This window comes from Carassius gibelio, chromosome A22, assembly GCF_023724105.1.
Source record: "Carassius gibelio isolate Cgi1373 ecotype wild population from Czech Republic chromosome A22, carGib1.2-hapl.c, whole genome shotgun sequence".
In the NCBI taxonomy this organism is placed as follows: domain Eukaryota; kingdom Metazoa; phylum Chordata; class Actinopteri; order Cypriniformes; family Cyprinidae; genus Carassius; species Carassius gibelio.
In genome coordinates this window covers 10,660,454-10,768,386 of record NC_068392.1, presented here as the reverse complement: position 1 = coordinate 10,768,386, position 107,933 = coordinate 10,660,454, and the positions used below count along the sequence as shown (strand labels likewise).

At 37.8% G+C, this 107,933-nt stretch overlaps 5 protein-coding genes, 2 long non-coding RNA genes and 1 other non-coding gene across 22 annotated transcripts; 3 read left to right on the top strand and 5 right to left on the bottom strand.

Moving 5' to 3' along the window:
- The first annotated feature begins 9,745 nt into the window (after positions 1-9,745).
- On the top strand, positions 9,746-37,701 carry LOC127942745 (transcription factor E2-alpha). Of its 10 annotated transcripts, none has more exons than XM_052538678.1 (21): positions 9,746-10,278; positions 20,297-20,393; positions 21,512-21,584; positions 25,965-26,026; positions 26,119-26,191; positions 26,448-26,488; positions 26,595-26,727; positions 26,820-26,866; positions 28,806-28,905; positions 29,160-29,296; positions 29,387-29,483; positions 29,741-29,799; positions 29,966-30,041; positions 30,290-30,363; positions 31,013-31,213; positions 31,661-31,772; positions 31,897-32,044; positions 32,276-32,329; positions 33,050-33,285; positions 33,886-34,023; positions 35,118-37,701. In XM_052538678.1, the coding sequence occupies exons 2-20, from the start codon at positions 20,319-20,321 to the stop codon at positions 34,014-34,016; spliced, it is 1,929 nt and encodes a 642-aa protein (XP_052394638.1). In that variant the 5' UTR covers positions 9,746-10,278; positions 20,297-20,318; the 3' UTR covers positions 34,017-34,023; positions 35,118-37,701. The 10 variants fall into 10 exon arrangements, with proteins under 10 accessions (XP_052394638.1, XP_052394635.1, XP_052394636.1 ...); XM_052538675.1 differs by having other exon boundaries at positions 31,010-31,213; XM_052538676.1 differs by having other exon boundaries at positions 30,287-30,363.
- On the bottom strand, positions 10,839-15,147 carry LOC127942746 (uncharacterized). Of its 2 annotated transcripts, XR_008149389.1 has the most exons (6): positions 14,607-15,147; positions 14,446-14,507; positions 14,025-14,096; positions 13,219-13,246; positions 12,906-13,002; positions 10,839-11,879 (listed from the first exon to the last, which is right to left on the bottom strand). It is a non-coding gene; the product is annotated as an uncharacterized LOC127942746 (long non-coding RNA). The 2 variants fall into 2 exon arrangements; XR_008149390.1 differs by lacking the exon at positions 14,446-14,507.
- Positions 37,702-40,420: 2,719 nt separating the features above from the next.
- LOC127942582 (methyl-CpG-binding domain protein 3) lies at positions 40,421-47,173 on the top strand. Of its 3 annotated transcripts, none has more exons than XM_052538391.1 (8): positions 40,454-40,538; positions 42,400-42,468; positions 43,432-43,591; positions 44,398-44,535; positions 44,617-44,707; positions 45,705-45,882; positions 45,973-46,125; positions 46,222-47,173. In XM_052538391.1, the coding sequence occupies exons 1-7, from the start codon at positions 40,525-40,527 to the stop codon at positions 46,118-46,120; spliced, it is 798 nt and encodes a 265-aa protein (XP_052394351.1). In that variant the 5' UTR covers positions 40,454-40,524; the 3' UTR covers positions 46,121-46,125; positions 46,222-47,173. The 3 variants fall into 3 exon arrangements, with proteins under 3 accessions (XP_052394354.1, XP_052394351.1, XP_052394352.1); XM_052538392.1 differs by having other exon boundaries at positions 40,503-40,538; positions 42,403-42,468; XM_052538394.1 differs by lacking the exon at positions 42,400-42,468 and having other exon boundaries at positions 40,421-40,538.
- A 5,455-nt stretch (positions 47,174-52,628) lies between these two features.
- Positions 52,629-90,669, bottom strand: LOC127943402 (protein unc-13 homolog A-like). The gene is made up of 43 exons (XM_052539870.1): positions 90,366-90,669; positions 84,388-84,417; positions 84,195-84,294; positions 82,565-82,682; positions 81,977-82,100; positions 81,813-81,883; positions 81,678-81,732; positions 81,238-81,267; positions 80,881-81,076; positions 77,748-78,476; positions 77,570-77,663; positions 76,729-76,775; positions 76,397-76,475; positions 75,077-75,082; positions 74,886-74,960; positions 74,573-74,792; positions 73,395-73,622; positions 73,175-73,316; positions 72,904-73,073; positions 71,784-71,899; positions 71,490-71,653; positions 71,251-71,404; positions 71,091-71,159; positions 70,752-70,841; positions 69,753-69,887; positions 69,277-69,410; positions 69,116-69,201; positions 68,621-68,747; positions 68,401-68,497; positions 67,727-67,870; positions 67,133-67,210; positions 67,001-67,024; positions 66,815-66,892; positions 66,602-66,690; positions 66,373-66,525; positions 66,169-66,292; positions 62,069-62,125; positions 61,481-61,561; positions 60,782-60,929; positions 59,900-59,956; positions 57,552-57,644; positions 55,344-55,503; positions 52,629-55,239 (listed from the first exon to the last, which is right to left on the bottom strand). The coding sequence occupies exons 1-43, from the start codon at positions 90,385-90,387 to the stop codon at positions 54,951-54,953; spliced, it is 5,283 nt and encodes a 1,760-aa protein (XP_052395830.1). The 5' UTR covers positions 90,388-90,669; the 3' UTR covers positions 52,629-54,950.
- Positions 90,670-93,187: 2,518 nt separating this feature from the next.
- On the bottom strand, positions 93,188-98,274 carry LOC127942430 (SWI/SNF-related matrix-associated actin-dependent regulator of chromatin subfamily E member 1-related). Its single transcript, XM_052538129.1, has 9 exons — positions 98,146-98,274; positions 96,313-96,409; positions 95,907-96,128; positions 95,192-95,312; positions 94,969-95,024; positions 94,793-94,859; positions 94,509-94,724; positions 94,290-94,422; positions 93,188-93,870 (listed from the first exon to the last, which is right to left on the bottom strand). Exons 2-9 carry the CDS (start codon positions 96,388-96,390, stop codon positions 93,858-93,860), a joined length of 906 nt encoding a protein of 301 aa, XP_052394089.1. The 5' UTR covers positions 96,391-96,409; positions 98,146-98,274; the 3' UTR covers positions 93,188-93,857.
- Positions 98,275-99,550: 1,276 nt separating this feature from the next.
- Positions 99,551-104,215, top strand: LOC127943153 (BTB/POZ domain-containing protein 2). Of its 3 annotated transcripts, none has more exons than XM_052539364.1 (9): positions 99,551-100,284; positions 100,482-100,601; positions 101,097-101,253; positions 101,431-101,536; positions 101,625-101,822; positions 101,983-102,175; positions 102,329-102,416; positions 102,544-102,690; positions 103,193-104,215. In XM_052539364.1, exons 1-9 carry the CDS (start codon positions 99,686-99,688, stop codon positions 103,352-103,354), a joined length of 1,770 nt encoding a protein of 589 aa, XP_052395324.1. In that variant the 5' UTR covers positions 99,551-99,685; the 3' UTR covers positions 103,355-104,215. The 3 variants fall into 3 exon arrangements, with proteins under 3 accessions (XP_052395324.1, XP_052395325.1, XP_052395326.1); XM_052539365.1 differs by having other exon boundaries at positions 99,552-100,194; XM_052539366.1 differs by lacking the exon at positions 100,482-100,601 and having other exon boundaries at positions 99,553-100,194.
- A 675-nt stretch (positions 104,216-104,890) lies between these two features.
- On the bottom strand, positions 104,891-107,666 carry LOC127943154 (uncharacterized). The gene is made up of 5 exons (XR_008149571.1): positions 107,525-107,666; positions 105,900-106,096; positions 105,617-105,745; positions 105,437-105,538; positions 104,891-105,248 (listed from the first exon to the last, which is right to left on the bottom strand). It is a non-coding gene; the product is annotated as an uncharacterized LOC127943154 (long non-coding RNA).
- Positions 105,327-105,392, bottom strand: LOC127943750 (small nucleolar RNA SNORD37). The gene has a single exon (XR_008149899.1). It is a non-coding gene; the product is annotated as a small nucleolar RNA SNORD37 (small nucleolar RNA).
- Positions 107,667-107,933: the final 267 nt, after the last annotated feature.

Genomic DNA, 107,933 nt, shown 5'->3' with positions numbered 1-107,933 from the left:
CGGAGTAAAAAGCTTGCTTCTAACACGAGCCTCAGTGGTTTGAAACATATTAGGCTATATTTTCATACATCAAGGATTCATTTGATTATATAACTGGTGTACAAATGAAATATAACACTTGCAAATATACTGTTCTTTTGAATACATTTTGGCTACGGTCAAATCATAGCATTCTGTAAGCTGGTAGCTGGTTTAAAGTGGTCAATATCTGGTAAAGCATCTTGGTCCACAACAAGATGGTGGTCCTACTAGTTTAAGAAGAAAATGCTAATTTATAGAAGCTGGTAGCTGGTCAGCCAGCTAATAACTATTGTAGACAAGTTAAGTACCAGCTCAGACCAACTATAAGCCACTCTATTTACAAAAGTTTACCAAAGCTGAAAGGATTCTATACAACAGTGAACAATGCAGGCTAATTAACCATCATTTCGCGCCAATTCTGAAAATAGGTAGCGATCTGACGACAAATTTGTGAAATCGGTAGAGAAGGATAATGTGGTGGTGACACTTTAAGATTATCGCTAATACTTGTAATGTTGAATTTAATTTTAAATAAACACTTACCTGCGATGTCATGTAGCCTTTCATGTAACCTCTTAACATCTATTTCTGTGTACCTCAGGCCAACGGACAGCGTGCTCTGAGACGGCGGTAAAAAAGAGTGTCAATGTAGTTCATTACATCACCACAAGATGTCACTAGACCAACTGTTCTCCAGCCACAATCTCTTCAAGATGTCCCTTGTGATTTGGGGTGTACTGTATATCCAAATTATCATCATTGGTATTTGTGTATAGTGAGTTTAATTTACAGTAGGGCTGGTTAAAATAACTATTATTGTATAAATAATTAAGTATAAATTAATCTGATTTTGAACTGAGGCAAATCTTACAGACTGGGTAATTTCTGTTATGCAGCATATTTTTATATGTCTTAATATTTTGAAAGAAATATTACTAACGATTAAATTATATGAATGTTATTTTTATTAGAATATCAAATTAGAAATGAGCAAGGAGTTAAATTTTAAATCATTTCACTACATTGGTTTTCAGCATATCCCTGGGTGCTATGAACTACTTTCTTTACTTCTAGTACAACATCAAAACTGGTAGTTTATTAAAGAAATTTTATTTTTTCTCCCTTTTACCTAAAAAAATCAAGGCATTACTGTTAAACTGGTAATCAGTTCAGATGTTTTTCTTTTTTCTTTTGTCAACATTCTTTCCTAATATGAATGGCATGTGGGTCTGACAACAATTGTGTCAGACTTTATAAGGTGTTTGTGTTTAAAATATGTGAATACATTTTCCCTCCTCTCAGGTAAAGTGCTTATTTGAAACTATGGGTATAGTGTCCTCCTCCTCCTAATGTCCCAGACACAACAGAAACAGGACGAAAACAGAGAATTGAGGGGTGATAAATTATTAAGCAGAACAGAGCAGGCAAAGGGTTACATTGTTTTTCTCACTCAGGGGTGTTTTTTTATGTCCGAACAGATTGAGTTGGAAACAGGATCACTGGGATCAAAGAAAACCCTGAAGCAGCCTGTTACATTTTTTAAACATATCAGCGGGCACTTTGTATTCTCTCTCTCTCTTTTTTCCTTGCAGTGTGTGAGTCAGTGAGAGAGAGATTTCACGCTATGACAGGACTATATAAAACCCCTGCAGATTTCCCAACAATGAACTCCAGGAGGGCCATCTCGAAGAGATAAATATGTCTTAATCAGTTTCATTGACAGCCTATTATTACTGACAGTCAAATGACATTAAAATCACACTTGAATTGGTTGAAATAGATCATTACTCAAGTACACTTGCCACCACATTGGTTATTTAAATAAAGAAAAAGCTCATAGTATCACTCTAGTCTCTTTTCGAGTATAGATTAGTCGGTGACTATTCCATATGTTAATAATTTGGTGTCGCTCAAGTCAACTCCATCCCCCCCTTCATATGTTGATTAGGGACCTTGACCTTTAACCCCTGAACCTCACATCCCATATTGCAAGTGCCCCCCAACCCCGTCCCACACACACAACGCTTTCAGCCCCAAAGCCTTGCCTCTGGACATCTCTCAGTCCCTGGAGACTAAGAAGCGAGGTACCTTTAAACCACTGCGGCAAAAATCCCCACCAAAACTCTGCAGTCATTAATATGCAAAAATGCAAATGAGTGGGTAATTAAGAGCTGGAGCTCTCTGGAGGCTCTTTGATTGCTAATGAATTCTAATCTGCAAAGAAGGGGGGAGGGGAACGAGAAGAAAAGGATTAAAGAATCAGACAAAAAAAAGAGGAAAATATTAAAAAGTCGCTCCTATATGCAATCATATAATCCTTTACGGAAACTATAAAGATCTAATTTCCTATCCAGAATCACACAACAAAACTAAAGTGTACAGGACATCCGATGATTACAACCAAACGTTCGCTAGAAATGCTAAAAACTGGCCCAGAGTGGAATTATACGAGCCAATCCAGAACCCTGACATTCCAAAGGCGCTTTGGAAGACGTTCTAAACAATAAACAGGATACTGTAGGGCTATGCTGTACGTCCTCGAAAAAGACATCTTGTTTTACGGTATATCGTGGCGAAGGTGAGTTCCTGATAAAGACGGCGACAGAGAGAATGTCAGAGAGGTCAGGTAGCATGACTGTCTGCATGGCAGCACCAGCTGTGTTGTGGAGAGGAGATGTTATTTCATCACTTTTGCAAGCGAAAACACCCCCCACTCACACTCCCTCACTGTGTCTCGCTCACACAGGCACACACAAACATGCTGTTATTGTTACTGAAGTAGTCCCACGGCACCCCTCCACCCTCCTCATCCATCTCTCCTTTCTTTTGCTCTTTGCTTCACATTCTGCACCTCCTTGTTAGTTAACTTCATCAAAATGTGATTAAAAAAAACATTGCCTAAAGGAATGATGACTATTCTTTTACTATTTACTTATCCTCATATCATTCCAAACCTGGATGATGTGTAGTGGAACACAAAAGGAAAGATTTAGAATGTTGAAGAAACCATTCTTTTGAATGAATCGGTTGGTTCGGTTAACAAAACCAGTCTGAAGGATCCGTCCATGAATCAGATTCGTTTTCGCGTTCAACCAACTGACTCGATCCGTTCACTGCGGTTAAAGGGGTCATTTGATGCAATTTACTTTGTTCCTTTCTCTTTGGAGTGTTACAAGCTCTTGGTGCATAAATAAGATCTGTGAAGTTGCAAAGACTAAAGTCTGAAACCCAAAGAGATTGTCTTTATAAAAGTTAAGAATTGTCCACGTCCTCCTAAAATGCCTAATTTAAACACACCCCCACATCTACATCACTGTGTGGGAAGATTTGCATAAGCCGTCCAAATGTTCATGCAAAGAAAGAAGGCGTAACTTTTATTCTTGTTGTATTTTTGTTGCCGCCATGTTGTGGAGGAGACGCTGTGTTTCGTTATCATAGCAAAATTTGGCAGAGCTTGTAAAAGCAAATTATAAGTCATTATAATTAGTAATTATGTCCCCAAAGAATGCAACAAATGCCTTCTTTGTGATGGGTTTTATTGTTTTTGTCTCATCGCGGTGGGAGATGGCTTCGCAGTATGGTGATGGGTGTAACATTTCTTTCACACGCTTTAGGTATTCGTCCAATCACAATGCACTGGATAGCCAATCAGCGTACACTTCGCTTTTCAGAACGATGAGCTTAGTAAAAATCAACACATTTCAGAAAGGCAGGGCATAGAGGAGGAACAATAATGTACATTATGTGGAAAATAGTTTAGTTTTTTTCCCTTAAACTGCATAAACACATTTCATTACTCCAAATACAAAAAATAATGTTGTTTTTAGAAACGTCATATGACGATAAAATTTCAGTATGATTCTTTCACAAATCTATCGTATGAGTCGGATAGCTGTGGAATATATTGCACAGTTCTTGTGAACTACTTTTATGGTGCCCAGTGGAAGATTAAAAACTCCAGTCATTGTAATTTTATTTCACTTAAGTTGTGTTCAGAATTAGTTATTTTGTGTAAGAAGAAGAAGAAGATATTCATTACGGATTTATAACGACATGAATGTGAGTAAATGAAATGCAAATTAGCTTATGCTATACTCTCTATATGCAATACATATTTTCCATTTTTTACTGGGATAATGTTTCTTTTGTACTGTCCCTATACAAATAAACTTATAAATAAAATAAATAAATATTAGTTATAATTTTTGGCTGAACTATCCCTTTAACGCAGGCCTAAGTGCCCCCTCACAGAAACATATATGCATACTATTCTATTATTTACAACATATTTAAGTTTCAAAAGATAATTGACTAAATGTGGATGTGTATACAAACAGACTTACTTTGGATTGCGCAAGGGTTAATGAACTTATACTGCATCTCGCTCCATGTCACGTTAAGTTAGCGCTTGAGCGACCGCGCGTCTGTGTGGCGGGAAGCTGGAGGGCTTGGGGTTTGTAAACAGGAAGTCTACGTTACACTCACTGTACCTGATGCGTGGGTGAAAGAACAGGGGCAGCCCGAGCAAAATGTGCAACGCTGGGATCCAAAAATGGCAGGTGTGTCAGAGATAGGGGAACACATGATATAATCTTACGAGACCCTTGAGAGATTAAGTGTGAAATGGTTGGGAAAACGAAAAAATACCGAGGGCAACCACATTGCCTATTTTTTTTTTTTCAGTTCTCAAACCTGTCAAGAACATAACTGGATATTATTTCACATGAATAAAAAAAAAATATATATACAAATAAAAAAAATTATAAACTGATATTTTAGATTTTGTAATATTATTCTGATTATTATTTTGTCTTAAATTAACCCACACTTTTATCAGCATAAGGCACACTTACTATATTACAATAATTATCTAATTATTAATTATCTAATGTAATTATTATTGACAATTATAGACATTACAGACAAACTCGGTTATAAAACTTACACATTACATTAGTGACAATATGGGACTGTTCATAATTGTCACAAAAATAATTAAATAATAATCAAACATAAGATAAATTATTTATTAGGATTTGTTTTGTTTTTTTAATGTAGCCTGCAAGAAATGCTGATATTAAACTGTTTTGGAAACCATTTGTGAAAAAATGTGCTTTATTGTTACAAAAATGTTGGCATGATAATAATTAATAATCAAAAAATTGTCTAAATCATAATTATATACAATTGATATATTTTCGTCTTTTGATTTTGGGATAAAATGTAACCTTTTCTGACATTTAAGAAACAACTTGTGAGAAACAGACTTAACGGTCATAAAAAATAATGTAAAAAATATATATATATATTTTTATATATATATATTTATATATATATATATATATATATATATATATATATATATATATATATATATATATATATATATATATATATAGACATTGTCTTTCTTTTTTTTAATGCAGGTTTTTTTTAGTTTTTGTAATTTCTGACATGGTCAGGTGTTTTCGCTTGTCTTGTCTACCCAAGGCATTTGGTAAGCATTGGTATCACTACTAATCTACATGCTGGGTTGATGGTCCCTTTTCCAGGGTGCTGTAAAGGTGGTCAGTTTACCATGTGCAGGGCAAGCCAAACAGATAGATACTTCATGTCTCATACTGCATCTCTCCTCCCCTCCGACTCAGATAGTCCCAGAACATGGGCAAAGAGCCAAAGACATCAATCTGTGAAGTAGAGTTTCAGAAAAAAAAATTTCCATGTGGCTACACATGATTTTTAGAGACCGCATATTCACTGCTGTATTTCAAAGACTTCAAATAAATCTAGATTCTTGTTCGAGAATGAAAGGCTTCAGCTGGTGATTGTCACTGTTTGAATTGATGGGGGTTGGTGAGGCTTTGGGGTTGTGGAGCTTGGCCTAGTTTCATGTCTGATCACTACCGTATGCACCAAAGATCTCGCCCTCCACTGCAGGTAGTCAACGAGTGCAGCACAGCGCACCCCAAACATCTGTGTGATACAGCAGCCATGGAGGAGTATCTTTGAAGAGCTCAGATGGCTTTTAGTGATGTGGAAAGAGAGAAGTAAATCAGAGATTAGAGGGTTCGGCGAGGAGGATGAATGCATGAAAAGGTTAGGGGTTCATACTGTGCAGTGCTGTAGAGCAAACAGATAAAAGGTGGGTTCTATGCTCAGATGACCTGGAAATGGAAAACTGTGAAGATGCACACGGCGAGAAGCTTCAACCGACAGCAGGTGCTCTGTTCCGTAGAATGGTTTGGTTTCCCACTGATTGCATTTTGAGATATTTTTGTTCAGTATTTTTAAACATAACCGAAACATACATTCTGCCATTCTCGTTACCATAATTAATCCAGCTATAGTTTTACTTCTGAGCTTTGTCATTATTCTTATGATTGTTATTAGATTCTCATTACTGTACTACATTAACTTAAAATAATTAATGTATTAATTAACATTAGTATAGAAAATGAACAGCAAAAAATATACAATTTAAAAATACTATTGAAATAATAAAATTTTATGGTAATGGTAATGAACAACAAATCAAACAAGCAACAACTATACAAAGAAATATATTTTTTATTTATTATTATAATTTTTTTTTATAATGCTAATGAGAATTGTGTAAGAATTTGATGTTGCACTGCGAATAATCTTATTTCTGATATATTTGTTTTCATTTTTTTTATTATTTACATATATTTTGACTATTAGACATAATTTCTTGTCTCTTTCTTTTGATTTTAAGGTGAAATTTGTTAACCCGGCCCACATTTGTATAAAAATTTTACATGAATAAATAAATAAAATAAATACTTTTGCACAAGTTTACTTATTTTATGATTATTAAGATTTTGTAACATCGAGACATGATTCTTTTTTTATTAAACCCTCACCATCTTTTTTATTTTTAATTTTTTTCTATTAAGCCTTCACATTCATTAGATTCAAGCAACACTTATTACATAAAATAATAGAAATTATTATTGACAATAACGGGGAAAAACGAATTCTCAAAAACTCAACTTTCATTTTGGGGTCATTTGGAGTATGGGAAAGAAAATTGTGCCTAAACTACAAAATATAATGTCTCAAAAATAATAATAAAAAAAAGAAAATCATTTTATAAAATGTATAAGATATTTTTTCTTTTGATTTAAATGCTTATTTCTATGCTAATTACAGTTTTGAATATGTAAATTGCGTCTTGACAATGGAAAACCATCTAAACGCCCCCAAACAAGCGTTTTTTGAACCATTGGAAAAGTGGTTCATCAGAGCATACGGAAAACACATGAAAATAATACTTACGCTCTATTAAACCAAATAAATACACGCTGTCATGAATAATTTCCATATACCAATTTAATGATAATTGCATGGTAATTTCATTGTATGCTTTAAAGTGAGTAGTGTAATATTATGCCAAGGAAATGTTACAATTGCAAAACAATAGTCTTTATTCAGACTTTCTACATAGATAAATATTTGATACGCTCACACAATTGTATGAATGATTAGCAGAAACGTGTGAAACATATGCTAATTTTACTTCTACATCTGGCGTTAATTACAGACAGAGGGCGGAGGATGGCTGGAAGGAGGATTCAGCAGAGTCTCTTAGATAATGAATCCTACCAAGCATGGATACAAGATATTATACTAAACCATCATGGATTTTTTGTGTAAATCTGTCACATTTCACAGCCACTTTCTGAATTGCCCTCGCCATTTTCCTGTTTGCTATGTTACGACTGCTTCGATGACAATTCCAGTGTCCATCAAAGTGATATCTCAATCAAGAAATTTACATATCTTTTTGTCTTAGATTGCCTGGACGTCTTTCCGAGCAACAATGCGTCTTTCCTTCAAGATTTTTTTCCTTTTGTCTGTTTTAACCCTCCTTTCTGCATGCATGCTCTCCATGTCAGGCCCAGTTGTTACAAACTACTAGGCGATCTTACAAACTCGCTAATTTCGCTTTTGAAATCCCACTGTTCACTGCGAACCACAATCTGACTTATAGGGTGGGGTCATTTGACTTTGCTTGGAAAATTGGTTAAACTATATGACATATAGCCTATATATGTAATGCATGAACAAATTACTCTGCGCAAGTAAAGGTATGTGTAACCCAGCTGTATTCCTTTGGCTTATAGCTCCATTGTCCATCATATAGGACCCTTGGGGCTAATTATTACAATTTACTATGCCTTTTGTTATTCAAGAGAGATCCATGATATTATTTCCTCATTTTGCTTACTCTCTGCAGTGGAGGTCTTAAATAGTTCAGTTTTCTGCTTTGATTTTGCTAATTTGTCCACTTTTTCACTCAATAAAATGTGTGGTTACTTCAGAAAAAAATTCCATTTAATTATTGTTGTTATCATTATTAATGAGCTTTTTTAAACCACACCCTTCTCAGCTGTTAAGTCTCCAAAAATTAACTAAATAATTGGTTTTATGTATTCAGAATTGGAATTTAAGCGCCTTCGTGACATTTTCCGTGACTCCTCTCCTTGCTTCGGTTGACCTCATTTCCTCCTTTTATTTTCTTTCTGTTTGTTCCCTTCTGTAGGATTGGTGTGTACAGTTGAGTGGAGCTTTGACTTGTACCTCTTTATCTGTTGTTTCCTGCCATCATCCCTCTCTCTTCTTCTGGCCATGCTGTAAGGCCTCTCCTCCCATCCCCCCACTACACGCTCTGTTATGATCCCTGTATTCTGTGATCCCATGCTCCTCTCCCCCCTCACTAGACCAGCTCTATGAATCAGCCACAGGGAGAGACGGAAACGATTCTGTGGTTGTGGTGAGATTTATGACTGAAACTACATGCTCAGTAGGGCAAAATATTTGGTGTGATTAGCAATGTAGACTTCACTTTTGCTTTGGTTCCACACACTAGCCAAGTACTTTAAACACATGCATTTTAAAAATAAGTGCTTTCTTGTTAAATTACATTTTGCATGTGATGGTTTTAGTGTAATGGTTAAAGATTTATGCAAATTTGCCAAGTTAGTTGGTAGTGACATTTTTTACATATAGGCTATTCTTATGATAGCCACTGAATAATACTGCTCAAGAATTGTAAATATAACATAATAAAAGTTGTGTTATTTATGTATTTTATTTGGACAAAAATGTAATTAATTACTTTTAAGTGTCACATCAGGCATATATATATATATATATATATATATATATATATATATATATATATATATATATGTGTGTGTGTGTGTGTGTGTGTGTGTGTGTGAGAGTGTGTGTGTGTGTGTGTGTGTGTGTGTACATACATAATTCTCTTATTAGAACAATAAAGGCAGATTTTACTACTTATCTTAGCAAAGTCTTACCTTGAGAACAAATATAACAAATGTATTAAAGTCTGTTTGAATGTATTAAAATAAATAAAAAAATTAAAATTCCTAACCTTTCTGCGTCCAACTATGAATACTCTTACGAGCGTTTTTAACCAAAGTAGCGACACAACGAGCGGGCGTCGACATTAACCAGACTAACAAAATGTTGTCACGCAGGCTGCGCTCTAGCCCCTTCACTCAGCCTCACTGAACACACAATGTCGTCATGAAAGGGGCGGTTCTGGAGGGAATATACTTGAGGCCATTGGACATTCCATCTGCCTGTCACTTTCTGTCGCCTTTCTATTGGCTACTAGCATGCGGGTTTATCTCGCAATCTCTTGCTGCTCTTGTATAAATGCCGCTTACTTTTCTACCATCAACGTCCGCCGGATATCATAGTTCCTAATATCAACTCATTTCCCCTTAAACTACACTTACTAAATCATGTCTGATAAATGATTAACAGCCATTCTGCGCGTCCTGACCAATCCGTGTTTTTTTTTTCATCGGTAGACCTTGTCGAAAAAACCCTTGACTCCCCTGGGCACATGAAACTGGACACCCGAGCTTTCGAGGCCCCTCTTTTCCACGCGGAGGAATACATTGTTGCTGCTCACAATGTGGATGGAGGTGGTCAAGATGTCTACTAGAAGAAAGAATTCACCTCAATTGTAACAACATAAAGGAAGTCGTGGCACGGGATTGTTTGGATACAGACCTGCAACACTGTATTTATGACGTTGGTGTTTTTGTAGGAGGATGTCAAAGGAGTAAAAACACACATGGTTGCTCCTCTCCGCTTTTAATGCGCCGTGCTGCAAATTCTTTCAAGTTTTATTGTTTTTCCCTGCGAGATTCAACCTTTCTTTTTGACTGTTGGATGTAAAACAACCGATAAACAGAGGTAAAGCTTTTTGGCTTTTGTTCGTGTTTTACTGGGTTACTAAGATGAATTATTTTAGTCTCGTATTAACCTCATAAAAATCACATACTTGCATATTGAAGTTCCATTTAGCAAGTTTTATGGATGTGTGCTTATGAAAGTGGGGGGATGCATTTTTTTCTTCATTTAGAGGCTGTAGTGGAAAGTCCTGCCCAGTTTTGTGCTGGTGGTCTTTAACCCCCCACCCAGCAAAAACTGGTTGAAAAGACGTCGAAAAGACGTCATTGGCAGTCGTCTAAACAACGTTAAAATTTAGTTGAAAAGTGAAAGGTGAAACGACGTCTTTTTCATGTCGTCAAAAAGACGTCTATAAATAGACGTCCAAATTACGTTTAAATGTGGTTGAAAAGTGAAAGGTGAAACGACGTCTTTTTCAGGTCGTCAAAAAGACGTCTATAGACGTCCAAATTACGTTTAAATGTGGTTGAATAGTGAACGGTGAAAAGACGTCTTTTCCAGACCTAATTACAACCATGAATTATTTGTCATATTCCTAATTAGTGAAAATAAGACAATTCACAGTATATTGACACATTTATTGACACATTACATCTTTCATGTAAAATCTTGATAACATCTTAAGCTTCTTTTGATTAAACAGACCGTAAAAACTGTAATATTGTGAAATATAACTACAGAAATAATTGTTTTCTATGTGGATGCATTGTAGAATGTAATTTATGCCTGTAAACTGAAATTTTTAACACAATTACTTCAGTCTTCAGTATTACATGATCTTCAGAAATCATTATAATATACTGATTTGCTGCTCAAGAAACATTTCTGATTATTATCAGTTTAAAACCGTTGTGCTGCCAAATATTTTGTGGAAACCATTACATTTGTCCATATTTTTTTAATAGACCTTGCAAAAGAGTAGTATTTATTTAGATTTTTTTTTTTTTTATCAATTTAAAAGGCTTTACTATAAACTTATCAAATTAATCCATGTTTCTGTATAAATATATTTTTTCAAGACAAATAAACTATGACCAATTATAACCACATTAGAACAACCAAAAATTTTAATTCTGTCATTAATTACTTACCCTCATGTTGCCCCAAACCCATAACACCCTTTTGTGCAGAACACAAATTAAGATATTTTTTTAACAGATGCCTTGTGTACAAAAAAAAACAAACAAACAATAACAACAGCAAAAATAATCTATTCAGAAATTATGACTCCCCAATGGATTTTCACAAAAGCACCAAAAGCGCCAGCTCTCACGCCAATGCAACACTGATGCATCATGGTGCTTGTGTGAATGTGTTATTTTATATAAAGAAAATAATCTCAGATTTCATTAAAAAGTTCCGCATTTATGTTTCAAAGATGAACAAAAGTCTGGTTTGGAACAACATAAAGGTGAGTGAGGAAAATCTTTGGTTAAACTAACACATTAGGTAAATGGGGTTCCCACAGGGGCACCAGTAGATCTCTGCCTGATCTCTGATCTTCTGCTTCTTCTGCTCCTTCCTCCATCCCAATTCTGGATTAATGAGCCACGGCAGATGTTTCCACTTTGAATGCTTTAGCCTCGCTCTTTTTTCTGCAGCATCTAAAGTGAGAAAGAAAACCGTAACTAAAATGTAAATTAATAATAAAAAAACAATGTTTGTCCAAAATGTACAAATTAAAGTGTACTCATTCTTTATGAGGGATTATTAACTAATCAGTATGTCAGGGGTTGTCAGCTCTGGCCATTAAGGTGAGACTTAGGTCTCTGCAGAGTAAAAGTGGGCGTTTATGACTTTGTGGGTGTTTTCAAACTGCTGGGTGTTTCTAAATCATGCAATCAAAATGATCCCCCTTACCTAAACCCCACCCTAAACCTACCGTCACTATGACATCAGCCAATCAGGTATCATGGTCTAAAAACACCCTGATCTGGTAACTCCCATTACTTTAGTACAGAGACATATGCTTGGATTAAGGTCCACTGTCATGCAGAGTTTACGTCTCAATCAGCTTCACAGTTTGCCAAGTTGTGAATATATTGTGTACACAAATGTAGGTACTGGTAAGCACTGTGGCTCACTATACACTGGTGACTATCTCTGTCCTCATTGTACAACATCACTACTGACATTAATGCACAACAATAAAACTGATATCTTACTTTAATGCTATTTACAGCACATTATGATGAATACTTTATTACATGTATGTGCAAGATTTAATTAATAAATTAATTGGAAATGTTTACTAGATTAGACATTACCTGTCTAGTGATATGTTTATGCTGAAATATATTATTGGTTTGTGTTTTAAAATCTATTACGTGTTTTCTTATAGCGAATTATCAGTGCACCGTAAAATGAAAATAGTGATTGAGGCAGCCCTTCACCACTGAGTACTGAGCAACGGACCTGAGTGAAACACACCCAGTGTTTACGTCCACACCTGATCACACTCACCTGTCTGTGACTTATAGTTAGCAAAACTGAAGACCTTGATTAATGTGTTCAGGTGCACTGCACTAGGTTGGTGCAAAACTCTGCATGTAAAAGGACCTTGTGAGACAATGTTGAGATCTCCTGCAATATGTTCTGAACATTCACTATAAAGAGACAGAATGACTTACAACACTGGTGTCCAGTCCTGGGCTGGAGGACCACCGTTCTGCAGAGTTTCTGCTGATCCTTGATCAGCTGCTCAGGTCTGCTTAACTGGGGTTGGAGCTTAATTATGAAAAAAGAGAAGACAACCAATATTATAATGTTAAAAAGTTAAACAACGTTAAATAATTCGATCCATAAATATGCACAACATCTGAAAATGCACAAAGATGAGAAGAAAGAACTTTCAACATTGAAAAATAAGAAGCAATATTAAATCACACATGCATTTTCTTTTCTTCTTATTATTCCTCTTGCAATAAGTTTATTCACAATTACCTTGTGGTTTATCAATGATTTTCAGTCTCTGAAATAGAAAAGATCCATCAATGATGAACTATTATTTACCCCGTTTATATCTGCGAGGTGTTCATAACACATTTTACCAGTGTGTTAAGATCAGTAATTATGACTGTCGAATGTCAGACTTGACTCAATGTATTCTGCCCCCAAACATATGATTAGACTATCAGTCGAATATCGGCAAGATTCAAAAATTCTGATTCAACTATGAAAAACCTTAGTCAAGGACACCCCTAGTAATTTCAAATATTACTATTTTACTGTATTTTAATCAAATAAATGCAGCAGTGGTGAGCATAAAAGATTTATTTTAAATACATTTTTAAATAATATTTTCTATTTCTCTTCCACCTTTATTTGATCCTCTAACTTTAACACTCACTATTCTAATTCTATTCTTAAAAAAAATCTAACTATCTTTCTAATCTTTTTGTATTATATTTTCTTTACATTTATTATGCAATTGTGTGTATGTGTGTGTGTACGAGTAAAGACCTCTAACTAGCTTGTTCTACTCTTTTTTTTAATTCTGTTTTCTCTTTATTTATTATATTATTTAAAATCCCATGCTATGTGTACCGTGTTAAGCTAACTGAGACTTGTTATAGCACTATAACATTGCTTATATATCATTGCTCTTGTTTTTGATTGCTTCCACTGTCTTAATCTGTAAGTCGCTTTGGATAAAAGCGTCTGCTAAATGAATAAATGTAAATGTAAATACATGATAAATCTGACCCTTAAACGTTTGAATAATAGTGTATGTCTGAGGTATTACTTACTAGTTATATGTTTCATAATGTCTAAAAATGTTCTTCAGCTGGATACAGGCACGGCCATCAGCATGGAAGAATCTAGAACATAAACAATCTGTCATTCTGTCAATCTGTCTAAGCCAACAATATTTATTATACAATGCCATGTTTATTATAAATAAACTATAGCAGAGGTGAAATGCAGAAAAGAAAATTAATTTACAGATTATACAAAAAAATTAAAAGAATAATAACAGAATTTAAAGTTTTAGGTTTACTAATCGATTAATACTCTTACAGTGTGGACATCAAAATAACTAACATGCAAACAAACACACACACACACACACATTATGAAAATATTATATAAACACACACATATATAAGAAAATTACAGATTCATGCTGATGTAGGCGAAATATATTGTGAAAAATGCACATAAAGTTACCTCTTGTAGTTAGCATTACAGTTGAGATGCTAACGGACTTTTCATGAAGACACTGACCATTTCTATAAAGTACATTTTCAACGAAAGCGTGTCATTTACATGAAAGAAAGTTTCAGGGACACTTTTATGTAACATTTGTGTAATTTAGGGATTAAACTTACCTGAAATTAGTGAAAACAACCATGAGAGACAGCGTCTGTTCAGCTGCTTGACGGTTGAGCTGAGCCCCGTTTCCATGGTGACTCCAGTACAGCGCGTGACCATCAAGTGTTTTCAAAATATATTTAAATATATTTAACAGTGCGATCAGACATGATGTCTAATTTCTTCACTAGTTTATGTTAATGGCTTTGTGGTGCGAAATAAAAGTTTTTTTTCTGCTAAATTTGGACTAAAGCCCATTTACATCTATTTTTGGGCTAAATTAAAAAAAAAAAAAAAAAAAAAAAAAAAGACGTTAAATGTCGCTTTTTGGGCTTAATTTGGACCAAATCCGACGGACCAAACGAAGACCAATTTTCAACGTCGCTTTTTGGGCTTAATTTGGACCAAATCCGACGGACCAAATGAAGACCAATTTTCAACGTCGCTTTTTGGTCTAAAAGATGGCCATGACGGGCCGACTTGATTTAGACCAGAAAACGACGTCCAAATGACGTCTGGTGCTGGGTGGGCCAGTTCTATCCTAAAAGAAGTGACTCCTTTGTCCTTTTATCAAAGCAAGGATTAGTTTTGTGGGGAGCTTCTGAGTTTAAGTGACTATAAGAGCGAGCTGTCAGTGCACATGTAATTTACAAATAACTAATGCCTGAAAGTTACTTTAATCGGTTAGACTTGTTCAAATCCTACTTAACTTAAGCACAGTAGTGAAGCGTGTTGTATTCAGGTTTGCTTTTCATAAAAAATATCTTTGGTTAATTCACTTACTTTTTTGAATATTTTTTTTTGGCAGGAAATTCCTCGCCCCAATCACCCCCCCCACCCCCACCCCATCAAATCGCGAGTCTCTTGGGGAAAAGTTGACTATTTGTCGCGGTACTTTTATTAACTTTTGCTTAATCCCCGGCCAATCTTTATACATTTGTCTCACAATACATGAATAATTGAGATTGTCGGCTCGATGGCTGGTTAATATTAATAATAATGCCACCCTTATCAAAAGTACGTGCTCGCGATCGCTGTGGCCTATTTGTTTTCGACATGGTTAAGCTATCGGAATACAATAAGTTTACAACTGAGAAGAAATATTGACATTGTTCATGTCTGGATGAAGCTTACACAAAGAAAGGGCTGTGACTGAACTCTAGTTTAAAAGTGTTTGCACATTCAGCGATTGAGGTGGGTTTTAAAATAGACATTCGCGGGATATTTTACGCATTTTTATTGATAACGTGGATTTTGTTCGGGTAGCCTACATTAAACTGGTGGTTAGTGCTAACACTGTTGCGCTCTCTCTTACAAACCACAAATGGCTGCAGTGATACAGGACTAAAGATACTATTTACCTTTTAACTACGAAATACGTTTTAAAACTCGTGTTTGGCTTTGTTTTTGGTGTCACCTTTTTAATTTATCTTTGTAGTAGGCCTGTGTGTGTGTGTGTGTGTGTGAGAGAGAGAGAGAGATGGAGACCTTTACCGTTAGGGATGGAAATCGTAAAGAATTAAACGATTCTGCTTCAGTTCTTCTCATACTTATTTCTTGGCGATTTTAATAATTTATAAAATAACATTTGGAAAAAAATAAAACATTTACAGCCCTATAGGCATATTTTTGTGGCAAATTATACGACATTTTCAGATTTCAGCAGAACCAACATAACAAATCATAAGTAGCCTAAATGTAGGTCTACATCTCTCGCATAGGTGTTATTTACAGACTTTCAGAGCTGTCATGAATGCATCATGAAACTGTCTCTAATTTTAATGCAAATGGAAAACGAACATAAAGGTGATAACCGGTTTCATTCATTATTTATATAGAATGTAGGCCTACCTACATGATGTGCAGGCCTTATCTTATTTGCATGTTGTCATACTAACAACCAGTCATTAATTATGCTTATGTAAATAATTGGTTTATTTCACATTCCACGATAAATAACTAGTGAATAAGATTAATTAATTAACAGCTCCGAGTGTTTTCGATCCACTATACACTATTAGGTTCATAAGAATCATTCGTTCGGAAATCGAATTGCACTGGGGGGATTTTTTTTTTTGTGAATCACTTAAAAGAATCGACTCCTAGAGTCACTCGTTCAGGAATCGGATTAGACTGGTCGCTATGTATTTTTTTTAATGCCCTAGATAAAATGAACAATAGGAAATGCTGTCAGATCACCGTGATCTTCATGATCAAAAAGTGCTAAATGTATTGTACATCATAAATAATTTTTAAATATAAAAAGAACCGACTTTTGATTCCAAACTCTAATATGTTATCATATGGCCTTCACCTCATTCGACAATTAGGGCTGTTTATATCAGTTACAATCGCTCAGTGTCTCTCGTATTTGGGATCTTTGTCACATTTTACATATCAATATGCTAGTATACTGAGTAAAATATATATTTTTACCTGTGGTTTGGCTTTGTTTTAGTTGGCAAAGGCTTGAGGGGGATTTGGGCTTTGTTACTATCTTTCTTGTCTTAATTATTAAAGGGACCACATTCTTTATGTTTCCATTTAGCTGTTTTTGTTTGGGAGTGTGAATAATATGGGCTTTCAAGGTGTGAAAACACTTTTTTTTAGCCATTGGCCACTAAAGAGAAACTAATGGTTAATACCCGTTTGCTTCCAACAGCATACAGGACCCCTTAAGATGTTTCTGAGAAAAAAAAAAAGTTTATCATTTACCAATATTTTTACATTTCATTGTATTTTAGCAAAGAAAGGGCAACTTTTAAAAGATTTTACTACAGTTGGTGGTTGTATAAAATGTTTCCGCCTTGTTGGATGGTCTCCTTTTATACAAATGAACTGGCCAGATAACTATAAAACATAAACAGAACAGAGATGTACAATAAGTTAAGAACATTGATTTGCATGTTCCATGTACTGATATCATGATTTCATGGAAACGTATTGACTGGTGATTGCATTTAGTTTCCTTGCTGTGCTGATGTTGCATAACACAACACAATTATTAATAAGATTGGCAGACGTTATCGAAGGACTGGCTCTTTCAAAATAAACAAAATGTTTGTCTTGTAATGCTTTTTTGGTTGTTTCATTGTAACACAAGAAAATTTTATTCTGTAAAATATACAGGATGTCTTTGGCCAAATTAATTACCAGGGATGTTTTAGATTTACGATTAAAATCTTGGCCAAAGATAATAACTTGGCACTGGTTGTTTGTGAAATCTCCTAAAGCGATTCATAGTAAGTTAATAAAAATAAGTCTCATTTTTCATTTGAGACAAGGAAATACTGGTAATATACTCTTAAGAGATATGTGTATTATAAGAACAATACATTTTCATTTATATCTACAATGGGCCCTCTTCACATATCCCGGTTTCTCAGCAGTGGAAATCATCATAGTTGGGTTAACTTGAAAAGCATTCCCATTTGCTCAAATAGCAAAAGAAAAACTCCAATAAAAGAAAATAAATTGAGAGAGACTGATAACGTCAGTCAGAAGAGAGAACGAAGGTCAAATTTACCGTCCTTCCCATAAAAGCTGCATTAGAAATACCATAACATTAGCGTTGACTGTATGTTTTTTTTTTTTTTTTATATACAAAGGTGATATAATACATGAATAGTGTTATAAATTTACATACATAAAAAAAAATACATATATAAAAACCTTCTAGGATTTATGATGCTGATCATCAGAGTCTTCTAAAGGGCTGGGTATAGTTTGAATTTGATCAATTCTGATTCCGATTCTGCTAATTGAATCAGATTCTTTTTTCCGATTCCCAGTATCGATTCCAATGTGATTTAAAAAATGATAGCAAACATTCATCACGTGTCTCTTATTTCCAAACCATGTATTGGAGCTGAATGCCATGAATAAAAATCAACAGGCTACAAAAAAACTGAACTCTTTAAGAGCTGTTTGTGTGCAAAATAAACCTGCATGATTCAGGATCAGTTTTTTCTTTTTTCTTTTCCCCAGTGGAAGTTGTGGTTCTCTCATGATTCTGAAGAAAAAAACATTAAACAACTAAACAAAATTACATGTTAATTCTGAATTAATTATTTAATGACTCACTCAAGATTTACTTGTTTCATTACTGGATGAATCAAAGTTCTTAAACGAATCTCTTGTATGATTTAAAGACAAATACATTTTAACAGCCTCTTTTCGACACCTACTGGCAATGTAATCGATAAATCTTCATTTGAAGTGTCAATTTACTTTCAAAAGATGATTTACTCTATTTAATCGCTACCATACACATTGTACACACAGTTTATATAACTATAAACTTTTATTACAGTACTTCTGTGATTTAAATGCTTGAAACACAGAAATAATGATACTGTGTGGCTGAAAAGACTGAAGCTGTTTCATTCATGACAGATGACAGCTGCTCTCTTTAGGTCAATGGCAGCTCGAACTAGGGCTGGTCCGAATACCATTTTTTGAGCTTTGAAGCTTCAGTAGTAATCAACACCGAATGTTCGAAACTTTGGAGGGAGGGGGCTGAACATATTCTACACCAGACGCGAGCATCATGTCACAATACAACAGAACCTATTATGCAGTCTATACTGGATGCGGCGCGGTGCGGAGTGACAAATTCCTGACAGTAAACTGCTGTTGCGTTCTATTTATGATGCACTGACACAAATTTCAAATGATTTACAACAGTTGCTTTGTTGCATCCAGTGAAGACAGACTTTAGCTGGCGTGGCGGGGCATGGCACGATAAGTGTAGCGTCCGGTGTAGCATGGTGTAATAAAGACAGGGATCTCTGCGTGTCTGTCTGTTTGTATTTCTACTATGTCGAGAACCATTCATCCAATCGACTGGGTTAAATGCACAGCATGAATTCTGAGTACCATACTCCGCTATATGTCACATCACTTTTCTCACTCAATTTAAAGTGCTCCCACACAGCTGAGATCTTCGGCATTTTTATATTCTCTCCCAGATGAACTGAATCATGAACCGTTTCGCAGGGGTTGCCAGGTGTTCGAGGAAAAGAAAGAAAAAATAATATTTGAATCTCAAAATTGAAAATTGAATCTCAACCTATCTAATGATATTCAAATAATTTTATATTCAGGTCCAGCCTTAGCGCGAATGCAGATTTAAATGTTGAAATCACACTGGTTTGTTTGTACACTGCACGGACGAACCAAGTGATCACAACATTGATCACACACGTCAACAGTTGAGAAATGAAAAAGACGAATCATTGCAATTTAGGAATAGAATAATGTTGGTGTTTGAATCGTGTTTGCGATCTTTAACTATCTACTAAATTAAAGTTGGTGGTGACACCTCTCTTGCAACATGTTTAGCTATAACAGATATTATACTTAGATTTTTTTGGCTTATGGTCGCAAATGTAGCCAAACTTTGGAGCGCTTAGATTATCGATCAAGGTCCTGGCAGATCGGTAGGTCCAGTCCTCACAGATTAAGAAAAAAAGTGCATAGGAATCGATAGGTCGAATTGAAATTTTAATTTGACAACAAGTATCTGATTTCTGACCTTAAAATATCCGATTCTGGAATCGGAATCGATTTTTTGATTCCCAACCCTAGTCTTGTGAAACGGTTCCATTCCTTATGAGGACACTCGACTTTCATTACTGCTTTTCTCATTCACCTGGTCTTTAGACAGCTCACCCCAGCTGTGTCTCTCTCTGGTTTTCTCCTGCAGGGTTCTTTAAAGACAGAGGGTTATGAACGAGCCTCACCAGAGAATGGCTACAGTGGGAACAGATAAAGAACTCAGTGACCTGTTGGATTTCAGTGCGGTAAGGAAGAGAGTATGGAGTCTTTGTTATTAGTCTGGACAAAAGCTCTCTCTCGTTAAAGAATCGCTTTATGATTCCATATTCACTTCAACTAAATCTGACCTTGTTGTCCGAGGATAGCTGTTGTTCTTCGTGCCACTTCAGACTGATCGAATCTCTTGTCACAATGCCTGCTGTATTGTTGGTGGCTATAAACATTGTAATGAATCTTTAAATCATGTGCAGTCTCCAATTATGTTCTGAGAAGTGTGGTTTGCCATTTGAAACCTCTCCAGCATAATAACCATCACTCAATCCTCTCTTATCCTTATCCTTGCATTTATTATTCTCATTTCACCTGTTGTTAAAATCTGATTATTCTTGGCGGTCATGCTATCCTAAATAGCATTAAAAAATATGGAATATAAAAATGTTAATCGCTTGATTCATTGAATGACTCGACCATGCTTAATTTATTGCATTGGAAAATTGCCATCTACTGAAGCAGCGAATCTATTAAGACGATGCATTGATAATCAGACGTGCCAGACCAAATGCATTATGATCTCACATCTAATTACAAATTGTTAATGGTTTAGCTACTCCCTCATATCGCATTCATTTTCCAGCCTTAAACCTTTGTCAAAAACTAAAGGATTTGCATATTATACATTTTGGTATCTTCTATCTTATGGTGTAAAAGGTGTTCCACATTGTGAAAAATGTCTCACACACCAGAAAGTCCCTCTCATGCACCATGCAATGCCAGCACTGTTGCTGCTTATTGGTTTCTCTTTGCACTTCAAAAACAAAGAGACATCATCCATCCATGTAAACGTCCTCTTCTGTCCTTTCTGTGAAACCCTGAATTCTTTGTAGTATAAGACAAGATGCATCTTCAAAGAGGCATACTACTTTGTGAGAAAGGGTTTCTTTCAGATCGAACCATTTTAGTGGGTTATATCCGCCAAAATTGACATGACCTTTAGCATTAAACTTTTGAACAAGCTAAGCTTGACGTCACATAGCGTGAATGCCCAATAATGCTGAAAAATCGCTGTCTGTGGGCACCTGTTGATGTGAGTTTTTCAGGATATGCTACATTGCTAGAACTTCTGCTTCTTATTTTTCTGCCTTAGATGTTTGCACCCCCTGTGGCTAATGGGAAGAACAGACCAACCACACTTGCTAGCAGTCAATTTAGTGGTTCAGGTAAGTCTAAACACATGCCTTTTCTCGTTTAGAGAGAAATGTCACATATTGCTTAAATTTGCCATATTTGTGCATTTGATAAGTTTAAAGCGGTGTTCTTTATAGCATTGAAGATGTTTGGGCCAGTTGCTAAGTGCTCATTCCTCTCAACAGAAGAAGAGGACATGCTGCTGCTTGTTTTCCTAAACCCCCTCTTTTATTAATTCACCGTAGTATATCCAGAGTCAAAGCTCGGGGCAGTTTGGATCACTTTGAACTGGTTGTTCAGTTGAAGCACCTATTGCACAAACTTGTACATCGTAAAAACTTTGTTAGGTCAAGAGGAGTGACTGATTTGGATTGGATTGCCGTTCATAATCAAGTTTGTGTCCAGAACATTTTAACAGCCTGTGTTGTTCCTGTGGCTCAGTGATAGAGCATTGTGTTAGCAGCGTAAAAGGTTGTGGGTTCAATTCCCAGGGAACACACATACTGGTAAAAAAAAAATAACATTTTATAGCCTGAATGCACTGTAAGTTGCTTTGGATAAAAGTGTCTGCTAAATGCATAAATGTAAATATAAACACCCTAAAACATCTCTTTGTCATCTAAAAAGTGTTGTTGTTTTTTTGCTTTGTTTGTATGTTGCACTTACGTTATAACCAGTTGCACATCACACTCACAAAAGTGTTATTTTTGCGACCATTGTTGGCTTGTGTTGCTCCAGTTAAGATTGTTTCAGAAGCTGTCAAAGGCATGAACGTTCGGTGCATTTCTCTTCAAGTCTTTTCAGTCTGTCTGTCTGTCTCCCAATCGACACTCCAAACATTAGCCTTGAATAAGAACAATCTGAGAACAAAGCCTTAAATAAAGGCCAAATGATTCCCCCACCCCACTGAGTAAAACACTCCTCCCCCCACACAAGAAAACACTTTCTCTGCCTGCCAACTGACAGGAAATAGACCCTCTCTGAAACAAAGCTCTCTCATACCTCCCACCACCCCGCAGGAGGCCCGCATGAAAACAGCAAAAGAAACCCTGTGAAAGATCACCAGCTTCACTCTCGGTCTGTGGCGGCCCAAAGTGCCAATTACATAGCAGGGCCAAGCTAATAATGTCTCAGTTTGAGATTTTTATTGCAAGAGCTACCTGACACCGAGGTGACCCCGACTGTTAAATCTGTCACTTGTGAGATGCTTCTAGAAGGTCTCCACATAAGTCAACATAAGCCTCACCCTGTGAACTCGGTATAACAGGGGTATGACATGTACTTGACATGTAGAGGTCCAAGGGACAGTTTCTCAGCATTATTCATTTAAACTCTTAAAGGAATTATGAGTTCAGAATATCTTAAGCTCTGTTGGCATCGTTTGTGAACACATTCTCAATGATCACAAAAATTAATTTTGTGCTCAACTCATTTTTTATATTTATTATTTGCAATTTATCCAATTAGTCTCATGTTAAAACGGATGTCTTGTAGCTGTAAATTCAAAACCTTGTATCTTAACATTTATTGTATTGCCTTTTAAAGAATTAAGGGATAAAGGAAATTTTATTTTCTGTGCTAACATGTCACAAATGCTATTGAAAGAGCTTGACATTTAATGAACCTATATTGAACATTCCTTGAAGATCATAAAAAGTATTGCAAATGAACCAAAGCTGTGATCTTGACCTATTTGCATGGACTGGATTGCTTTTCAATTTTAAACCAATGGTCAGGAGTTAAACTTCGACTGTCCTCTACTATTCAATCTGACCATTCAGAAAGTAAGGATATGTTTAGAGAATGCATTGGCCTTCAGACGTGCATCTGTTCCTAAAGACAAAAGTGCTCGGGAGGGTGATAATTGCATTAAGCCATCTCCTCCTCCTCCTTGGGCATAGCCATGGTATTTGTGGGATTGTTTGCATGGGAGGACTTCACCAGGCGTTCTCTCGCTCACCTCCACAGCTGCCTAACACGTCACCCACTGAGGACAAGGTTAGGACAGGGCATAGCCCATTTCCCCCCTTGTCAAACCCAGCACATTAAAGCCCCTTTCACATTGAAATTCCGGATTACTACACAGGTAATGTGTCCCGGCAATTGTTCCCGGATCGTTAGATTTTGGTTCATTCACACTGCCAGTGATTTCCTGGAATATCTGCATGCATTCACACACAACCCGTTAAGGTCCCATGTGACATCATGACGTGACGTGTAATTTACGAGTCAAAAACGGCAGGCACGTTTACTTTCACTAAGGCCCCGTCCACATGGAGACGCGTTTCTGTGAATACGCACAAATTTTTTATCGGATAAGTGTTTTGTCCACACGCATCCGGCGTTTTCGTAAGGTGAAACTGCAATTTTTTTAAACCGGGTCCCAAAGTGGATAAATTTGAAAACGCCGTCTTTGCGTTTTCGTCTGGAGGGCTAATCCGTATATTTTCAGAAACGATGACGTCATCAGCCCACGTCTCCCCCCTAATCAGACACCTCTAAGTCACGTAACAGCAACAAAAACATGAACAAACACTGAACGATTGTCTTTTTATTAACTAACATTAACACAGATTAATAAATGTATTATTCCATGTTCGATTGTGTACCACGCGCAAGGTTTATGAGCATAGTCCAAGTCTTCTTCTCTGTTTTTAGTGTATCTCTGTGTCAGAATTACAGCGACACATACTGGTCTGGCATGTATACTACATCATTTTGCGGTTTCGTGTGGACGCGAATATTTCTTGAGACGAGGAAAAAAAAGATCGAATTTGGGTAAGCTCCTTCTCCGTGTGGACGGGGCCTTAAGCTTGCGAAGAATCTCAGCTTTAGCGTGGATAGTGAGGAGCTAACTGATCTCTGCTTCATTACAGTTCGCACATATTTTTTACTTGCAAACGTTGATCTGCCTTCAAAACACCCGGTAAAAGAGTTGCACGATAACGTGCATCATCACTGACACACACTTTTACGCCATTAGTTCCGGCTTTTGAATCAATCCCGGGATGTGTTTGTGTTCACAAAGAAGACAATCCGGCAATTTTCCGGGACCAATGAGCAGTGTGAATGGGGCTCTACACACACACACACACACACACACACCTCAAGCCATTATTGCTTTACTTTCGATATCTGCTGCCATCTGAACTTGAATAATGGCATGCTGTGTAGCTGATGTATTTGAAGGACTGTATAAAGGAAATGATCTTTCCTTAACGCAGGAAATGGAATCAGTTCCTGCTTGACTGAATGTCAGATTTATCTTTGTAGAATTACATTTTGATGATTCCAGCAAATAAGTGGCCAATAACTCAAAAAAAAAACAAACAAAAAAAAAATATATATATATACATAACAAAATTTGTCAGAAAAATCAACAGTTTAGTTTGCTAAAATGGTCATTCATAAAAAAAAAAAAAAAAAAAAAAAAAACATTCTACCATTATAACAGTCTGACAGATCCAAACCATTCCTCATGTTAAACATCTTATCTGGTCCTTCTGTGTCTGTATCTGTAGCTCTGCCACTTCATTTTCCCCCACATAAGATGCTTCTGCCAGGGAGATTCTTTCACTCACTCAGTCAGTGCCCACTTCATTTCCCATGCTGCCTGCGTGGGCTCCATAGATCACGGCTGTCAGTGTGGATGTCGCTATTTGCTCTGCTTTGTTAGCTTCATCACTCATGCTCAGCCTTCAGTGGCCGCTCTGGCTGAGACCCCTCTTCTCTCACACATTTTTAATTAGACATTAAAAAAAAAATGCAAAAGGAGAATATGAATATTCATAAACCAACTGCATTAATATGCACAATCATGCAAATCAGCATGCAATTAAGCCATGTGTCTTTGGAGAGCTTTGCATTAAGGCATAAGACAGGAGGCAGAGGGGAATGCTTTATGAGGAATTTCTGCTCCAGTACACTTTAAAATGTTGCAGCAATATTTTAGAATATCCATTTTTCTACATATAAAGCATATTGAGGGCTATGAGGAGAACCTTTAACACTCCGTATCATGTATGTCTTTAACTGAGACTTGTGTTGTCCCTATGGGTGTCCACTCCCAAATGTAAAATGACGCTAATTACACAATTCTTTGATCAGCCTGTTTTTGTTCTGCTTGCCGTGATACCCCCCCCCCCCAACTTGGTTTAATGAGATCCAGTGACCGAATGAATGCTCCCTTTATGGTCAGCAATGTTGAGACTTGCTAAATGACATGGATATTAGTGTGGTGTGATGGTTTGGGATGAGATTCAGAGGCTGTCTATCAAATACAGAACCACCCACCAAACGTCCAAAGGCCTTAATGCATGAAAAGAGAAATTAAAATGGGCCTTGATGTGAAGGTTTAGTGCATGTCAAAATCGAAGTATTGCTCTGACAGTGTGTGATCACTTGCTTTGTAGGTATGGAAGAGCGTAGTAGTCCCTGGGCTGCTGGAGAGCAGAACAGTCCCTCTTTTAACCAGGTAGAGGTAGACCCAGTGCCTTGTTTGCGGTCTAAAGGTGTTGTTGGGACATGTTTTATAGTTTTGACCTGCTTCTGTCTTGATTTTCCCAGAACTATGGAGAAGGCTCACACTACAATGAACACGATGGACTATCTTCCCCATTCCTTGGCACAGGAGTTAGTGGTGAGATTTACCAATTTTTGGTCGTTGATCTCAAAGCTGCCGATGTAGAAACTGCCCCATGGGTTGCCCTGGAAGTTGCTTAGGGTAGTCGAGCCCTTCTTTGGCCTCAGCAAGTGGATTCACTCTTAAACTCCATGTTCTGGAATTGACTTCCAATTTCTTCAAATAATTGTAACATTTGGACTTTGTTTGAAGTGTTGTGTGAGGGTTCGTTTCATATGTATTTGCTCACAATGCCAACGATTTTTACTTGCAGGAAAGAATGAAAGGGGGCCTTACTCTTCCTTTGGGGGCCAGGTAAGTTGAATCAAGTCTTGAGCAACTCCTGAAAGTGCTTTAGTCGCCTGCTTGACATCATGCTGTAACTTTTGATTCAAATCGGCCATCTTGTTGTTCCTTACAGCCTGGGTTCCTGCCCTCAGACATCGCCATGCCTTCTTCAGATGCCATGTCTCCATCCGGACTGAAGCCCGGCTCACAGTTTTACCAGTCATACCCCAGCAACCCCCGGAGACGCCCCTCAGATGGAAGCATGGGTAAATAACTTGCAACAATTACTAGACTTGTATCAGATCAGTCAGTATGGAAAGAAAGAGGACCTTTGTGTATGCTTTGATCTTTTTCACAGAACCCCAACCAAAAAAGATCAGGAAGCCACCAGGACTGCCATCATCAGTGAGTGAACTTTCTGAAATATTCTTACTTGTTTCCCACTAAAAGTATTTTATTGCAACTTCAATTTAGTGATCAGAGTTGTGAGGAATTACACAGATGTTAAGGAAGCAAAGTCCTGCTTACATGAAGTCGCGGCCATTTGTAGCATCTGAAATGGTTTGACATCAGTCCAAAGGTTTAGCTCCAACACCTTTCAACACATCTGCCTGGAAAGTTTTTGGTAATAAATTATGCAGGAAGGTTCCAGACCTCATTCAGAGTAGAAACATTTTTAATATGACGTGAACAAACAAGAACATGCTTGTAGGGGTAGATGTAATAGTCCAGAGATTTTACCGTTGTGTCTAATGGTTGGCGAACAAAACATTTAAGGCACATCCTTCTAAAAACATCACAGTTGACAGACTTTTGATTTAACAGGGTATGTATTTTAAATTGCGTCAAAATATTTCAGAACGTTTGACTATTGCACATCGGCGTCAACTTGACCAAACATGCAAGTAGCCATACCCCTTTTTTGAGTCATGGGAAGAGGAACTGTTGTTTCTTGGTCTAAATCCACATAAGCTCAACACTTTGCCCTCTAAACCCCCTCCTCAAACACGATCCTTCAGATTTGCCCATGCTAGACCTTATCCTCCCCCTCTTCCAAAGTGACCCAGTTGTGAGTCCCCTTTGCACCTTTCTCTCTCTCTCTCGCTCTCTCTCTCTCTCTCTCTCCCGTGCTTGTCTTAGCTCAGATTAATGGCTTCTGATGAGCTAAGGTTCTAGCTCCTGCTGAATCCCACTCTACGGCTCAGTAGAACTTCCTCTTGTGCCGCCACAGCATTATATCACCCTAATGACTGCGCCAATGCTCTCCTGCTACCTTTAGCATGCTTTATAGATATTTACAAAATTCCACAGTTTAAATCCACCTTTGGCCGAGCACTAAAGGATATTGATCCTTAACTTGTCTGGGCTTGCCCTAATCTTCTCGAGTGCATCAACAAATCATTGTGAGGATATGTTTCCTGGTGAACTTGAGACATAAGGGCCATTCGCAGGTTGTTGTTTTTTTTCCTCCCTCAGTTGTTCTTTTATGCGGTTTCTACATAATCGGCCAGTCTATTTAGCTCCACTACTACCACTTCTTCAGCGAGACCTCTCCCCCCACCGTTCTCACCCCTCCCCTCTTCAGCCCAGCTGCCTGTGGAGTTGGACGGGCTCCAGGAGTAGGCAGATGGCTCTGTAATTAGAAGTGCATCTCTCCATTCCCATCCCACTTCTCCCCGTTAAATCAAATTACAGGCAAAAGAGAAATATCGCTTTGCTGGATTTGTATTCTCCGCTGGCCCGAGACCCACCCGCCCGCAGGCACCCCCTCCCTCCCAAACACTCGCTCATGTGTGCGCACATACAGACAAACATACATTGTTACATACGTGTTTAGACAGGCACGTTGGGGAAGACACTGTTTGGAGGTATGTCTCCTGAATTCGGATGAATCATTCCGTTTTAATTTATCAGTTCCAGATCATTTTTGTATTACTATTCTAAACAGTACAAATGTCTGTTTTTTTTTCCATTTTACTGTTATGGAATATGTAATTACGCAGTGTGCTTAGCTTGATTTGGACTCACTCTTAGTGACGGTACTCCCTGTAGCTGTCCTCCCTCTCCTTTTTTGGCTCATGGGAGTGCGAGAGGAAGCGCCGACTGTGCCATGAGATGGCCGTGGCGCATTTCCCAGCATGCTCTGTTCTCTGTCCCTGCCACTTTATCTGAGGGGCCACTATGGAAACACTCATCCACGTCATTTGTACGGAAATGTATGATGCACTTGCCAGTTTCATGGGCTCCATATCAGATTTGCTTGGGTTATTTTGTCCATATGAAGGCCGTTACTATGATCGTTGTGTTTCTTTAGGTTCTTCATGTACCTTGTTTCTAAACGCAGGTTTATGCCGCCACCTCTGGTGATGACTATATCCGAGATGGTGCTGCCTACCCAGGCTCCAAACCTGGCTCTGTGTACCCAGGATCTTTTTACATGCAAGGTATCTACATAGGGCAGTTTTCCATTTCTAAAACCCCAATCTCTGCAAGCCATAAATACTAATTAATGTATATATAACTTGTTCACAGAGACATGTTGCAAACAGATTACGAATGACTAAGAAGTTATCTCATAGTTTTGTTTGTTAGATTTGAAATTAGTAGCATGCACATAGACAGATGTTGCTTTGGATTATAATAGACGTCCACTGTGCTGATTGTAACTGATCCTTTCTATCTGCCTTTGTGTTCGCAGAGGGCCTACACTCCTCTTCGGACCCCTGGGCCCCCTCTGTATCCATAGGCCAATCGGGATACACGGCTATGATGGGGAATTCGCCACACATCAGTCAGCCAGGCACATTCTCTGCAATAAACCCACAAGACCGAATGGTATGCCTTCTAAAAATTTCTAAGGTTTTAGAGAAGGGCTTAAATTGTGACTCAATTCAGAAGTTCCAATAACTGTGTTTATCTCCACAGAACTATCCCTTGCACGGAGCGGACGTGAATGGTTTCCATTCGGGCTCCGCAGCCTATAGCCACACATCCGCCATGAATGGATCCGACAGCATTTTGGGTGAATCACCTTCGTCTTTTTAATTGAATGTCCTCTAGGTTGTGAAATGAGCTTGTAATTGGGTTGCGATTGGTCCTTGAAGTCGTTTCTTCTTGTGAAATAATTTTTGGCCTTGGACTAGTCTGAACTTGAACTGCAATCTTCCATTCAGACTTTGAATGGACCGTTTTAGCTGATAGCAAATTATGGATCACTTGAATAGTTATGACATTGATGTACTGAATGAAGTTAATAAGTCCTCCCGTTCTCTTCCACAGCAAGCAGAGGTTCAGTCACAAGCAGCTCAGGTGATGAGATCGGAAAAGCTCTTGCTTCGGTGAGTGAGCTTTCATTAATCACCTTGAAAGAGCATTTGACCGTGTGAAGTAAAAGATGGATAGCACTATTCAGACTTTCAGTGATTCCTTGGTTATGGATTAATTATTATCACCCATAGGAGAGCATCACATTTAGTCATGTTCCATGTGGTTTTTTATCGACAGATCTATCCTTCGGACCACAACAGCAACAACTTCTCCACTCCTTCCACTCCTGTGGGCTCCCCTCAGGGCATTGCAGGTACGTCAGATAAGCTGTCTTCTTCTGTCAAAGCTGGATCTGGTTCATTAGATCAGCTTGTGTTGAAAGGTACCAAGACCAAAACGGGTACGCGGAGGAATAAGCCTGATCATTTTAGATTGATAGGCTTTTGTGTAGGCTAAGGTGTGAATGTGAAGCTCTAGAGCGCCATCTGCTGTCATAGTGGCACACCAGCATTCAGATGTTTCACACTCCCGTCTATAATATATCATGTTCTACCTCAGCAGGTGCAGCACAGTGGCCGAGAGCTTCTGGTCAGGCTGCGCTCTCTCCTAACTATGAGGGAGGACTACATGCACTGGTAGGATTCTAAAGATGCTTTTTGAATGTAAACACCTCAAGCTTCAGTCTTTAATTAGACAAATATACAAGTGTTGTTTTAGAATTATTTGTATAATTATTTTTAAAAATTATATAACAACAATATTTCGCTTTTATGGTTGGTTTTTATTTTAAAGTTGGTTTTTATTTTAAGGACAATTTATTTTATTTTAAAATTTCTATTTAGCTTTAATTGAGGCACGAAGACTGGAATTGGGAACCGCTGATTTTGTAGTAATGTTGTCTCTGGTATTCTGCTCTCTGGCTTTGGACGGCGATTGCAGGGAGGGTGGGACATTCGCTTTCAAGTGCTATAAAGTTAGCATTTTCCAAGATCTCCTACTGCACCTTTAACAATAACACTGATCTACAAACCCTAACCCTAACCCTAACTGATCTACAACCACATTTAGCAATGTTAGCAATGCTATATAAAAAAATGCTCTATTTAAATTGTGTTCTAATATTATTATATTATTTATATTTTGGACTTTTTACCTGTCTCAATGAATGCTTTTGGCCTCACTGTGCCCAAATCATCTGTGCTTTCTGTTCTATTTATTCTATTAAGTTAATAACTTGCTCACCTATACTTTAAGTTACATATGAATTACTTTTCTCCACAGCAGAACAAAATGGAAGACCGGCTGGAGGAGGCCATCCATGTGCTGCGAAGTCATGCGGTGGGTCAGTCCCCGGGAATTCCCCGAGCCCATGCTGACGTGCACGGCCTACTGGGTGCCGTCTCCACATCCAGTGGATCTATCGGGGGTCTCCCTCAGGCCTACTCCAACCCAGGACTACCCCTGAGCAACAGACACCCTGCCATGGTTAGTGTAAGCACTTAGTAGTATGATCCAGACACATGGATAACACGTAATCCCATCCAACGCATCATGATTTTAATGAATCGGTTCATTTGGGTGGTTCATTTAATTTAACTTCATAAAAAAAACCTGATTCAGTTATTCATTCGGTTTATCGATTATCAGCTCGATGGCAATAGTTATAGCTATTGGCTGATAATCATGCAAGTAGCTATGCATGATATTTTTAAGCAAATATTTGTGTTAATGCACACTTGTATATTAGCTTCATTATACTTTATTTGAATGTGTCCTTGTTCCATTGCAATAACTAAATACTAATAATATTAATTGACAACATGTACTAACTATAGGGTTTGGTTTACAGCTGTGTGTGGTATTGTGTAACACAAAACAATACTAAGCAATTGATATGTGCTGATTACTCTCCCTTGCTGCACTTGTCTGCAGGCTGGAAGCCATCAAGATGACCGTGCCTGCCTTCCTCCCAGCAGCACCCTGTTGCAGTCCACTCATGCTTCAGACACCCCACAGCCTGGAGGAGCACCAGAGGGTTTTAGCAGTGAGCAGCAGTTTCAATTTCTCTTTAAGAACCAACCGAACAAGTCAGCGACAGATGCAAACGCTGAGAGCTGCGTGTGAGTTTCAGCGGGATGCATTTAACGATTTCCTGTCTCTGGCTTCAGGTTTGCCCGGAGGCTTGGCCCCCGCCACGCATCCCTCAAACAAATCTGACATTAAGAGTGAAGACAAGGAGGACGATGAGAACTCCTCTGTGGCCGATAAGTCTGAGGAAGAGAAGAAGGAAAGTAAACCATCTCGCACCAGAACAAGGTACTTTTTTAGCATTCCCCTTAAATCATGGCTGAATGGTTCTGGACCAGAAATGCTCAACCTAATGATGGTTTGAAGCATATATTTGATTGCCTACAACAAATGTTGTGTTTCTTCAAATGTTTCTTAAGGCCAGGCCTGTTTACAAAGTGTTTGGGTTGCCCCAACACCGAAAATACTGTTTTATAGTGTTCTCCATCCCCCCTTCCCAAACTCTCACATTGTTTTCAGAAAGGAGGTGTTTACCCATCAAGTCCTTTCAGGTCTATCAGACCAGGGAGAAGAGTAAGTCTATCTCCCACCATAGAGTGCATGTTTGTGAAAGACTCCGGATACACACTTGATCGCTTTTAAACGTTAAATGCCTGTGTGTTATTGTACACAAAATGAATTCGAAGCCATTGAAAAACTAAGATGATTTTAACACAGGTGGGACATTTTCATGAGTGTAATTAGAATCGTCGGTTTTTCAATGCGCAGTATCTAATCTTTTTAATTCAACATTCATCTCTTGATCGAAAATGGGATGATAATGATAATGAAAATGAAGTCAGCAAAATTATGAAATAACATGAATGGAGGTGTACAAATTATGGGATGCTTAACTATATTGAAAGAGTTTGCATGTATTCTGGACTCCAAAACTTTGAATGGCAGTGTATATAGATGTAAAATATTTCTCTACTAAAGTAATTTCACAAATGAATGCATAACCTTTAAGATCAAAATGCATTAACCATGACAAAACATTTGTCAGGTGGGTCCAATCTTTTGATTAGTGCTGTATTTAAGAGATTTATAATAAGTAATTTAATTTATACTATATATCTATAGTAATTTTATAAGTAATTTATGTTTATAACTTTACACCTAGTATACTTGAGCAGGCACCTGGACTATGAAGATATTTAATTAAAAAAAGATTTAAAATTTGTAAAAAAATTGTCTTTGTACAATTTTTAAAAATGGAATTTCAGTGTTATTTAGATTATCGTCTCTTCACAGTCTAGACAATGAAGACGATGAGGATTTGCCGCCAGAGTTAAAGGTGGAGCGGGAGAAAGAGCGGCGAGTGGCCAACAACGCACGAGAGCGACTGCGCGTGCGTGACATCAACGAGGCCTTTAAAGAGTTGGGCCGCATGTGCCAGCTGCACCTGAGCAACGATAAACCCCAGACCAAACTGCTCATCCTGCACCAGGCCGTCAACGTGATCCTAAACCTGGAGCAACAAGTCCGTGGTGTGTGTTCTCAAAATATATTCATTGAATATTTTGCAACTTTAACAAAACATTGGAACTTTGTTGCCGTGCCATGGGTGCAGCTGCGTAATATCACTGCGCCTGCTGCACTTAGCAAAGTTCCTTGATTATTACGCTGGAACGAGAGTATAGTTCCTAGCCATAACGGTCTAGAAAATTGCAATTGTCTTAGTACACGTTGTAACTACAGACACAAGTTATAAATAGGAAGAGTCAAGTTAGTTTAGTCATTTTCGAGCGAGATGCTAACGGTCTAATCAGATTCAATGATCTATGCTAAGCTAAGCTAAAAGTGCTACCGACAGGCCCGGAGATGAGCCTAATGGATTCGGAAACGGTAAAACTCAACTGATTAACTCAAGGGGAGTTAGAAAATGACGGAAAAATATTTTTAAAAAAAAGTGTGTTCCTTTTAACAGAAAAAATAATTTTAAAAGGTTTTACATTTAGATTAAGGCTTATTTTATTAATTAAATGCATTTTAATAAATGGAAAGATACACTTTTCTAAAATTGAATATTGGACTTGTCTTTAAGTGAATGAATCGTTCATTTTGTAATTACAATCTTTTTCATCCAGAACGCAACCTGAACCCAAAAGCGGCATGTCTGAAGCGACGTGAAGAGGAGAAAGTGTCCGGGGTGGTAGGAGACACTCAAATGCAGCTGTCCGGACCGCATCCAGGACTGGGAGGAGATGGCCGCATGTGATCATGTGGTATGTTAATGTCCATTTAAACATTGCCTCACTTTGTGTAACTAATTATGCAAACACTTTTTGGTCACTAGTTAGATTTTTTCACTAATGTTGTTACTTATTAATAGTATACAATGGTTAGACACCACAAATTAGAGACGCATGGTATCGCTACTGTATCGATTGTCAGTTGTAAGTAGAATTTATCTACAATATTTTGTATTTAATAATGCATGCCTATTATGTTTTCCATTGTATTTAAAAACTAATGTAAACAAACACATTAGGTTGTAATAATGCATTAGTAAATGCTGAAATTATCATTAACTAAGATCAATAAATGCTGTAGAAGTATCGTTCATGCTTAGTTCATGTTAACCACTGTTAACTAACAAACCTTATTCTAAAGTGTTACTAAAGTAAAATCTGAATTTTAATATCTGCCATTAATTATCCATAACATTTCAATCATTTTACACTTATTGGTCTAAAAACCAGTGTTATTTTAGTACTATTTATGTAATATTATAGTATTTAATAATATTTTAAATGAGCTTCTTTGTATTTTCAGTTCTATTTTTAGCTTCATTTTAGTAATAGTGTTGCATGTTTTGTCATTTGAGTAGTTTTATTATATTTATAAGTAGCTTAAATTATTTTTTAATTCAGTGTTAGTAATTTAGTACTTTTCACCTCATATTTATATTTTATTTTGGTAGCAATTGTTAATATTAGTTAACTATATTAACATTGAAAAATAAATAGGTTAAAAATAAACCCCTAATAGGTTTTACTAATTTTTAGTTTTACTTTCAACATTTACTAATATGTACAGATCAATATCTGTTAATATCTTATGAACTTAAACTGACGTAAACAACAAACAGTTGCATTTATTCACTAATGTTAAAAAAGATTCTCTATCAAACGCATTGTACATTGTTACAATTCATGTTAGTTAATGCATTAACCAGCATTAAGTACTTAGTCTAAAGTGTTACTTTTATTTTAAAGTAGTTTTATTAAAATTACTGAAAATGATTTTTAATAGTTTTGGCTAGCTGTAACAACACAGATTGAAGTCCCTAAATGAAATCTCTGTTTTCTATCCCCAGATCAGTGAAATTTCTTGGGGCTCCTGGAAGAAGTGACCTTGAATCTCTTCCACCGTTCTCATCCTCTCTGTGTGCATCTAGTGACTTCCACGAAATCAGAGATGCACCCTCCAACCAACCTTTTGGACACACGAATCGACCCACCAAAACTGACACAGCAGATTTTGTCCGTGATCACTCTAGACCGCAATTACCAGCAAAAATGTGAAAAACTTTCTCAGCTCATTTTGTATTTTTCTGCTTCCATAAAACAAAGGATCATAGGAATAGACATGTTCTGACCACAACTGACGTTTTTTTTTTTCACTGCAGAAAGAGAGTTTTGAACAAGAGATGAGAAAGACGTCAGTTTAATCATGGATTTGTGCCTAATTGTTACGTTTTATAAAAGACGCAAACTGCTTACTTGTACGGAACAAAAAAAGTTTGGGAGTTGGTTGTATATGAGGATTTTTTTTGTTTTTGTCATTCCCTTCTGAAAGGTACAGTCTTACATGCGTTGTGTAACCAAACCCCAAGAGAGGGGCGAACCTGTGGTGCTTTTGAGGACGGCATATCCCAGCATGCCACTGCTCTGTGGGCCAGGGCTCTTCTGGAAAGGGAGAAAAGCACACGGGCCATCGCAGCTCTCCAGACTGTTTTATCTTTTTGGAAACATCACGAATCATCAGCTCTCACGATGCCATTGACTAGTTCAGCCAATCAGAAGAACCCGCATCATAAAGGAGCGTGAGCTTCTGTCACTTTGACAACAATTGCTTGGATTGCATTGCGTTCCCAGGCACAGAATTGCCAAGTTGATCTTCAACTTCTTTATTTTAATTTTATTTTCTCTTGCCAGAACATGTTCATCACTCGCTTGCACCGTTTCATTGTTGCCAAAAGTCTGAAAGCGTACACATGTCCACCTCACACATATGTAATGGATATTATTTCAATTTGAGGGAAAAAAAAAAGTAAGAATATATATATATAAATATATATATTTTTGTTAGTCTATACATTGTAGATTTCTAAATAACAAAAACGTATTCACTTAAAATGTGGAGAGTCTATAGCGCAAGTGAACGCTAAAGAGACGCGTCGTACGATTGAAAAACGAAACAAAACCCCACTTATATTTTCACAAATGTAAGCTTTGGGTGAGGCGACCCATTGTTACTTTTATCCCAAATGCCCCCTGATAGCACTACGCTAACGAAGAAAATATAAAGAGAATTGATAATGAAGGTTCGGGCCGCGTCGAGGTTTAAATCCTCGCAATAATTTCCCGATTTCAGGGACCCGTACGTCAACAGAAGTGTTCTTAGGCAAAGGTGTTCAGTGTTCACCATCATTTCAGTCTTGCCAATGCACATAATGCAACCTGTTTGAATGTAATATTCAAATGTACGCACTCTCACGTCTCCATAAGACTGGCTTACTGTGAGTTTAGTTGATACATACGGTCATTTCAAAGTGTACGTCTCAATTTTTCGTTGTGTGCGCGAGATAATGTTCCCCAGTGGTTTGAATTATGTATGTAGGAAAGAAGTGGTGATATAACATGTAATTGTCCACAATGTCCACAATGGATATGATTCTTGAGTAATAACATTTCACCGTAAGGGGGATACTGGACTTAGGTTGTCCTAAAGTATAATGGAAACATAATATAAATTCTTGATAAAGATAAAAAGTTGTTGAACATTTATATATCGTGGCCTTCTTATTCTCAAGACTGTCATTTTTGAGAGTGATGCCTTGTCAGTGCCTAAACTTACTTTCATTTCGAAATGCAAAAATGTCCTTTTGGTTTAGTTTTTCTTTTCTGAAAGCATCGTTGTAGTATTTAATCTGTAATTTAGAAACCTTGTAGACTTTCATCCTCATTATTATGCTGTGTGTGCGCACCTTCTTTGGCAATTTTAGGATTCTCGTTCCGGTCATCTTTGAATCGACTAGGTTTTTGCTTTCAAGACGCTAGTGTCCTGTGATTTGTGAAGGACACGAGAAAATCGAAGGATTTTTGTTGATCCATCAGTTGGGGGCCGGAAACACTGACTGTTTTGAGTGATTCTCGATTCTTTCAGCGGATACTATCTGAAATGAGTGTTCATTTTGAAAACATCTAAAAAATATTTGAGTGCTGGACTTGTTTTTGCTTCTCGCTTAATGCTTTTAGATGCTGAAGGAGGGTTATCGTGTCATCAAAGATTCTCCTGCCTGAAATGACTTTCTTTTTATCCCTGAAGCATCGTCTCTTGAATGTCCAACTGAGTGAACATTCATCGTGTACCGAAGTAAGATTGCTGCCCATGATTTCCATCAGAATTGGAGTAGGGACATGAACAATACTGCTGTTGTGTCTTCAGAGTGCCTCCGGTTTTTTGTCATTATACATTTTTTTTTTGTCTTTGTTTTTTATAAATATATAAATATATATATAAAGTAGGTATTGAGAACTGTCCTGTATATAACAGTAATGTAGCAATAAATGTGCCATTTTTAAATAACAGAATTATACTTTTTTTTTTTCAATGTCTTGCATTGGATCTTGTATACCTTCAAATGAGTTAAATAAAAAAACCTTGTAATAAACGTCTTACCATTGCGTGCCTTTTCCAAAAATACTTTAAGTAAAGAAAAGTAAGAAGGGAGCATGGTGATTATTATTATTATTTTTCTATCATTTATCGAATGGTTAACAATATGAAGAAACAAAAAAATCGTTCTGAAAATGAGCTATATGTACCCCAGTATCGTTATCATCATATAAACGTTATATTGGTGTGAACCGTCTTCTAAAAGAGTCATAACTCACTAAACGTTGCAGAGCAAAACTGAATATCTTGCAAAGATTTGATGCCACATACCTCAAACTGCTCAGACTAGATATTTCTCAGGTAACTCTTAAACTTAAACTTAGTTTTTAGGTGAACTGATCAAAATCTGTAGGCTACACATTAACTCCAAATAGCTAGCTAATGTTATGCCGCTGCTAGCCATTTTAACCAGATCTTGCTATTTTTGTGCTTTATTTTATTGAACAATTTGTCAACATGCATTAGAACGGTAGGAGCAGGTGTATAAAAGATAAATAGAATCTTTATCTATTGTTTAAAAAACAATACAAAACAAATTAATAAAATGATTGAAAATGAAATGGGCTTTTCTTGTAAATTATGTTTTTTTAGTTGAAAAAAGTTTTATAGCATTTTGCTTTATAGCATTCACACTCTAAAAATCTGTTTTATGCATATACAGTCTCCTCAGTTACAGTCAATCTCAGACTGGATTTAATAAATAGTTAACTAGAATATGTTAACTAAGTCAAGCAGCTCATCTGATATTTTTAGCATGTTTCCACTGTAAAGTCTTAATTGTATGTACTGCTATGGTCGAATAATACTTCATATTGTATTAATGGTGTATTATCAGACTGCAGATAGCTAGCATGTCTTGCTAATAAGTTGTTGTCTTTCTGTACTGGTAGAGTTCATCACTCCGTTTGAAAAAAAAAAGCATTTTCTCCTTGCACCTGTCATAACATTCAGTTTTGATTTATATATATTCCCTGCACTTAATCAACTTTATGTTGACGGAAATCAGTGCCTCTTGTTTTTAACAAAATAAGAGAGATCATACTAAATGCATGTTATTTTTTATTTAGTACTAAAAACATTTGGAATTTAAAGCTCAAGGTAAATTGTACTTAATTTGTGTTCCAGGAAACACAAGTATTTGCTGTTGCTTACGAAGGGCAGGACTAAATAATAAAAAAAAATGATATTCCAACAATATAAAAATTTGGACATCTTCAGTCTTCAAAAGTTTTCACCCCCCAACTCTTAATGCATCTTGTTTCCCTCTGGAGCTTCGTGAATGTTTGAACCTTAATTTATTATTAACCTTAATAGTATGATCTCTCTTATTTTGTTAAAATTATTCACATTTTCACAGATTCTGCAAGGGGTTCCCAAACTTTCGCATGCCACTGTATATACAAAAAAGTTACCATGGTTTCTTCCTCAGAAGTGCATTAACATTCGCAATGCCATCGATTTATTTAATAATTAAGTAAATGTAATCCCTTGATTTACCTTTGTCTGTACCCAGGAAAGTCGTGGTATTGAAGGTGGAGAGAGAACTGTACATGCACTCCCCCCACCTACAATTCCTGACGGTCCAAGACTCAAACTCACAACCTTTTGACTGCCAGTCCCCGAGACTCGAACACACAACCTTTTGACTGCCAGTCCCCGAGACTCGAACTCACACCCTTTTGACTGCCAGTCCCCGAGACTCGAACACACAACCTTTTGACTGCCAGTCCCCGAGACTCGAACTCACACCCTTTTGACTGCCAGTCCCCGAGACTCGGACTCACAACCTTTTGACTGCCAGTCCCCGAGACTCGAACTCACAACCTTTTGACTGCCAGTCCCCGAGACTCGAACTCACAACCTTTTGACTGCCAGTCCCAGAGACTCGAACTCACAACCTTTTGACTGCCAGTCCCCGAGACTCGAACTCACAACCTTTTGACTGCCAGTCCCCGAGACTCGAACTCACAACCTTTCGATTGCCAGTCCGACTCTCAAACCATTAGGCCGCAACTTCCCATTTACACAGTGCACCTTTAAAAATAAATAAAAATAGTAATAATAAGGTTATAATATCTTACATGATTTAAAGAACGACTGAAGTGTAGACATTAGTTACCCATTCTTAATAGGAAAGTCCCAAAAAGTTGCTCAAAAAGTTGCCTTATGTATTATCATTCGTACAGTATTGCAGTATTACCATGTAGTATTACAGTATGAACAGTAACTTGAAGCGGTTATCATGGTCATTTCTGTACGCGACAAGGCAACTAAATACATCTGCAAGCTCTGCTGTGTACAAACATCTAATAGACGTCTTTAAGATGTAAGTTTGAAACACATCCTAAATCACAAACATCTTAAAGACATTTTCTTAAACGTTTATATTACATCTGATAGGAAACGTCCTATAGTATTGCAGGTGAGCAAACACTCTAAAAAATACATCTTTCAGATGTAAATGCAGACCTTAATGTTCCCTCAATGTTCCTTCAATGAGGGAAGCGAATTCACTGAATGCAGCCTGCAACATTTACTGTAAAGTAAAAATTACCTGTATGATATTAAAATGCATTTTCTTAGAATAAAAAGCTAAAAAACAAAAACAAATGTGCTACATGAAAACAAAACGGTGCATTGTATTGCCATCATGTGGTTTATGGTTTACCCGACTAAAGCAGGGCTTTGTCTCGTTAAGTCAACACTAATCGGGCATAAAGTCTTTCATTTGTCTCATTGAAGGGGGAGGGGAGTGAAAGTATAGAGGAAGAGAGGGGGATTTAACATTCACTAAAAAAGGCGACACCAGCAGAGAATGCGCGATGGAGAAAAACGAGTAAGTACATAACTGATTTAATATTGCGAACGTATTAAATCGAGAACAGCGTATGCATTTATCGTCATGCTGGTTTACGAGCACAGCGATCGCGTTTGTTTATGTGAGTAGACTAGTTACACCGGGGCTGACGTTACTAGTTTGCGCAGTGCTTTCAATCGGCGATGGTCTTAAAGAAAGAAAACGCGTTTGTCGTACGATAAACTAATTAATGTAACAAAGCGACCTGTACGGCTACATGTATAAACATATAAAATGAAGCATTTGGACGCGTGGTTTGTCTTAACATGAAACTAGCTAACAATAATAATAATAAACTGTTTATCTAACCTTGTTTTAACGTCGCGCGGGACCAGGTGCAGCATCTGTCTGCGTTCCGCGATTTTCATTTTAGTGCAGGATGTTCCTAACATACGTAGTTTTTTTTTAAATATCTTTTTATACCAAGCATAGTCTTTCATTCAGTTTCATAAAAGATTTGTTCCAAAATGTCACCGGTTTTACTAGTAATGCATTTGTTTACATTCGCAACCACGCTAAATATGGCTCTGTGGTGACACAACGAAGAGATGCCATAGTTGCAGCATTGTCTGCGACGAAAATACGCATGCATTTATTATTCCATGAGTGCCACTACAGGGTTATGACATCTGGATCATAGATCTGGATGATGCATGAGGCAAAAGAACAGCCTATTTGCCAAGCGGAGGAATCTTCCATTGAGCAGAAGAGCCCTCAGTGATGCGGCCACGGTGCGGCGGAACGTTTTGCAAAGTGACAAAGCAAAGCAGCATTATTGAAAATAGACACTGCATTGCTACAGAGAGGTCTTTTGTTGGTGTTATTTATCAAAAACATAATATTATAAGTATGCCACATATGGACTCTCTGTGGATTGAAAAGTGTGAATCCTGGGATTGAGGAGGGAAAGCCATGTGTGTTATGAGCACAGAGGGGGGATTGTCCTGTAAAAGTAGGCCCAGCTGTGGAGAGGATTTGGTGTGCTTTATTTCAGAAGGGGGTGGGGGTGCATGTCAATTGAGCATGTGAATGCATCCATATTGAATTGGCTCTTTTTTTCCCTAAGGATTCGGCTAGACCGGTTCACAATTACAAAACGTTATTTTACAGGTTTGTCAAAGACTTTAAGTCTAAATATCAGCCGAAGGAGAGAGAGTTGCACTAAAGTGCACTAAATGTATGTAAATGAATACATACAGTAAAAATGGCCTTTGTCTGCAGTGGAAACCACAGCAACAGCTGATTTTTCATTTTTATTTTTATTTAAAAAAAAGCTGTTTAAAAGTTTCAGACAGTAGTGTTGGCAAGCTAGATTCGTTTTAACATAGTAGTTTTGACACTGAGTGTTGAAATAAGTTTGCTTTACTAATTCATTTGACAAACTTTGTGCTTGCAATAAATACTTTATTTTAAATTAATTTTCCAAATGGTTTGCAGAAATGTTACATTTGCCTCGTTTATGACTCATAACACATAACAGATTTGAATCACCATTCAAAAGAACCAGTTTAAATGAATTACATGTTTAGATTGGTTTTTATAACGATACATTTAACAAATGATGTCTCGTGGTCTGAATTTCAGAATGTCTCTGGATTTACCGGCAATGCATTTCTTAAAATTCAGAATTCCTGACTGCAGCATTCTCAGTGAAAAAATATGCATACATACACTGTTTATGGAACTATGATTCATTTGGGTCTTCCATTTTTCAATTCCATTGCCGTAAGCAACTGTCAAGTTGAACTTATTCTCTGTCTCATGGTCTGAATAAATCTATTTTCAGAGAATTCCCAACCAACAACATGTCATAAATAGACATGACTCTTCTTTTTTTTAGCAGAGGTGAGGAAGAAGAGGAAGAACAGAGGCGAGAGAGGGGGGAGGCAGGTCGTTTGTATAGTTTGTGGTATCGTATTACTTAATCAATTAAAAAACCATCTATGTTGTTACATGTTTGCACGCCTTGACAAGCTTGAAGAGCCATCGACTAAAACCAAAAAAGTTTGTCCAGAGTTGTGCATGAACTTGAAACAAGCACGAAATCTTCATGGTATCATCACGCAGAATTTTCAGTGAACCCATCTCTGCATCAAACCTGCGCCAACTAACTTTTAACAGAGGATTGTGATCGGAAAGGACTGTGGTTGTTTCATATGCAGAAGTGCATCTGCTTAGTGAAGAACATCAGCTGAGATCTAGACAAACAGTATTCCTATTATCTCAAACTATTCGCAACAGTTGTAAACATTTGGCAGAGAAGATTGACAGGGACAGCTTAAAAGAAAGTCATCTAGTGCAAGTGTTTGAAAAGCCTAGACATGGTACAGGATTGTATTCACACTACATTTATAAGTTAATTGTGTTTAAAAGTGAGAATAGATCAAGAATCGTTTTTTTAGAGCAAACATGCAGCATTAAATTACATTTTGTATATTATTATTATTACTTTAAATTAGGTTTCAATTATTTTAAGTGCAATTCATTATTTTAGATTTAATTCTACAGAAATGAAAAAGGTATTTGCATTAAAATTGTGAAGTTTGTGTCAATTCATGTGTGTTTTAAGCATTAAAAGTACATTTTGAATGTGATTTTAATGCGGTCATAATTGTCAGTGTGAACAGGCAGAAAGCATTCTAGTCCTCACGGTATTCACGTTCTAAAAACACTGTCATTTCGTCATCACAGGCTTGGGATTTATCAAAATTCGTTCCAAGTGAGGCATCATTGTCATTGTTTGCGTATATCGTGTGTGTTAATATATCCGTATGCAACTGCTGTCACCACAACCCATTCTCTTACCAAATTTGCATCCATACGGGGTTTATCAGATCTCTGAGATGTGTCCTATTTTGCCCCCCCTCGCCAGCCCCACTGGGAAGAAGTTCCGGAGCAAGCCTCAGTTGGCCCGTTACCTTGGCAACTCCATGGATCTCAGCTCCTTTGATTTCCGCACAGGCAAGATGCTAATGAGCAAATTGAACAAGACCAGACAGAGACCCCGATATGACAACAACAGCCAGACTAAGGTAAGACGACTGCAGTAAATTGTAATTTCAGAAATGTTACTTGAACAAATGTTTTCATATACACAAAAACATATTGGAAGAAATGTAGCATTACATCAGTTGCTCAGCAATGGATCCTCTGCAGTGAATGGGTGCCGTCGCAATGAGAGTCCAAACAGCTGATAGAAACATCACAATAATCCACATCTTGTGAAGCAGTTTGTTTGCAATAACAAGTCTTCTTACTTCAGAGTCTGCTATCTACAAATACTGCTTAAAAAGTAATCTCGTCTAAATCAGGAGAGAAATATGCTTTTTACAAGCGTAAATATATTGGTGGATTTTGATGGGAGAAGACAAGAGGATAGACTTTTTCACAGGAGGAAGTGATATTATAGATAAAGACTTACATTTTGTCCAGAAGCAAGAGTTTAAATTAAATTAAAAAAAGGAAAAAAGCCTTAATGATCGATTTGTTTCTCACAAACATGCAGCTTTTCACTTCATAAGATTGTAACTGATGGACTTGAGTCGTGTCAGTTACTTGTGGATTATTGTGATGATTTTATCAGCTGTTTGGACTTTAATTCTGACGGCACCCATTCACTGCAGAGGACCCATTGGTGAACAAGAGATGTCATGCTAAATCTAACCATGGTACTACATCTTGGATAGTCTTAGGGTGTAAAACTATTTCTTTAAGGCTATTTCAAACCAGTTTAGCTGGTCAAGCTGGTATGCCTGCAACAATATCCAGTAAAAGAACAGCAATTCCTATCAACAAACAGCTTTTCGTCAGGGTAATAAGGATGTTATGTTTTTAATAGGGTAAACCCGACCTGAATACGTCCCTCCCAGTACGACAGACGGCCTCCATCTTCAAACAGCCTGTCACAAAAGTTACCAACCACCCCAGCAATAAGGTTAAAACTGACCCACAGAAGGCCATTGACCAGCCCAGACAGGTAATACTCCTCTAGGTTTTATTCGTTAATAATAGTAGTTTCTCATAGCGGCACAATGCTAAAATACTTTTCCATCTACAGCTTTTTTGGGAGAAGAAGTTGAGCGGCCTCAATGCCTTTGACATAGCAGAGGAGTTGGTGAAAACGATGGATCTCCCCAAAGGCTTACAAGGTACATCTGTGCAAGACGAAGAACTTCACCCAAGTGTGTTTGTTTTAATCGAGAATAAACGAAGTCAACATTCTATTGCTTTGTGGAATCTGAAGAGAACGAGAGAAGCAAACAGAAAACGAATCAAAAGTAAGCCAGAGTACATAAACAACAGCAGACAAGGCCCAAACAGAGAGCTCTAACACCAAACAGGTGAACACAGGCTAGGCCAGGGTAAGAAATAACTGGGACGATTTCAAAATAAAAGACAATATGCTAATGTCAAAATAAAAGCGCAGCATGTTTTGTTTGACAATTTGTTTTTATTTTAAACAAAAAAAAAAAAAGTTTTATAAAATATAATATTAATATAAATATGCAAAATTAAGAATTAAGAAATTTAAACAGATTTCAATTTAATGAAAAAGAAAAACTACCTTTCAAACATTTGCGGCTGGTAAGATTTTTGGATGTTTTTGAAAGAAGTCTCTTATGATCACCAAGGCATTTATCTGATCAAAATTACAGTAAAATATCAATGTTGTAAAATACGATTACGATTTAAAACAACCGTTTCCTAATTTGAATATATTTGAAAACTGTAATTCATTCCTGTGATGCAATGCTGAATTTTCTGAATTTTCTTCCACTAGTCTTCAGCATCACATGATCCCTCAGAAATAAGTTTAATATGCTAAATTGCAGCACAAGAAGCATCTTATTATTATCTTATTATCTGTGTTTTTATTTTTTCAGTTTTCTTTAATGAATAGAAAGTGCGTTTATATTTTGTCCAGACTCCAGAGTAGTGCCAACTAACTTAGAACTGCATTTATTTAAAAAAAAAGAATCTTTTGTAATATGTTTTTACTGTCACTTTAGTCAATTTATTGTGTGCTTGCTGAATAAAAGTATTAATTTCTTTTATGAATTTAATACGATACGATATCTAGAATATGTCTAATGGTGGTTAAATTGAAGGATGCTAATAAAATGAATTCATTTGATAATATTTAAGGAGTGGGCCCTGGCTGCACAGATAAGACCTTGTTGTCAGCTATTGCCAGCGCTCTTCACACCAGTGCGGCCCCCATCACGGGCCAGCTGTCCGCCGCTGTGGAGAAGAACCCCGGAGTGTGGCTCAACACGGCTCAGCCTCTCTGCAAGGCCTTCATCGTCACAGACGAGGATATCAGGTATTTCAGTACTTCAGAACGATGCACAGTATCATATGTGTGTGTGGGATACTGATGCCAGACTGGTACAGTTGAATTCTATGGTCACAGGAAGCAAGAGGAGCTGGTGTACAGCGTGAGGAAGCGTTTGGAGGAGGCTCTGATGGCTGACATGTTGGCTCATGTGGAGGAAACATCTAGTGAGGGTGACACACTCAAACAGGAGGGGAATTGCAATGATGATAAACAGGAAGTATAGCAAAGGTAAGCAAATAGCTGAAGAAAATGTACTCTTTCTGCTATTAATTCAAGAAGGAAATAGACGCAGAAACTGAAATCTCTCTTTTTTTTTCTTCACAGGGCATTCAAGTGTTGTCTGAATTACCTGCACATGAGTTTCCCAACACAACCGGATGCTCGCTGATCAACAAACCAAACCAATCGCTGAATATCCATGTGCGCCCACCAGTTGGGATCTCGCAGAGACTACATTTTCAGGCATTGTTTCTGTTTTTGTATTTCAATTTTTTTTTCTATTTGGAACATTTTCGAAAAGAGCAAAATGTTCGAAAAGTTCAGCAGTTGAACTGCCTTCTGTATTAAATGTTTTGAGGTTTTGTTTTTTTGAGAGAGGGGGTATTTGGATTTAATAGGGACATGACAATCAAGTCAAAAATACAGTCCTCTAGTTCTAGTGGGTGCTAAACTTTGTCACAGACGACCTAAACTGATCAGTTGATTATTCTCTGTGACTTAACATGTTTAAAGCTCTGTCAAAGAGAGAAAGGTATGTTTGTGGGGGAAAAAATGTACTTTCTCTCTTATTTTCAACTATTTTACTCTTTCTTAATCAAACCAAGGTGCAAATCAGTATTATGCTGTTTAAATTCAGTATTTTCTGTGTGTTATTCTCAATGTTTTATTGGGGATATAAGGCACTGATAAACAATTACAAAGTTTGCAGGTATGGCTTTGTTTTATGTGAGGTTTTTTTTTTTTGTTTCCAACTGATCTGGTGCTTCTTAAAACTGTCCGATTTTTTCCTTATAAGCTATTCATACTCGGCACTAAAAAATAATTCGACAGTCTGAACCTGAAATTGCAATGTGAATGGTGATTCATAAAACGTGACACGTGATTCACATTAAGTGATGTGTAAACATCATCCTGAGAAAAGCAACTTAATTAAATGTAGCCGGGCGAATAAAGTATGTTTTAAAAAATAAAAAAAGTTTTGTTCATAGCCCACAGCAGCACACCGATGTTCATGTTCACTCCTGCGTTTCTTAAAATAAAATGTTCTTGTTTTGAATATCTAGGTTGTTTCTTTCTTTAATTATCCTACGGGAGTTGTACGAAACAGAATATTTCTATGTGTTTCGTCGAATGATCATTTATTTGCTATCCACTTGTTTGCACTACAGTATTTATGCTGATGGAGGAGAAAGAGTGTCATTGGGGTGGGACAGAATCAATTTCCTTGGTATCCACATCTTGAGACATAATAATGAAGTGAAGTGATATGTGGATAAGTATGGTGTGACCCATACTTGGAAATTGTGCTTTGCATTTAACCCATCGAAGTGCACACACACACACACACACACACACACACACACAGTTGTAAACACACATCTGGAGCAGTGGGCAGCCATATTGCTGCGGCACCTGGGGAGCAGTTGGGGGTTTGGTGCCTTGGTCAAGCCTGGTATTGGTGGAAGAGAGCACTAGTTATTCACTCGCCCCACTGACAATTCCTGCTTGACCTGAGAATCGAACCAACAACCTTTGGGTTAGAAGATCATAATCAAGCCTGTAGACTGTCATGACCAATCTTGCTCATAGAAGGCTGTCTTCCTGCACAGTTTAGTTCCAGCACACCTGCCATGGACTTTCTACTAGTCCTGAAGATCTTGAATAGCTAGTTTAGGTGCATGAAGCACACTACCAATTCATTCCTGAATTGTTTTTGAAATCCGGCCGAATGACATGCCAGAATGTTTCAGTTTTCAGGCCTACACTTTTGAAATTTGAATATTTGGGTAATATTAATTAGCAATGTAATGAGAAATAAGGATCACACACAACATAAAAATTGGACTTGCCACAAACTGCCACATACTGTTGATTATGATCAGTATGAAAATCTTCTGTTGTCTCTCGGGGGGCGTGTGTGGGTGCCAGACCCAGAAGCTGTGTGGGTGTCTGCCCAGCTGCTTCAACCACCGTCCTGGAGACCAGCACATACTAAGCTATTTGTAACATGTTGTCATTTTAGCCCTGGCAGGCAATTGGTAATGCAAAAACGACCCGAAACGACAACAGCAGCCATTTTGGGAAGTATATCGAGATAGGATTTGGACGTAAAGGGGATATTATTGTTCAAACATGAGGACTTAGTTATTGGAGAAATCAAGAGTTGTTTCTCAGGTGCTTGCTCGATCATATGGTGTTCAGTTTATCTCATGATTTGTCTTGGACATTTTTGTTCAGTTACACCATGCATTACTGTGTCTCAGTAGATTCTGCAGAGGACTTTCATTACACCTACCAAGGACAAGATGTGCACATTTTTTTGGCACAGATAATTTGGTTGAGCTAGAGCAGACAAGAAATGCCTTTAATATTCTTGGTAAGCTAAACTAAAAAAAAAATCCATATATTCTTCAAATGCAACTTGTGGTTCGTCTCTGCAGGAGTGCAGCCTGACCAGCAGATGGAGATATTTCATATACTGGCAGTTATTCTTCATCTGGGGAATGTCAACATACAAGCTAGCATTCGTGGTGGGGAATGCAGCTACATTGATGTACAAGCACCATTTCCTATTACTGTGCACATTTCTGAGTTATATTTGATGTCTAGCAGTGGTTGGGGAAATGCTTGCGATGCCCATAACAGGCCAGCAGGATAATGAAGCAAGGGATGCTCTGGTTAGCATGTGTACTAGCAACCGTTCACATGGACTGTGCAGAGGCTCAACTCGTCCTTAAGAGCACAACGTGAACAGCCCAAATCTTTTATAGGAGTTCTTTGATATCTATGGGTAAAAGTTATTTTATTTGTTACAATCAAAGCAACAGAATGTACAGGTAGCATTGTTTTGTCAATCTTTTCTTTGATAGGTTTGAGACTCTTTAAAAGGAATAGTTTTGAACAATTCTGTATTAACTACGCAAATGAGAAACTCCAACAGCAGTTCTACAGGGTACGTTTCCAGATATTGGCACTTGGTGTAAAGTAGGCATCTAACATCTTCTGTCTAGTGAAGAGTGACTTAGACCTTGAAGGGTTGCTTCACCCAAGTCTACATAGTATAAGTGCCTATCCATGGTTACTTTGGGCTTTACAGAACTAGATTTTTCATTGACTGACTTGTTGACCCAATTATCATACAACTGTTTTAAGAACATAGTATATGCTTTTTATTCTCGTCAGCATGTTTTCCAGCTAGAGCAGGAGGAGTACCTGAGAGAGGAACTTCCCTGGAACCGTACTGAGTTCAGAGATAACCAACCATGCATTGCCCTCATCGAAGGCCAACTGGGCCTACTTGATCTACTGGATGAAGAATGCAGAGTGAGGAATCTACTCACTGTAAGACGAGCTGTAGTCCCTCTTATCATGTCATCAAGGTGTACAACCCAATATCGCTCTGTTCTACAGGTCCTTCTCAAAGAATTAGCGTATTGTGATAAAAGTTCATTATTTTCCATAATGTAATGATAAAAATTAAACTTTCATATATTTTAGATCCATTGCACACCAACTGAAATATTTCAGGTCTTTTATTGTTTTAATACTGATGATTTTGGCATACAGCTCATGAAAACCCAAAATTCCTATCTCAAAAAATTAGCATATTTCATCTGACCAATAAAAGAAAAGTGTTTTTAATACAAAAAAAGTCAACCTTCAAATAATTATGTTCAGTTATGCACTCAATACTTGGTCGGGAATCCTTTTGCAGAAATGACTGCTTCAATGCGGCGTGGCATGGAGGCAATCAGCCTGTGGCACTGCTGAGGTGTTATGGAGGCCCAGGATGCTTCGATAGCGGCCTTAAGCTCATCCAGAGTGTTGGGTCTTGCGTCTCTCAACTTTCTCTTCACAATATCCCACAGATTCTCTATGGGGTTCAGGTCAGGAGAGTTGGCAGGCCAATTGAGCACAGTAATACCATGGTCAGTAAACCATTTACCAGTGGTTTTGGCACTTTGAGCAGGTGCCAGGTCGTGCTGAAAAACGAAATCTTCATCTCCATAAAGCTTTTCAGCAGATGGAAGCATGAAGTGCTCCAAAATCTCCTGATAGCTAGCTGCATTGACCCTGCCCTTGATAAAACACAGTGGACCAACACCAGCAGCTGACATGGCACCCCAGACCATCACTGACTGTGGGTACTTGACACTGGACTTAAGGCATTTTGGCATTTCCTTCTCCCCAGTCTTCCTCCAGACTCTGGCACCTTGATTTCCGAATGACATGCAAAATTAGCTTTCATCCGAAAAAATTACTTTGGACCACTGAGCAACAGTCCAGTGCTGCTTCTCTGTAGCCCATTTCCTGCACACGCGTGTGCACGGTGGCTCTGGATGTTTCTACTCCAGACTCGGGGCTTCCACAGGTCCCCACAAGGTCTGGAATCGGTCCTTCTCCACAATCTTCCTCAGGGTCCGGTCACCTCTTCTCATTGTGCAGCGTTTTTTGCCACACTTTTTCCTTCCCACAGACTTCCCACTGAGGTGCCTTGATACAGCACTCTGGGAACAGCCTATTCGTTCAGAAATTTCTTTCTGTGTCTTACCCTCTCGCTTGAGGGTGTCAGTGATGGCCTTCTGGACAGCAGTCAGGTCGGCAGTCTTACCCATGATTGCGGTTTTGAGTAATGAACCAGGCTGGGAGTTTTTAAAAGCCTCAGGAATCTTTTGCAGGTGTTTAGAGTTAATTAGTTGATTCAGATTGATTAGGTTAATAGCTCGTTTAGAGAACCATTTCATGATATGCAAATTTTTTGAGATAGTAATTTTGGGTTTTCATGAGCTGTATGCCAAAATCATCAGTATTAAAACAATAAAAGACCTGAACTATTCCAGTTGGTGTGCAATGAATCTAAAATATATGAAAGTTAAATTTTTATCATTACATTATGGAAAATAATGAACTTTTATCACAATATGCAAATTTTCTGAGAAGGACCTGTAGATGCATACATTTTCGGATGAGAACTTTGCTCGGAAGCTTTACGACCAACACCTGATCCACAGCCCTCACTTTCATAAACCACGCATGTCAAACTCTGCCTTCATCATTGTCCATTTTGCTGATATGGTCAGAAAACATCTACTGTGAATAATTCACCAACTGATGCCACCAAAACTTTAAATGTTTGTGATACTATTGCTTGCTTTTTTAAATCGGTCCAGTACGAGTGTAATGGCTGTTTAGACAAGAACGAGACACTGTATTTGAGGAGCCCATCAATATACTGAGAGCTGGTCAGGTATTGTTTAAACAGTTCAATTCTTGGCTGTTGAAAAATTAAGTTTTGTACTCACTCTGCCTTTTCACAACTCAGTCAGAACTAGTTGCAGGGGGATGCCTTCCCAACTTGAACAGCACCACCCCGCACCCCTGATGCTGCTATGTGGTTTTGTTTCTTTGGATGATGGCCGTTCCTGCCCGAGTGCCCTTCTTCATCTTATCCCTGATCCAGAGCAGTACTGCTTTGGCAAGGCCAAGGTTTCTTTCGGCCCGGACAGGTTGCAGTACTGAAGCTGAGAGGGGATCTGTTAGATGCAGCAGGGGTTTTGAGCCAAAGCTGGGTGAGAGGGTGGCTGCAAGGTAGGTATTATCAGCAACTCCGGTGGGCCACCTGTAACCTGCAGCGGTACATCAGAGGAACCCTGTGTTACATAAAGAGCACAGTGTTGGTGCTCTTCTTCTGCATGGTACAGCTCAGCTCAGCTTGGCACGACACGGTACGCCTCAGCTTGGTTTGCATTTTCACTGCAGTTTAGTACCACTTTAGAGAGGGTGGTATTATAGACATGTCATTGCAGTTGTGCTGCCTCTAAAAAGGAGGGGGTGTGTCTAATTTGAAATACATGCTTCAATGTTACCTGACCATTAGGTTGGTGTGGACCACAGGCAGCACAGCTTCTTCAAATGAGCAAGAAGACTGAAACTGATGGACAAGTCCAAGCCTTCAATGCACTGTCCGACCAGCAGGTGGCGTGCCTGTTATTACAGTTACATGTCAGGCAAAATCAAATCAAATGTTCTTTTTTATCTATCTATCTATCCTTTTATTTTCTGTGTTAACATAAAAAGTATATATATATATATATATATATATATATATATATATATATAATAAATTATTTACATATCATATATATAGTGTAAATATACACAATATACGCAAATATATACAAATTATTAAATATACAAATATAGAGCTGTGTGGGTGTCTATGTATGAACTACTATTTGAATATACATATAATAAATGATATATGCAAAATTTTATGCTTGTTAATTTTCAGCTCCAAATCCCAGAGTCCCTCAAGATCTCCTTCCTACGCAAAGTCGAAATTTGGGTTTTCCTCCTGAAATGTTTTTTTTTTTTTGCCTTTGTTGCCTTTAAAAACACTAAATTCAAATTTGAACTATAAATATTTTAAACTGACATGTCAGTCAGGCCAAATAAAATAAATTTTTTTAAACCATGTTTAAATGAGACCAACAAAAAGCCATGACACAATGCATTTTTTAACCATTTATTGGAAGTAGAAATAAACCAAAGCTGGCATCTGTTTCACCTCCATCCCCAATAATAACGATCATATTAAAAAAAAAGGGAAAAAAAAGAAAATTAGAAACGTCTCTGTATAAAAAAAATCTCTCATGCTAGTATTCTGTACCACTACACATCAGTAATACATATTTATATATTCACAAGCCTTCCAAAAATAGAAAATAATACCCAAATATCAAAATTAATGACAAAATAAATAAATAAATACAACAATTGAATATCACATCAAACATGCATGCTGGCACAAAGAAGAATCTTTCCCAACATGCACTGCTTCTTATTTACAGGCAAGGAGTCGCTGTTAGTGTGCATGTGGAGTTACTGGCATCCATGTGCACTTGTGTCTGCGTGTGCTTTGTCTCATACTACATGCTCACGACTGTATCCTGTAATATTATTATTCACAGACAGCAACACACAGCTTTTATATTTGAAATCCTATCACCCAAATTAAAGTGTTTTCTTGCTACAGATTCTATTTTCCACTCTGCAGTCAATCCAACATTCAATAATGCCATTTCCTGCGGCAGAACCCCAGTGTTCAATATCACAACGGTGAACATAAAAGGATTCAGTCTGTAAAACAAAACAACAGCGAAGTTTGCAGCTTCAGTTGGCGCTGAGCGTTCGCGGTGTAAACAATCCAAGGCTGTTGATCACTGATGACTTCAATAGAACAGATGCACAGACTATTTTCAGAGAAATTATATGGGGAAACATCAAAAAGTAGCTGTAGCGCAAAGTGCTTAATTGCTAAATTCAATAAGCGACTCTATCTAGATAACATCACCTCAGATTTTCATAAGTAGATCCATAGCACGGCTAGTTTTTGTCGGTTTAGCGCAGATACAGCAGGGAATGAATGGATATACAGTGCTTAACCCACATTATAGAGCATCTCTCTTGTGCTTTTCTAATATGGTGGATGGTTTGGCAGTAAAATGGCAGGACTGATCAACGGCTACTATGGCAACTCTATAGGAGCGATTCTCAATGGCTGTGATTCTTTTGAGGTGGGAAACTAGTGAGTGAATAAAAAAGTCCCATTTTGCATGGAATGATCTGAAGCAAAATTACATTTAAACGTGACGTTATAAAGTGAATTTTTACTATAACAGGCAGCTCTGGTGTCTAATACAAGCAGTGTTTGTCAATCTAGACTTGCACTTATACATCGCATAAACCGCAGTGCCTTATGCCGACAAACACCGGATAAACCGCACAGGCACTCGTACTTGAACATGAACAGATCGGAAAACAAACACAAAGACAGGACAGACGTGGCCCTGTGATTGAATCTAGATGTGTGAAACATCTTTACAAAATATTTTGTGTTCGTACAATAAGCAGAATTTGTAGGAGTTCCTGCTAGTGACACCCCGGAAAAAATAATTTCAAATGCTTTCCTACTACATGGAAAAGCAACCACTCTGTGTTCAAAGGTGTATTTGGTTGTAGGTCTATTTTTTTGTGCTTCTAAACGATTGCATAACATTAAAGTCTGACCCATAGGGGGTTTTGGTCCCTATTAAGGAGGTTAGGGGGTGAAATGGTTGTGCGTAGTGGAGAAACGATACCCTGACATTAAGGCACCCTTTGAAGGGTGCAGGAATGATTGACAAAAGGCCACACGAAAGAGGTCTGACATCATTACAGATCGAAAAAAAAAAAGAAAAAAAAATCATGGCATTATGTAGCACTGTTTACATGCCTTAATCTGGTTTTATTTCACAGATGCATTTGAAAAAAAAAAAAAAAGAATATAAATAAAATATAAATGTATTTTTTATATAACTACTGTAAATAGTCTTTTATTACTAGTAGTATTCTTTTAAATATATTATTATAAGTAATATTTTCAGGATTTATATTTTGAGACCTGTGCATTGATAGTGATATTTAATGCTTTACAGAATAAATAGATAAATATGTTTTGTATTTAAGTACATTTTGGCAGGTTTTTGTCTTGGAATATGCATTATAAAAATGAAAGACATCACAAACAGCAAGTATTTAAGAGATACAATATCCTGTGTCAGTTTCATGTGCCAAATTGTGCTTGTTAAACAAGCCCTTCCAGGCAATTCTAATGGCAGTGCACTGAGTACAAATATATAACTGCTTTGTCATGTAAACGGTTGGATATTAAAGTGAAGAACTGAGATAAATATGTCTTGTGTATTTTTCTTCTATGTGCTAGTGCAACATCTGAACATCAGGGGGCAGTGTTCACGCCAAAATTACCATGTCTCGCTAGCTACATCCTGATCTTAGCTCCGCCCCTCCTCAGCAGAGCGCTGGTCAGATTTGAGCTTGACAAATTCTTTCGCGACGTCGTCGTTGTTGCGCTGGGACAGGATTCGCAGCACAGTCAGGCCCGTTTCGTCCATGTGAATGCGTTTACCTAGCGGTAGCCAGCATGCTACGCTACCCCGCGGTGCTACGTCCTTCAGTTGCAGTACTGCCATGCCAACGGTGCGGTCCTCTCGCGCAAAGCAGTAGTCTTTCACGCACACCTGCAGCTCGTAGCACTCCGGACCCACTTCATTACTCAATGTGCTTTGAAAAAGAAGCAGGATTACATTTTATTCAGGAACTGTTGCGTAGATTGTGGTATGCAGAAAATAAATTGCAAGCTAAAGAAACAAGTGCATGTCACTCACAATGTAAAGGTCTCATTGTATTTGGGAGCCCAGCTGTTATTCTTGGACTTGGTGGCGTACTTTCTCTTCTTATCACTAAGATGAGGGCCAATGATGTAGACCTCCACGAAAGGCCGGAAAATTCCGGAGGTCTGCCACCGTAGGTCATTCGCAGCCACCACTAACAGAAAATACAAGTTGTTCAATTTCCCTTCCTTTTACTTGCGTACCATTATGATGCAGAAATGAAGCTACTTGAGAAACCATTTGGGGTTACTTGGTCTACACCACACTATAAGAACCCTCCACTGTCAGAAGAAAATTAAATTTAGGGGTACAACACCTTATCAATGGAGCAGTACTCTCAATAGGTCATCTCTGAACCTAATTTAACCCTAAAAGGTTCCAACCAGAGCCTTCAGGGTTAGGGGTGTGACGGTTAGTATATAACCGTGAGACCGGCGGTTATAGTTGAACACCGTCATTAGAACTTTATAACCGCCAAAACCGTGTCACTAAAATATTTTTTACAAACATTTTTTATCAAAAATTATTTTCATTTTTTAGATAGGATCATCAGATGCGCAATATATCGGGAGACATGGTTTTTACCACTTAATGAAGTTTTGTAAATCGTCAGACATGATATTTACCACTTCATTAAATTTTGCTTTGTAGAAAACCTTTCTTAAAAACGAATTTCGTTTTGAACAAATTTTATCTTAATTTTAATAGATGTTTCATCAACCAATTGCATGTATTTTAATAAATAAAAAGCAAATATAGCAGACAATGATAACCGTGACATGGAAGCACCAGCGCGCCGCGTTCACTTGCACTGCACTGTGAACTAGAGCGCATCTCATTGTAAATGAAACTCAGCGTAGGCCTATGCCTCATACTCTAGCATTAAATATTTTTGCTGCATCCTTTCCAGAACAGACAATGGCTTTTTTTTTTTTTTTTTTTTTCGGCTCGCATCAGCAAAGCATAGACCGCAAAACAATCAGCGGATGGCAGGCAGGTGCGGCTTTGAAATTTGCTCAAAAAACTTTGGCGCGGATGATGAGTTTTATGACAGATCTCCTTAATAAACGGAGGTCTGAAATCTCTGCCCCTTTACCGATCAGAGCGCGCGCTGAAACGGAGTTAACCCGCTATCTCCAAGATCAACCAATTGACTCTACGGCAGATCCACTAGCATGGTGGCGAGACAATATGAAACAAAATGAAACACGCTATCCGCCACCCCCCCACCCCCCCCCGACGGTTATGTTATGAACCGTCACATTTGACTCACGTCATAACCGTCATCACCAATTCTGAAACCGGCACACCCCTATTCAGGGTACATATTATGACTTTTTACACGTTTTTTAAGAAGTACATTACTTGAGAGCCTCTAGGCACCCTTTCGGATGTTCTGCAAAATAGAGCCCATAAGTACAAGCAAGAACTCTAAAGAGTGTTTCTTCTCATGTTGGAAAGGTTTTGAGGCACCTGACAAGGGTTTCTAGACCTTTTCAAGAGGGTTCTGCCAGTGGAGTGATCTAAGGACCCAATATGGAGCCTCACATACATTTTTTGTTTTTACAGTGTAGGCTCCCCTTGATATTCTTCCCATTACATGGCAAAAAAATTAAACTACGCGAGGGACCATTTGAGGTTCATTAGATTGGTACACGTAGATTGGCAAATACTTGGAGAACCTCTAGACACCCTTTTAAATAGGGAAGTTCTCGAAGGAACTTACAAAATGGAACACATAAGAACACAACTTTTTTTAATTGGTTTTCAAGTAACTCCATTACATTGTAAAAAGGTTTTAGGCTCTTGACAAGAGTTCAGTCTTGACAAGGTTTTCCACAAGGTTCTGATTTAAGGAACCAAAATAGTATCTCATATACATTTTCACTGGCTAACCTTGAAATTCCTGTTACATTGCAAAAATTAAGTTACTTGAGGGAAGTTTGGCACACTAAAAGAACAACTAAACCAACGGTTCTCAAATCCAGTCCTTGTGACTCTTGGATTCTTGGAAGAACTTTAAAGACATCAGTAGTTCCTCCATGTACCCCATTGTAAAGCAAGGACACTGAGGCCCCTTCGAAACAATGCCTAGAGGTTCTCCAAAGAATTCCACCAGTGAGTTTCGCCCAAGTTTTAACTCAAGGAGGAACGCAAACAACAAGCTTTAACTGAACATCAAGAAACAATATGAAACAATACCCTTCACTGTGACTTTGTGCTCTCCAGTATTTGGATGAGTGAAGATCTCCACATGGATAGACACTTCTCCAACTGCATCATCAACACCAGTACCTGCAGACAAGACGAGATAAGTCAACACTCCATATCCGGCCTGGCAGAATACTTTGCATCAGTATGACTCAATGGACCTTCCGGGCACTTCCTTTATGAATTCAGTTCCCGCAGAGTCATACAGAGGCAATGTATGCTTTAAACTGATTGGATGGCAAAATCGTTTAAACAGCTTAATGGTGTTGAACCTGGCTTAAAAGATCATTAATACGATTTTCAAGTTGGTCTTCCATGTCGGAGCACTTATTAAATACAAATTCAGAGCCTATCATTATATTGATTGAGTTTAAATGTGAATTTCATTTGCACAGAATTTTTAATTAGCCAATAGGGAATATAATCAAGATGCTAATTTCCATAATGGCTTATATACACAATTCAAAAAACATTGAGCTGAACAAATTTGTCTTTACTTAACTGGGGTGATACATTTGTGGACTTTTATAAATCAAATAGTACTGGATTCAAATAAGCTCTGAAAATGATTGAACAAGTTACACCTGCAACACATCTTTAAATATGAATTTGTGAGACTTGTTCAGGCACAAATTGGGTACCCTTTATTCCAGTGTCTGTGTACAGCACTAACATATTTTTACAGCTAGCTAGCTAGCTAGTAAATTTATGTCTACATAAAAATAATCAATGAAATTAGCTCAGAATACACAGACAACCAAAATAAAGTAATGTCTCACAGAATTCTTTTGCAACAAGGTTTTTACGATACAAAGTGTGTTCCCTCAGATTATCATGAGTGTACCATTTACACACATGCTGTGTGGTCACACTTCATTTCTGGTGTTTCATGACGGGTTTATACAACCATGATGGGGAGGAAGAGAGCAGTCCTATTGGTCTAGTCATTAACAGGAAGAAGAAGACAAGGAGAACATCTGATATTGTCCTTCACTTGGTTTTAAATGCAGGCAGGAACATGCAGAAAATCACTTCCATTCCCACACATATCCAATCCCACTCACGGAAAGTGCCAAGTTCTTTGGCCTAAGTTATGATGATATTCACAAACCTATTGTATGCACTATTTCTTCAAATACCTTTGAGTGATGATGCCACCAACGAATAACTAAATGTGAATTAAACGTCTAAATCTTTCCACCCAATCTAGGTCAGCTGCAGTCAAATAATAATAAAAAAACAAATGGATTCCTTGCTTTCGGCATCTGATATATGTATTCGCTTGTCAGAAAAACAGGCTGATAATGCAGTTTCCTCAGAGCAGAACCATCTGAGCAAGCAGAGATTTGACAAAGGCTTGAACACTGGCACGCTAACGCTAACGCTGACGGCTTTTGACGTAGCGCTTTATGATTAATCTTAACCAAAGAGCATCTGGGTAAACGTCACGAGACCCCTCAAGAAATGACCGGGTCATACTTCAACACAAAAGTCACAAAACAGTAATAAAATAATCTTTAATTAGAATAATTAAGCAAACGTAAAATAATAATAAAAAAAAAAAAATCTTCCAATCATCAAACCCTTATCAAAAGCGCTGGTGTTTCTGAAAATAAGCCATCTTTAACCGAATAAGCAAATAAAGTAAACACTAATTTGACTTGCGCAGAGCAACATTTAAGAAACTATTAAATCATGTGACTTTTTATGGGGCCCTTAAATGCCAATCTAGGGCTTTCGGAACTGATGTACATTGACAAAGAGCACATCACCTGACCCCAGAAGCAAATTCTGATTGGCTGAGGGAGAGCTGTCTTGACTCAGCCTAGGGAAGAGACTGAAGGGAGGGAAACCACGTTGCGTGGTCGTGAGGGGAGATCACGCTGAGCAGCAGAACAGACCCTGCCTGCGGACAAGCTGAGTCAGTCGCAATTAATGTCACATCTTCATTCGACAACATGGTTCAGCGCTCGGAAAGCAACATTTTGTCACGGTCTCTCACTCGCTCATTGACACTTGTGACTCGGCATCCGCAGGGCACACATGCGCCTCTCACTCGTGAAGAAGTGTGTACATTCCTCATTCACTGCCATTCAAAACACACTTCATCCTGGGATTTCTTGCTGCTGTAGCATCGAGATACATTTCAGACCAATGTATGCGAACATACAGCATGTTCTTCCCAGGTACTCATACATGCAAAGCCCTTTCTGTGGGAACATATGGGTGGTCGTGGGGCATGCGATTGGCCCGTTGGAATGGGAGGTGCATGATCTGATTCGGGTGGATAACTGATTGGTTCTTCATCGTTAAGGGCACAGGGACCCAAGTGAACGTACCCTTCTCTGGGTACACGTCTTCACTATGGGTAAACCTTACCCCCTTCCCTCCATGAACTGGTGAAAGAGAAGGAGAGGATGCAGAAAAAATACAGAGAGATTGAAAGCACATAGTCAAAAAGAAAGCAAGCAAGCCCAACAAGCGCATCAAATGTTAACAGTCTATAACGAAAAAAAAGGAACTGTATCTTCAAGCTACTGTGGCTATTTACACAAACACATCCCCATTTGCACACACACTTGCTTTCATATGTGTTTAAATACATAAATGAAGCCGTGACATTTACCCTAATTACATTTTAAATGATTATCTATTAAAATGTGTCTGCCGGGGGCTTTTCGACCTAAAATGTGTCAGAATTCCTAAAGTGCCCGAGGGATAGAAAGAAAGATGGAGATTAACCAAACAACCAAACAAAAAACAAAAAAAAAAACAAAAAAAAAACAAAAAATATATATATGTGTGTGTGTGTTTTGTCTGAAGTACATAGACTAATGTTTTTAAATAACAATTAACAATTTGATATATAGAACTAAGTATTATTAATTAACAATATTATTCGTTGTACTTACCATATGGTTAGGATTTTTTTTTTTTTAATTAAGCAATGTAATGTATTTTTTTTACCTAAAATATACATAATTATATAAAAAATAATTTTTTTTATATATATATATACATTATACATTACACATTTAGTTATTTACATTCTTATGCTGGTAATATAATGCGATGCAAATAAAACAACAACAACAAAAAAACTATTGTGAATGTGGACTTTTGGACCCATTGCATATATCATTTCATAATTGACATTCTGCCAAGGTGGAGGATTAAGTCATTGATATTTAAAGACAGCAAGATGTGTGGAAGAGCCTTACCCTGTGTATTCTGGGACTGAACGAAGGTCTTGATGAGTTTGTCGGTGGCCTGAGTGTAGAGGGACAAAGCGTAGTGCAGAGACTGCAGGTCTGGACTTTTCTCCAGGAACGTCTTTTTCAGGCCCACACCTCCAGCATGGAAATATTGCTAAGAAACCAAAAGACAGAAGATATTACTTGAGACAATGTTGATGTGTCTGGCTGATGGGGATGCTCAAACAAATAAAATCAATGCTGTGATAGCGCTACAAAGCTACAGTTGATTTATTTCATGTTGATACCCTGAAAACAACCTGCGAATGACTTCTTATAGTTCTCTCTGCTTATTAATCTGGGATAGAAGAACATTTTTTACACCAAAAAAGTCTATATTATATTGTGCTCTATATCCCAAGGTGCAAATACAATCCACCGAATGTGATAAAGGGCAAAAGTTTGACTGGGAGCGTAAATTTGATATTACAGGGAAGGATAGTGCTGTATGTAGTGCAAATTGAACACATATCCTTATGTAACAGAATGAAGAGAATTTTAAAAAGAAAATGATTTAAATTCTAGTGTAGAACGCAACTTAATAAAATAAAATAAAAGTCATACTTCCACTACAATTAACAACCCACTATTTAAAGCACGATACTGTGTTGTCACGAACCAGTGGAAAATACAGTTTTTACATTGACTTTCAGCTCTTGAACCCACCTTTATAGTATCCAGTGCTAACTCAATCACTGCACACTGTTTAGGGGACAGTGCCTTGGCCTCCTCACGAACCATGTGCTCCTACAAAAAGGACAAAATTTTATAAGAACAAAATACAATATTTTCACAATTTAAATTTTTAATCCAGGTTCATTTAACCCTGAGTTAAAGTAATCCTAGATTATCCTACATTATGTCACTTCTTTCATATTTTCAAAAAAATAAAAAAATAATAAAAAAAATTAATGACATAAGGATGAGAAGATGACAAATTTTTGTGTCATTTCTGTCGCTACAAGTATTTATTTAAAATTGATAATCCAGGTTCATTTAACCCTGAGTTAACATAATCATATGTCATCTCATGTCAAAAAACGCTGAAAAATTCAGAGAAAAAAAAACTTATGTTGTTTTTTGTTTAATAATAATGCAGGGTTGAGTTTTTTGATTAAACTGATAGAGTACGAATACTACAAAAAATATACACAATTCAAAAAGTCATTTTGAAAAAGATCAAAACAAAACAAAATACTGGTAATCATTTAAAACGAGCTAGCATCTTTTTCTTTTTGTAATAAACTTCCATACCTTCAACTTGGAGAGCTGACCGAGTTCCTTGGCTGCGTTGAATATAAGTTGAGTGCCCTGGAGGAAGAAGAGGAAAAAATGGAGGACGCGAGAAAAAGAAAGAGTATAGAAGAGAAGGCATTAGACAGGTCAGAGTTCGACAAAGTTGTAGACAGAAATGCCACATCACAGAAGTAAGATCCAGACAGTCTCAAACATCAGACACGCACTCGCACAATCCCAGCGTGCCCCGCCACCCCAAACACTGTCGCGCACAGCCACGCATCCACACACAACTGTTAGTGCAACATGAGACAGTAAACTAGCTACGAACAGAAGACAGAGACAAGAGTTGAAAGGTTTACAAAAGCCAGTAGGTCCACAGCCCAAACAACACCACTCTGGTGATATATCTAGTATCTCTACGACTGGACGATACTCTCATTTTTGGATATATCACTAAGTGAACAAGGCTTGTGCACCTTATTATACCATTATAAAATTATACAAATGTGTGCAATGTAGACCTCCTTGGAAAATTAAATCATTAGTATACAGAAATAGTCCTGTATTTCTGACATAGTTTAGACAAGCGTTGATATCAAAGTCTGAAGCGACTGTCATCCATGCATTATTTAACCTGGTATGTCCGAGCACCTGTAATGAACTATGTGAGGTTTTAAATGGGCACATAGGTGTGAGTCTATAGGGTAACCAACAACTGCATTGAAAACGAGGGGTAAAAAAAAACACTGCTTCCACCGGTTTGTTTCAACAGGGGGACCCAAGTCACACAAAGAAGACATTAAGAATGAGAGAGAAAGAGAGAGAGAGAAAGAGACAGGACACATTGAGCTAAATGGGGATTCAGTCCTTACATCACTGTGACAAGCAAGCTTCACCCTGCCCTGTGAAGAGAGGACAGTGTAATTAACTTGAGAACAGGTCTTGGTGCTTTTTAATAGGCTGACAGTGTCCATTATCCAGTATCTGACAGGGTCTATCACATCATCTGTCAAATCTGAAGTTCATGAAAGGACGAAAAAGTAGAAAATAATAGAAAAACATTTTTTCTGTCTGTTGTTAAATACACAGTTCACCCAAAAATGAAAAATTCTGCCATTATTTACACACCCTCATTTTGATTTGAACTTGATTAATTTTTTCCCCCTTCTGTGGAACACAAAAGGAAATGGTTTACAGAATGTTCACGCTGCCCTAAAATTGAACGGGCATAAAAATTGTGTTGGCTAAAAGATGTTTTACTTAATTCAGTTTTCAAAATGTCTGCGTAAATTGGTTAGTGTAAAGGTTTAGAGAAAAACTGTAAAAAAAAAAATACTAAAATAAATAAAGAAAAATAAGATTACACTACAGAAAGAAACGGATTTAAATAAATTATTGACATTTATTTACTATTTATTTATTAAACATACAGTACCTTGCCATAAAAGTATAGTGCTATAGTGAGTAGGAACAAAATGATGTAATATAATAGAAACAACATATTTTCCACCACCATCACTTAATTGACGTTAAAACTGGTGCAACACAATTTTGACGTGCCATATTTGATAATACGCAAATATGAATGAGATTTAAGAGCTGAGCAGATAGGACGAATTTCTATATGGATGACAGATTGAATAAATGATAACAGATTTTCATTTTGGAATGAACTTCCCCTTTAAAGTAGTTAAAATTCATTCTGTTAATTAATATTAAATTCAGATTTTTTTAATGGTATTCTTTGTAATCTAAGGGACCTAATCAAATAATAAATATCAAAACTATGAAATCCTTACAAGGCAATTCAGAAAACAAAATGATGAAAATATCTTCAAAGGGGAGCTAATGGATTGTAACATCACATAAAAAGGCACCGCAAAATAACCGTTAACAGACGGATAGACTATATTGTTAAAATACATGAAAAAGAAAATAATAATTCAAGTCAAGTCTGAGAAAAGGAGAAAAAAACACAAAAATACTATCCCGAAACACACATTAGTATGAGACCTCTGCATTCCATCAGACCAATTTTGGTACATCAACACGCAAAAACCAAATACCAGGACAGATTTATATAATAATGTCTACAGAGACTAAAAAAAGAGAGGCTCAGGAGTTGGTGGAGATCAGATGCAAGCAACAACCCACACAGGAGAGGTTTCAAACAGGTAACACAGGGAGGGTGGATCACCTGAAACCAGTTAACGTCACCCAGAAAACTGACCTACCACGGACTGGAAGCGAAAGTGCATCGCTTCCAGGAAAATGAGAAGAGGAAGGGGCTGGCAGTCAGATGTGGGGTGGACATCAGATTGGAAGTTTTGTTGGGGCAAAAAAGGGCCTAGTCCAAGTCAATTAGGAAATGCACCATGCTGCAGCCACCTCAGGTATACAGACCACTGAGGTGACCAGGCAAAGGAGAGAAAATGGATGGAGAAGAGAAGAAAGAGACAGCGGGAGAAGTAGAGAAAGATGGACAGACGAATGAGGATGCATTGGACAACAGGAAAGGACTTGGCAGCCACACAGAGCAGAAGGAGGTGGTTGGAAGGGGGTCACCCGGCATGGACGGACTGTGGGACACACAGACGCACAGACAAAAGTGCTCTGGTACTTACTATCATCTGTGGAAGTGGAGCGGGGGGAGAGCGAGAATGTAATAACCAGAGAGAAGGGTCAGTGAAGCTACAAAGAGCCCCACATCAAATCAAAAGAAGCATTAACATTCAGGCTACAGGACCGACTTCAGGCCTGATATGATTTTACAAGTCCCAAGGTCTGTGATTGCCCGAGGGACTGAAACAGGCCCAGTGTGGAGGAATGATTTAGGCAAAATGAAAAATCTCTCCCTTCTCGTATTCCAAACCTGTATGATGTTCTTTCGTCCAAGAAACACAAAAAGAGAAATTTGGAGGAATGTTCAAGCTGCTCTTTTCCATACAATGAAAGTGGATGGGGACCGGGGGATGTCAAGCTACGAAATGGACATAAAGTAACATAAATGTATTCCATACCACTTATATTTAAAGACTTCTGAAGTAAATTAAACAGTTTGTGCGAGAAACAGACAAAACTGTAAGGCATTATAGAATAAAAAAAATGTCCCACCCCGCCATTTGCAGTAGCTTTCAAAACTCATTTTCTTTGCCGCATATTCAAAGTTGGTGTTTCGAATGAATAAAAACTTAAATTTGCTTTAATTCATTACATAAAGGCTTCAAAAGACTTGGAATCAAGTGCATTTAAAATCCACTTTTAAAATGTCATTTTTGGAATGTGACTGTGTCTTTATTGTAGAAAAAAAAAGAGCAGCATGAACAAACTTCAAAACATCTCCTTTTGTTTCCACAGACCAGGGCTGCTGGGCTACTGTCCTGCAGAGTTAAGCTCCAACCCCAATTAAACACACCTGCACCAAGGTAATCAAGGTCTTCAGGACTTCGGGAAACTAGCAGAAATGTATTCTGGGAAAAGTTTGAGCTAAACTCTGCAGGATGTTGGCCCTTCAAGACCAGGATTGGACACCTCTTCTAAAGCATAGTCATACTGGTTTGGAACGACATTGGGATAAGTAAATAATAGCAAAATGTAAATTTTTTAAGGAATTACATATTCAATTTTGTATTTTTGCAGTAAGCATATCATCAAGAACTGATATGGGTCTCTTTTGTCAAAATAAACAAATACAAACAAAAACACAAAAAGAGTAACAGTTATATCAAGACATAATAAAAGCAGTAAGTTGTCTCTGTTCCTGTAGAAATGCTCTCAAAAATGAACTAGCATTCAAATATATAGAAATACACTTAAATAAAACTAGAAATAAAACTTTTTAGTCAAGATTAAAATACATGAAATATGTGTGACTACAGGACCAGAGAGCATTCTTGAGAGGTGCTTGAATGATATGGTGCACTCCCAATGTTTTTAGAGTGGAAAATGTATTTTGTCCAAAGTGATTTTGGGATTTTGGGATAGGGACATGTTTTGTTGGGAATGGGAAGAGACATTTCCAGTCGTTCTGTGTCTTCATGATCCATACCAGAAAATACAATGCTGTAAACAATCTTGGAATTTACATACAATTATTTCTATTTCCAGCTCATTACCGTTTGGTCAGTCAAAGGCGGCAGAACAATGGTCTTCTCCATTGTGTTCATCACCAACTTCCAAAGCTCTTTCAGCACTCGCTTCAACACTGTCTTCTCACAGATCTTGGCAAACAGTGTGAGACTGACAAGGAAAAAGTGCAAAGTGAAGTCGAGGTGTAAAATTTCCAAGAAATGGTCTAAATCTAATGACTGGCATCTTACTTGCTGTCAAGGAAGTCCATGATGGGCTGGAGGACGTTGTCGGCGTCCTGGGCAACGCTGCTGCAAGCACTTGCTGGTACGTTCCCCGTCCCCTTCACCTGGCTAAGTATGTCACCCATCTGCTTGACATTTTCTTCAATGTTTGGCTGGAAACTATGGGGCGGAGAACAGATGTTACTCCAAAAATAGAACAAAAAAGCAACTTCTTCCTGATCTCTTGATATCTCACCTGGTGGCAAAGATCCTTGCAAGGTCATCTAAAACATTGTTGAGCTTCAGCTGGAGTTCTTTCAAGATGTCGCTAGCTTCAACATTCAACTGAAAGGCACGTTAAGCAATGGTCAAAACCCCCAGAACTTGATTAGGCTTGCAGAACGTTGTAGATCTTTGCACAAAAAGGCTTTGCTAAGCCAGAATGCAAGCAGATTTATGGTTCACTTACATCTTTACCACCCATGGCCTCAAACATCTTCTCAAGCTGTACCCTGAGCTGTTGGATATTGTTAATGAGGATGCACGGCTGTGGGAAGCAAAAACACTTTGTTAAAATGCACGCAATTCAACAGAAGTCTAACTGAACCCACCAAATATCAGCATGGTATATTCTACCCATGTCAGATGTACATACTTTGACAGCGCCATCCTTTGCATTCTAGAATCAAAGAAAAAGAGAACACAAACTGAATGAGTTAAATTCCGGATTTAAGCAACTATTTTAAAAAATGTAAACCTGATTCCATAGGGCTTTTTAGACTATTACCACTTTCTCCTTGGTGCAGTGGTTGGGGAAGTCTCTTGAGATAATGTCCGCGTAGGAGAGCAGAACGTTGCTAATGGTCTGTGGGGTTAAAGAGAACATGTCTAAACAAGTTCAATGAAAATGCATAACTGTTTCACAGATTGATCATGAAGGGAAATATTATTGTTGTTAAGCTAACTGTTTTCTAAAACGTTTCTTCATCTGATACTGAAAACAGGTACAAACTCTTTTTACAACAATTTTGCTAAGAAAAACTATTTTGCAATTCTATTTTGGTCACGCTAAGAAGGAAATTTGCGGACTTGATTTTTCGGAGACAATTTTCAGGTGTCAATTTTTCTTTAGTTTTAGGTCAAAACCAACTTTGGTTTGCAGCAGGTTACGATCACGCCAACCAAAGTTTGCGACCAAAATCTTATCTAAGCTTTTGATTTTTACTCACTGATGTTACATCGTATTATTTGACAAGCAATATTCGTAAAAGACAGAAATAAACTCTCACAGTGTGCCTTTGGCTAAAGCTAACAGATTTACAAAATCTATTAACGGAATGATCATCAAACTATTACAAATTAAAAGCTGTCAGCTGAGGACCTTGGCAAATCTCTTCATGTAGTGTCCAACGATCTGTGGGTCCGGACACTCCAGCTTCTTTATGATCTCGAAGCTCTGATTAAGCTGCGAGAAAACGTCCACTACCGAACAGGAGAAGAGAGCGTGCTCCGAAGTTTGCTGATACTGTAGGAAAGAAAGAGTTGGATGTGTAGTCAGGAAAAAGTTCTAGAATAGAAAGCGCGAGAGACTGCGTAAGCAGACATCAGGTGTGAGCTCTTTCGTCTGGAAATAATTGGGTCGGGGTGAGACTGTGGCAGGTTCCCAAAGGGGACTCAGTGGAAGTAATGAACTAAAGAGCATGCTTATTGGTTCAGGAACATGCTGGGGTGCTATGAAGTGCACTCATTCATCAAATTTTGACATTGTCTGGCTGCAGGCTGGAGGTCTGTTGTTACTGTAATTTATTACAGCTGGTAAGCTAAATGGTAAGTATAGATTTACAGTGAATTTCCAATTTTGCTTTCAACTTTTCTTATAAATTCTTACAAATTTAAATTACTTTTCTATTATATACATACACACACCCACACACCCACACACACACACAAATATATATATATATATATATATATATATATATATATATATATATGTTGTATCTGCATCTAATGGCCTTGAGGATATGAACCAAAGGCAAGAGAGATAAATCTCACCCCATCTTTCTTATCGCGCTCCAGGGCTCCGTGCAAAAAGTCCCGAGACACCTCCTCATTCTCATCCAACCACTGGATGACAAACGGCTCGAACCACCTGCAGAGTAACATCACAACCTAAAGCTCTATCACCCATCATACCACGGTCACAGTGACATTTTAAGTGTGCATGACTCGGATAATATGCGTGTGAGATGGAAGAGTTTGGGGAGTCACTCACGTGGGATATTCAGGCACTCGGCTCTTGAAGAAAGGCAGGTCTTTGCAGTATTCATTGTAGAGCCACTTTACTTTGAAGTGCAGGTTCATGTAATCTGCGCTCTTGCACAGCCGGTTCTTTTCATGCTCTGAATGCCATGAGGTGAAGACAAAGGCTCTTCATGAAACAGTTCAAGATATAACGGCACATAATACATCTACGCAGAGAGGAGAACCCCTACTGAATCAGCAGACGAGAAGAACTCCACCACATGTCGACTTTTCACCAAGTGTGAAATTTAAGTAGCTATCAATGGGAAACCCTGCCAGGCTTGTGTTTCTAACTAACAGGCAAACTTTTTTCATTGTATCTCATTTTCTGTCAGTCAAGTTATGAACATCACAGACCTACAGCTGAAACTTTTTAATGAGGTTCTGGAGTCTTAGTCTACAAAACAAAGAATCAATCAATGCAAAGGCTAGATAGATGAAGAAAAGCTTCTTAGATTAGACTTGCCTTCCATTGCGTACTTCATATCCTGGGCAAACAGGTTCCACATAACCTCTGCGCTGATCTTTCCGACATTGAGCTCCTGCGGAAACCTGTGTGCACCAGAATACATCATATTAAGATCCTAAACAGGATTATGAAGTGAAATAAAATGATGCTGGACTCACTGGTTAAGGCAGGGGGTGTAGGAGTTCTTGTCCTCTTCAATAATTGAGACAATGAGGGTGATTAGCTTAGACCAGAAGTCTAGATTCTTGATGCTTGGACCTTGTTCCTCAGGAGGAACCTCTCCTTTTTTGTTCTGCACAAGATGAATTCATTTTGAAATGGTAGCTTGAAGCATGCTACGGCTTTTCATAATCTGCCAAACCTCTGGAAGAAATTACCCCACTAATGCGCAGGAATGGCTTATTTCAGCCAGCAAACAAACAAACAAACATCAATATGCAAAGCACTCTAGGGGAACAAGATTAGGGTTAGATGATTAATTCAACAGGAACAGTGTTTGATATTTATGAGGGAAGCCTGTAACATCTTCAAAGCAGCGCAAACAAAAGCTGCACGATGAACTGCTCTGATAAAATGGCTTGGATGCTCCCGGGGGAGAGAGCTTTGGAGTTGATCAGGAAGTGTCAGGACTCACCGGGTCCGTCTGGTATTCTCGACTATACAGCTCGTGGCAGTTGTTGAAAATGTATTCGTAGGTAGAGTTGAGGCAAGCCTTCACACAGTCCTTCACTACCTGGCTGGCACGAGGAGGACTCTGAAGCTCCTGGACCTAGAGAAGAACGATTCATGGTGCATTCAGATGGGTAATTTAATCAATGAAACAAAAATAATACTCAACGTAAACTTTCAAATTCTACAGCAAAATAATAATAAAAAAATTCACAGAAAACTGTGTGAAAAAAGTAGTACGGAAATAATATTATAAAAAAAAAAAGAAAAAAAAAGAAATCATAGGAAAAAGAAAATTGTATAAATAATTATAGAAGAACACAGAAAAAAAATTACATGAAGATTATATGAAAATTTTAAAAATCATGCAGAAAATCAAAGCAAATGTAGACAAACTAATGTAGAGAAATAATAAAAAAAGAAAACTATACAGCATAGATAATCGTATGAAAATTGTATGAAATAATAAAAAAAAACTGTCCAAAAGAAATTGTATGGAAAAAATTATTATAATAATTTTAAGAAAGTGCTGAAAACAGAAAACTGTATGAAAATTGAAAAATGAACACCATATAAAAGTTAAAATTAGGAGACAAGAAAACGGTCAGAAAATCATAAAAAAAACCCAGAAAATATATAAAATTTATTATAGAATACAATAGTAATATTAAAAGGTTAATAATATGAAAAATCACATGAAAAATATTTTCTAAAATCATAAGAAAAGAAAACAATTTGGAAAAGAAAATTATGCACAAATTGTATGGAATTTTTTTTTTATATCATACATCAAAAAAAAAAAAATAATAATAATAAAAAAAAAATATATATATATATATATATATATATAGAAAACCACATGAAAATGACACAAAAAAGAAACTCATACCAGAAATATTAAGTAAAAAACAAAACAAAAAAAGGTCAAATTTACACGGTCAATAGCATCAAGGATACAACTAACTTTCATCCTGAAGAATGTGATGCTGGTTAGCAGGTCCACAGTAGACTTGAGGTCCTGTAGCCTCTCAGGACTGCTAGCTGGGAAATTATTCTGAACACACACAAGCACAAGAAAGGGTGCCTCTTTGCCATCATACTCACTTCTTCCTCAGATATTTTAGACTTTTCAATACAACTTAAAGCTTTAATATGTAGTCACATCGGACTAATCAATCTCATTTGTCTGATTCGACAATCTCACCTGCAGGCGAACACCATTTAACTTTAGTTAAGAAAGATCCTTCATACAAAAGCAAGGAAAGAAGTGACTTCTCAAGGAAACCCTAGAAAGTCATAATACCCTGTACATAGAAAGGTCAATCCTCAGAGAGTTGTGAAGCTGGTCCAGAAGCTTGACAAATCGCTCTTTCTACAAAAAGCAAACAAGAAACCACCTTAAATTACTAGCACACACACATTCGATGCTGAAATCTTCCTGAAAGGCTGAATCAAGCACTCACACCAAAGTTGGAGGCAGCGAAACGGTCAGAGGCGGACACATTGTTAGTGGCCTGGGTTGTGTGAGCGTAGTAAGCGTTGATGTTGGCCAGTAGGGTGCTCATGACCGCAGGCACTCCAGGACACATGTATTTTGATGATAAGCAGGCGAAGTGTCTAAAAACAAGAAGGTACAAAAAGTACTTAAGTACAGGAGCAAACAACTAAAACGTCAATGGCAGAACTGTGAGGAGAATCATACGTCATGGCTTGGTAAATGGACTCCACCCCATAACGCATGGCAAACTCATCAACGATTTCTTGGGGCGTCTCTTCAAAGTAAACCTTCCATGCATCATCACCCTTGGCATCTGGTATCTTCACCACCCCATTGTTCTGGATGTCCGTTAGATAGTGGAAAAGGTTCTACGGAGAGATGGAAAGTGGATCAATTCGCTAAGGACTAATTTGATATACTCTATCAGGGACTATGCACTCAAGCTTGCTAATAAACAATTGTAGGTGGAAAATGAGAATGAAAAAGTGTCAGACTGACCTCGTGCAGGCAAGTGTACTGGACGTGGTACGGAGCTACGGTTTCTTCTCCTTTGATCTCCACACTGATGTGCATACGAATGGCTCCAGACACAGCAGACTTGTCCGTACGCTTGTCTGAAAGGAAGCAAAATTATGTCGATAAAATAAAAAAAAAAACAAAAGCAAGAAAATAGCAGAGAGCTGTGTGATAAAAGAAAGTGGTACGAAAACCATAAAAGAAGAGGCAAAAAAAAACACCTGAAAAAAAAGAAGAAAATTACAACAAAAACAAAATTACAAAAAAATATAATCATATGAAAATCACATTAAAAAACTGTCTGAATATTGTAAACAAAAAAAAATTTATATGGAAAGGAAAATCATAAAAAAGAGAACAATTTATGAAACCCACAAAAAAGAAAATTATACAGAAATTATAGAGAATTCAGAAAAAAAAGGAAACTACAGTTTAATCATTGAATCAGTAATATGAATCAGATATGACTCAGTAAAAAAAAAAAAAAAAAAAAAAAAAAAATAATCATGAAAATCATAAGCTAAGAATATCCTACAGAAACTGCATTTAAAAAAAAGAAAAAAAGAAAATCGTACGATAATTGCAAAAAAAAAAAAAAAAAAAAACATTCCATAAGGAAAACAATATCATATGAAAATCATATGGAGAATTTTTTTTTATTCAAACAAGCCAGTGTTGATTTTAGAAGTGCAAGAAAAATTTAAAGCAAAATGTCTAACCTCAGTTAATCAATTTTTTATATCCCAATGCTACTATACAAGTTTGCGATAAAACTTTTAAACGTCTTCTTTACAAGGTAGTGTCATGAAATGGCAATTTTACAAGCTTGCTATGTTAGCAAGAGAGTGAGCGGAACCAAGCAAACAAGTCATGCCAATCGATTAAATAGATCACAGAAACCTAAAACAAACATGATATACGACTGCACATCTAATGATACGTCACTCTAATGGTTCTGTAATCCTTGTCCTGGCTCCTGAGGGTCAGTGGCAAATAGACTCAAGTTTCTTCCTTGACCCGTGTGCAACATAAATATAACATTACATTTATATTATTAATGCATTTTGATATTTCCGAAGAAAAATATGGTTTGGTCACTCACCCAGGTTGTACCAGACGTCCATTTCTCCGCTCAGAGTTCGAACCTCGATGATGGTCTGACCGAGGAAATCATCAGACTCCCGTTTGAACTTCTGCTTGACTCTGGACTTAATATCGTCGTCCTCATCCCACACGCGCACTTTGATCCGATCGGAAGAGTTGTGACACTCACTGTGTAAGATGTTTTTGTGTCACCATGAGCATTAACCCTTAACGAAATATATCGGACACATATTAATTGAGTTTTGAATCCCAAAAAATTGTCAACTTACAAATTGAAGCTCTCATCCCATACAGGGTTGAGGTTGCCGTAGATGGTCTTGGTTCGTTTTTTGGTCTTGCCTACTTGCACTGTAACATAAGGATCGCTGGAGCCGGTCTTGTCCTTTGCCTGCAGGCCCTGGGCACATAATACTGAGCGAAGAAACAACAGAGTTCATACTAAGATAACCAATATGAAATAAACTTGTACTAGTCGAAGTGGGTCATTACCGGTGATGCTGATCTTTGCCGACCACTTGGACGTTCCGTCTAGGACGCTTTGCTTGACCTGCTTCATGTGTGCCACGTGAGTCGCCTTGATGACTGCAAACACGTCCTGAATCAACTCGAATATCTCAGGCTTGTTGCGTTCACGGATCTTCATGCGATCTTTTAACACCATGATGATATTCTGGGTGCGATCCTCAGCTCCATGCTTGGAGCTCTTCTCCGCCGCCCCTATGAAATATGGAAAAGGTTAATTTAAATACACTTTATATTTACACTAACGGTCAAAAGTTTGGAATGACTGTGATTTTTTTTGTTTTGTTTTGAAAGTTATGTTCACACAGGCTGAATTTATTTGATCAAAAAAACAGCAAAAACAGTACAATTGCGAAATATTATTACAATTCAAAATCATTTTTAAATATATATTGAAATGTTAATTATTTCTGTGAGGCAAAGCTGAGTTTTCGGCATCATTACTCCAGGCTTCATTGTCAAATGATCCGTCAGAAATCATTCTAAGAAACACAAGCTTAAGAAACGTCAACTATGATGGAAATATTTTTTTCTGCAGAATATTTTTGTTGTAAGCATGATACACTACTAAAAATAATTAACTAATTTTAAAAGAAAAGCAACAAATAAACACTTTTCCAGCAAAGACACATTAAATGTGTGACAGAAACGACATTTAAAATGTTAACAAGGAAAAGTTTGTTCGTTTAAACTCTCCATCTATCAATGAATTCTGACAAAAATATTAATAATTAAGCATCAAAAATAATAACTGAGCAGCAAATCAGCATATTAGAATGTTTTCTGAAGGATCATGTGACACTGAAGACTTGAGTAATGATGCTGAAAATTCAGCTTTGCATCACAGGAATAAATATCATTTTAACATTTATTAAAATTCAAAACAGTTCTTTGAAATTGTAATATTATGTCATAATATTATTCTTTTTACTGTATTTTTGTTCAAATAAATGCCGTCTCTGTGAGGTTAAGGACAAAAAAAAAAAAATCATAATTATTCCAAGCGTTTGACTGATACAGTAAGTGTATATTTTAATTATATTTACATCTCAATAAATATATTTCAAATAAACAAGAGAATATATATATTTTTATATTTAAGACAATATTTGACAGTAATGAAAGAATCTCCATAAGCATCTTACTCTGTAGACAATCGGCATTAAGCAACTCTTGACACTTCTCGTGACACTTGACCCCGCACTCTGTGCAGCGCATGCCCTGTCGAGCGATGCCCCACAGAAGCCCCTCACACTCGTAGCAGTAGGTGGGGGTCGTGGCCGTCCACACCTCAAAGTTGTGTGGTGTAGTGCAGGAAATGGGGTAGATCAAAGCCTGCAGGGTCTTCTTATAGACGTGACTCTTCTGCACGGTCATAATAAATCAACAGGTCAATGGAAAACGGTTCTGAACTGAAAATGTCAATGTCTATGAAGACAACGGGGCTTGTTGACATACCAATTCTTCATTGTTGAGTGTGCTGGAGGCCATAGCAGAAGTGATGCCTGCTTTTCGAGAGTTTTGGACAAGAGACTACAAGAGAAAACAAAAATGTAGGGCTCAAAATAAAATTAGGAGCAAATTGTTTGTGGTTGCAATTGAAGTATGTTACCCAGGAGTGCTGAAAAGGTAAAATTGTGAGTGCTTACCATTGCCTGTAGCAGGTATTGGCATTGAAAAAAGAGAGGGAAAAATACATTTTAGAAGTTTGCCAAAAATAACTCAATAACTTAATATTTCATACATCAACTTAAGAAAAAATAAAATAAAACACAACCACAAGTAGAAAATATTTCTGTAAAGAGGCCTTTAAAAGTGCTTGTACAACAAGAATACATGTGGAAGACTGAAATATGGAGGGAGTAGAGAAGAAAAGAAAGAAAGGGAGGAGGTCGTCTGTCTGTAGTTGAACTGTTTTCGACATGCATTTTAATTCTGCTCCAATCAGCACTTTGGCTTCTGACTCTTAGAGTCAGTAGCAGTGACGGTAAACTGGATTAAAACAGACAAACTGTGGAGGTGTTTAGTGCAGTATGCTAATTTCTCCCTCATCTTCAAGTCCGTAGCGTCAAAACAAGCCTGGTGCCATTGCCGGCTCTGACAGATCTCCAGTGAAGACTGCCAGGAGTGTTCTTGGCTGAATAAGTGCAGCCAGACCTACACAACAGCTGTCAGCAAATTAATGATTTTTTTTGGGCTCTTGTTACTTTATTTAATCAAGACACAACTGACTCTCCTGTCAGTCTAATGAGAAGTTTTGCAGAAAGTGTTGTTAATAAAGTACACTCAAAAATGCATTTTGCGGATTGTTAAATGTTAATTAACATGCACTAATGCTCTTGAACAATTTGCTTGAAATATATGTTATTGCAATGCAATCAATTTCAACCACATGAACCAGATTTAATTACTAGCTCAATTTAAATGTGGTTATTTTATAATTTCATTGCTTACCGAACATGAACTGATGAATTAGACACCATAAGACAAGAAACATGTACTAGTCAGGTCAGTTTAGATTTCATGTTGCCTTTAATGCCTATATGCTTGTGTTGCATCTATCCATGCGAGAACCAATGATGTTTGATTTTATTTGCCACCCAAACCTTTTTTTAAGTATCAGTGGAAAAGTTCAACAAGCTCCCAAAATAGGTCACAGGCACAAAACAAGGTTAGCGGCTCAGAGAGAAATACAGAGGCTGAAATGAATGGGACTGTAAGGGAGACACTGCGACAGTCAGAAGGCTGGAGATTCATCAGTCTGCAGGGTTAATGGAGCTGAGTAATGCTCTGATAATGTCTAAGCCTGTAGTCGTGATTCAGACAGATGTGCCATAGAGGCTTCTGGAACTACAGACCCTTGACAGACTGCTGCCCAAAATAACCACGCTGATGCATATGGATGGTGCTTTTGAAGAGTTGGGAAGGTGATGTTGTGTCCAGCTGTGTAATGCTTTTGTGTGACTCACCAGGTCTCGGACGAGAGGGATGGCCTTCCTCTTGCGTAGGTCCGGCATGCTGTCTATGCTGTAAAGAGCACCTCCAGGCCTGCAGATCAAACCAGTGGATGTATTATATATACTGTATATCATACATAGCTAGCTATTTCTGGTTAAAAAAAAAAAAAAAAAAAGAGAGGTCAGAAGAGTATATTCTCTATATATAGTGATTCATTATGATTAAGGGACTTTCTGATGTTTAAATGTTTACATAAATTATATATAATCTAACTCATGAAGTTTGAATAGCTCAGACATTTAGCTGCTCCCAAAATGAGCTGCAGTCCTTTGGTGACACTCACCCTGCTTGCAAAAAGAGTGACGCGAGTCCTGGAGTCTCGCCTCGAGCCTGCGGACAACAGGGAGTGACAGCGGAGTCAGTGACAGCGCTCCATATATCTCGATTTAATCAGTCCGCTAAACCATATTAAACTTCTCTTTAATATCCATGCAGACCTCACAATGTAATTTCAATGATAGAATTTATATCAAGAAAAAAGACCACTGTCTATTCTGTACGGACTCAGAAAGAGCCAGCAGTCAGCTGATCTCATTGACGTCAGTTGCAGGACTCTCTCATAATTAGACCGGATTTGCCGGACATCTTTATCTCCATCATCCTTGTTCTGTCATAACAACTCCATGTGTATCTCAGAGGAAGCGTGCCGCAGTCATTGGTCAGGGAAATGTGTTTACTGTTAGACCCACCTTTTAGATTGCTTGTCCAGCTTCGGCAAAGCAGTGAAGAGCATGACAATCACTATGCCAATGACAAAAAACTGAAAAAAGAACAACAAAAAAACACACACAAAAAAACAAAAAAAAACAAATAGGGTGGAACACAAAAGTGGGCAAGCATGAAATCCCAAAACAAAACTTGTTTTGCAAACATATGTAACAGTAAAACGTAAAACTTAAAAGTAAGTGACAAAAAAGTTACATGAAATGAATAAGACAAAGGAAGAGAATGAAGGGCAGAACTAACCAAGGACTTGCAACCCAATGTTGGCCAACAGAACCAACAGAATAGCATAAGCAAGCTGGCAAACTTTGACTGGCTACTGAATTATTATATGGTTGGAAGAAGCTGATCAAACAAATATAGTATCGATTTCATGCTTCACAACTTCAGACCTCACGTACCTCCTGCAGCTGAAGGCGAACCCTGTTGAAGAGTCGCAACCAGTTGGCTTTGGCCCTTACTGCAGTGTCCACACGTGGCTCCAGCTTTGGTGTGCTGCGAAAAAATGGAAAACTGTTAGATTTATTTAGCATTTAGCAAAATGTCATGAAGGGCTATACCTTATCCTAGGAAGCTTACCTCTCTGGAGAAGCTTCTTTCTTTTCTTGATCTGCTTCAGGCGGGACCTCTGTGGCAGGGGTAGACAAAGGTTCCCTCGAAGGGGCTACAAGCTTGCCTACAGGTGTTGGGACCTTCCCAGGCTCCACCTCTGAGACTCGTGGTGGGGTTGAGGTATGCGGTACCTTGGCAAAGACATCATGTGGCTGCTGTGGGGGTGATGACTCTCGCTTAGACTCCATGGTCTGGAATGGTGGTTGGGATTGTGGTGGTTGTTGCTGATGCATGGAAGCCTGTTTCTCCAGTGGTGGACGACTGGTCGGGGCCTCAGGAGCCAACATTGGGGCAGTGCTGGTTGGGGTAGGGGTGTAAGGTGGCTCCTGCTCTTCACTGAGAGTACCATCCATTGGGTAAAGGTCTTCATCCTCTTCCTCCTCATAGGGATACTCCGCTTCCTCCTGCTCATAGACCTCACCATCCTCTTCAACATATTGTGCCTCTTCTTCACCTCCATCTTTGTTGTACTCCCCATCATCACTGTAGACGCCCTGCGGCTCATCTGGATCCCAATCAGGTGAGTCTTTACCGTAGCTAACGGAAGAATGGCAGGAGTGGTAAGAGTCGTTCTCGTCGTAGAACTCTCCGGAACCTCGGAAACTCTCGCCATCGTCTGGGCCAAACTCCTCACTGAGTTGGGAGCTGCCGCGGCTCAGCTCACCAGAGGAGGCATAGCGACTACTGCCGGTGGGACTGTGGGAGTAAAGAGTCATTAGTGTTATATTGCTTATACTGTTAACAAGATGCGCGACTGTTGATATACAGATTTATGGGCCATAAAAAGAACAAACAACCACCGAGGAATATGATACTTTTCAGCTGATAAAAGTCTCTCCCTGCTGAAAACAACTGTTAAAGACGGGTTTTCTGGTCTTAACTGGTCTCTCAGAAGACAGGCCAGTAGACCAGCTTAAACCAGCTAAGACAAGCAAACAAATTAAGGGTTGGTTTGAGGTATTTTCTTCAGCAGGGAAATAGTTGTTGCTTATTTATGGATGAATGCATGTGGGTGAGGTGGTAAGCAAAAACGAGACAGAATCCTGAGGTTCATTTGAGGGAGTCGAAGAAAAGAACATTAACATACGGACTCAAAAAGAGCTGTTTCACAAAATACGTCAAGATGGCAATTGGAAGAGTTGTCAGTGGACAAACTAACCCAGGTGGACTTAAAAAAGGACAAGACATTGAAAAAAAGATAGAGAGTAACACTGAGCTGAGAGAGAAGGGGATGCAGCATTTTGATGTGACACCTTAAAAAATTTAAGGTTATTTATCTTTGATGGTGAATGAGCCAATTAGGTGTAAAGAGACTGAAAAAATGGTACGAGTAAGAATAGATGCACTGCCACACAGACAAACACACACACGATCGATTATGGGACGTATGGTTTAGTAATGCATGAAGAATCAGAACCAAAATAGATGTGTAAAAGTCTTTGAGCCAAAAAGTGTCTATGCTTCAGACTAGAGCAAATACGAGAGCCACAGGACACACAAACAATTACACATACAATCACGCTTCTGTCAAGCCATTTAGTTATATATCCTTGTCACCTTTTTTCACTTTCTTGTGGAAAAACCCATAAAGACACACACGCAGCTTTATTTCCTGTCTTCCACACAACACATTTTGGCTTTCGGAAAGTTGTCCATGAGATGTTGAGAGGATAAGTCAGTGGTGTGAGCATCCCCTGTTCTCTGCCATAGTCATCGACATGGTCCCGCCTGCTGCCCACACACAGCCTAGTCTGTCTAAAGGCTATGTAATTAGCGTACACTAGGCTTTCAGAATTCTGTCAGGCATATAGCTGCTAAATAACAGACTTCACAAAAAAAAAAAAAAAAAAACAGACCCAGTGGACCCCCACTGGCAACTGCACCAAATTCAGATTACACAGTACAGAAGACACAAGAAAAAGCTTCTGAAACGCACAAGTTGGTTACCCAATAACACGTGACAGATCATTAACAGGTAAATAACAATCATGAAAGAGGACATAGAAACATATACAAAAAGGTATAGATAGAGTAAATATATTCATAGACCATGTATGTCAAAGAAAGATTGGTGCGCATGCATGGCAAGCATAGCGAGGACCACAGGACCAGACAAGTCCAATTCCACGACATCATCACAACAGGACGGATTCACAGGCTGGAGCAGGAGGAAGAGCGGGAGGAGGAGGTGGAAGAGGGTGGAGGTGTAGGAGCTACGGAGACCCACCTATCAGAGAGCGAGTGCCTACTGTCTAAGGAGTATTGGCGGCTGGTCCGCCTGCTCGAGCCAGAAGCCGAATCAAGATCGCTGTGGCCGTTGGTGGCGGAGTCTAAACTATCATAGTGTCTGGTGGGAGGGAAGGGGATGGGGGAGGCAGGAAGAGGAGGAGCATGAGTAATGTCTTTTTTTATTATTTGTTTTTCATCTCACCTCATCAGGTCATATTAGATGGAAAATGGCCCAGTTTAAGGCAATGGTTAACCAGCTGCTAAGAGACTCATATCAAAAGTATCACTGTGGGATCAGGATCTGTCCATTATTAAGACTTTATAAAAAAGAGCCCTGTCCCAGATGGCGCCCTTGATGCTGATTTGCAGTCTTGTGGCCTTCGCTCACACGCATCTGTAAAGTCCACGAGACTGTAGGGTGGCCCACTTGACATCTTATGTTTCCCAAGGCTGCTCACAAGCTGCTCTGAGGCAGCTATGTCTGCTTTTGGTATAAATATCTTAAGGGGCTTCAGGTGCCATTTGGGATAAGGCAAGAGTCTCATTGCATAACAGCATGCAATGCAAGAATGTTGGATGAATTTCCCTTTTGTAAGACAAAATGTACAGGAAATAAAAGCGTGTTTTGAAGTGAACTGGGCCAAAATGAACAACTGAGGGAAAACGTTGCATTCAAATCACAGAGTTGCACCAATGTGGCTCAAAACCCATGAAGTGTATACAATGACTGCTCGTCCAAGGCTTGTATACAGTCACCAATGCATAGGAAAAAGAACAGACGAAAGTCGCACAGAATGCTTTTTCTAACTGATGGATGCTAAAGTTACTAGCATTAGCAGATACATTGCAACCAGGAATTGGGACAATTTACCTAATGGCTCTCTGGTTATCATAGTCATAGTCATTCACGTCGTTGTAGCGGGAGCCATGGTGTGTGTTATGAATGGGGTATTGGTGCAAGGAGGCGTTGGGCTGAGAAGTGGTGTAGAATGGAGGCGGGATGCTGTTGCTGGTTTCACTGCGGTAATCACTGTCTCGATCATCCACAGCACTATCTGGATCATCATCTGAAAAGCAAGTGATGATTCTACATGTAAAATGTGTGTATTAACCGTAATAGTTTTAAGTAGAAATGTTCCAGCACCAAAACCATACCCATCATACTTCATAAAGTATCAATGAAAGTATTGTGCAGCTTTTTAAAACTCACCAAACTAAGTTTACTTACTTTGCTGGTCCCCCCATAGACTCCAGTTACCTATAAGAACAAAGAGTCAACAGAAAAATTAGAAATAGGCCAAGAAGTCAGTGATGAAAATACATATTTTTGAAACAAATACCTCGGTGTGACCATGAACAAGCAGCTTGCCCATGCATGCTAAGTGCTAATGTTTAATAGCTCTGATGTGAAGCAAAAATAGCCTATTGGCAAGCCAAAGCTTCCTGCTCCTCCTTAACCCACCCATGCTTGAAATATTGCTGAATACTATCCAGAAAATCTCTATGCACCATGATGCTAAGCCATCCATCTAGTGCTCTGAGATAAAACACTCTCATATTGGAGCTGCTGATGGTGTGACTGGTCCTCTACTGAGGTTCTGCACACATCAACCTACCAAGGGGCCATGTAATTTATAGTGTGAGTGTGGGTAGCGCTTGAAAGCTTACAGCACTGAGTTGATGGTATCGGAAGTGGTCTCTCATGCTCCTCCTGGTATGTGTACTGCAAAATGAGCAAACAATAATGTCTGAATCTGTAGAACTGTAAAGAGAACACGAATGGAGTTGAATGACAAGACTCACATCTTGGTCCCTCATGGCATTGAGCTGCTCCAGTTTCTTGGCCCAGTATCGAGCTTCCTCCTCTGGTATATCTGGAAGTGTGAAAAACTATGTGTCAGCATTAAAACTTTGGACAAATTGGACCAAATATAGTATTGGAGGAAGCAATAAAACAGCAAGGACACCTAATGGGAGTTCGAATCGTGTATCCAAAAGCACTCGATGGAACGTGGGATCCTTGGTGCCGCAGATCTCATTCTCAGCCATAATGACCTGGGAGTCTAAAGTCAGCCATTGTCCTGGACCTTCCTACAACACCAGAGATAAACAAAAAGCACTGCCATCTTTTTTTGTCTGTATATTTGGTTTGGCTCAACTACCAAGGTATACAACTCTACCTGTTCAGGGTTATTTAGCTTAGTGGTTATAGATCTTTGCTGGTGGACAAAGAGTTGAAAGTTTGAACCCTATAAAAGGCGAATGTTAAAAATCCTTTAACAAGCCACTTAATCTCAGATTGCTCCAGGGAGGAGCGTGCTAATAAAATTTTATAACAAACACTGCAGAAACAAATTCCACTGGTGCCGGTTCATAAAATATGTTTAAACTGGTAAGAAATATTAACATATAGGGTCTTACAGGGAATGGTTTCTGCAACATGTTTGCAATGAGAGCCGATGCCAGGCATCAGCTACAGATCTCCACATATAGCTCTACAGTGGGTGAGAAAAGCTGCAAGCTGTTGGGGGCCAGGCCGGCCATCTGGGCTGTACCTCGTTCGACTGACGAATGTTGCTCAAAGGGATCCACAATGTGCCAACCATGGTGTCCCAGATCAGTCCTTTGTTCCATACCTCCACCGCCAGGCCCAGATCCAGTCTGTTAATCTCACTGGAAGATGAATTGAAGGGTAATATTGAGAAACAGAGAGATGGAGAGAGAGATTCATATGTGGTATAATAATATGGAGGCTACACTCTGTTATGTTTCATACATCTTCAGATCAGACTCACGTTAAAAAAAGAGATCTAAGACCACAAAAAACCACACATTTTTGAAATACAGTGGAGAAACTGGATGACTAGTTTAGAAATCGTGGTACAGTAGATTGAAGAATCTACAGTAGATTGGGGACAGTGGTGGTGCTGCATTATACATCACACAGCAAGAAAAAGAGGTGCTGAAGCAGATTTGGCTTATAGATGACTCAAGATGAGGTAGGCAAAGAGTTTTGCTGATCAGATGCTTCTATAATATTCTTTGTTGTCAATTCACACAAGCTCCCAGTGTCTCAAAAGCTTCTAAATGTGTGTACTAGACATTTACATTGTGAACAAAATCCAAGTTGTGCTTGCCGGAGCAAAATCAGCAAAATCTTGTTTGTGAGTGTTGTTGAATGCAAGTGTGTTGTTCTAACTGGTTGATTGGTGGTTACAGGGGTGTTCTGGGTGCTAGCAGGAAGGCTTTTTGAAGTGTCTAATGCTGCATTCAAGTCCTCCTGGGAAGTTTGTACTTACGAGTTGACAAGTCGTAATTACGACATCGGGTATGTTCTAGTCAGTTTAGTCGGTACAAGATGGGGGTGTACCTTCTTTTAATAAATTACAAGAAAATACAACATGGTTTGTTAACTCTGCTTGTAGAAAACGAAGAGCAAAGAATTTGCATCAGATGTGTTTTGCGTTTTTAATTTTTTTAAATAATCTATGAAGCCACTTTAATATGTATCGCATAAAAACGTATTAATTGTTATATTGCAATGCTATCTATCAATTTCAACTAAAAAATTACCGTCAACAACAAACGTTGCATCCATCGATCCTTCGATTCTGTCATGTTCCTCAATGACACGCCCCCAAGTTGGAAACTCTGAGATTAAAGAAAATTCAGTTTCCCACTCGTAATTACGACTTTGTGGTGGCGTTCATGTGTGTTTAACTCATAAATACGATGTATCTGACATGAATTGAACGCACCATAAATTTGAGGTATTATTCATTAGATTTAATAATGTCTTTGTTGTACTTAAACATTATTTATTGCAATCAGTGCTAAGCAACATTTGTGCCCTTGGGGGTGGAACCATTAGGTGTACTACCTGACCCTCACTACCAAGGGAATGCAAACTGTTACAAGAGAAAACAGAAATAGCTCTTTCATCAAGGCTCTTGTCAGCTCAGTCGTAAGGCTTGAAACATACTCTATGCAAGTTAATGAATGCCAATGTTTCTAGCTACACAAGCTCAAGTTCTTGCGCTATAGCATTCTCAGCATTGTTACTAGGGCACACACATTAAGTATGCGCAACGGGACCCTGTGCTAGGAATGCACTGGGCAAACATTTGCATCAGCATGTTTCTAACCCTAATACGTACTGCTAAGAGAAAGAGAAGAGGAACTCACAACATGAAGTCCTGTTCCCAACATGGCTGACTGCCTCGCACGGCTATGGTGGTGCTCTTCACATTCTGAACCTTCAGTGACACGTATGTGTTGAATTTCTCTGCACAGAAATACCAGCGCATTTAACAGAATGTTGCAGAAAAAATACAAAGGACATTGTGGAAAGCTAGCTACAGTGAGACTTCAGGCTTACCTTGAGGTCCATCGAGCTTGGCTTTCTTCACTGTAATAGAGAGAGGCACGTATGTAAATGAGTGATAAACATAGGTGTTAAAAATAATCACACTTTACATATCAGGCAGGACGTTTCAGATTCAATGTCAGCATATTCGCATTTGCGCAACAAGGATTCCTCAAGGCTAGACTCCAGTTTGTAGGGATTTTCAATTAATGGGAAAGCAATTCACTTTCTTTTCTTTTTTTTGGACCTGGTCTCATAGTACTGCAATGTCTGAACAAGCTTTTTTTTTTTTTTTTTTTTGTATGTACTATTTTGCATGGTGGTACCATGGTAAATAAATATGATAATCATTTATTACCACAATATAAGGTGAATGTAAGTTTACATGATATCAAAATATCCTGTAATCAACTGATTCATTTCAGCCAGATACCATTTCAGCACCACAGTACCTTTTTAAAGGTGTTATTAAAGAGAACTATGAAAATTTATTTTTTATACTTTAGAACCATTATGTCAAGCAACAAAAGAAACATAGAGCTTGGCAACGGTACAAACTCTCCAGGAAACGAGTTTCTCTTTACAGATTTTGTTCAATTTGAGAGGTTACGAAACTGCAGAGAGGTCTAGAGAGGCAGTCACTGTCAGTTATGCTTAGGGGAAATCTGAAAAAAAAAAAAAAAAACCTGCTCCAACTGAGCTCCTTTTAAAGACGAGTGACGTCAACGGGCCCATTCATAATTCATATTCTCATATTCAGTGCGGGTAGAAGCATCCTTGAGTTAAGGGGACCTTAAAATAATTCTCAGCCTTCCCCTCTAATCCTTCACAGTCAGCGTTCCTCTTTAAATTCAGTGCAGATTTTCTCACTTCCTCTAAAACGCTTACTGGTTGACACTCTTAACACCTGAGAGTAGCTCTAAGTTATACCAAATGCAAAGTATATGAGTCAGAACTTTTTTTTTTTTACTGATAATATCAGAGAAAACCCAAATTGAAACAATCATATTGCATTTGCCTGTTTGCCAACACACTGCCAATCTTCACTTGAATGCTTGGGGAAAACTGAACATCAGTTCCATGCTGAGAAGAGGGAAGGTTGGTTTGGCGGTAGTTTACATGGCAGATTTGGTTGAAGCTAGTCAACCAGCATGATCTGGTAAAATGGATATGATTCTGGTAAACTGGTTTGACCAATGAATTCTTGCTGTTTAAGCTACAGTAATAAAGAAGCCTAACAATGACACTAGCATCCAAAAACACTGATATTTGTGGTGTTTCAAGAATGCCAGTATAGCTCCAGATAAGAGATTGTATGCAGTATGGTATGGAGTGGAGTTTGCCAACAGTAGTGGGTGTTTTCTTTCACCCCAGGATGACTCTGAGTGGGTTTGAATAAATCACAGCCTTGCTGATATTAAGTACAACAAATGAAAAACTAGCTCATCTCCAACTGAATTCTGCAGGATTTCCAGGAGTTCTTTCATTCTTCAACATTTAGTGTGTTGACAATAAGCTCTTATCAGGACCAACTAAACATTGGATTTTCAAAAGTATGTGAAGTTCACGGCATAGACTTTTGATGACGAAGGATGACATTATTGTATTCTTCATTTATTAGATGCACGCCGGTCTGTTATAGTAGGGACATTGACTTTACATTATCATAACCCTAAACATAACATTGAACAAAATGAACTGTGATTGTCTGACAGTCAGATGGGCTATGGGGGATCTACTGTGGAGTCCAGACCTATAGGCCCTAGCTTAAATAAGTACAAACACATTTTATTTATTTTTTGGTCATAACTAGAAAGAAATTGAGCAGAAACTGATGAAACTTTCTAGTGCGCATGTAATGAAGCCTGTGTTCACATTTAACTAAAGTATACTTTAGGTTTAATGGTATGTTACCACTGGAAGGAACGAAACAGAGCGGGCATTTTTGATAAATTCCTGCAGAAGCCGAGCTTGTGGGATTGGCAGAAAATTGGAGAAAGCTTTTAAATTGGCTATGCGCGTTCAAATACTCAACTCTATGCAAATGCTACAAAGGAAAATGTAGAAAGGCAGTCAATTACCATGAGCTGTAGGTACTGACGTCTGCGTTCAAAATTTCTGCTGGATTAGGTGAGTAAATCATATTATTAACATATTACATTTCACTGATTTCTAAAGATGTTTGGATGCTTGTGGAACTGGCTGGGTTAATGATGTCATGATCATTAGATGGAGTGCCCATGAGCTTCAGTAGAGGGCACTCCACTCAGGACCATTCCACCCATCAACCACCAGATGTCACTTGGACACTAGCACCTCTCATACTGTTGCACCACACCCAAACTACATTACCCATAAGTCACTGCATCACAATCACCCTGCCACACCTGCACCTCATTCATCAGCCAATTTCCTTGCCACACCTGCACCTCATTTACACACACACACATATAAGCATATGCCTGTCTGACCATTCTCATCATTAAAGTTCTGCACATGGATCCGAACATCTCTGTCTCATCATTACAAATGAAAGTGTATCTTTACTACGGGATTTCAGAAACAAGTTTGCGTCTTTCCAACTGTGATGGCTTTTATATATGATGATTAAATTATTCATCATCATCATCACTCGCTTCAGGCACAATAGCGCTTTGAGCAATGTTCTCCTGCTCTAGTGGCCGAGCACAGTAAACCCAATACGAGAAAGTTCGATCATTATGACCGTCTTAAAATGATCAACGCTGCACCTCCACTCAAAGGTCCCGCTCACGAGTCGCCGATTCGCCGTTGTCTACCACCCTCCTCCGCCAGGGTATCCTCTATCGTGCTCCCACGTATCATTTCCTGCCATGTGGCTGGCGTGCACGTGTGCTGCCTCTTTATCTCTTCCCCTCTTCCTCTGGCGCTCCATTAATCTATCTGTGTAGCCAAGTGCTATAGCGCTACACTAAAAATAACCACTTCAGGGTGAACGTTGAGGTAACATTCTTTGCACAAAAGGGATTTTTAACAGTTTCAGTTAACAATATAACAATACTGCTCTAAAGCGACAAAATTCCATGTTTTACTGAATAATATCAAATAAATAAAACTCAGCAGACCGTCCTTGGGGAACTTAAGTTTCTGGCCTATTTAGACCACTAGATTCAATGTTATTTCTCTTATGGATGTACTTATCAAAGAAATATTGTATCTGCAGCTGCCTATAGTTTATACCTCTGTGTAAATCTACAACATCTGCAATCGGCTATCAGAGCTAAATTATACATGGTAACTGTTGTTTAGTGTTAACTACAATTCAGTCATATATCTGGGAGGTTAAATAGTCAGCTCTAATCAATTATTAATATGAAAATGAGTTGAGGCCCTGGTACTTAAAGGCAGAGTTGATCCAGAAAACACACACACACACACACACACACAAAGATGTTTAGTAGAATGTCCAGGTTGCTCCTTACCATAAAATGAAAGTGAATGGTTTTATTGTATGGAAACATTCATGAAGTAAATATATTTTTTAAATAATTTATCAAGCCATACTAGGTTTTAACTTCTAGGTTAGATTGCTTTCATTTTACACAAACCAGGCATTTTAAACAATGCTTAGAAAAAAATGCATTAAAATTCACAGGAAAGTGGTGATAAGATGGTTATGTAACAGGAATCCATGACTTTCGACATCATCAAAACCCATCCAGCGGGAATCAGGCAAGCCGTACTGTACATCTGCTCAGGTTACTGAGGCAGGTGCCAAGAATGATGCCAGTCTATGCCACACACACCCACTGTCACTTTCGGACGCTGGTTGTGAATCCACTGCCTGTTTAATTACAGAGTGGTGGCAGACGTGCAATGGATCAGAATGTGTGTGTAGGATGTGTTCAAAGAAACATGGCTTACAGCATCGTTCAGAATTCTGAGGCTCCTACAACAGATCTTCTACAACAGACCAATCTGATTCGCATGTCATCTTGCGTTTAATGCCAGTCAAGAAACTGAGCAAGGCAAGCGAACATGGGTAAAAGGTCCATTGCAAACTGCGGACCAAAAAGGCTCACATAAAGTGCATATGAAAGACATTTAGCCAAAGATTTGCACCATGTATTTGCAGGGAGCCACTATTCGTACAAGTCCCTGATATAAAAAAATTTAAGATCTAGGTTGCATTGTGTTAACGCAATAATTAACACAAACTTAACAATAAAGTATAATTTTACAGCATTGATTGCATTTATAAGCATTTACAGCATTTATTATCTTGGTTAATGTTGATTTCTACATATCCACATAATGTGAATGAATATGAAACATAACATACATTACAAATGTTATCATTAAAATAACTGCAAGCAAAGCTAAAATTCATAAATTAAGGTGTCATTGTGCTTAATTTTAAATACTTAAATACTGCAATTGTTACTTTAGACATAAAAATAACAGCAAAAAAAAAAAAAAAAAAAACTAAGTGTCTCGTTGTGCCTCATTTTATTTAAAAATTAAAACATTTATTTTTTTTTTACATTGAAATAACCAATCACAGTCAAAGTTAAACAATGTTCAGCTAAATGTGTCATTACGCCTCATTTTTTAAAAGTATTAAAATATTAACGTATTAAAACATTAAAGTAATAAAAAATTTAAAAAACACTAAAACAACCATAACCAAAGCTTAATTTAAGAAATGAAAGTTCAGCCTAATATCTCATTGTGCCTGATTTTTTATATTAAATTATCACTAATTGTTGTTACATATTTAATATTAAATAAATACAGATAGTTAAGAAACGAACATTCAGCAGAATATCAATGTGCCTAATCTTTAATATTATTTTCTGTAAAAAAAAAAGAAAAGAAAAAAACTATAACTTTTAATGCAACCCAAGCTTAAGGTAAGAAATGAAAGTTCAGTTAAATGTCAACTTGTGTCTCAACTTCTAATATTAAAATTGAAAATTACATAATGAATAAAATATTTAGAAATAATATATGTGTACAAATCTGTGCATCAATAATGATTTTTAACGGCTTTAAGTAATGTTATATGCAGAAAATATCATTACAATATTTTATAGTAATATTAAAATGCATCGCTTAATTTCATACAGTATGCTACAGATATCCGTCCCTCTATCCACAAAAGGGTCCTGAAAAATGCAGAAGACCCCTGATTTATACATCTCTCCATCTGTCAATTTAGGCCACATGATGATAAAAAAATAAATAAATCTATATATATGTTGGATTTTATTTTATACAAAAATATTTATGATCATAGTGCATTCAATAATTGTAGCCAGTACAGCAAAGAAAATGACACCTGTAATGTTGTCTATCCATCAAAAAGGTATTGAACTTCAAAGCCCTTTTACCACCATACAGTAAACACAGTTAAAAATAGATAAATCACACATCAAAGCAGATCTCATCTGAGCAGGGGAGCAAACTAAGGCTCCATTAGGAATATCAAGGGAACACACCCCTGATATCTGGCTGCATTTAAAAGACGGGCGGATTCGCCAGAATGATGAAAGTCATTTTTAGTGCATCTCTATGAACAAACTGAACATTGTATAAAACAACTAGACAAATAAAGCAATAAAAGAGTAAGTTATTAAGCTTCAATAATAACAAAAAAAAAAGAAAGAAAAAAAAATTGCACAGTAGGGACACTCCTTCTACCTTACATTTCATACTGTAACCTTACAGTTCAGCTTCATTTGCATGAATACAAACCGATAATACTATTAAACTCCATAGTGGACGAATATGTAACCGATTATTGATCATCGATCAGATTGAAAAGCATGTATGCGCTTGTAAACTATATGCATTTTAATCAAATGCAATATCAAGTGATTTGTTAAAAACATTGTGATATATTTAACCCTTAATAAGACTAAATATATACAATCCATAGGCTATATTATACATAACCAACAGCTGGTTTAAGTAATGCATCCATTCACGAAATAACATAGACTACTTACCTCCAACACACAGCAGTGACATCTCTTTTCTGTATTATTGCTCTCGTCCTTTTGCGTTATTTTAGATAATAAAACTGCTATTAAAACGAAGTATGGATTTTTTTTTACGTTGAGAAACCTCCCCTTCCCTTTATTAAACTCTACCCCAAAATATACAAAAATAACAGCAGTTGCTATTCCGAATCCTGCAGATAATTCAACCCGAGTGTTTTCAGCCACCCTCTCGACGTGACCCGCGGTTCGTCGGGCTGTGTGTGATTTTTTCAGCCGCTCGTAACGCGACGCACAGCCATCTTGTTCAGCACCGCCGCCGCGAGGAGAGCTACTACCGTGACGTCACGCTGACAGCAGCAGAGCACGCGGACGCCTCTCCACTCGGCGGAGGCGAACCAAAGTGTGGAACAATTATTAAGAACTGTACATTTATAACGGTCGGCAATTAAAAAATAACTTTTAATATTAAATTTGTTAGAGATTAAGATTTGGGGATCCGAAAAAATCCAATAGCTCTTTTTAATCCGTCGAAAAACCTACTTAAAGGGATAGTTCTCCCTACAGAAAAATCCCCAAATTGTCATAATTTACTCACAGACAGGGGCGTAGCAACCGGGGGGGACGGGGGGGACACGTCCCCCGCACTTTTAGAAACAGGTGATTCTGACCCCTGCTAATTTTTTTTTTTTTTTTTTTAGGATCCAGCGTGAATATTTCCTGTAGTGTTCTCTGATTTGTTACTTAGATTTGAGTGAAGTAACATTCAGCCAATCACAGACTGAATCATCTCCTGGGCGCGTCTGCTATGAGCTTCAAATCTCTTGTTGCTCTTCTGAATTTTCGTTCGTTCGTTTGTTCACTTTGCTATTAGGCCGTCTGGGATAAAATGCACCCCAGAAAAAAGCAAAGGACGATTACATCCTTTTTTCAAACACACACTGTAAGTATGTTACAGTATGTCGCGATGACACGAATCGCGCGATAAAGTTTTCATGTTATGATTTAACCTATTGAACCCGTATGGACCTCGTCACGTCGCGCCGGATTCAGTGTGTTAAATGCTCTCCTAATTGTCACTTTGGATAAAAGCGTCTGCTAAATAAGACGTAACAATGTTATTGGTTTCTGCTGTCTTTTGTTTGTCTACGTGCTGCTCGCGGAGTAAAATTATAATTTCACAATAAATCATATTTGTTTTCCAACGAATATCTTAAAATACTTTATCAAATTTTATTCTTTTAATTCATAACTGTTACTTTATGTCCTAACTAGTCTGTAGGAAAGGCAGGCTGTGACGTCACTGGCAGAGAGAGGGGTCAGTTGCTCAACCTCTCCAGAATGTGTACAGGTGAGATTTGTATAAAAAAAGCAGATTGACTATCTTAAATCTGCGGTAGGGAACTTTTGACACTCTAGCGGTTAATAAACAGAACTGCTTGCGTCTTGCGGAAGAACATCTTAGCCGGAACTACTTCTCTCTGTTTATGTCTATGAAGAATCACAAAGGTACTGGGTTACTCCGCCGCGGTACCCCGAAGCAATCTAAAATAGTCCGAATATAAACACTTATTATAGGTGCACCCTAGTGATTCAGGACAAGCCAAAAACACGGTTTGGAAAATGGATTCATGGTGTACTCGCTTATTATATCCATTTTTCTACATTTTGAAAACACACAAAGTTACGGACCGCAGCTCTGATTGGTTGTTTTGGTTTTTTACCGGGAGTGATGTATTTCTGCAAATGGCAATAGGACCACTGGGAGGAGCCAGAGGAGCTTGATTTTTTCACAGATCATCTGTCTCATATTTTTCATAAAATGTATGTTTGTATAAAATTACTGTAGATGTAATCTGTATACTCATTTAACACCTGTTTTTGTCCAACTGTTAAAAAAAAAAGTTATTGTTCAAATGTAGTGCAACTGAAATATTGTAAATATCATAAAATATCTTTATTTCATAAAAAATAAAAAAAAAAATATAGATGGTCTCCCATTGGTCTCAAAGTCCTGCAGTATTTTTTAATTTTGAGTATGATTTAAAAAAATAGGTTCCTGTAAGCTATCATGTCATGTTCCCAAATTTGAAAAAGTAAAATGCCAATTGGTATTCTATTTAGAATTTATTATGAACATCAGCTTTGGGTCAAATCACCATACAGCTGTCCCCCCCACTTTTAAAATGGCCACTACGCCCCTGCTCACAGACATGTTGTTACTCACAGAGAAACTCGTGTGACTTTCTTTCTTAGGTGAAACAACTCCATTGACTTGTCAAAAAAGATACGGTGAAAGTGAATGGTGACCAAGTCTGTTTGTCCGTAACATTATGTAACATCTCCTTTAATTAAATACAAATTCCTTTGAATATTAATTAAAAGAAAAAGCTAAAGATAAATTTTTATGGCAATTGTCTTTCAAAGCAGTGGTTGCAATTGTGAAATAACAGCCTACCTTTTTATTTGATTTAAAGTATTAAGAGTTAAATCATTAAAAAAAAAAAAAAAAAAAAAAAAGGATTGTTTGACAGTTGTGACTTTTAGTTCATTTTGGCTGCATTCAGTAAGAGAAGGTGGATAAAGTCATATAAAATTTTTAGGTCTGGAGACAAATTTTGTTAATTTGATATACAATATATATATATATATATATATATATATATATATATAAGATGTATTCTTTTTTTTTGCTTAAGGGAACACTCCCTTTATATCTTTAGATTACAGAACTTTTCTTTATGTTGTGGCCAATGTCACCCTCTACTGGATAAACGTACAACTTGAAGCTGAATAATGTAATGGTATCATAAAAAAAAAAAAAAGTACAATAATTATTGCCAGATTTTATTGTTTTTTTTTTCATATTAAAATAATTCATACAATCCTGAAAAAAATCCATTCAACTACATCACTAAAGCAAGGTAAACTGCTGACACCTGAAATATTTCAATGCTAGAATTCAGTTTCCCTTTGCAATGCCAACTGACTTACGGTTCGTTCAAAATGGAATGCAAGGAAAAATCAACATTATTTAGGAATTTTAATTCAGAAAACATAATGATTAGGAATGTTATTCAATGTTTAGATCATCATATTCATAAAATTCAAGGAGCAATTCTCAAGAGGTTCTTGAAATCCACAGCACTGTGCAGCAAGGGTTCAGGTCACCCAATGTAAACGCTGCACTTTACATTTCATTACAACTTCATAAAGACAATATTACCTTGTAAAAAAATCATAGCATGCCTTTAAACCATGCTTTCCGTGTTTCTAAATGGACTTAGTCTTTCAATGAACTGCTGTATTTGGGAAAACAGCAATATGGTGCATTAGATTACATGTCAATGATTTTGAACAGTGTTACAAATTAGCTTATCGTCGAGTGAAAATATCCCATTAAACCGCATGGCCTGTTACACCTTGTGATGCAAAGCATGGGGTCCCAGGCCTTCCAAATGCTTGGGACGTTCAGATCCCTCCACAGCTATAGACATGTTTTCAAAGCTTCTCACTGGAGGAAAAGAAAGAAGAAAAAGATGTCCATCAGCTAACATGCTTACAGAGTCCTAAATAAATCTCCAACAGCATATGTATGATTATGCAGTGGCGGACAGTAACAAAGTATTTTTAAATTCGTATTTTACTTAAGTACTTGAGTATTTTTCTTTTGGGAAACTACACATTTAATTCCAAATTTTGTCATTTACACTTATTGGACACTTGAATTATCATCAGCAATTTCTATTTTTGTATAGGCCTATTTATGTTGACACATAACGGAGTTAAAAGATTTTGAATATTTCTTTTTATACTTTCAATAGCCAGGAACAAAATTAGAAGGCAGCGATCAATCATTTAATGCTCGGTGCACTCAGTGTGAAAAGGCCTTTATGGAGCATAGTATCGCAAACCAGAGGCAGAAATAGTTACCTGTCTAGGTGAGCCAAGAGCTCTTGTAGCTTGAGGACTAAGTTGCGATGTTCATGAGGCCTGCTCTCTAAAGCACTACTCAAGCGACTCAGGTACGAGTCCAGCGTTCCAATCGATGGCGTCTCGCCCGTGCCTGAGCAAAAAACAATGCTGTTTCCCACTGCACCAAAAAAAGAATCAAATATGGTACTGGTATTATGGGCACCGTACAGTACTGACCTGGCAAAGGCACAGTGGCCAGGCTGTTGAGCAGTGTCTGTTTGATCGCCTGAAGGCGGCGCTGTAGAGCTTGCGTGCGCAGCTCATCCTGGCCCAGCTCAGCCTCCAGCCGCTCTTTAGCGCTGAACATGTCGGAAATGTGCTTCTGGAGAACCGCATTCTGCTCTTCGAACTCCACATTAGCCTTGCGCAGTCGCCGCAGCTCCGCTTCTCGTGCTGGGAAATGAGACGTTTTAAGAATATAGCTTTCCACATTGATGTTTATGGTTTGTTCTAAAACGTACCTTTGTTTTGGTCTAAAAATTCTTCTGTGAAAATAGGGACGTCAAATCTGGGCGTTAAGTCGGAGTTCTGAAAGGAAATTGTTTCATGAGGCAGGTTGCAAGAATAATTTCCACGCTTACTACTTCAGGAATGGGGCGAGAATGTTTGAGAATTCAGGCTTTGTTGGTATACTTACCTTAAAACCTGTAGACCCGGAACTGTTGGCATTGATAATGACAGAAGTCAACTCCTCTGTAAAACAAATAAACAAACAAATGATTCACTCTAAAACTAACATTTGAACCATTGCTAATTTTGAGTTGAAAATTATCGCAAACTCGTAAAAAAAACAAAAACAACAAATCACCAGAAAAGTGCATGCAAATAACACACCCTAAAAAGAGGGAGAGAATTTTTACCGCTCTTAATTCTCTTGTCCTGAACTTTTGCACATGTGATCTGATAAGCTTCACTTTTTTGATACTCCCTGAGTTCTCGTGCATACTGCATTTTGTCCCTTTCGGCTTCATCTAGGTACCGCTGTTAAAAATATTAAATAAAATAAAATTCATTTTCATCAGTAGGATGATATTCCAAGGAATAGTTCACTCAATAATGCAAGTTTGCTGACAATTTACTCAGCCTCAGGCCATTTAAGATGTAAGTGTAATCCAAAGCACTCCAGTACCACGACAAAATTTAATTATTTTTTACACAAATAATTAAATACAAAATGTATAGTAGTTATTAAGATTGATGTGGTTTGGAATTAGTAAAACATATAAGTAAAACATATATGATCAGAATATCAATGTGCCTAATAATTATGAATGCATTGTAGTCAAAAGCAAACGTTGCTTTTCACTTCAAAAGATGTTAATTGATGTACTGGAGTGGAGTGTGGATTACTCTGGGAATATTGTTATGTTTTATCATCTGTTTGGACTCTCATTCTGACGGCACCCATTCACTGCAGAGGATCCACTGGTGAGCAAGTGAAGTAATGCTGAATTACTCTAAATCTATTCTAAAGAAGATACAAACTCATGTATGGCCTGAAGGTGAGTAAATTTTAAGTTTTGGGTGAACACGAGGAAACAAATGGACAGTTACACACACACACACACAAAATACCTGTTTATCATGAGGAGCCAGACGGCTCCATTCTGCACCAAGTCTCTTGGTAATTTCTGGGAAGGGAAGATCGGGGTGAAGTGCTCGGATGTGTTCCCGTCTCTCATTCAAGAACCGCACATAACCTGTAACTGGAGCCTTGGGGCCGTTTGGTAAAACCTTCTTTCTCTTCTTCCCTTTTGGCCAGCCTCGCTTCTTTACTGGCTGTGAAGTCGATTGGTTCTGTAACAAATCAATTCAAATTGTTATAAATATATTAAAATATGGGAAGAGCATTAAAGAAAATATCAGTGTGACTGACTATACTGACCACAAAAACCTTTTACAATGATGCAATTACATAGCTACGGTACTTTGTGATACATAATCAAAATTATTGCAGAAGACTAAGGAATCCTGATCTTACCTCCTCTTGTGCATTATCTGTGTGTTGAGAGTCTTTAGATGCAGGAGCATCAGTTTGCTCTTGCTTCACACCACCCATTACATGAACTCAGAAAATTCTGGGACACACACAAACAAACAACAAAGGGTAGAAAATGTATTTTTGTTACTTGAAATATAATAAACATTAACTGAAATAAACTTAAAATAAAATAAACATTTTATTTTAGCTATTTGCCGAGACAACATTTCTATTTCCCTTTTAGTTTAACTTGCTGTACTAAAATAACTAAAACCAAAAAATAAATAAACAATATATATATACACGTGTGTATATATATATATATATATATATATATATATATATATATAAATAAATGTGTGTGTGTAGTATATTAATATATTTATAGTATATTTATAGTAATATAGTACAGTACAGACCAAAAGTTTGGAAACATTACTATTTTTAATGTTTTTGAAAGAAGTTTCTTCTTCTTCATCAAGCCTGCATTTATTTGATCAAAAATCCAGAAAAAACAGTAATATTGTGAAATATTATTACAACTTAAAATAATAGTTTTCTATTTGAATATACTTTAATAACATAATTTATTCCTGTGATGCAAAGCTGAACTTTCAGCATCATTACTCCAGCCTTCAGTGTCACATGTAACATCCAGTCTATCACATGATCATTTAAAAATCATTCTAATATTCTGATTTATTATGAGTGTTGGAAACAGTTCTGCTGTCTAATATATTTGATGAATAAAACGTTAAAAAGAACTGCATTTATTCAAAATAAAAATAAATATTCTAATAATATATATTCTAATAATATATTTTCTTTACTATCACTTTTTATCAATTTAACACATCCTTGCTGAATAAAAGTATTGATTTCATAAAAAAAAAAAAAATGACTGACCAGTAGTGTATATTGTTATTACAAAATATTTATATTTTAAAAACATAGCTTCTTCTTTTTTTTTTATTCATCAAAGTATCCTAAAAAAGTATCACATCTTCTGAAAAAATATTAAGCAGCAGAACTGTTTCCAACTTTGATATTGCATCGTCATATTGGAATGATTTCTAAAGGATCATGTGATAATGATCCTAAAAATTCAGCTTTCCATCACAGAAATAAATGATAATTTAAAGTATAATAAATGAAAAAACAATTATTTTAAATTGTAATAATATATTATAATATTTTAAAAAAATTCTGTATTTTTGATAAAAAAAATGCAGGTTTGATGAGCAGAAGAAACTTCTTTCAAAAACATTAAAAATAGTAATGTTTACAAACTTTTGGTCTGTACTGTATATATATATATATATGTATATAGACACACACACATGTACATACATATATATAACCAATAAACAAAATTACACAAGTAACTAATATTAAGAAAGAAAATACAAAAATACGTTAAAAAAATATTAGTAAAACAATTTTAGTATCTTAATGATACTAAAATAATGCTGTCTAACTAGACATCGTGTTTGTAAACACTGCCATTATTAAATAAATATAGTTGGTTTATTTATTATGTGTTTTGTTTGCTTAAAATATGTAGTAGGTTGTATATTTGCAAACACAGATGCATGCGAGTGAGAGCTTGAGGTGCATAATAATGCTTAAAAATGACTTTTCTATGCATCAACGGTTATTATTATTAGCTAAAGTAACGTTAGCATAGTTGGCTAACTAGCCTCTGTTGAAGCGCACATTAAATAAATAAATAAATGACGTCCTCATTACGACAGCTTATTTATTTCTATTTATACATATCTATATGTATTTATAAAAATCTACCGCTCGTTAATACACAATATTTCCACTTACCTAAATTAATGCCTGTTTTCTTAACGCAAACGCTAGCTCAGCCACAAACGTTAGTTTGATTGACAGTTCCTTGGTGGTGTTGATTGGTTTGCAGGTTTGGGTAGGCGGGGCGAATGGCAACGTGCTTCATTTGCATTACGCATGACTGAAAATAGTTATTTTATTGAGTTTTAAAGCATTTGTCCATTTTCTGCTATAACTACTCAATTATATTCAACAGTTGGGCCACTAATTATGGAATAAATATATAATAATATTAATATATGAATACATTAAGTCATATTTTAGTACAGGTAGCATACCCTTTATTTTCTTCCATTAAAAAGTTATTTGACCCAAACAAAATTATCTTTAAAAAATAGATGTATCACATAAATTAATATCCAATGATATTCCATGACTTTTCCAGCATCTTTGCAGTATTTCATCAAAAAGTAGTAGCCTATTAAATCATTTTATAGGCTAGAGATTGTTGGAAATTTACACTTATATGTCAGTTAAATGAATACTTATTAGTGTCTTCCAAATGCCCAAATAAGAACCTCATGAAAATTAACCACACTACAGTACAGTACCACTGCAGTAACCATGGTTTAACTAGTATTTATTTATTTATTGCCATAAAACCAACTACAAAATTACTACACTTGCAGTAAATTGCAACAGCACTTAAAGCCTAATTATGGCAATGTAAAAAAAACTGTAGTAGTAGATTAGTAAATACAATATGTATACCGTGGGAGAAATAATGAAGTATGATTTTAGAAAGAATATTTCCCAAATTAAATAATTGGCTTTTATTGTCACTGTACTGAAGTTAAGGCAAACTATTATTAAGATCAGCAATATATTGTTTACGCTACTCCATGATGTTAATTCATTGTATATTTCTAATAATTACTTGTATCTTAACTTGTATTATTATTTCATTATCATTATAATTGTAAAAGGCATTACAAAGGTGCTTGGGTCAACTGCTGTTAATGATATTTCACTGGTTTGCAGTATAATTTTACACTAAACAGACATCTAGCTAACTCGGGAAGGAACTAAGGAATGTATAATAAATAAGTGAATGAGTGAATTAATTAATTGATTGAAGATTTGACATAATTCACAATTTTAAAACTCACATAAATATCTATTACAGCAGGGACCAAAAAAGTACAAAATTATTGGAAATAATGATTTACTTAACAAACAACCAAAAAACCCAAGAATCTGAAAAATTGCACTTGTTGATTGATTTTACAGTATTATTTACACTACTCAAATGGTTAACACTTCATTTTTGGCCATGTGGGAAAAGTCATTCTCTTAGTTTCATGCCACTTTCCACAGTCACACTTCCTAAAATGAAAACTTTCCACGCACACCTGCCTCCTCTTCAATAAAGCGTTGGCTGGAGAATAAAACGGTCACATCCTAAACATGAAAACTACAATTAATTGTAAGAAGGAAGGCCGAGTTAATTTAAAGGGGACTCGATGATGTTCGAATCTCTCGTGGAAAGGCAGTCATTTGGCCAGTATTTCTGGTTATGCGCTGTTGTGTGTATTTATTCCAGCAAAGCCTGCAGTGTTCACCATCCAAGATGGCTGCGGGTGAAAGCAATAGCAGATCCCCATGTCTAAACTTGTCTACTTCGGGGCCGCTTGGCAATGCACCGCCGAGCAACAGCGCTCATTCCTCACCCGCAAGCAACAGGGGAGCCGTGGGTGCAGCCGTTGGGATGAACCGGGGCGCGGGGAACGCGAACCCTCGGTCAGGCCCAGAGAACGGCGGAGGCGCCGAGTCTGCGGTGAGGAGCACGCCGAGCGCGCAGAACCCTCCCCGGCAGTCGGTCGCTCAGAGCGGAGCGACTTCAGGCGCTGCGTCAAACATGACGGCGACATCATCATCATCCTCCTCCTCATCCTCATCAACCGCGTCCTCCTCCGTCGACGCGTCCGCCGCCGTCTCATCGCTTCCCAGCAGCCCGGCTTCAGTTTTGGTTTATCGAGAGCCGGTCTACAACTGGCAAGCGACAAAAAGTACAGTGAAAGAAAGGTTTGCATTTTTGTTTAACAACGAAGTGCTAAGTGACGTCCATTTTTTGGTTGGGAAGGGAATGGGAGTGCAGCGCATTCCAGCGCACAGGTAGGGATGAATAGCGGTCTGTTTGTATGTTTTACTGGAGTCATTTTTGAATCATTCTGTATATTGCAATAAACTAAACTTATGGCAAACTCTCCCGCTCGATGGATATAAACTAAAGTATTTGTCTCGGCGAGGATAAATCAATATTTAATCCTCAAATGGCCGTATTTACAGCCCGGTCCCGTTGCTCTTCGCAGATTTGCTCTCGCTGTGGGAAGTGCCGTGTTTGATGCCATGTTCAACGGTGGCATGGCAACAACGTCGACCGAAATTGAACTGCCAGATGTGGAACCGGCTGCATTTCTAGCCCTTCTCAAGTAAGAATGGGCCGAGGAATGCTGCGCTGCACGTTTAATGCTCTGTCCTGCTCTTCTGTGTGTTGACCTCTGTTTTTTTCATGACGTCCTTTAGATGCCCTCTGCCATGTAACTGCAGTCAGCAGACCCTTGCAAACATTTAAACATTTACCATGGCATATACACGTGATTTCCGCCGACATACCAAGAACAGTTTCTGTTCCCACTATTACCCAACAACAGTGTTAGTAAGCTTCTGGATTCTTTGTTAGTTTGTAAATGATTGTGCTGGATAGAGCTTTCTTGGCGGAAATAAACCGTGGTAAATGTTTGCAATAAATCAGAACTTTGAAATATATTAGCCATTGTTGATAGAAGCAATAACTAGTCTCAAAAATTTAAATGGGGATCAATATTGTATGTCCATTTATATCTATCTATCTATCTATCTATCTATCATTGTCTTTATGTGAGCTGGCAAGTCTATAATATTTTTTTTCCCTTTTGCAATTGCAGATTTTTATACTCCGATGAAGTGCAAATTGGACCAGAGACCGTTATGACCACGCTATACACTGCCAAAAAGTACGCAGTTCCTGCGCTCGAAGCCCACTGCGTCGAATTCTTAAAGAAAAACCTACGTGCTGACAATGCGTTTATGTTGCTCACCCAGGTAATCACAGGGTTGATATATTGGGGCTAGGAACTGACATATTGGACTGCACCTTTGATTCCCTTTCAAATCCTAGCAAACAGCGCCTCAAGCTTATTGAGTGTGTTTGTTGTCTGCTTTTTTTTTGCACGCGGTCTATTATAGATTATATGAAAACACAGTTCCTTTTGCTTTCAGGCACGGCTTTTTGACGAGCCCCAGCTGGCTAGTCTATGCTTAGAAAATATCGACAAGAACACCGCTGATGCGCTAGCCGCCGAGGGCTTTACGGATGTCGACCTCGGTATTGCTCCTAAGTATCAAATATCACAACAGAATACAATCAGAAGAGTGAGTCAGAAATAGAGCCTGTTATGTTCCCTCCGGTGCAGACACTCTCATGGCAGTCCTGGAGAGAGATACGCTGGGGGTACGGGAAGTCCGTCTCTTCGGGGCTGCGGTACGTTGGGCAGAAGCTGAGGCCCAAAGACAACAGTTACAGCCCACGCCGGAGAACAAGCGTAGAGTGTTGGGAAAAGCGCTTTCCCTTATTCGCTTCCCGCTCATGACTATTGAAGAGTTTGCAGCAGGTAATTTTCATCAGATCCTTGATTATGAAACCATTTCTGAATACTTTTCTGGCAAGTGGATCTGCAGTATTTCTGGCTAAGCTAAAAGGCTAGTGATAGCTACTTTAGCTTCCTGAGTGGCACTAGCCATAGCGCTAAACCTTGTGTGTGTGGGCGATAGGTCCAGCTCAGTCTGGTATACTCACAGACCGGGAGGTGGTCAGTCTTTTCCTGCATTTTACTGTCAATCCGAAACCACACGTAGAGTTTATTGACCGGCCTCGCTGTTGCCTCCGGGGGAAAGAGTGCAGCATCACGCGCTTCAGTCAAGTGGAGAGCCGCTGGGGCTACAGCGGAACCAGTGACCGCATCCGGTAAGGTTTTTTTTTTTTTTTAAACCATTGATTGAGAAAGTGCTGAGACACTAAATGAGAACATTGATTTGATTCCAGTCATTTTATGTACCTTATATAGGTGGAATGTTAAAAACTTTTGTCAAATAAAATTTGCATTCAAATTCCTCACAGGTTTTCTGTGAACCGCAGAATATTTGTGGTGGGATTTGGGCTCTATGGGTCCATACATGGTCCAACTGATTATCAGGTCAACATCCAGGTGAGAACTAAGCCCCTTTTTCCTTATTTCAACCATGAATTGTCTGAAGAGTATGTTTGCTGATGGTGGGAGTGTGAAAATGTGGCAGTACGTGTGTGGTAATGGTGCATGTTTTCCTCAAATCTAGATTATACATACAGACAGCAACACCGTTCTCGGTCAGAATGATACAGGCTTTAGCTGCGATGGAACAGCCAGTACCTTCCGAGTCATGTTCAAGGAGCCTGTGGAAATTCTTCCCAGTGTCAACTACATTGCCTGTGCCACCCTCAAGGTAAAACAGACTCAAAATTGGAGTATCAATCCATTTGTATGCTAAAATGGTATTATAATGCCACCTGACACCTATGAGCAATGGAAAGTACCAAATCATGGTTCCTTGCATCTCCAGTTGCGCTTATAATAGCTAATACTTAATTAACTAAAGTCTACTGGCTATTAATTATCATTGGCAATATACAGGAGTTTTAAAAGGAATCCATGGGATCTGGAATTTTGTGTGAGAGAAAAAGATTTTCCCATGCAGATTTTGCATCGTGTTCAAGTTGGTCAAGCAAATTCATTGCATTTACCAATAGAAAGCTGTTTGGTTTTAAAAGTGACTTCTTTGTGAGCTGTGCTTCAAACATTGCTACGCTATTGGACAATGGACCTATCTATCTATTCCTTGAAATCCTTCTGTGATCAAAGAATAATCATTTAATACAATTTGTCTGTATCATTTAATACAGTTTTTAATGTATTATAAATGAACCTGTGATGGAATGCTTTTGCAGGGACCAGATTCTCATTATGGGACCAAGGGGATGCGGAAAGTCACCCACGAATCCCCTGCTACTGGTACCAAGACCTGCTTTACATTCTGCTATGCTGCAGGCAATAACAATGGCACTTCTGTAGAGGATGGACAAATCCCGGAGGTCATCTTCTACACATAATGACCAAGCAGAATCTCATGATTAAGGACTCTTGCATTGCATTTTGTGGCCAATTCACCTGTCTCTGTGTAGACCGGTGACCAAATACTGATCTCTCATTTCTAAAGGCTTTTGTTTTTAAGATTTGAAGCATGAGAATTCAGTCCTTTCAAAGTGTACTTTGGGTACCGATTCTGTTTTCTACCCAAGTAGCACCACATAGTTCCACCTTGATGTTATGACCAGCCAATGTCATTGCTAATTAACGAATAGGTGAACTTCTTCATTGCAGTGATTTACCACAGGTACAGTTCAACTCTAGAGGGTAACTCTTTTCCGTTTGTATTTATTTGAATGTTGATAAGTGGTGTTTCTTTTGGTCTGACCTTTGAGCCTTGATTGCTCATGCTCATCAGTCTTTCAAGTCGCACTGATGCACTTCAGCCCCAGGCGCAAAAGTAAGTTTGGGTAAAGTACACTACATCTCGATTAAGATGTCAATTCATTGTAAAATTGACTTATGTACCCGTTTTGAGTGGCCTGCACCCCTTGCTAGAGGGGAAACTCCATTTCTTTGACAGCAGTGTGAACATTAGATGTTTATAAGGTGTTGTTTTACCATAGTTGCCCTTCTAGTTAATAGTGATTAAACTACAAGCACTTGCATTCACTATGCCATTGTATAAAAGCTCTGAAGTATTGACTGCAGTGGACACATTCCTATTCCAGATTCTGAATATTCTTTTCTTGAGATGTTGATATGAAATGAGCAGGAAACAGCTTCATGAATGTATCAATGCTTACCTTGTAAGCGCTGTAAATATGTCCTTGTCTTGTTTCTGTATGTTTAATTAAAGTCTGCACCCCTCGTTCAGGTCACAATGGATCAATTTATACAGCATACACACACAATAGTGAATACTAAGAGCTTGTTTTTATTTGAGTGGCATTTGCTTATGCAAAACTTGTTACAATTGATTTTTTTTTGACTTGGTTATGGAGGAAAGTCATACGAGGCTGACTTCCAAGTCTTGGGTTCCTTCTGAAATGAATATACATCTTTTTGCCCGCCAAGTTAGATCGTTTTGAAACTAGCACTCTCACATTCACCCTTTGTTGTTCCGAACTCAAATGTGTAACAGGTACTTAAGTATAATATTTTGATGGGTTTTATATGTACTAATACCAGGGATTGCCTTTGCATGTTAACTCTAATCAGCACTACCTACTATCAATCAACTTTGACTAATGAACCCTTGTCAGAATAGATGACATTTAACATGATACAAATGAAAAAAAAAAAAAAACAGGAGTGATCGCACTAAAGTACATTCGTGCGTGCAGGTCGAATAGACTGTACATTAATCCATCATTTACATTCAAATTATTTTTTTCCAGCCTAAAATCCTGAAATGAAGTCTGTATTTCTTTGAAATGGAAACTAAAGACTTATAATAATCTATTATGCACATACATACTACACCTGAATACATTCTTATGGCATATCAAAACCTTACCACTTAAATCCACTTATCAAAATATTTCAGGCTTACAAAATTTCTCATGACGAAAACATTTTTACTTTGAGGTTGCTAATCTCTTTTAATACTACAGCAAGCACACAATATGTATTAGGATACAAGCCATGTACACAGTACATAAATTGCGCAATTGTATTTGACGGTTTAAGCACAAAACATTAATTTCCAGTTTCACTAGGAACATAGAAAAACCACAATTGCCTGTTGGTCCAAAATACAATAAGGCATTTTAAAACTATAGTCAGATCTTGACTGTATGTTTTGAATTCATCTAAATCTCCATAGTGTTCGTCTTGCCCTCAGGATTTTATCTGATGTCCATCTTCTCAATCGGTTTAGAGGTTTCCCTTGAAGTTTGTGATGGCATCAAATATCTACACCGTGGAAAAAGTGAATTCCATAATATATCCATATTTAGGAGTCAAACAATCCAAAGTAGTTCACAAAAGACATGTCAGACTGAAATTTTTCATCAAGACAATCAGGTCAAAGTGAAGAATTTTTAAATCATCATAAATGGCTTGGATAACATATGTTAGCACTCAAAGTGCAGATTACTCACTTTTAAAATAGGGTCCAGGATCAAATGGGCAAGTTCTGGTAAGCTTTTTCCATCTGGTGTGGAAGACTTGCTACAACTTCCCAAAGGAAGGGTTAAATGTACCTGTAAGAAATGGTCACTTTACATAAAGAAATTACATTTGATTCAGTTGTGTTGTTCTTTTGGGTTTTCCTATCTCACCAATCTCCCCAAAGCTTCAAGTTCTCCACCTTCTTGCACCATTCAGCTGGTCCCAGCTGTGCTTCACCATTGGCAGCAAACTGCTTCAAAGTGAAAGCAGTCCAGATCCAAAGCCAATAGTTTCAACGACTAGATCAAAATAGCGGGACATTAAAAAAAGTACACTTAACCTACTTTAAAACATTTTGACAATTAGTCTAAAATTAAACCACAAGATAGTGTAGAAGGATACGTTCTTTTCAAAAATCGAAAAGGTCCCATGAGCGAGCCATGAGGAACTCACCACAATGTTGCCCATAGGTCCGTTCTCATTCTTGCCATATGTGGAGATGATCATGTTGACGTTCTCGAATGAAAGCGCTGGAAAGTTTGGTACAGCTCTTCAGGGCCCAGCTACAGCTCTAGCAATGCATGGTCCATCTTGTTCATCATCAATACTGGCTTTAACCTCTTAGCAATGGGCCTGTATGAGCATAGTCTCTGCACGACAGCAAGTTTTATAATTTGAATAAATATGCCAGACAATCATACAACATTTCAGAAGTCAAATAATATAATAATTGGCTGCGCTCATATATGGCACCTTAGATTCTTAAAAATAAAAGGTTCTTTATTGAAATCTATGGTTCCATGAAGAACCTTTAACATTAATGGAATCTTTCTACTGCACAGTAATTAATAAGCATAAAAGATAAGAAAAAAAAGAAAAAAAAAAAGAAAAGAGGTTTACTGAAAGGCTCTCTGACATAGTGATAACACATGTTGCCTTCTCTAGTGCAGCTCAACCAGGTCTAGTCCCATTCGTTAATATTTGTGATATCACAAAACCCGGAAAACATGCGTTGTAGTTCAAATGCATTGTTCGTGGTGGTTTTTGAAAAGTGATTTGTTAGGGAAGTCACGGCCTAGTGGTTAGATAGTTTGACTCCTAACCCTAGGGTTGTGGGTCTCAGTCTTGGGCCGGCAATACCATGACTGAGGTTCTCTTGAGCAAGGCACCAAACCTCCAACTGCTCCCTGGTCGCCACAGCATAAATGGCTGCCCACTGCTCGGAGTGTGTGTGTGTGCACACTTTGGATGGGTTAAATGCATAGCACAAATTCTGAGTATGGATCACCATACTAGGCTGTATGTCATGTTCACTTAAACAAAATACCTTGTTTTTAATTGGACTTTGAGCTTTGTAACTTTGCAGATCTTTTTTATGCTTGAACAGCAACATTACAGACTTACTAAAGTTGAAGTGGAATAGCATAATAGCACCACTTTAAGAAAGAATAGTTTACCATAATGTTCACTCAATCCCAACGGTACCAATGATTTTGGACTAAATAATGACTACTAATCGGCCTGGATGCATTAAGGTACAAATCATGCAGGAGCAAAGCTATGTTTAGGTTTTATTCCTTTAAAATGTAATGTGAATACACAATTCAAACAAATTTGAGCAGTGGCTGTCGTTTAAGTAAAAAGGCAGATTGTGCTATTTTTTTTTCAGTTACAATGAAGTCATAGCTCACGTGATCTCAAAATGGCAGCACCCATGAGGAACATGTAAAATGAAATTCTAGATTGATGTATCTTGGGTAATCATCTTATGCTGCTAGTATACATTAAGGTAACTACAGTAACTTTTGCAAAACTTTACTTATAAAAAACTACTGCAAACTAAGTTATTGAAAATGATTAACTCATCAACATTTCTTTTCAACAGTAAATGTATATGAACTACTAGACTAGGTAGGATTTAATTCACATGTAATGCTAGTCAGTGCTTCAGAAGTGGCTCGTGGAGCATCCTCATTATTAAATCAAATTCAACCACTCCAAGCAATTAAATCGTGAAAAAATGTCAGACTTAAGAAGATTATTAACGCATAAAATAAAAACATCATATATCGACTTACCATTTTGACCGATGTTTTTGGATTCGTTTAATGGCGCAACGTTGCAACACAGTCGGTGAAAAGACCGATGACTTCAACTCTCATGAATATATATCAAGCGCGCGCCGGACGTATTGTACGTGATGACGTCGGGCCACGGTTCACATTTAAAGGTGTAGCATCACTGAATATCGCTGTTTGAAGGTTAGCAGGGTACACAACGCTGATAAAATATAATTTAAATACAGTAAATTAAAGCCACATGTAATGATACAAATTGTAATAATTTAATAATTGAAACATTTCACACCGTTTCCTTACTATTAATTCAGAATAAAATAGGCATTCGGCCAGCAGATGGAGCCTCTTCACAACATTTTGTCACGTCTGGCAAACTATCAGGTTAGACGCCATATTGAATTTAACGCCA

Excerpts from the sequence above, each read along its gene's own strand:
- LOC127942745 (XM_052538679.1), top strand. The coding sequence starts at position 20,319 with ATGAACGAGCCTCACCAGAGAATGGCTACAGTGGGAACAGATAAAGAA. Across the intron at positions 31,214-31,660 it reads GCAACAGACACCCTGCCATG|GCTGGAAGCCATCAAGATGA; the intron begins GTTAGTGTAAGC and ends ACTTGTCTGCAG. Across the intron at positions 31,773-31,896 it reads AGCACCAGAGGGTTTTAGCA|GTTTGCCCGGAGGCTTGGCC; the intron begins GTGAGCAGCAGT and ends CTCTGGCTTCAG.
- LOC127942582 (XM_052538391.1), top strand. Across the intron at positions 43,592-44,397 it reads ACAACAACAGCCAGACTAAG|GGTAAACCCGACCTGAATAC; the intron begins GTAAGACGACTG and ends TGTTTTTAATAG. Across the intron at positions 44,708-45,704 it reads TCTCCCCAAAGGCTTACAAG|GAGTGGGCCCTGGCTGCACA; the intron begins GTACATCTGTGC and ends ATAATATTTAAG.
- LOC127943402 (XM_052539870.1), bottom strand. The coding sequence starts at position 90,387 with ATGTCACTGCTGTGTGTTGGAG. Across the intron at positions 71,405-71,489 it reads TCCATTTACCAAGCCATGAC|ACACTTCGCCTGCTTATCAT; the intron begins GTATGATTCTCC and ends TCTTGTTTTTAG. Across the intron at positions 69,202-69,276 it reads TACACCCCCTGCCTTAACCA|GTTTCCGCAGGAGCTCAATG; the intron begins GTGAGTCCAGCA and ends TGGTGCACACAG.
- LOC127942430 (XM_052538129.1), bottom strand. The coding sequence starts at position 96,390 with ATGGGTGGTGTGAAGCAAGAGCAAACTGATGCTCCTGCATCTAAAGAC. Across the intron at positions 94,860-94,968 it reads CCGGGTCTACAGGTTTTAAG|AACTCCGACTTAACGCCCAG; the intron begins GTAAGTATACCA and ends ATTTCCTTTCAG. Across the intron at positions 94,725-94,792 it reads ATTTTTAGACCAAAACAAAG|CACGAGAAGCGGAGCTGCGG; the intron begins GTACGTTTTAGA and ends CTCATTTCCCAG.
- LOC127943153 (XM_052539364.1), top strand. The coding sequence starts at position 99,686 with ATGCGCTGTTGTGTGTATTTATTCCAGCAAAGCCTGCAGTGTTCACCA. Across the intron at positions 102,176-102,328 it reads GGAACCAGTGACCGCATCCG|GTTTTCTGTGAACCGCAGAA; the intron begins GTAAGGTTTTTT and ends AATTCCTCACAG. Across the intron at positions 102,417-102,543 it reads ATTATCAGGTCAACATCCAG|ATTATACATACAGACAGCAA; the intron begins GTGAGAACTAAG and ends CCTCAAATCTAG.